General features: G+C 43.8%; 1 protein-coding gene and 3 pseudogenes across 1 annotated transcript; 2 read left to right on the top strand and 2 right to left on the bottom strand.

The window, feature by feature from the left end:
* Positions 1 to 3,605: 3,605 nt before the first annotated feature.
* Positions 3,606 to 74,443, bottom strand: LOC101046166 (ribosome biogenesis protein BMS1 homolog; annotated as a pseudogene).
* Positions 74,444 to 86,813: 12,370 nt separating this feature from the next.
* On the top strand, positions 86,814 to 87,814 carry LOC101039444 (dehydrodolichyl diphosphate synthase complex subunit NUS1-like; annotated as a pseudogene).
* A 971-nt stretch (positions 87,815 to 88,785) lies between these two features.
* Positions 88,786 to 105,744, bottom strand: LOC141582706 (uncharacterized). Its single transcript, XM_074391560.1, has 3 exons — positions 105,711 to 105,744; positions 104,758 to 105,657; positions 88,786 to 95,002 (listed from the first exon to the last, which is right to left on the bottom strand). The coding sequence occupies exons 1-3, from the start codon at positions 105,742 to 105,744 to the stop codon at positions 94,881 to 94,883; spliced, it is 1,056 nt and encodes a 351-aa protein (XP_074247661.1). The 3' UTR covers positions 88,786 to 94,880.
* Positions 105,745 to 116,506: 10,762 nt separating this feature from the next.
* On the top strand, positions 116,507 to 117,819 carry LOC101046486 (26S proteasome regulatory subunit 7 pseudogene; annotated as a pseudogene).
* Positions 117,820 to 121,455: the final 3,636 nt, after the last annotated feature.

Below are 121,455 nucleotides of genomic sequence, written 5' to 3'. Positions count from 1 at the left end.
CCTCAGCCTTTGGAGTAGCCGGGACTACAGGCGTGCACCACCATCCTCTGCTAATTTTTGTATTTTTAGTAGAGACGGGGTTTCACCATGTTGGCCAAGATTGTCTTGATCTCTTTTTTTTTTTTTTTTTTTTTTTTTTTGAGACGGAGTTTCACTCTTGTTACCCAGGCTGGAGTGCAAGGGCGCGATCTCGGCTCACTGCAACCTCCGCCTCTTGTGTTCAGGCAATTCTGCCTCAACCTCCTGAGTAGCTGGGATTACAGGCACACGCCACCATGCCCAGCTAATGTTTTGTATTTTTAGTAGAGACGGGGTTTCACCTTGTTGACCAGGATGGTCTTTATCTCTTGACCTCATGATCCACCTGCCTTGGCCTCCCAAAGTGCTGGGATTACAGGCTTGAGCCACCGCGCCTGGCTGTCTTGATCTCTTGACCCTAATGTGCCCGCCTCAGCCTCCCAAAGTGCTGGAATTACAGGCGTGAGCCACCCTCCACCTTTTTTTATTTTTGGAGACAGAGTCTCGCTCTGTCGCCCTGGCTGGAGTGCAGTGGCACGATATCTTGGCTCATCGCAACATCTGCCTCCTGGGTTCAAGTGATTCTTCTGCCTCAGCCTCTCAAGTAGCTGGGAGTACAGGTGCCCGCCCCCACGCCCAACTAATTTTTGTATTTTTAATAGAGACAGATTTCACCATGTTGAGCAGGCTGGCCTCGAACCCCTAACCTTGAGTGATCCACCCGCCTTGGGTTCCCAAAGTGCTGGGATTATAGGTGTGTGCCACCATGCCAGCTAATTTTTATATTTTTAGTAGTGACGGGGTTTCTCCATATTGGCCAGGCTGGTTTCAAACTCCTGACCTCAGGTGATCCACTTGTTTCAGCCTCCCAGAGTGCTGGGATTACAGGCATGAGCCACTTCTGAGAGACAGTAGAGCATTTGGTTAAAGGTATGAACTTTTTTGTCAGCCGGTCAAGGTTATCCTTTGCTTCTGACAGCAGATGGTGACCTTGAGCAAGTTCAGTTACCTCTGTGTGCCTCGGTTTCCCCATCTATAAAATGGGCTAATAACAGTAGCTACCTTGTATTGTCAGCCTGGTGTAAGGATGACATGAGTTAGTATGTGTTGAGTGCTGAGAGCGGCTCCTGGACACAGTGAATACTGTGTAAATAAAAGTGAGCCATTATTAGGTGCCTGTTGTATGCTAGGCACCATGGATGCAGCCATGGAGATGAACCAGTTCCAGTCCTTGCCCTCGATGGGTGACAGTGTGGGAAGGGGAAGACAGAGGCGAGAGTGGCCAGGATTGTGTGGGGGACTGTCTGGGGCCTGCGGGAGTCCAGAGGAACTCATCTTCACTTCCACCTGAGTCAGTCGGGGGAAGGCTTTTGGGGGAGGCTCCAGAGTTTGCAGAGATGAGGCTCAGAGCCACAGATGGTGCCATTGTCCTAGCCAGCTTTGCCCAGGGCTCTGAGGCAGCAGAAGGGGTCAGAAGTCAAACAGCACATCAGTGCTGGTGTTTGGGGCGAGCCTGAGAACTCCCGGAAGTATCATCCACAGCTTCATCTCAGCAATCAACTTTCTTGTTTTTTGTTTTTCCTTTTTTTTGAGATGGAGTTTTGCTCTTGTTGCCCAGGCTGGAGTGCAATGGCACAATCTCAGCTCACTGCAACATCCACCTCCCAGGTTCAAGGGATTCTTCTGCCTCAGCCTCCCCAGTAGCTGGGATTACAGGCGCCTGCCACCATGCCCAGCTAATTTTTAAAATATTTTTAGGAGAGACAGGGTTTCTCCATCCTCCCCTCCCTTCTCCTTTTCTTTCCTTTAGGACAGAGTCTCACTCTGTCAACCAGGCTGGAGTGCAATGATGAGATCTTGCCTCACTGCAACCTTTGCCTCCCAGGTTCAAGCAATTCTTCTGCCTTACCCTCCCAAGTGGCTGGGATTACAGGTGGCCACCACCATGTCCAGCTAATTTTTTTGTATTTTTAGTAGAGATGGGGTTGGCGTTTCACCATGTTGGTCAAGCTGGTCTCGAACTCCTGACCTTAAATAATCTGCCTGCCTCGGCCTCCCAAAGTGCTGGGACCTCAGGCGTGAGCCTCCGTGTCCAGCTCACTGCATTTTCCTTTGCAGCTGCCATGGTCCTGTGGCGGCTGTTGCTGCCCGGGAATGTACTTTGGGGCTTTGTGGTTTCTACCCCATCTCAGCTGTAGCTAGGGATGCGGCTGTAACACTACCTTTGGCCCTGGAACCTTCAGGATTCCTGCAGTCTGAGCAATTGGCTCATGGAGCTGGATCAGGATTTCTGTGTGGCAGTAGGGATTTGTCGATGGGAAGTGAGGATTGAGCAGTTGCTGAATTCGGATTCAAGATGTGACCTCGCTAAAATGGACTCACTCTTCTCCATCCTGTCCACCTCCCCCACATGAATGGTCCTGAAACCCTTTAAAAGGTTCCCTGGTGCCAAAGGCAACATTTCCCAAAGTCACTGTCTGGCAATGGCAGTTCTGAGAAATAACGGTTCTATGGCCAAGGAAGTTTGAAAAACATGGCACATTTTTCTGACCAGCCCCCAAACACTTCTTTGGAGAATCAGAGTAAGTAAGTACATCAAAGGCTCTGAGAGGCCCGGTGATCTAAAATGGAAACCTGTCAAATGGACTCCAGTAATGATTTTTGTTTGTTTATTTATTTATGAGACTGTCTCATTCTGTTGCCCAGGCTGGAGTGTAGTGTTGCAATCAGAGCTCACTGTAACTGTAACCTCCAATTCTTAGGCTCAGACAATCTTCCCACTTTAGTTTCGAGTAGCTGGGATTACAGGCACATGCCACCATACTCAGCTAATTAAAAAAATTTTTTTTTTAGGCTGGGCGCAGTGGCTCACGTCTGTAATCCCAGCACTTTGGGAGGCTGAGGTGGGTGAATCACTTGAGGTCATGAGTATGAGATGTGGTGAAACCCCATCTCTACTACCCAGGTGTGGTGGCACATGCCTGTAATCCCAGCTACTTGAGAGGCTGAGGCAGGAGAATTGCTTGAACCCCAGGAAGCAGAGATTACAGTGAGCTGATACTGCACCACTACACTCCAGCCTGGGCAACAGAGCGAGACTCAGTCAAAAAAATTTTTTTTTATAGAGACAGGGTCTATGTTGCCCAGGCTAGTCTTGAACTCCTGGGCTTAAACAATCCTCTTGCCTCAGCCTCCCAAAGTGCTGGGATTACAGGTGTGAAGCACTGTGTCTGGCCTTGTGGTTTTTTTTTTTTTTTTTTTTTCCTGTCATCTATTACCTTCCTGTAGCTCTAGCATTTGATAAAACGCTGTCTGGGAAATGACAGTGAAGAGCTTCTGTGCTCATCTCATCTCTTTTTCTGACTCTCTCTTCTGCCTCCCTCTTGCATTTTTAAATTCCCTTAAACTGCATTGGGCCCAGCTGGATAATCCAGAAGAATCTCAAAGTCAGTGGGTTCACAACCTCAATGCCATTTACCACCCTGATTCCCCTTTGCCATGTAAGGTGGCATATACGAGCACATATATGAATATATGTTAGAAGTAGATGCTAGAAGTTGCAAAGAAAAATGAGTATTGGGACAAAGGATCTTTCAGCAATGCAGTTTTTACTCCTGGACGGCAGGAAGGGTACCCTCACTAGCCATCATGCCACAAGAGTACAATGAACAAAGGAAAACAGACAAATTTATTCCTTACGCATTTGGGGTCGTCCTTATTGCTGTATCTGATCTCCGTTGGCTGGAGACAGACCTCACAATCTAAACTAAAACACGACTGGCTGACAACTTAACACTTTTTAAAACAAGTAAAGGCAATGGAGAGCTGGAACATGCCTGTGAGCATGTCCAACACAGATATCTTGGTTAAAGTACAAGGATATAGAATATACTACGTGCCTATAAGCATGGCATGTCTAACGACTACATAGGATAGGGCTTAACAAAGTTATTAGCATACTTATTCTCTAACAAGAAAGGAAACTTAAAAAAAAAAATTTCTACTTCCCACAATATAACACCCTAGGTCCTGGGGATTAGGAAGTGGTCATCTTTAGTGGGTGCTATTCTGCTGACCACAGACCCCTTCTCATGTTCTCCTTCCATCCCACATGACAGTAGGCACCTAGTGAGAATGATATGATTCTTGCTAACTGGCAGAGCAGGAGCATCACCATCTTGGACATTTGACATTTTTAATTGAAACACTGGGCTTATCCCTGTTAAATTTAATTTCAGTTTGGGCTCACAATGTCACCTTATGGATATACATTTTAAAACTTTATTCATCAAATTACCCCTGCAGCTTTGCAAATTCTTACATATCTGATTAACATGCTTTAAAAAATAACCCATGAAGACTGAAGAACAAGCAGGGAATCACGGCCTCAGACCTGCCACAACGGTGTGCAAGTGAGTCTCCCCAAAAGTCATTCTCTCTTGTCTGGGCCCTGCTAACAGGGAGCATTGTGACATACCACTAGGCTCAGCATCGAGGTAATGTGACTCTTCTTGCTGCCTGGGCCCTACTTACAAAAGAAATTGTGACATACTACTAAACCAAGAACTCAGATGATGTGACTTATGTCCCTGAGGCTGGGTGAATCCCTCCATGGCAGTGCGTTTGGCAGCTCCAGTCTGATCTCTTAAGGAGGTTGACAGGATGGCCTCCAAATGCCAGGATTCCCAGAGGACCAACAAAGATAAAGAAAGCTCAGGCGGAGCCTTGATAACACTAGATCCAGCACCTTCTGCCAGGATTCTGCCCACAAAGGGGATGGTTACAAGAGGCCTAGTTGTCCAGCTATGGATCTCGTGCAGCCCCCTATCCCGTGACTACCTTACCCTCCCTTATCTGCCTCTCCCTGCTACAGAACCGCTGTCAATTTTTTTCTGATTTTACCAGGAAGGTCCCTGATAGATTTGAGCCATCTTCTGGTTCAGTTCTGAAGTAGCAGAGCTTCATGGTGCTGTTTGGTTTCTCTTGAGATCCTCCTGTGTGCTGGGGACAGCAATATGTCACAATTCCTCCTGTTGGCAAGGCGCTTGTAGAAGAAAAGAATTACGTCACCTAGGCGCTGCGTTCAGTACTATCTTTCTAAGAGCAGGGCCCATTCACAGGAGTCATATATACTAAATTCTTGGCCCAGGTATGCGTCACAATTTGTAAACTGAACCCAGTCTGGAGAGTCAAATCATCAATGGAACTTTCCAAAAGTGTTATTGTAAAATATACATTTGTCCAACAAGTGAGTGATTTGACACACTATATCTAGAATAATTCCCTGATCCACAAACCTCTTCATCCTAAATAGAAGGAAATCCAAAAATAGAAATAGAAGTTATTTGTTATGACCAATCAACCCATACTCTTTTTTCTTAATAGTCTATATCATGTTTTATCGTTTTTAATTGAATTTTCCCAAAATTTAACAATTTTACAGGTCTATGGTTTTCCAACTATTTTCTTTTCCTCTTTTTGGATATCAAGACATTTGTCTCTCTCTAGTCTTTATGGTTTCTCAAAGATTAACAACAGGGGCTCTGAGATCATCAGGCTTCAAATGAAATATAATTCATTTGAGCTTTTAAGACTTAAATTCATTTAAAAACATTCACTTTTACCATCTTTGGCTACAGTTTCCAGTTTTTAACTTGCAATATACTTTCAAGTTTGAAAGCAATTATCCCTACTGCTAATAATAATGTATATAGTGCTTGTTTTTTGAAAGAGCTTTACAATTTCTCAAAAATCTTGCAAAATAGGTTAGATAGAAATTAATATACCACTATCCCATTTTTTATAGATAAGGAAACTGAAGCACAGAGCAATTAAAATTATTTGCCCAAGGTAAAGAGCTACAATGAACCAAAATCAATTGCAGTTTAGGGCTCTTTTCTTTTTCTGAGATGGAGTTTCACTCTTGTTGCCCAGGCTGGAGTGCAATGGTGGGATCTCGGCTCATGGTAACCTCTGTCTCCTGGGTTCAAGCAATTTTCCTGCCTCGACCTTCTGAATAGCTGGGATTATAGGCATGTGCCACCATGTCTGGTTAATTTGCATTTTTAGTACAGACACGTTTCTCCATGTTGGTCAGGCTGGTCTCGAACTCCCAACCTCAGGTGATCACCTGCCTCGGTCCCCCAGTCGCGAGCCACTGCACCTGGCCTAAGGGCTCTTTTTATAAGGCCATGTGGATCTTAAATACAAAATTTCTCAGGATTGCACATAAAATTTTCTCTGCTAAAAATTGGTTTTTTCATTAGCGGTTCACAGGAGTTAAGAAAGGTGTAGGGGGCCAGATGTGGCGGCTCATGCCTGTAATCCCAGCACTTTGGGAAGCTGAGGCAGGCAGATCACAAGGTCAGAAGTTTGAGACCAGCCTAGCCAATATGGTGAAACCCCATCTCTACTAAAAATACAAAAGTTAGCCGGACGTGGTGGTGGGCACCTATAGTCACAGCTACTAGGGAGGCTGAGGAAGAAGAATCGCTTGAACCCGGAAGGCAGAGGTTGCAGTGAGCCAAGATCTTGCCATTGCACTCCAGCCAGGGCAACAGGGCGAGACTCCATCTCAAAAAAAAAAAAAAAAAAAAAAAAGATGCCGGGCATGGTGGCTCATGCCTGTAATCCCAGCACTTTGGGAGGCTGAGGTGGGTGGATCACCTGAAGTCAGGAGTTCGAAACCACCCTGACCAACAAGGTGAAACCCCATCTCTAAAAAAAAAAAAAAAGAAAAAAAAAGAAAGAAAGGTTTAGGGGTGGAAAGAAGTGGGAGTATCTATAAAAGATCTATAAAAGGAGAACATGATAGATCATGTAGTGATGAAAATATTTGGTACTTTGACTGTACCAATGTCAATACCCTGGTTGTAAAATTGTATTATAGTTTTGGAAGATATTGCCACTGGGGGAAACTCAGTAAGTGGTACATCAGATCAATATTATTATTTATTATAACTGTATAAATCTAGAATTATCTGAAAATAAAAAGTTCCATTCAAAAAACTACCTATCAGGTACTATGCTTATTACCTGGATGAAGAAATAATTTGTACATCCAACTCCTGTGACATGCAACTTACCTATACAGCAAACCTACACACATACCCTGGAACCTAAAATAAAGGTTATAAATAAATGAATAAGTAATAAATAATTGATATTTCTTTTCTTTTTTTTTTTTTGAGACGGAGTTTCGCTCTTGTTACCCAGGCTGGAGTGCAATGGCGCGATCTCGGCTCACCACAACCTCCGCCTCCTGGGTTCAGGCAATTCTCCTGCCTCAGCCTCCTGAGTAGCTGGGATTACAGGCACGCACCACCATGCCCAGCTATTTTTTTTGTATTTTTAGTAGAGACGGGGTTTCACCATGTTGACCAAGATGGTCTCGATCTCTTGACCTTGTGATCCACCCGCCTCGGCCTCCCAAAGTGCTGGGATTACAGGCTTGAGCCACCGTGCCCGGCCGATATTTCTTTTCTAAACCAAGTTCACTTTTAAGAACCTTACTTAAAGTGAATAGGAAGGTTTGGGTAAATTAAAACAAAACAAGATCACGTATAGAAGCTTTGAAATCCAACACAGAGGTCTTCAATTGTGGGATAAGTTCCATCAATAAAAGCTTCAAAACAAGCCATGAAGATCCTTAAAAAACAAAAAAGAGCTCCCGAGATTCTTATTCCTAGAGAAACGAAACCAGTCAGGACAGTGTAGAAAACAAAATTAAGTCATGAAAAGTCACCTCAAAAAGAAGCACTAGAACCACCAAAGCTTTTCTTTCCTCAACACCACCATACACTTTACTGCAATCCTCAACTTAGAGAAAGATTGAGTGTGTGTGTATGTCACCTTCAACCTGATATTCACATACACATTTCAAAAGCTTCCCCAAAAAAGCCTTTTTTTCTTTTTTCCTACTCACCAAGTGCCTGAAGTGTCAAGCATTTCCTGTTTCTCCCAGCTGTAGGACTTCCAATTAGGAAAACGTTCAGTCAGCGTCTAGAGCAGGTCTGGTTAAGAAGGATGAGCTCATCGCTTTCAGATGCACACCTGATCCTCAAGAAGCTGCCCCTCCTCCAGCAAGCAGATCTTTGTTATGTTTAAAGTGACACCCACAACCTGTACAACCACTTAGCCAGAGCCAAAATAAGTCCTTCCTTATACATGCCTAGTGCCATGGAATCATTTTCTGGTCTAGCCACCTCACACAGCCACTGAACAAAGGTGGCAGAGGCAACAGCTGCTGCTGCTGCTGCTACTATGGCTTTGTCAGAGAACTTCATTTTCAGCTAGAATGGAGGTCAAGTCCTTCACCACTGCCCTGGAAACACTGCACTGTTTGTTTCAACAGCCCCTTGCCCACAGTCAGATCTTACCAGAATCATGCCTTCTTTCAGAATGTACAACCATTTTCCTGAACCGAAAATGCAACATCTCAACATCTGCCTTATTCCATTTGCCCTATCTAAAAGTTAAATTAGCCAAGGCGGCTAAATGTACTGTATGTATTTAGAGCTAACATGTTCCCACTCAGGTTTGCCCTCAGTTTTACTACCTCTAAGAAAACATTTACTCGGCCGGGCGCGGTGGCTCATGCCTGTAATCCCCGAACTTTGGGAGGCTGAGGCGGTTGGATCACAAGGTCAGGAAATCGAGACCCTCCTGGCCAACAGGATGAAACCCTGTCTCCACTAAAATACAAAGAATTAGGCGGATGTGGTGGCACGCACCTATAATTCCAACTACTCAGGATGTTGAGGGAGGGTAATGGCTTGAACCCAGGAGGCAGAGGTTGCAGTGAGCCAAGATCATGCCAGTGCACTCCAGCCTGGGTAACAGAGCAAGACTCCATCTCTAAATAACTAAATAAGAAAACACTGGCCAGGCGCGGTTGCTCATGCCTGTAATCCTAGCACTTTGGGAGGCTGAGGTGGGTGGATCACCAGAGGTCAAGAGTTCAAGACCAGCCTGGCCATCATGGTGAAAGCCCATCTTCAAAAAAAAAAAAAAAAAAAAAAGTATAAAAAAAAAGAAAACATTTACTCTGCCATAGCTGTTTATTTATTGGTAAAGCATCCAGTAATCCTAACACAGAGATGTGTAAACTTCACTTCATGTCAAAATAGTATAGTAGTGGCCAGGCCCAGTGGCTCACACCTGTAATCTCTCAGCACTTTGGGAGGCCAAGGTGGGTGGATCACCTGAGGTCAGGAGTTCAAGACCAGCCTGACCAATATGGTGAAACCCCATCTCTAATAAAAATACAAATATTAGCCTGGTACGGTGGCTCACACCTATAATCCCAGCACTTTGGGAGGCCGAGGTGGGCAGATCACAAGGTCAGGAGTTTAAGACTAGCCTGACCAACATAGTGAAATCCCATCTCTACTAAAAATAGAAAAAATAGCCAGGTGTGGTGGCACACATCTGTAATCCCAGCTACTCGGGAGGCTGAGGCAGGAGTATCGTTTAAATCCAGGAGGCAGAGGTTGCAGTGAGCCAAGAGCATGCCACTGCACTCAGCCTGGGCAACAGAGTGAGATTTCATCTAAAAAAAGAGAAAAAAAACTTAGCCAGGTGTAGTGGCATGCATCTGTAGTCCCAGCTACTTGGGAGGCTGAGACAGGAGAATTGCTTGAACCCGGGAAGTGGAGGTTGCAGTGAGCTGAGATCATGCCACTGCACTCCAGCCTGGGTGACAGAGACTCTGTCTCAAAACAAAAACAAAAACAAAACACACACACACACACACACACACACACACGCAAAATGCTGGTAAAAATATCTTCAATCAGAAGTACATGGGTTCCAAACAGTCATTCAACAAACATTCATGTACACCTATTACATGCAAGTATCTCTGATAGGGTGCTGTACTGGGCTTTGGATAACAACAACACAAAAATCTAAGAAGAACTCATCCCACCTTAGTCTTCCCCTGGACCTTTGCAGTATTTTTACTTCATTCATGACAAGCTTCTAATACACTAACAGGCTGTCTAAGGAGAATCAATCAAGTTAATTAGTGGTTACCTTTGGTGAGGGACTTGTAATCAATAAGGGGAAACTCAGGGTCGAACTAATTTACTAATTTTTAATTTGCCAGATGGTGGTTACAAAGATGTTTACTATATTACTCTTTTAAATGTCTTACATAATACATAATAAAATTTAAAAAAAAAACAGAACCGTGAATCAAAGGAAAAGAGAGAGGCCAACCCATGAGATGGGAGAATATATTTGTTAATAATTACTCTGATAAGGGGTTCATATCCACAATATATAAAGAACTCCTGCCGGGCACGTTGGCTTACACCTGTAATCCCAGAACTTTGGGAGGTAAGCTAATCACTTGAGGCTAGGAGTTGGAGACCAGCTTGGCCAACCTGGTGAAACTTCATCTCTACTAAAATGAAGAAAAATTACTTGGGCATGGTGGCGCACATGTGTAATCCCAGCTACTTGGGAGGCTGAGGCAAGAGAATGCTTCCCTTTAACCCAAAAAGCAGAGGCAAAAGAATGCTTCCCTTGAACCTGGGAAGCAGAGGTTGCAGTGAGCCAAGATCATGCTACTCAACTCCAGTCTGGGTGACAGAATAAAACCCTGTCTCAAAAAAAAAAAAAAAAAAAAAAAAAAAAAAAAAAAAAAACTCCTACAAGTCAACAACAATAATTAAAAAAATAAACAAATGGGCCAGGCTCAGTGGCTCACACCTGTAATCACTACACTTTGGGAAGCCGAGGTGGGCAGATCAGGAGGTCAAGAGATTGAGATCATCCTGGCCAATATGGTGGAACCCTGTCTCTACTAAAAATTAAACAAATTAAAAAATAAAATTAGCCAGGTGTGGTGGTGTGTGCCTGTAGTCCCAGCTACTCGGGAGGCTGAGAAAGAAAACTGCTTGAAAGTGGAAAACAGAAGTTGCAGTGAGCCAGGAGAGCGCCACTGCACTCTAGCCTGGTGATAGAGCAAGACACCATCTCAAAAATAAATAAAATAAAATAAAATAAACAAAGGCACAGTGGCTCATGCCTGTAATCCCAGCACTGTGGGAAGCCGAGGTGGGCAGATCACTTGAGGTCAGGAGTTCGAGACCAACCTAGCCAACATGGTGAAACCCCATCTCTACTAAAAATACAAAAATCAGCTGGGCATGGTGGCACGCGCTTGTAATCCCAGCTACTTGGGATGCTGAGGCAGAAGAATCACTTGAACTCAGGAGGCGGAGGTTGCAGTGAACCGAGATAGCACCACTGCACTGAAGCCTGGGCAACAGAATAAGATTCTGCCTCAAAAATAAATAAATAAATAAACAAAGGACTTGAACAGACATTTTTTCAAAGAAGATATACCAATGGCCAATGGGCCAATGAACACAGGAAAAGACGCTCAAGATCACTAACGATTAGAGAAAATAAATCAAAATCACAGTGAGATATCACCTCATACTTATTAGTATGACTACTGTCAAAAAAACAAACAAACAAAAAACAGTGGCCGGGCATGGTGGTTCACAACTGTAATCGTAGCACTTTGGGAGGCCAAGGTGGGCAGATCACCTGAGGTCAGGAGTTTGAGACCAGCCTGATCAACAAGGAGAAACCCCATCTCTACTAAAAATACAAAATTAGCCATCTGTGGTGGTGCATGCCTGTAATCCCAGCTACTCAGGAGGCTGAGGCAGGAGAACTGCTCGAACTTGGAAGGTGGAGGTTTGCAGTGAGCTGAGATCATGCCAGCTTGGCAACAGAGTGAGACTCTGTCTCAAAAAAATAAAATAATAAAATAAAGAGAACTAACTAAAACACAAAGTAGGGTCTGATGCTGCTCACCTGTAGACCTAACCAACCAGGAGGCTGAGGTGGGAAGGAATTACTTGAATCCAGGAGTTTGAGTATAGCCTGGGCAACATAGCAAGAGACCATCTCTTAGTCTGATCAGTATAAGGTATTAAGTGATCAACACTCTAAATTCAAATTCAAACAATATGCTACTTTTCTCATTTCCAAAAACAATTCAAAACTTATTGGTGACATTTGTTGAAAAAGACTAATAAGCATCAAATTCATTACTCTTTTTTTTTTTTTTTTTTTGAGACGGAGTTTCGCTCTTGTTATCCAGGCTGGAGTGCAATGGTGCGATCTCGGCTCACCGCAACCTCCGCCTCCTGGGTTCAGGCAATTCTCCTGCCTCAGCCTCCTGAGTAGCTGGGATTACAGGCACGTGCCACCATGCCCAGCTAATTTTTTGTATTTTTAGTAGAGACGGGGTTTCACCATGTTGACCAGGATGGTCTCGATCTCTTGACCTCGTGATCCACCCGCCTCGGCCTCCCAAAGTGCTGGGATTACAGGCTTGAGCCACCGCGCCCGGCCAAATTCATTACTCTTAACTGAACAGTTTCATACAACTGAAGAACCTATTATATTCAGGGCAGCTAATATACTTCTAGAGGCAGGAAATAGAAAGTAAGTAATGGCCAGGCACAGTGGCTCATGTCTGTAATCCCACTTTGGGAGGCTGAGGTGGAAAGATAGCTTGAGCCCAGGAGTTTGAGGACCAGCCTGGGCAACATGGTGAAACCCCATCTCTACAAAATGTACAAAATTTAGCCAGGCATGGTGACATGCACCTGTAGTCCCAACTACTTGGGAAGCTGAGGTAAGAGGATCACTTAAGTCCAGGAGGTGGAGGCTGCAGTGAACTATGATCCAGCCATTGAACTCCAGCCTGGGCTACAGAGTGAGACCTGGTTTCCAAAAAAAGTAAATATCATTATAAAAGTTTGCTGAAAGATAGAAAGAAAGGAAGGAAAAAGGAAAGGAAAAGAAAAAGGGAAGAGAAGGAGAGGGAAGGGGAGGGGAGGGGAGGTCAGGAGTTCAAGACCACACTGGCCAACATGGTGAAACCCTGTCTCTACTAAAAATACAAAAAAAATTAGGTATGGTGGCATGTACTATAATCCCAACTGTTCGGGAGGCTGAGGCACAAGAATTGCTTGAACCTGGTAGGCAGAAGTTGCAGCGAGGTGAGAACGCGCCATTGCACTCCAGCCTGGGGACAGAGCAAGACTCCATCTCAAAACAAACAAACAAACAAACAAACAAACAAAAAAAACTAAGAAGTAATCTTCAGAGGAAGAAATGCACTTAACTTAGTTGTAAGGATTAAGTGAGTTACTGTATGCAAAGCGCTAAGCATAGTTCCTGCCACATGGTATTGGTCAACAAGTTATTTAGACTTTCTCTACTGTCTATTTTCCCTGCATTTCCCTCCTATACCAACATAACCAAAATGAGTTAGACTGTGTTTTTGTTTTTCTCTGCACTAGAGTTAGAGTGTTTTTAACACAAACATGAACACTATTTGAAATAACTGTATACACTTTACAAAGTAATTTATAATCACTATGTTTTAAAACTTAATTCAATGAAGGGAAAAAGAAAACTGAAATTTAGAGTGCCTATTACATTATGGCTACTGTGCTAAGAACTGACATCTATCACTTCATTTAATTTGTTCAGGTTGGTTATTATTATCCTAATCTCACAGATAAGGGAAGTGAAGTTCAAAAATATTTAGTAATTTGGCCAGGCTTTGGTGACTCATGTCTGTAATACCAGAATTTTCCGAGGCTGAGGTGGGTGGATCATTTGAGCCCATGAGTTTGAGACCAGCCCTAGCCAACATGGTGCAACCCAGTCTCTACTAAAAATACAAAAAATACAAATATGTTTTTTAAGAAATACAAAATATGAACCAGGCATGCTAGCACATGCCTGTAGTTCCAGCTATTCAGGAGGCTGAGGTGGAAGGATCACTTGAAACCCAGGAGGTGGAGGTTGCAGTGAGCCAAGATTGTGGCACTGCACTCCAGCCTGGGGAACAGAGTGAGACTTCATCTCAAAAAAATAAATAAAATATAGTAAAAAATAAATAAAATTTATATGGAGAGGCATAGGCCCTAGAAGTATGTATTATAGACATCAGTAAGTACACTAAACACTGAGCTGTCTAAAGCTGAATTTTTAAATTATAAAGTCTCTTACTTCAAGTCTGTAAAATAAACGATGTTTCCTTAGACCTACTGGGTACCAGGAAAGGTGAAAATCCAATGCTAAAATGACATTTCCTCTCCCTGGGGTTCCCTTAACACTGAAGGAACACAAAGAATTCCCATTTGTTCATAAACACCCTTCTGGTCTTCATTGACCATGAGTAAAGATAAATAAGGAGTTGAAAGAAATGACAAAAGAGAATCAAAGAACTTATTTTCTTTTGGCGCTATAGAGCTCTGACCGGGGTCAACATCCAGGACAGGATGTACCATCAAAGAAAATGGATCTACACAGAGAAATAAAAGCTGAGCCCAGGTCAGAAATGAAACAGTGGCATACAAATAAGTTCTGTTTCCATACAGAATGCATTTTTCTATAAACTCTACCCATGAGGCTGGGTGCAGTAGCTCACACCTGTAATCCCAGCACTTTGGGAGGCCGAGGTGGATCTTCTGAGGTCTGGAGTTTGAGACCAGCCTGGCCAATATGGTGAAACCCTGACTCTACTAAAATTACAAAAATTAGCTGGGCATGGTAGCACACACCTGTAGTCCAAGCTACCTGGGAGGTGGAGGTGGGAGAATCGCTTGAACCCAGGAGGCACAGGTTGCAGTAAGCCAAGTTCACACCACTGCACTGCAGCCTGGACCACAGAGCAAGACTCTGTGTCAGAAAAAAAAAAAAAAAAAAAAACAACCAACTTTCACATCCCAGAAAAAATGAACCTACATGCAGGTCACAACAAAATGAAAATATATTTTACAAGAGTACAATATAGGCTGGGCACGGTAGTTCACACTGTAATCCCAGCACTTTGGGAGGCCGAGGCGGGCAGATCACCTGAGGTCAGAAGTTCGAGACCAGCCTGGCCTACATGGTGAAACCCCGTTTCTACTAAAAATACAAAAATCAGCCAGGCGTGATGGTAATCCCAGCTACTTGAGAGGCTGAGGCAGGAGAATTGCTTGAAACTGGAAGGTGGAAGTTGCAATGAGCCAAGATCATACCACTGCATGCCAGTCTAGGTGAAAGAGTAAAACCCCGTCTCAAAAATACATAAATAAATAAATAAAAATGCAAATATATGCTGGGCGTGGTGGTGCATGCCTGTACCCCACTTACTCAGGAAGCTAAGGCAGAATTCTTGAACCCCAGAGGTAAAAATTGCAATGAGCAGAGATCTTGCCACTGCACTTCAGCCTGGGAGACATGGCCGGCATGGTGGCTCACACCGGTAATTCCAGCACTTTGGGAGGCCGAGGTGGGCGAATCACCCGAGTTTGGGAGTTTGAGACCAGCCTGACCAACATGGAGAAACCCTGTCTCTACTAAAAATACAAAAAAAAATTAGCCAGGCATGGTGGCACATGCCTGTAATCCCAGCTAACCAGAAGGCTGAGGAAGGAGAATTGCTTGAAACCAGGAGTCAGAGGTTTAAGTGAGCCAAGATTGCACCATTGCACTCCAGCCTGGGCAATAGGAGCAAAACTCTGTCTCAAAAAAAAATCTATTTGGCTGGGCATGGTGGCACACACCTGTTATCTCAGTACTTTGGGAGGCCAAGACAGGAGGATCACTTGGGCTCAAGAGTTTGAGACCAGCCTTGGCAACATGGTGAGACCCCAGCTCTACAAGAAATACAAAAAATTAGCCAGGCAGGGTGACACGTGCATCTGGTCCCAGCTACTCAGAAGGCTGAAGTAGGAGGACTGCTTGAGCCCAGGAGGTCAAAGCTGTAGTGAGTGGTGACTGTGCCACTGCACTCCAGCCTCTTTTTTTTCTTTTGAAGACAAAGTCTCACTCTGTTATCCAGGCTGGGGTGAGTGACACGATCTTGGCTCACTACAACTTCCACCACTCAGGTTCAAGTGATTCTCCTGCCTCAGCTTCCTGAGTAGCTGGGACTACAGGTGCATGTCACGACAGTTAATTTTTGTATTTTTAGTAGAGACAGTTTTGCCATGTTGGACAAGCTAGTCTTGAACTCCTGACCTCAGGTGATCTACCCGCCTCAGCCTACCAAAGTGCTGGGATTATAGGTGTAAGCCACCTCACCCACCTGGCCTACCAGCCTCTTTTTTTTTTTTTTTTTTTTTGAGACCCTGTCACCCCTACCAAAAAAAAAAAAAAAGAATATTTTTACTATAAAGAGATTTGAAACAAGTCAAAATAAGAAAAAAATTGCATATGTCAAAACAAAGATAGGCAAAGACATGAACAGTTAGAAATATGACTATCTTGAAAACCCCAAAGGGCTGGGTGTGGCGGCTCACACCAGCACTTTGGGAGGCTGAGGCGGGAGGATCACCTGAGGCCAGGAGTTTGAGACTAGCCTGGCCAACATGGTGAAACCCCATCTCTACTAAAAATACAAAAAAGTTAGCTGGGAGTGGTGGTGCGTGCCTGTAATCCCAGCTACTTGGAAGCCTAAAAGGGAAGAAGCAACTATTTGGAAGTCCCAGCTATTCCAGAGGCTGAGGTGGAAGGATTGCTTGAACCCAGAAGGTGGAGGTTACAGTGAGCCAAGATCATGCCACCGTACTCTAGCCTGGGCCACGGAGCAAGACTGCAAGACTCTTACTCAAAACAAACAAACAAACAAACAAAAAACGCTAAAATAATCAAATAAAAAACTATAATTAACAAAAGGATTTATCAAGGTTATCATTGATGGGCATTTGGGTTGGTTCCAAGTCTTTGCTATTGTGAACAGTGTCTCAGTAAACATACATGTGTATGCGTCTTCATAATAGATTGATTTATAATCTTTTGGGTATATACCCAGTAATGGGATTGCTGGGTCAAATGGTATTTCCATTTCTAGATCCTTAAGGGATCGCCACACTGTCTTCCACAATGGTTGAATTAATTTACACTCCCACCAACAGTGTAAAAGCATTCCTATTTCTCCATAGCCTCTCCACCAACCCAAATGCCCATCAATGATAGACTGAATAAAGAAAATGTGGCACATAATACACCATGGACTACTATGCAGTGATATAAAAAAAGATGAGTTCATGTCCTTTGCAGGGACATGGGTGAAACTGGAAACCATCATTCTCAGCAAACTGACACAAGAACAGAAAACCAAACACTGAATGTTCTCACTCATAAGTGAGTGTTGAACAATGAGAACACACGGACACAGGGAGGGGAACATCACACACTGAGGCCTGGGAGGTAGGGGGACTAGGGGAGGAATAGTAGGGGATGGGGGGATTGGGGAGGGACAGCATTAGGAGAAATACCTAATGTAGATGACAGGGAAATGGATGTAGAAAACCACTACCATGGTATGTGTATATCTACGTAACAAACTACACGATCTGCACGTGTACCCCAGAACTTAAAGTATAATAAATAAATACCTAAACTTAAAAAAATCCTTGGAACACCAAATAATAATAGTAATAATAATAATAATAATAATAAAGGATTTAGTGGCTCACACCTGTAATTCCAGCACTTTGGGAGGCCGAGGAGGATGGATCACTTGAGGTCAGGAGCTCGAGACCAGCTAGGCCATGGTGAAACCTCATCTCTATTAAAAATACAAAAATTAGCCACATGTGGTAGCACACACATGTAGTCCCAGCTACTGGGGAGGCTAAGGTGGAAGGACAGTTTGAGCCCAGGAGGTCAAAGTTGCAGTGAGCCATGATTGCACCACTGCACTCCAGCCTGGGTGATACCCTGTCTCAAAAAACAAACAAAAAAACATGTATGGTATTGGTCCAGGAATAAACAACTGAAAAGAACAGAGACATTCAAAAGTGAACACATGCAGGCTGGATGCAGTGGCTCATGCCTGTAATCCCAGCACAATCCCTCATGCCTGTAATCCCAGCACCCAAGGCGGGTGGACCACTTGAGGTCAGGAGTTCAAGACCAGCATGGCCAACGTGGTGAAAACCCGTCTCCCTTAAAAATACAATAAATTTTAGCAGGAGTAGTAGCATGCACCTGTAGCTCCAGTTACTTGAGAGGCTGAGGCACAGAATCGCTTGAACCCAGGAGGCAGATGTTGCAGTGAGCTGAGATAGCGTCATTGCACTGCAGCCTGGGCAACAAGAACGAGACTCCATCTCCAAGAAAAAAAAGAAGGAAACACATGCATACATACCTACATACATACATGGTGGATATATGGCAATTGAGAACATGATGAAGATAAGATTTCTTATCATTAAATATTAGATATTTGGCTGGGTGCGGTGGCTAACACCCGTACATTAAAGATTAGATATTTGGCTGGGCGCGGTGGCTAACACCCGTAATCCCTACACTTTGAGAGGCCCAGGCAGTGGATCACAAAGTCAGGAGTTTAAGACCAGCGTGGCCAAGATGGCAAAACCTCATCTCTACTAAACATACAAAAATTAGCTGGGCAAGGTGGTGGGCACCTATAATCCCAGCACTGGGGAGGCTAAGGCAGAGAATCACTTGAACTCGGGAGGTAGAGTTTGCAGTGAGCCAAGATCGCGCCACTGCACTCCAGCCTGGGTGACAGAGTTAGACTCCATCTCTCTCTCTTTTTTTTTTTTCTAGTTAGACTCCATTTCAAAAAAAAAAAAAAAAAAAAAAAAGGAAAAAAGGATATTCAACAAATACGCCTGGGTCAGCTGCATATTTGTGTTGAAAAAGAGTAAAAGAGAACCTCCAAAAACATACAAAAATAAATTTCAAATCAATTAAAGAGCTAATTATATTAAGCTAGTAAAGAGTTAGAATAAATATAAAATATTTTTATAATTTTGAGATGGAGAGCCTTCTTAAGCAAGCCTCCAAACCCAGAAACCATTAAGAAAAAAGACAGATATAAAATTTTAGCACATCAAAAGACCCTATAGATAATGCAACAGATTTTAGAAAATATGTGCAGTATGTGAAACATACAGGGAAACAGAGAGAGCTCCTATTAGTTAAAAGATAAAAGTAGGGAGAGGTGTGGATAGTTAATGGGTACAAAAGAAATAGAAAGCCGCTATGGTGGCTCATGCCTGTAATCCCAGTACTGTGGGAAGCCAAGGCAGCAAATCAGTTGAGGTCAGGAGTTTAAGACTAACTAGCCTGGCCAACGTGATGAAACCCTGTCTCTATTAAAAAATTTTAAAAATTGGCCGGGCACGGTGGCTCAAGCCTGTAATCCCAGCACTTTGGGAGGCTGAGGCGGGTGGATCATGAGGTCAAGAGTTCGAGACCATCCTGGTCAACATGGTGAAATCCCGTCTCTACTAAAAATTCAAAAAATTAGCTGGACATGGTGGCGCGTGCCTGTAATCCCAGCTACTCAGGAGGCTGAGGCAGGAGAATTGCCTGAACCCAGGAGGCGGAGGTTGCAGTGGGCCGAGATCACGCCATTGCACTCCAGCCTGGGTAACAAAAGCGAAACTCTGCCTCAAAAAAAAAAAAAAAAAAAAATGGGCAAGTGTGATGGCTCATGCCTATAATCCCAGTACTTTGGGAGGCTGAGGCGGGAGGATCATCTGAGGTCGGGAGTTCAAGACCAGCCTGACCAACATGGAGAAACCCTATCTCTACCAAAAATACAAAATTAGCCTGGTGTGGTGGCACATGCCTGAAATCCCAGCTACTCGGGAGGCTGAGACAGGAGAATTGCTTGAACCCGGGAGGCGGAGGTTGCCGTGAGCAGAGATTGTACCACTGCACTCCAGCCTGGGCAACAAGAGCGAAACTCCATCTCAAAAATGAAAAACACACACACACACACACACATATATATATATATATATATATATATGTACACACATATAAATTAGCCAGGCATGGTGGCACCCACCTTTAATCCCAGCTACTCTAGAGGCTGAGGCACAAGAATCACTTGAACCTTTGAGACAGAGGTTGCAGAGCCGAGATCACACCATTGCACTCCAGCCTAGGTGACAGAGCAAGACTCTTTCTCAAAAAAAAAAAAAGAGTGAATGAATAAGAGGGAGTATTTGATAGCACAAATGGGTGATTACAGTCAATAATTTAATTGTACATTTAAAAATAACTACCAATATAATTGAATCGTTTATAACACAAACAATGAATGCTTGAAGGGATGAATTTCCCATTTTAAATGTTGTGATTATAATGCATTGCATGCCCATATCAAAACATCTCATGTACTGAATAAATACAGATACCTACTACACATCCACAAAAAATAAAATATTTTAAAAAAAATAAAGCCAGGTATGGTGGCTCACACCTGTAATCCCAGCACTTTGGAAGTTGAGGCAGGCAGATCACTTGAGGTCAGGAATTCCAGACCAGCCTGGGCAACATAGCGAAACCCTATCCCTATAAAAATATAAAAATTAGCTGGTCATGATGGCTCAGACTTGTGGTCCCGGCTACTCAGGAGGCTGAGGTGGGAAGATCACCTCAGCTTGGGAAATTGAGGCTGTAGTCAGCAAGATCACTCCAACCTGGATGATGAAGAGATCTGTCTGAAAAAAAAAAAAAAAAAAGGCTCAGCACAGTGGCTTACACCTGTAATGCCAGCACTTTAGGAGGCTGAGACAAGAAGATCACTTGAAGCCAGAAGTTCAAGAACAGCGTGGCCAACATGGCAAAAGCCATCTCTACTAAAAATATAAAAATTACTTCAGCCAGGCGTGGTGGCTCACACCTGTAATCCCAGCACTTTGGGAGGCCAAGGCGGGCAGATCACTTGAGGTCAGGAGTTCAAGACTAGCCTGGCCAACATGGGGACACCCCGTCTCTACTAAAAACACCAAAAAGTAGCCAGGCAAGATGACAGGCACCTGTAATCCCAGCTACTCAGGAGTCTGACGCAGGAGAATTGCTTGAACCCAGGAGGCAGAGTTTGCAGTGAGCCAAGATCATGCCATTGTACTCCAGCCTGGGCAACAAAGTGAGACTGTCTTAAAAAAAAAAATTACTTCCATTTCCATTTATGTATCCTCAGCAAACTAACACAGGAACGGAAAACCAAACACCACGTTTTCACTTATAAGTAGGGGCTGAACAATGAGAACACATGGACACAGGGAGGGGAACAATACTCACTAGGATCTGTGTGAGGGTAGGGAAAACCACAGGATAAACAGCTAATGCACACGGGGCTTTATATGTAGGTAATGGGTTAATAGGTGCAGCAAACCACCATGGGACACATTTATGTAACAAACCTGTCCATCCTGCATGTGTATCCAGGAAATTAAAATTTAAATTAAAAAAAAACACAAAAATTATCTGGGCATGGTGGCAGCTGCTTATAATCCTGCCTCCTTGGGAGGCTGAGGCACGAGAACCACTTGAAGCTGGAAGGCAGAGACTGCAGTGAGCTGAGATCACGCCACTGCACTCCAACCTGGACAACAGAGTGAGGCTCTGTCTCAAAAAATTATAATAATTTTAAAAATGTTTTCAGAGAATAAATGTAGCTTTGATACAAAAAGAAAAACTAAAAAAGGTGGGAGGGGGAGGGGCGAGAATGGGAGGAAAAAAGCCCAGTTACAAAATAAGCAAAGAATAAGCAATTCCACTGAAAGAAATACCGCCAATAAAGAAAAAAAGATGTTCAGACTACTTCTGTCTCTTTCTCTTTCTCTCTCTGACTCTCTCTCTCTCTCTCTTCCTTTGTTCCATGTCAGTCTTTCTCCTCTAGGATATTTTTTTCCTCTCTCTCTCTCTCTCTCTCTCTCTCAGAAGCTCTTTTGGAGGTTTATCTTTCTAGTTCTCTATTAATCAATTTATTTTTTGTAATTTCAAAAAAAAAAAACGTTCAAACTCACAATTTGGAAAAAGCAAATTAAACAGTTTTTGGTCCCTTAGTAAAAATGTACAAAATTGATAATACCCAAGTACTGGCAGGTATGTAGAGATATTGGCGCTTTCATAAACTGCTGGTGTAATGCAGCCCACATGGTACATAGCCTGTATGAAGGGCACCTTGGCAGTATCTATCAAAATTGAAAATATGCAAATCTTTTAACTAACAAGAATAAGTCTCCGCAGGTATACTAGATGCAAATAATGATAATACTTATAAGGGATGTTCATTTTAGTGTTGCTGGTAACTGCAAAAATATAGGATAACTTTAATGTCCATGGATAAAGTTAAACAGTTAACAGTGAAATAAATTTCAGTAATTCAAACTGAATTACAGTCAGCTGTTAAAAAGGATGTACTTACAGGATCTCAAAGGCACTGATAAGGTTTTTTTTTAAAGCGGTAGAACAACATACATTGTCATTTCCTTTATGTAAAAAAAAACATAATAATAGGTATATAAATTATAGAAAAAGAAAACCCTGTCTCTACTAAAAATATAAAAATTAGCTGGGCAAGGTGGTGGGCGCCTGTAACCTCAGCTACTCAGGAGGCTGAAGCAGAAGTATTGCTTGAACCCTGGAGGTGGAGGTTGCAGTGAGCTGAGATCACACCACTGAACTCCAGCCTGAGCAACAACAGCAAAACTCCATCTCAAAAAAATTTAAAAAATAGGCCCGGCATGGTGGCTCACGCCTGTAATCCAAGCACTTTGGGAGGCCGAGGTGAATGGATCATCTGAAGTCAGGAGTTTAAGACCAGCCTGGCCAACATGGTGAAACCTCATCTCTACTAAAAACACAAAAATTAGCCAGGTTTGGTGGTGGGCACCTATAATCCCAGCTACTCGGGAGGCTGACACAGGGAAAATCGCTTGAACCCGGGAGATGAAGATTACAAATGAGCTGAGATTGGGCCACTGCAATCCGGTCTGAGTGACAGAACGAGAATCCATCTCAAAAAATTAATGAATAAAAATAAATACATAAAATGAGATCACTTGTCTTTTCTTTTTAGCAACAGTGTCTCACTCTCCCTCTGCCACCCAGGCTGGAGTACAGTGGAATGATTTAGCTCACTGCAACCTCAAACACCTGGGCTCAAGGGATCTTCTCAGCTCAGCCTCCCAAGTACCCAGGACTGCAGGCACATGCCGCCAGGCCCAGCTAATTTTTTTAAACTTTTGGTAAAAAATTAGCCAGGGCTGGGCACAGTGGCTCACATCTGTAATCCTAGCACTTTGGGAGGCTGAGGTGGGTGGATCACCTAAGGTCAGGAGTTCGAGACCAGCCTAGCCAACAGGGTGAAACCCTATCTCTACTAAAAATACAAAAATTAGCTGGGCGTGCTGGCACACGCCTGTAGTCCCAGCTACTCGGGAGGCTGAGGCACAAGAATCCCCTGAACCCAGGAGTTGGAGGTTGCAGCGAGCCAAGATTACACCACTGCACTCCAGCCTGGTAACACAGTGAGACTCTGTCTCAAAAAACAAAACAAAACAAAACAAAAAAAAACTCTAGGCTTTAGTTTCCTCAATTAAAATGAATGGAATGGACTGATTGACCTCTATGTATTCTAATAAGTCTAGAACTGATTATCAATACTTCATTAGTGGTCTTTATCATTCTCACTTAGGTTTTTTGGGGTTCTTTCTTTTTTTCAGTAGAAACAGGGTCTCATTCTGTTGGCCGGCTGGTCTTGAACTCCTAGCCTCAGCAATCCTCCTGCCTTAGCCTCCCAAAGTGCTGGGATTACAGACATAATCTTGCTTAGATTTTTAAGGAAGCCATTTACAAAGATATAAAATTTGGGGGTGGGACATGGTGGCTCACGCCTATAATCCCAGCACTTTGGGAGTCTGAAGCAGGTCAATCATCTGAGGTCAGGAGTTCAAGACCAGCCTGGCCTGCATGGTGAAACCCCATCTCTACTAAAAACACAAAAAATTAGCCAGGCATAGTGGCAGGCACCTGTAATCCCAACTACTCGGGAAGCTGAGGCCAAGAGTGAAACTCCATCTCAAAAAACAAACAGGTCAAGTGCAGTGACTCATGACCAGAATCCCAGCACTTTGGAAGGCTGAGGTGGGTGGATCACCTGCAGTCAGGAGTTCAAGATCAGCCTGGCCAACATGGTGAATCTCCGTCTCTACTAAAAATACAAAAATTAGCTGGGTGCGGCAGCACACACCTGTAATCCCAGCTACTCGGGAGGCTGAGGCAGGAGAATTGCTTGGACCTGGGGGATCAGAGGTTGCAGTGGGCCGAGATGGCACCACTGCACTCCAGCCGGGGTGACAGAGCGAGACTCTGTGTCAAAAAACAAAAAATAATACAAAGATATAAAATTTGAATTTCAACTAGAAAATCATATTATGGCCTTGAGAATATAGAATGAAAAAAAAAACCTCTACACAAATATATATAAACATGTGACACATACATCCATTTTTCCCAATATAAAAAAACTACAGTATGAAAATATGTTTGACTAAATGCCTTAAAGTCTGTTGTAATAACATTTCCCCTATATTTGAATACAGATAACCATTTCCACTACTAAAATGATCACTTGCTGGAAGCTTTTACAAAATGTGTAATTGCTTGTTACAACTATTTTCCCAAACACAATTACACACAGCAGGAATATGATAATTTACTAAATTCTCTATGTAAAAATACAAACTTCATATTTACCATAATGCTAACATTTACATTAGTTTCTTCTCATATGTAGTGTAAATATCTGGGGGAGAAAATCTATGAATAAAAAACAGATACCACTATCCATTTATACCTTCCAAGTCCCACCCAGAATTCTGGTCTCCTGGCCAATTCCACATGCAACCTCTCCCCACTTCCTCCATACCAAGACTCCCTTCCTCTCTACAAAAAAAAAAAAAAGAAATTCTTAGTGTCTTAAAATCAAATAAATTTCCAACACCAATCTCTAATCTACCATTACTAGCTACCATTTACTAGCTCAATAACTTTTGGTAACTTCCTGAATTTTTTAAGCCTCAGTTTTCTTATCTTCAAAACTTAAAGGAACTAGTACCAGCTGCAAAGCAGAATACTATTATAAGATAAAATGAAATAATGTGCCTGGCACATTAATAATCACTCAATGAATGTTAGCTACTATTACTATTGCCTCAAGACTGTTGTAACATTTATTTACGTATTTATTTATTTTGAGACAATCTCACTTTGTTGCCTAGGCTGGAGTGTAGTGGCATGATTTTGGCTTGCTGTAAACTCTGCTTCCTGGGTTCAACCAATTCTCCAGCCTCAGCCGCCCAAGTAGCTTGAATTACTGACATGTACCACCATGCCCAGCTAATTTTTGTATTTTTACTAGAGATGAGGTTTTGCCACGTTGGCCAGGCTGGCCTCGAGCTCCTGACCTCAAGTGATCCACCTACCTCAGCCTCCCAAATTGTTGAGATTACAGGCCTGAGCTACCGCGCTGGGTCCATATTTATTTATATTTACAGTAAAAGAGTACTAAAAAAGACAATTAGGACCAGCTCATGCCTATAATCCCAGCACTTTAGGAGGCTGAGGTGGAAGGATCGCCTGAGCCCTGGAGCTTGAGATCAGCATGGGCAACATAGAGATCCTGTCTCTAGAAAAAGTATAAAAATTAGCCAAGCACCTATAGTCCCAGCTCCTGGAGTGGGTAAAAAGCAAGAGGATTGCTTAAACCTAGGAGACTGAGGCTGCTGTGAGCTGTGATTAAGCCACTGCACTCCAGCATGGGCGATAGAGAACTCTTTTTTTTTTTTTTTTTGAGACGGAGTTTCGCTCTTGTTGCCCAGGCTGGATTTTTTTTTTTTTTTTTTTTTTAAAAAGGGCTTAAATTTTGAACTGACCAGTAAATTTTCTCCTCAAACTTCCATTCTTTTATCTCTTCTGAGAAACTTACGATGTGCTTCATTAATGCAGCACAGTTTAGAGTTTGCTTAATACTTTGTAACTGGGAAAATTATTAGGCTGGGCACAGTGGCTCAAGCCTGTAATCCAAGCACTTTGGGAAGCCAAGCTGCCAAGGCAAGAGGATTGATGAGTAGCCAGACCACCCTAGGCAACATAGCAAGACCTCATCTCTACAAAGAAATTTTAAAAATTAGCTGGGCGTGGTTGCATGCACTTGTGGTCCTATCTACTCAGGTGGCTGAGGTGGGAGGACAGCTTGGGTCCAGGAGGTTGAGATGACAGTGAGTTGTGATGACACCACTGCACTCCAGCCTGGGCAACAGAGCGAAATCCTGTCTCAAAAGAAAAAAAAAAAAAAAAGAAAGAAAGAAAAGAAAAGAAATATTCTTCAGGAGGCTGAGGTAGAAGAAGCGCTTGAACCTGGGAGGTGGAGGTTGCAGTGAGCCAAGATTGTACCACTACACTCCAGCCTGGGCAACAGAGCAAGACTCCATCTCAAAAAAAAGAAAATTCTCACTTTGGGAGGCTGAGGTGGGAGTATCACTTAAGCCCAGGAGTTTGAGACCAGCCTGGCAACATAGCAAAACTCCATCTCTAAAAATAAATCAGCTGGGCATGGTGGCCCTCACCTGTAGTCCTAGCTCTATTCAGGAAACAGAGGTATGAGGATGGCTGGAGCCTATGAGGTTGAAGTTGCAGTGAGCCACGATCTTGCCGCTGCACTCCGGCCTAAACTAAATAACACAGTGAAACCCTGTTGCAAAAAAAAAAAAAAAAAGAGAGAGAGAGAGAGAATTCATTGTCTTGTCAACAACTATATAAATTCTTCAGGGCCAGAACTTTGTCTCATACTTTCATGTTCACATAATGTGCTTATCACATTGTAAGTATTTTTTTCTCTATTGGTCTGCCCTCGTAGGGTCTGAGCGATTTCAAGGGAAGTTCTACCTGTATTTGTATCCTGAAGTCTTTGTAATCAGACACAAAATAAGTCTCAATAATTTTTTTTTTTGTTTGAGGCGGGGTCTTGCTCTGTAACCCAGGCTGGAGTGCAGTGGCAGGATCTCAGCTTACTGCAACCTCCGTCTCCCAGGTTCAAGTGATTCTCCTGCCTCAGCCTCCCAAGTAGCTGGGAATACAGGGGCCCTCCACCACAGCCAGTTAATTTTATATTTTTATTAGAGATGGGGTTTCACCATGTTGTCCAGGCTGGTCTCGAACTCCTGACCTCAGGTGATCCACCCGCCTCAGCCTCCCAAAGTGCTGGGATTATAGGAATGAGCCACCTCACTCAGCCAAGTTTCAGTAAATAGTAAGTGGATAAATGAATTAATCTTTTTTCCCTGCAGAGCCTTACACAGTACTTTACACATAACAGGAATTCAGTAAACCTTGTTATTTGAGTCATGCAGAAATCTTTTGGGCTCAATCACCACACAAAGCTTTGTGTTGCCTCAGAAAATCACTTCTACTTTAAAGTTTAGCTGCTGACATTACAAATTAGGTTTTACTCTAACATGTATGAAATAAACGGGTTCAGTGACTAACCGCATCAAGACCAGCTCAAATTAAGAAGAATTTTAAAAGTCATTCTTTTTTTTTTTTTTACACAGAGTTTCGCTCTTGTTGCCCAGACTGGAGTACAGTGGCAGAATCTCGGCTCACTGCAACCTCCACCTCTTGGGTTCAAGTGATTCTCCTGCCTTAGCCTTCGTAATAGCTGGCATTGCAGGCACGATCACACCTGGCTGATTTTGAATGTTTTTAGTAGAGACGGTGTTTTATCATTTTGGCCAGGCTGGTCTCAGGCAATCTGCTCGTCCTGGCCTCCCAAAGTACTGGGATTACAGGTATGAGCCACTGTGCCCAGCCAAAAAGCCATTATTCTAATTAATGCATTTGTGAACCTCAACATGAAAAAATCCAGTTACATAATCAAGAGAGGTTATCCTTTCAAATTTATACCTACAAAAGTTAGAAAAATGATCAGAAAGCTTTTATCTGTTGATTGAAATAACCCAGCAAAGTGGTCCACATCTGTTTCCAGAAAACAGTCCTTAAGACTCAAAGACTAGATGCTTTCCCCCTCACTGATTTTAACTCCTGAGAGACACCTTTTATTTCAACATTGAGACATTCAAAACATGTTCTGTCTCCCCCCCAAAAAAAATCTCATTTATTTCTTAAAAGGCAAATAACTTGATAGGCACGCTTTGGGAACAAATAGGTTTTACATTCAAACAACACTATCCCTAGATTTAGTGTTCAGCTTGCTGCTGCAATTAAAAAAAAAAAATGGTTTTTAAGTTATATTTGTGGAAGGTTTAAGTGTCGTATTTCACATTTTTTCACCATATCACCTAAACTGATTTTGCTTTGCATATATTTTATAAGTACACTGTAAAGGAATTATACAGTTGAATGAGTCTGGGAAGAAACGTCATCTTAGCACACACCCCCTTCTTCCAACTCAATAAGCTTCAGGGAAAGCAAACTTTATTATTATTTTTTTTTTTTGTCTTAAGAATTGTTCTCTCCCGCCCCCTCCCCACCCTGAGCTTTATTTTAGAGCAGCAATCGAACCACTTGTAGTTTCTCAGCCAAAAGGACCTTCCCAACTAATACTAATTCACCAGGACTCTCCTTTCGCATCTCAGAGTGTCCGCGAGGTATTTTCCCGGAAAGAGGAAAAGGAGGCGGTGACGGTCTGGGACACCACCATTCCCGCCACGCCATTTAGGACCCAGGTCCTGGGGCGCGGTCCCCAACTAGCGTCAGGCAGAGCCCGGGGATCTGTAAAGATAGTATCGCTTCTCCTCCCTCCACTCCCCTAACCAGTGAAAAGCAAACTGGGCCCAACCAGACTGTTCTTCCCACTTCTTTCCCAGTGTAGCCTGGCCCCTTTATGCAGTTCCGAGTCTCCGTAAACACCCTGCTCCCAACACACACCCCTCCACGCTCCAGCCCGCGCCCCTTGAACCCCACTACACCCGGGTCTCTCCCCGGACCTCCCAGCAGCTCCTGCCCTCCCCGCGTGCCCCAGACCAGACCGGCGTCGCGTCCCTGTCCCCACAGGACCCAGGTCTTTCCCCACACGTCACACTCAGGTCCATTCCTCCCGCGACCCAACCTTCCCCACACCCCCTCCCCAGGCGCTACCCCCTGCACTCCGTTACCCGCGGCCCCGCCCCCCGAGGATGTCGCGCTCACCGCTCCTGCCGCAGCAGACTTAACCGCCGCGGCTGCTATAGCTACAGGGAGCCAAGGCAACCAGCTCTCGCAACACTTTCCTTGGCTACAGCGAGAGCAGACGAGAAGAGACTGTCGCAAGAAAGTCAGACTGGAAACTGCGAAGTGTAGCTCCCGATAGCACTGTTTAAAAAAAATGGCGTCCTCAAGGCGTTTCACGGGTGGCCGGGAAAGGGTTGGAGGTGGGGCGAGGGCGAGGATGAAGCTTAAGCTGGCCGGGAGTTGGAAAACCATTGCAGGCGGAACCGTCCCTTGGGGCTGAGGAAACAGCATGGCAGATCCTACGCTGGGGTAACTTTAGGGATATGGCCTTCTTTTCCCAGTTGCCTCGAACTTAGAGCAGCGTCGCCTTTAGCTGAAGGTTCGTTTCCCAGCATTTTCCTTCTGCAGGCGGACTAGCTGGAGACAGAGAGGGCAAGCCAGAAATTGACCTTCCCATCTCATTCCCTTCCATCAACAACTTTTCATCCGTTTTTTACCCACCGTAGTTTGTGCAATGTATTTGGCTTCATAGAAACGTTTGTCCACGGGTGCCTTGCCTCATCAGTTCGCCCCACCAATATAGGAAGTCACTAAAAAAAATAATTGTGTTTGACCTTGGATGCAGAAGGGAACCGCGTTGGTGTGTGATTTGAACTTTGCACTTGCTTCCTGCCCTGTGGCCACGTCCCCCTTACTTGGTGATTCTCATCACTTACTTGTAGGGCTTTTTCTCTCTGCTCTCAAACAACTATAAAAGCAGCCTAATTAAACAGCATCTACAACAGAAGGTGGATTTAAAGAACACTGGTCAGCCGGGCGCTGTGGCTCAGGCCTGTAATTCCAACGCTTCGGGAGGCTGAGGTGAAGACTGAGCACAAACGTTCAAAACCAGCCTGGCCAACATAGCCCAATCCCGTCTAAACAAAAAATACAAAAAGGAGCCGGGCGTGGTGGTGCGTGCCCGTAGTCCCGGCAACTCGGGAAGATAAGGTGGGAGAATCCCTTGAGCCCTGGAGGTGAAGGTTGCAGTGAGCTATGATCACACCACTGCCCTCCCTCCCACCTAGGCGACAGAGCAAGACGCTGCCTCAAGAGATCAAAATGTCATTTCAACATGTAACCAGTCTTAAGTTATTAATGAGATAGCTCGCATTCTTTTTTTCGTACTAAGTTTCCAAAATTTGGTGTTTATACTTACAGCACATCTCATTTCGGACTGGGCTCATTTTAAGAGCTCAATAGAACCATGCAACTAGTAACCACAGTATTGGACAGCACAGACCTAGACTCTAGAGTAGTGAATGAGCACTCCAGATGGCTGGGGGAGTCGTATCATTGGTGTGTGTGGTTTATGTAAAAGAAAGCCTTAAAACTGCTAAATCACATGGCTGCAGAGGCTAGGCAAGTGACAACAAAAGATGACCTGACATAAGGACTAGGACCCACTAGAGTACAGACTCCTATCTAAAAGAGCTGCTTTTAAAACACAGTGATGCCAAACAAGGTACCTGTGAGCAGGACATAACAGCTAACTGTGGCCAATGTACTGCCTCTGTGAACCACGGTATTCAAATGTATGAAGCACTGTGGAAGAAAGGGTGTTTTTGTTTATTTTTTTGAGGCAGGGTCTCTGTCACCCAGACTGGAGTGCAGTAGCTCGATCTTGGCTTACTATAACTTCCACCTCTCCCACTCGAGCAATCCTCCCATCTTTCCTCCCAAGTAGCTGGGACTACAGACACCCACCACTACACCTGGATAATTCTTGTTGAAAGGGTGTTTTAACAGAAGAATAGTAACTAGGCAAAGGGATGGCAAAACTTGAAAATCTGACCAGATTTCTTGCTGGGTCCTGTACAAGTGTGTGCCCTTGAAGCCACCATTGTAATTTAGGATTATAATTTGATTTCTAAGTAGAGTTTCCTACTGAGAAGATGATTTTACAACCAACCTGGGCTCCCTGTAGATTAATAAGCTGGTATTATGATTTTTTATTATAGTTTAAATTTTAGATATTCTGAACTTAAAAAAATTATTTCCAGGTTTTCAAAGCTGTTAACTAGCAGACTCTAGACATTTTTTTCTCCAACTTTAAGGTTTTTTTTTTTTTTTTTTTTTGAGACAGAGCCTCACCCTGTTACCCAGGGAGTTCAGTGGCATGATCTTGGCTCATTACAACCTCTACCTCCCAGGTTCAAGTGATTCTTTGCCTCAGCCTCCGAAGTAGCTGGGATTACAGGGGCATGCCACCATGCCCAAATAATTTTTTTGCATTTTTAGTAGAGACAGTTTCACCATGTTGGCCAGGCTGGTCTTGAATTACTGACTTCAAGTGACCCGCCTGCCTTGGCCTCCCAAAGTGTTGGGATTACAGGCATGAGCCACCACACCTAGCCTAAGAGAAGGCATTTAATAGTTATTTTATGGTTGACTGTGAAAGCTCTTTTTCACAGGAAAGTTATTTGTCTTTGTACTGTTTTTGCCTGATACAGTACCTGGAATACAGAAGGCACACAAACATTTGTTAAAGGAATATAGTCCTTAAACTTTTGAGGGGCTCACAGACTTAAAACCTGAGAATCCGATGAAGGCTAAGGCTTATTCAGATCTTAACTGTGCCCTATCCATATTCCCTCATCCTACCACAGAGTTCACCTTGACTTTGGTAGACCGATCTTGTACAGGCCCAGAACTTCTTACCTCAAACACCTAAGTACCTCTATCTGGAAGTGCCAGTGGAGTTAACATTACGAGAAACAATCTACAACCAATGAGAGATGGGATTTAGTAGCTAAATATTCCAGTTCCTCATCCCCTCAGTGGAGCCGTTCTAAGGTATATTCTACTGTAATGTTTCTCCAAATCTTCTAGCATATGATAATCACCTAGAGAGATTAGTAAGACATAGATTCCAGCCAGGCGCGGTGGCTTACACCTGTGGCAGCCCTTTGAGAGGTTGAGGTGAAAAGATAACTTGAGTCTAGGAGTTCAAGACCAGCCCAGGCAATATGGTGAGACTTTGTGTCTGTAAAAACTTAGCTGAGTGGCGTGGCACACATCTGTGGTCCAAGCTACCTCAGAGGCTGAGGTGGGAGGATTGCTTGAGCCTGGGAGGTTGAGGCTGCAGTGAGCCAAGATTGCATCACTGTGTATCAGCCTGAGCAACAGAGGGAGACTCTGTCTCCAAAAAAAGAAAAAGGAAAGAGATCCCTGGGCCCGAGAGTTTGCATTCTAACCAAGCTCCTAGGAATACTGCTGCTGCCAATCCATGGACCACATTTTGAGTAGCATTGTTTCTAAGACTCCCCAGTGGGATTCAGTCCCAATAGCTCAAAAGAAATCTTGGTTTCCTCTCACTCCTTTATACTGCTTGGATTTCTTGGGAACATATCCCAAATAACCTGGTCTTGCACCCAAATCTTTCTTTTTTTAATTGCATTTTAGGTTTTGGGGTACATGTGAATCTTTCTTTCAGTCTGTTCAGGGTGGATGGAGGTGCAGAGTTTTGTATACAAGTTTAGAGGAAGTAGGCTGGGCGCTCATGCCTGTAATCCTAGCACTTTGAGAGGCCGAGGCGGGCAGATTGCTTGAGCTAAGGAGTTGAAAACCAGCCTGGGCAACATGGCGAACCTCATCTCTGCAAAAAATACAGAAAATTACACCGGGTGAAGTGGCTCATGCCTGTAATCCCAGCACTTTGGGAGGCTGAAGCATGAGGATTGCCTGAACTCAGGAGTTCAAGACCAGCCTGGGCAACACGGTGAAACCCCATCTCTACTAAAATACAAAAAATTAGCTGGGCATGGCATCGTGTACCTGCAGTCCCATCTACTCAGGGGACTGAGGCAGGAGAATTGCTTGAACCTGGAAGGTGGAGGTTGCAGTGAGCCGGGACTGTGCCACTGCACTCCAGCCTGGGCGACAGAGAAAGACTCCATCTCAATATATATATATACAGAAAATTAAGCATAGTGACATGCTCCTGTAGTCCCAGTTACTTGGGAGTCTGAGGTGGGAGGATCACTTGCACCTGAGAGCTAAGATCGTGCCACTGCACTGCAGCATCAGCAACACAGTGAGACCCTATCTCAAAAAAAAGGAGGTATCTGGAATTTACTCATTAGATTATAAGTGAAGATGACCAGGGTAAATGCCATTTGACCCAAGGTGCACTAAAATATGATCCATCTCATACATATTCTATTGAATTCAGCCAGCGCTCCTTAGAAGTTGTTTTCTCAGACCCTATTGCCATCTTTTGTTCTTCCTGATCTGAATTATTCTTACTTTGTGTAACATGAGAGTAAGCCTGGGAGTCTTAGAGACCCCATCCTTGAAATCAATAAAAAGAATGTTGTTGCTCATTCTTACTGGGCTCTTATGATTTCTTCCCAGCCATACTGCTTTCTGGGTACAACTGTAGTGCCCTTGTAGCCCTTAGATCTTTTCATGTTACTGTATTCAACACAGAGCCTGGCATACTATAACTGTAGCTGGTTTCTCCCATTTCCTTCTGGATTCCATATGGCTCCCTATTCTATTTCATTCTTTTGGGAATGTGTAAACTTTGACACATATATTCCTAAGCCCACTTTGGTGTCATCTAGAAACTTTATGGCATGCTCTAGTCTGACAATCAGGATAACGCTGATTATCACAGCTTCTAATCAACTACATAGAGAGAACGAACACCAGGGTCACCAACACGTGTTTCCCAGTTGCAGTGTATAGCAGCTTTTTAGCTTTGCTAACATATGGCCGGCATGTGTGTTTATGTGTGATTATTTGTCTTATGTACTGTTGAATAAATGTCTTTGTAAATAACTATAAATGTGGTTTTGTGGGAATGGGTGTAGGTGTGTAAGCAACCAGAGCTCAGGTCTGTCTTAAAATCTGCATAATCAATGTTTAGTATTTGGCTTTAATTAGTCTCTGTGCATTGTTAGCCTCCACTTTCATTTGCTGGAGTGCGCTGACCACACTCATGTCCAGCATACAAGGCTCGCACACACTAAAGGACACACACAGGAAGATACAGACACACGGACACACAGAGACACACACAAACAGACACACACAGACACGCCCACAGACCAAGGACCCATGGAAGAGGTTGGTTTTGGGTGTGATGTGTTAGTCTTCTTTCTGGAGGAGTGACACCCTCGAATGGGCAGGTAATTAGGAGGCCTGCGGGTGGGAGCCAGACCCCACTACACTAAGGCTTCAGAAACCAGGAGCAACACAAAGAAGGCGGGCCCCACAGCCCCCAAGCTGAGCCCAGGACAGATGGGTACCAGAAGGTAGAGGGACTATAGAGAAACCATGCTGGAGTGCACGGGCCACACTCATGTCCAGCATACAGGGTTCGCACACACAAATGAAAACACACAGGAAGATACACACAGAAACACACAGACACACAGACATGTGCACAGGCACAGGCAGACACACACACACACAGAAAGACAGACACACGGAGACATCCAACAGTCGCCAGCAGCTCCTGAAGCTACGGGGTTCTGCTCTCTGCCTGGAAGCCCATCGGGGAGTGAGCAGTCCCGCGGCACACAGGTTGGTGGTACCTGGAAATCCCAGCAGAGACAGCTTTCAAGGAGAGACACTCCCGACAGCATCTGAGCAGCCCTGAAGTATGGTGGGGATTCTTGGGGATCGCCCTGGGCTTTCCTTTAGCTCCGCTGCAGCTTTTCTCAGCCTGGCTAAGCCCTGCCGGACTCCTGCAATCGCGGGAACCTGGCAACGATCCCCAGGAGAGAGGGGGCCGTCGCCCAACGCCGAGGCACTGCCACGGAGGGCCTCTGCTTTGCCAAGCCGCTGAGACAGCGGTTCCCCAGGCCACGAGGGCGGTCACTGTGACATGAGCCCCGGGTGGGAGCTCGCGTTTGTGACAGCGCCGCTTGAGCATGCGCATTGGCGTGCCCCGCTGGCTAGCCGCAGTGTCCGCGTTCCCGAACCCGCCCACTGCAGCCACACGGGAAAATGCTGGCGGCGGTGTCCCAGGGGGCCCCTGGGAAGGAGGCTGTGTGCCACAAGCAGCGCAGGAGCCTGACCGTCCTCACCTCAGTGGCTCCCGGAACTGACTTTCCTATTCGGGTCCGCTGAAGGCGGAGGGTGCTTCAGACCTTGAGCTGAGCACTCGGGACTGCTCTCCCCAGGAGATTCCGGATCGGATGGCGTGGGCAGGGATCGGGTCCCACGGGGCTGGAGATTCAATCTGGTGAGGTGTGGCGGGGGGGGGGGTCGCTGGACTGCAGAAAGATGCCTGAGACCCTCCGGGAGGATGTCGGCTAACGTTCCCCGGCTCCCTGAGCTCACTGCCCTCCCTTCGACCTGGGCCACCCACCAAGGGGCCCTGCCTTGCTCCCCAAGCCCAGGGACCCATGCTTCTCATCACTGCTGTCCGGAGAAGGCCGGAAGAAAGACAAAGCGGCGACAAGCGCAGGATGCAGCAGAGGAGGCAACAGCTGGATCTGGCCTCCCTTGGGGGCAGATCGGGTGGAGACAGCATCTCAGAAGCTTTCTGGGGCGAAGCCAAATCCGGAGACGGATGTCCAGGCATGCTGCTGAGGACTCCCATGAAAGCCAAGCACAACATGCTCATGGATCTTAGGCACTTTATTGTTTAGACAGAAAACATCATCATCTTGCTACCAAGTGTTTTGATCTAATTGTTTTGATGGCCTATACACAGAGGCGCATTGTCAACTTGTCCTGTGGAGGGAAAAATAATTCCCGGTGTGAAAAATGCAGATTCTCACTCTTATGGACACTGACGTCCAGAGTGTAACCGTGTGTGGGAGGTTAATCAGTGGATGAAATCTGTTTCTGAAGGACTCTTTCCAGTAAATCATATTTTAAGGAAGGTCCTACTCTGCCATTTGGTTTTCCATTTTGCTGTGATGAGCAAATCATAAACATGGAACCTTCATGCCTTCCACACAAGCTTTTAGCATCCAACTTACCTGAGAAGAGTTTCATGGTCTCCAGTTCCCTTGCAAGTTGCACATTCAGATCTCCAGTCTTCAGCCTGGGGCTTCTTTTGCTACACAGACCGTCTTTGTCTTCTCTCTCTAAGAACTCTTTCCTGCCATACAAGGGCTAATAAAAGAAAACAGAAGAAAACAGGATAAGGATATAAGGAAAACAACTGCCAGAAAGAAAACTTCTCAAAGGTAAGGCTGTGGAAAGGTGCGTAACTTCTTCCAACCTCATGTATTTCTCCCTCAGGAAAGAAGCTCTGTTTTCCTCCTCTGGTTCTTTGGGAAAACAACAACAAAAACATCAAAAGTCCAGACCACGTCCAGTTCTTCTTTAAGGAACACGTAAGTTTCCTCTGTCAAACATGGTTGCTTAAGTTAGGCTCTTGAAAAATTATCTATTTCTAATTCATATTTTATGGGACCACTACATTTTGTGACCATTGATGCCATGGGCAATAAAAAGTAACAAATTAAATGTACTTTATATATACTTTCCTAAATGTCCGTGATGAGGATTTACTCAGAGCGTGTCAGTTTTCCTAACTTGTCAGGTGTGACTTCTACAGCTGAAATGCTAAACCTCGGATTGTCCTACACACATTATTTGCCCACATGTAGGCAGGTGCATTCGTCTTTATGGAAAGAGAGAATTCTTCAGCAGCAGCAGAAGAGCAGAAGGAAAAGGTCTCATAGGTCCTAAGTCCTAATTAAGGTCAAACCAGTTAGAGTGCCATAGAAAGGATCCCTGTGAACTAATTCAGCTAAAATTCACATGGTATAGTGAAAACTACTCTCATAGATCACAGAACTGTTACTGGTTGTGACCAGGGGGCTGCAGATACAAGGTGCATGGGCACACCGCATATAACTGGGAGATCTAATACTGGAGCTGCTCAAATCTCTAGAGACCTGACTCTAGCCTCTGGTCACATGGGTAGAAGTCAAGCATGAATGGTAACACCCTTCCCTGAACACACACTAGACACTCAACGCTCATCAGCAGCTTATCCTCAAAGCTGGCCTGGAAAGTTCCTTCTGGAGCCCGGAGTGCGTTCTTGATCTGCCCCCTTATCCTACTCACAGTTCGAATCACAGCACCTTCAAATTTGGCCACTTTCAAGGCAGAATTAAACATTCCCTGCAGGTATAACAAGATAAAAACATACACACACACTTTATACTTTATGCTTTATATGCTTATATGCTCATATACTTTATGCTTTACTTCTTATCTGAAACACACATCACTGGATAAAGAACAAAAACGATGCACTGACAGGTGATAAAATCATCAAACTGTACTTGCCCCTGAAAGTTGAATTACTACCTCGAAAATAATACAACTCCTTCATTTTTCCCAGAATAATCATGTGGGTTTACGGGCGTGCTCATCACTGCTGTCTGTGTGGAAGAGAAGATCAAAGAGAAATTTACTGAACTGAACTGGCCTAGGCAGCCTTTGCTGACATCTCTCAGACTGGACCGCAGCCCAGATCCTTTTACTCAGGTGCATGCACTTAGAACATGTAAACAGTAAGATAAATGCCAGTGGTATTATTACTTTATGTTGCAAGAACATTTTATCATCTTCCTAATTCTGTGTTTTTAATGGAAACAACCCCACTAAGGAAACTGTCAATAAATGCTGCTCAAACTACCAGTTACTGGAAGCCAGTACGTCCATTTCTCAGTACCCTTGCCAAGTTGTCTGCAAATGCTTTGTCTATTTTCCTACTGAACGGTTAGACAAACTTGTGATTTTTTTTTCCCTTTCTTAACACAAATCCAAAAAGTAGGAAATAAAACCCAGTGGTTAAAATGACGTATTTTCAATAGGAGTTATGTCGCAGTCTCACATGGAAGTCATGAGTAACAGCCTCACTTCCTAAATAGCTGTTACTACTGCTTCTTTGAGCATAAGTAACACAGAATATAGAGAGCAAACAAAGAAGATATGAGGCTGGGCCGGGCACGGTGGCTCAAGCCTGTAATCCCAGCACTTTGGGAGGCCGAGGCGGGTGGATCACGAGGTCAAGAGATCGAGACCATCCTGGTCAACATGGTGAAACCCCGTCTCTCCTAAAAATACAAAAAATTAGCTGGGCATGGTGGCGTGTGCCTGTAATCCCAGCTACTCAGGAGGCTGAGGCAGGAGAATTGCCTGAACCCAGGAGGCGGAGGTTGCGGTGAGCCGAGATCGTGCCATTGCACTCCAGCCTGGGTAACAAGAGCGAAACTCCGTCTCAAAAAAAAAAGAAGATATGAGGCTGATAAAAAATTTCAAATACTTTTCTAACAACATGAGGCCCATATTTTAGTATTTCATTCCTTTTCTCAAACAATGTGGACATTTATAAATATGAGAATATTTAGATATACAGGCCTTAATAAATGAAGTATTCTTGAAAATTTTATATGGAAAACCAGTTAGCTTTAATTTCTTCACAATTTTTATGGATTTATCCAGATCAAGGACAACTCCTGTGGCAGTTATCCGGAAATCAGGCTAATAGAAACCCCAAAATTTGAAAATAGGAATAATATCAGCAAGAGAAAAACTTCAATTCTATGTGACACAATAAATTACCAAAGTGAATTTTATTTACAATAGCTAAGAAAAACAAGAGAGACCATCTGAACTTGCAACCCAGTGGTTTGATAAAAGCAATGCAAAACTTTAAAACTGGTAAGCCAAACTAACAAGGATGACTTAAGACTGGGTGCGATGTCTCACGCCTGTAATCCCAACACTTTTTGGGAGGCTGAGGTGGGTGGATCACCAGAGGTCAGGAGTTCAGGACCAGCTTGGCCAAAATATGGCAAAATCCCATTTCTACTAAAATACAAAAATTAGCTGGGCATGGTAGTGTGCACCTGTAATCCTAGCTACTTGGAAGGCTGAGTCAGGAGAATTGCTTGAACCCAGGAGATGGAGGTTGTGGTCAGCCGAGATCACATCACTGTACTTCAGCTTAGACGACAGAGTGAGACTCTGTCTCAAAAAAACAAAACAACAACAACAAAAAAGGATTACTTGAGTACTTTCCTGAGACTGATTTCAGAGGAACATAATTTCACTATAATAATCTATTTGGAATGAAATGGAAAAGAAAAATGCAGTTGCAATGTTTAGGAAATTAAACTTTGGATTTTCAGGGCAGATTCCATCTGCTCATTATTCTGTTTTCTTCTCTATTAAATAGGACCAATAAACCTTGCCCTGCTTGACTGTTCAAATGAAAATGGAATGAACAGACAGCTACTCCAGCATGGCTGCAGGGAGCCTCATGTCTGGCTGGTCTCTGATGGCTCTTCACAACCTCATAGAGTGCTCAGCACATGATGAGCACTGCTTAAGTACTTGCTTAGATAAATACATCAAAAAATGCACATAAATAGAAAATGTCTTCAATACCATAATCCTTCCACCTCCCCTCCTATACTCCCACACCCTACTTAAAAGGATGTAGGAAGATTAAAAGCAAAGGGAAATTTACTTTATATTACAAAAAATGAGTAATTTTCAACTTAAAGTCTCATGTACATAATAACCCATAATCAGGATATATTTCTCAGAACAATCTGTAAAAGAAATTATCCAAACTAGTTACCATTATGCCACGGACAGACTGTATTGCCAAGAAACCAGTTCCCTGTGGAGTGATAGGGCGTTAAAGGAAAAGGAAAAAAAGAAATATAGCAAACCATTAATTTTAGATTCTAGGCTTACATATTAGATATGAACATTAACATCTGGATACAAATTTACCTATTTACTCCAAACTACCTTCCCTCTCGCAGAAAAGAGAAAAATCTTAGGAGTGGAATTTTGTGAAAGGAAAAGCACAAAGCTGTAATGATGCAGACTGTAAGGTTTAATCTCGGCAACAAGCAACTTACTATAATAATATTTTACCCCAAAAGGCTGCTTCGCAGTGCATGTGCTGTGGCATGTACTTTAGAAGCCTTTGTCTTCCATTGTGGTCTTCGACGTAATAGAGTGGGATGGTCTGAAACCTCCTCCACCCTACAGAAAATATGACTGGATCTCGGGACTTGAGGATTTTCTTATACCAGCGATGTTTCTGCAGACCCATCTGAGGGGATGAAAGGGTAAGATGACTGACGGAGGGGAAATCCAAAGAGCCTCAGGCACCAAATACGCAGCAAAGGGACCCACCTGCACATATCCAACATTGCCCTCACTGTTGCCCAAGCCACCCAGGATAATGGGGTAATGGGGATCAAAGTTCCGCACAAATTCGCAGGGAACATTTTCAATCTCAACGCGGACGTACATCCCAGGTCGAAAACTCTCATACTGAACTCTGGCTTCATCATCTTAATCCTCAAATTCTGCACGGCTCAGCTATACATGACAGGAAAAAACAAACCCATATGCCATTATCTGTAATAAACATAAGATTAACATGAACAAATTAGCAACTTCTAAGTAAAGAACTGTGGACAGAATTATGTAGGCTTTAACCTATTAAAAATACTACACATTTGGCTGGGCACATTGGCTGATGCCTATAATCCCAGCACTTTGGGAGGCAGAGGTGGGTGGATCACTTGAGGTCAGGAGTTGTAGACCAGACTGGCTAACATAGTGAAACCCTATCTCTATTAAAAATACGAAAATTAGGTGGGCATGTTGGTGTGTGCCTGTATTCGTAGTTACTCACGAGGCAGAGGTGAGAGAATCGCATGAACCCGGGAGGCAGAAGTTGCAGTGAGCTGAGATCATGCCATTGCACCCCAGCCTGGGCAACAAAGCAAGAGTCCATTTAAAAAACAAACAAACAAACAAACAACTACTACACATTTTACCTCTACAGTCTGCTCAGAATGTGTCAACTGTTTTCTTCCCTGCTACTCCAAGGGACAACAAATGTAGACAACTCTGTGGAGCCCTGCGTGCCCAAACACTGGAAACGTCCCCAGTCCACACCTTTTTTCCCTCTTTACAAGCGATTCTTTCACACTTTTCCCCTGTCTTCAAACACCTAACACCTCCCTCCCCTTCAATCAGCTGACGTCTGGTTTGCTGATTCATCCAAACTCAAAAGAACCTCCACAGTCAACCCTCTACCAGGGTTTCCTCCCATATCCAGCCTTATCAGAGCTCTGACTTAGCCCATAGGAGAGCTATGTGTGGCTATTTAAATTAAAATTAATTACAATTACATAATATTTAAAATGCAGTTCCTCAGTCACACTCGTCACACTGGAAGTGGTCCTTATCAACCTGTGGCTAGGGTGACAATATTGGGAAGCAGAGACGTGCATCTCCATGATAGCGGAGAGTTCTACGGGCAGCTCAGACACAGATGATCTGTCCATGCCTCCACTCAGGACACCATCCACTCTTCCTGGACTTTATTCCAACAGCACTTCCCTGTTATTTCTCGTATCACAAAACCTTTTGATTCCACTTCTTCCACCAACAACTGCTCCATTTCTCTGCTTCTCTCCACAGCAAAACCCCACAAAAGTTTTCTGCAGTCACAGCCTCCAGTTCCTCTGCTCCATTCTCCTACATCCATGAAAAGTGGCACTTGCCAAGATTCTTGAAGGCCTCCACGCCCCTCCTCCAGTGGCCAACTCTGCCTTGACCACAGTTACCATGGCAGTGGGATCTGAACGATGTGTCACCTCAGTGTACAGCTGGCCTCCTGCGTGCCTGCATGCTCACACTGCTTCTCCCTCCTGGGCACTGCTCAAGCCTCACGGTCGCAGTCACCCCCTCTCACCCATGCCAGTCCTGCTCCTCCCACTCACTCTGCACTCACTCCCTGGTCACCTCACAGCTTTATGTGGCATCTACACGCTGAGAGCTGTTCCTCTAAGTCCCTAGCCAGTCCTCTCTCTCTAGACCTGACACTCCGCTTGTCTGCATGACACCCAGCTGACCCACACATCATCCTCCCAAAGCTGCATCCATAGAGTGTTTCCTGTCTAACTTACAACAATCCACCCTTCCAGGAACTTCCAGTTGTCACCCTCATTTCGTCTCACACACCCCACATTCAGTCCACCAGGAAATCCTACTGACCCAGCTTCCAAATAAAGTATATCCGGTTTGACTCTTTGTCTCATCTCCACTGCCAGCCCTCTGGTTTGTGCCACCCCAATGATCTCTTAGCAGAGTGATCTGATTACCTGAATGTCTCTCCTCTGCTCAAAACCTAAAATTTGTTTATATATATATAAACAAAACAAACAAAACAAAAACCCCTCCAAAGACTCCCATTTCAGAGTGAAAAATTCAGTCTTTTACAATGGCCCACAGGCTCTAGGTCATTTTAAATTGTAAATGGTGTGAAGCAAAGACTTCCGAGTTAGCTTATTCATGTCTGTCAAAGGTCAACACAGACTTGCAACTACTAAGCTAATACCTAATCAGGAGACAGTTCTTTGATTAGATGAAGACCTAGGCTGAGCAGAGCCTTTCAACTCCCTTTCACAAATTGTACACCTAATCTGTTCCAGTTTACAGACTATTCCTGGCCCCACTAACAAGGCGCAACTCAGATGCTCGCCATCAACTGTACACACATTTGTGTCTGTCTCCTTCAGAATGAGATCACCACCTCCAAAAGCCTGCTCAGCACCCCCAGGCAGGAGGGCCACACCACCTCCCTTTATCTCCACATCTGACCTTACACTTCACACGTCCTTCTGAACTCTGACCAGGGTGAGTTTTCAGAGCACTCCTCCTGGGAGCTCTGGTGTGTCCAGAAGTCACAAAGGCCACTGATCGCCTGCCATTAAAATCAGGGAGCAGTGATCGGAATAGGCAGCCAATGCTTGCACTAAAGCAAACACTGTCTCAGATCACTACACTGTGAAAGTCTCAAAAGCAGAGACCATGTCTCAGTCATTTCTGTTTCCTAATTCTTGGTACAAAACAGGCATCATGGGTATTTTTCCAGTGATCTTCTGACTGTAAAAACAATGAGCTCACTGCATGAATAAACACACTCACATCTCTACCCAGAGTCCAAATGAATGGCAGAGAAGCAGGATAGGAAGCAGAAACCCAAACAAAGTCAGATTCCTGTGCTATGACCGTCTTGATGGCTGAGAGGAACTGAGGTTTCTCACCTGTGCTTGTTTCTGCATTTCTCCTCTAAGATCATCAAAATACGTGCTTTCTCCTTCATCATATTCTGCATCAAACATCTTCAATTTTCTCTTTTTATCCAAATGCTTTTTCTTGGCACTTTCTTCTTCTTTGGGGTCAATTTATTCCTTAACTTCTTTCTCTATATCTTCATTCTTAAATTCCCAGAAGAAAAAATTTTGTATACATTTATGAAGGTCTTTTCTTTAAACATCAGATCTTTTAAAGTTTTATTTGAACAAAAATTTTAGCAAAAATCTGCTATCATTATCAATAAAACAAAACAAAACACAACCTTTGTCTCTGAATAACATGGTACTGCTACAGGAAATGGTTACATCTGCATTGCCATTAGCTTCCATTCTTTAAGCTGGCTGGGAACACAAACTGGAATAAAAATAACAGACATGTCCCTCACCCAGATGCCCCCAGACCCTGCTCTAAAGAAATATTAGGGAGAACAGGAACTTTGTTCTTTTAAATTTAAAGAAGAGGACAATTAAATTTAAGAAGAGGACAATAATGGCAATGGTGGAATGTAACCCCAAGGAGCTAAGACTTCCATGAATGAAAAATCACAGCCAACTTGGCAAATGACTGGCAAGAAGCAGTAGTACGTGTCATCCAAAACTAAACAAGTAAACAAGAAAGCTTCTCTCTGGTCTCCACATCCTGACCTTTTAGGAAGGAATCCATTCATCCAGTCTGCAGTCGTCACACATCACAAGTCAGATTTGCATTTCTCAATGTGGGCCTCTCTCAGAACACAATGACCAAGAACAGCCAGTCATAGCAAGGTCATACCTGAGTAATAGGGCCTGATTTTCCCTTGTGCACGTCCCCTGTTTTCAAGTCTTCAAAGTCACCATAGAGCTCCTCTGGAAAAGAACACCCAAAGGCTGCTGCTCTGTGAGCCAGGCATACATGTGCCACTGGTCCCACCCACCACAGGCCCACAGTGTGCTCCATGTTCCAAGCCTCATTCTCACTATTCCCATCATTACAGACACAGGCAGAACTTTGCACTCAGGAATGCTTCATAAAACAGTTAGTATTTCATCATCTGTTTAGGTAAACTAAATGGACCTGAGCCGCATTGCCACACTTCACGTCAAAATGCAAATCTCGGTTTTTCCAGTATAGATAATGGACATTCTTTTTTTTGTTTGTTTTTGTTTTGATGTGGAGTCTTGATCTGTCACCCAGGATGGAGTGCAGTGGCACAATCTCAGCTCATTGCAATCGCCACCTCTCGGGTTCAAGCAATTCTCCTGCTTCGGCCTCCAAGTAGCTGGGATTACAGGTGCCCACCACTGGGACTGGCTAATTTTTGTATTTTTAGTAGAGATGGGATTTCACCATATTGGCCAGGCTGGTCTCGAACTCCTGACCTCATAAACCACCCGCCTTGGCCTCCCAAAGTGCTAGGATTACAAGCGTGAGTGACTGGGTCCGGCCAATGGATGCTCTTGATGAGAGACAGAGGTCTGTGTTCCACCCCCCCACCAAATGAATAGTTCAAAGAGTGAATAGAAAAGCCCCATGCTGATACCAGCATATGTGAAAAAGAGTCTCAGTGTAAGTTCAACATGACACAATCGTGTAACACACCTAGGGGAAATCTTAGATTATATAAAACATAGCATTTAGATCAAGAGTACAGCGCCAAACCACACCAAATCCATGGGAAGAGCTCATTCACTCATTCATTTCTTCATTTGTTTTTTGGAGCTCTCTGAGCTCAATTATAGGTCCCACTCTTTAAAGAAATTGACAAGCAAGGCTGGGTGCAGTGGCTCATGCCTATAAACTCAGCACTTTGGGAGCCCGGGAGGCGGAGTTTGCAGTGAGCCATAATTGCGTCACTGAACTTCAGCCTGGGTGACAGAATGAGAACCTGTCTCAAAAAAAAAAAAAAAAAGAAAAGAAATAAAAGAAATACACAAGTTAAAACTCATTTGGGAGGCAACATTTTAAAGGCTACTAAAACATTTTCACATAAGGGCCAAAGAACCAGCTAGAAGATATAACAGATAGGAAGCTCCTATTCATAACAAAAGCAAAAAAGGATAAAATAGGAATAAACCTAACAAGAAATATGCCAGAACTTTAGTTTTCTAAAAAAGAAGAAAAGTTTTAATAAGCTACCAAAGGACAAAAAGAATAGCATCACCGCCAACACTCATAAGTGCTCTCCACACCAGGTTCTGCGTTAAGTACTTTCCTTGCCTTAACCACACTCTTCAACCCAAGGAAGTAGGTGTTGTAAATATTATCTATGGAATAATGATATGCCCTTATATGAAAAGAAAGACACAATATCACCAATATGCCAATTCTTCCTTTAGCACAGTTACAATCCAGAACCACCACTAAGGACTTCTGGTCTAGAGAAGACAACACATTATTCCCTCCTGACTAAGAAGTGTAACCTCAACTCTAGAAACAGTAGACGAGAGATGATCAATGGAGAATTCTGAAAGGTGGACAGAAAAAGGCTGCCGAGGGACTCTAGGACTGGGGAATGCATAGTGGCCAGGTATCTCCCTGGACCCCATCCAACAGGAGGGTGACCTAGGCCCATTGTTTCCCAACTCCTAACCTAGGAACAGAAGGCAATGCAGGCAGGCTCAATCCCCTCCAGGACAAAGGCAATCTTCCCCACAAGAAAACCAGCTCCAAACACCAAGACAACCACTATCCCCCACCCACCTAGCTGCAGCAGGCGGCCCAGCCTGGGGCAGCTCCCCTGTTCCCTCAGGTGGGCACCAGCAGGGACCGGTGGGAGAGTCCCAGTGATACCAGATAAGCGAAACAGACCAAAATAGCACCATGAAGGCTCTGAAATTAAATTGTCTTTAGAATCACAGCCCACAAAGTAGACCAGGACCTACATACTAAACCTAAACAGGAGAACTGCCTGTAAAAATAAAAAAATTACACAGGCCTTCTAGCAGAATAACCAAAATGTATAGGAATCAAGAGAATATCACCTGTCATACCACTGAGAAAATAATAATTTTAATGTGAAAGGACAACTGAAGACACCAACACTGAAATGAGTCCAGATGCTGGAACCATCTGACTCATTGCTTTTAACAGCCAGTATAAAAATGCTTCAACAAGCAACAACAAATCCCATGGCAACAAACAAAAAACTGAAAACTTCAGCAAAGAGAAGAAGAATCAAATGGAAATTAGAAATATAAAATACAGTAACATATGCCACTATAGGGCTAGAAATGACTATTTCTACATTCTCCAAAGAAAGAGTTTCTGAATTGCTGCAAACACACATCAGTTAAACTCTGTAAGCTGAATGCACACATTGACAACCATTCTGCTAGATAGCTCTGTTTTTGTTTTAGAGCCAGATATTTCTCATTACAGCCTGTACTCCCATTCACTCTGGAATGTCCAAATGCAGCTTTTAGAAGAAACGTGTTTCTAACTCGCTGAATCTAAACAAACATGCAACTTCGTAAGAGGAACCAACACACAGCAGATCAGTTTGTAATAAGCGGGTCTTCTGTGTTTTAAATGCATTCTTACTGCTAACTCTTATATGCCACTCTAGGGCTGGAAATGACTGTTTCTACATTCTCCAAAGAAAGGGTTTCTGAACTGCTGCATACACACATCAGTTTAACTCTGTAAGTTGAATGCACACATTGACAACCATTCTGCTAACATTGATAAAATCTGCTGATTCTATATAGCTTTCCCCAGTTTTATGCGTGTGTGTGTGTGTGTGTGTGTGTGTGTGTGTGTACTTCTGTGCTTTTTTATCACGTGTAGGTTTTTGTGTCTACCAACAGTTAAGATACAGAGCAGTTCCATCACAAGGATTGTTCGTATTGCTGTTTTATAAACACACCCACACACCTGCTGTACCCCAGCCCCAGTTCCTTCCCTTGTCAACCATAATATGTTTTCCGTTTCTACAATTTCGTCATCAAGAATTTAAATAAACGGAATCATACAGTCTATAACCTTTGGTGACTGGGTTTTTTCCACTCAGCATAATTTCCTGGAGATCCATTCAAGTTGGTGCATGTACCATAGTTTATTTTATTGCTGAGTAGTGCTCCACTGTATAGTTGTACTGGTTTGTTTATTCATCCAAGATTGAGCTGGGTTGTTTTCAGTTTCTTTTGTTTTGTTTTAAGACATGGTCTTGCTCTGATTCCCAGTCTGGGATGCAATGGTGTGATGTTGGCTCACTGCAGCCTTGACCTCCTAGGCTCGAGTGATCTTCCCACATCAGTCCCTCAAGTAGCTGGGACTACAGGCATGCATCACTGTGCCTGGCTAATATTTGTATTTTTTTTGTAGAGATAGGATCTTGCTGTGTTGCTCAGGCTGGTCTTGAACTCTTGGCCTGTTTTCAGTTTTTGACTATTAGAATTGAGCTACTACGAACATTTGTACACAAGTTTTTGTGTAGATTTGCACTTTCCAGGCTGTGACCTTGTGCTACAGTACACATAGTATACATAGTACATATACACACAGATGGTGCTGCAGTACAAGATACCGGAGATCTCCCTGTGTTTGTTACTACAAGTGCATGTCAACCTACAATTATCTCAAAATTAAAAGTTTAATTAGGAAAAAAACACCACAACATTTTCTTTTGGAAACAGAAATGGTCATTCTTAAGTTCACTTGGAAAATAAGCAAAATCAGGACAAAGCAAAAATATTTACTTTGACTTTTACTCCACACTGTCCTGGAAGTTTAAACCAGGGCTGTGAGGCAAGAAAAATTAAGTCACCCACACAAGAAAGAAAGAAAGTAAAACCACTGGCATCTATCTTAGCCTCTATGGAGAGAAAAAGGGTTCCTGCTTGGCTCCCAGAACCATCCCACACAGAAACTGGGGGAACCAGATGAAATTGGACATGGGTAAAAGGTCAAAGCAGAACTTAAAAGCCCAGGCTTTATTGTACAGAACAGGACAGAAAGCATAAAGAAAAGTATAAAAGAAAAGAATCCCTGGGATAGAAAGAAGTATTTTCTTAGAAAACCATCAACACTGTTTAGTAAATGTTTACCCCTCCCCTCCAAACACACACTTGAGATCAGGAGTTTGAGACAAGCCTGGCCAACATGGTAAAACCCCATCTCTACTAAAAATACAAAAAATTAGCTGGGCATGGTGGTGGCTGCCTGTAATCTCAGCTACTTGGGAGGCTAGGCCCGAGAACTGCTTGAACCTGGGAGGCAGAGGCTGTGGTGAGCCAAGATCATGATGCTGCTGTGAGCTGAGATCCTGACACTATACTCCAGCCCAAGTGACAGAGGAAGACTCTGTCTCAAAAAAATAAAAAAAATACGAGTAATTTAGCAACACTGAAGGATACAAGATCAATATACAAAAATCAAATGCATTTCTTATATGTCATACACAAATACAAGGTGATATGAAAATAAATTACTGACAGTTGTATAAGATCTGAGTCCTGAAAACCCTGCTGAGAGAAATTAAAGAACAAGATAGATGGAGAGATACTATGTTAATAGGTCAGAAAACGCAATGTGGTTAAGACGTCAATTTTCTCAAATTGTTTTACAAGTTCCATGAAATGCCAATCAAGATTGCAGTAGGCTTTTATGTAGTAATTGACATGCTCATCTTAAAATCTATATGAAAATGCAAAGAACCTAGATTAACCAAAACAACTTTGAAAAGGAGACTAAAGTTTGAAAAGCTACCTAAAGTTGAAAACTACCTAATTCCAAGACTGATTAGAAAGCTGTAAGTAACTGAGACAGCACTGGTATTGGTATAAAAATAAATAAATATATCAATGGAACAGAACAGAGAGCCCAGAAATATTCACCCATATATGGCCAACTAATACAGAGCAATTTAATGGGAAAAAAAAAATAGTCTTTCAACAGATGGATATCAATATGTCAAAAGGAACCTAAATCCATATCCAACAACATACAAAAAATTAACTCAAAAAGGATTATAGACCTAAATGTGAAACCTGAAACTATAAGACTTATAGAATATATTAGACAATTTGTGACATTGGGTTAGGCAAACATTTCTTACATACCATATCAAAAGCACAGTCCATAAAATAAAATTTGGGGCAGGGCACAGTGGCTTATGCCTGTAATCCCAGCACACTGGGAGGCTTAGCTGGGGGGATCACCTGAGGTCAGGAGTTCAAGACCAGCCTGACCAACATGGTGAAACCCTGTCTCTACTAAAAATACAAAAATCAGCTGGGCGGGGTGATGGGTCCCTGTAAGCCCAGCTACTCGAAAGGCTGAGGAAGGAGAATGGCTTGAACCCGGGGAGAGGAAGTTGCAGTGAGCTGAAATTGTGTCACACTCTGGTCAACAGAGTGAGACTCCATCTCAAAAAAAAAAAAGTAAATTTTGACAAATTGACCTACACCAAAATTAAATACTTTGCTCTGTGAAAAACACTATTTAAAAAATGAAAAGATAAGGCACACACTAGGCAAAAATAATTACATATAACATGTGATACAGAATTTGTAACAAAAATACATAAAATTTCTTAGAATTCAACCAAATTAACATACAAAAGATCCGGACAGACATTTCATCAAAGAAGACACAGATGGCAAATAAGCACGTGAAACAATGCTCGATACCTAATTAGTCACTAAAACTATAAGATACCACTCTACACCTAAAAGAAGGCCTACTATTTAAAAAGACTGATACTACCATGTACTGTCAACGATGTAGAGTGAAGCAACCAGAAGTTGAACAAAGTTACGATGGCAATGGAAAATGGTATAACCACTTTGGAAAACGTTGGGCAATTTCTTAAAAAATTAAATATATACTTATCATAAAATCCATTTAGTACACTCTGAATTACTTATTTATCCAAAAGAAATAAAAGCAGTCATTCATATAAAGATTTTTTTTTTTTTGGAGACAGAGTTTTCACTCTTGTTGCCCAGGATGGAGTGCAATGGCACAATCTCAGATCACCACTACCTCTGCCTCCAGGGTTCAAGCAATTCTCCTGCCTCAGCCTCCTGAGTAGCTGGGATTACAGGCATGCACCACCACGTGCAGTTAAGTTTTGTATTTTTAGTAGAGACAGGGTTTCTCCATGTTGGTCAGCCTGGTCTCGAACTCCCGACCTTTGGTGATCCACCCACCTAGGCCTCCCAAAGTGCTGGGAATACAAGTGGAGCCACTGTGCCTGGCCTCTAAATATAGAGATGTCTATAAAAATATTCATAGCAGCTTTGCTCATAATAGCCAAAACCTGGAAATAATTGTCTATCAACAGGTTAACAAATAAATAAATAGTTATCCCTCATACAATGGACTACTGCTGGCCAAATCAAAAGAAATAAAGATGCAACAGCATGGATAAATCTTGAAATAATCATGCTGAGTAAAAGAAGTCAGACAGAAAACAGTACATATTGTAGGATCCCATTTCTATTAAATTCTGAAGGGCACAATCTACTGAATAGTGACACAAGGCAGCTGAATTTACCTGACGATGGGAGAGGAGAGGTTGGAGGGTTACAAAGTGGCATGAGACAAATGTGTTGTCACCTGTGAATATTCTTTATTCCAAATGTATTAATTATTTTGATTATGGCGATGGTATATTCATATTATCAAAGTTTATCAAATTGTACACTTTAAACACTATAGTTTGCTATCAATATACCTCACTTAAAGTGACTAAAAAAGAAGACCACAACACTTTCTTTTGAAAACAGAAAAGATGATTTTTAAGTTCCTATGGAAAAAAACAATAAGCAAGTGAGGATAGTCAGGAGAATCCAAAAAAAAAAAAAAAAAAAAAAAGCCCCCCAGCAGAACAAAAAGAGAAAGAAACTGTTGAGACACAGTTTTAATAACTGGTGTCTTAATAACATGATAAAGCTACACAGGGCTCTAAATTATAATACTACTAAATGATCAACAGAGATTAATGATATAAACTACTAAGTCCAGAAAAAAATTACATATATGTAAAGAATACTTTAATATACTACAGACTAGGCACAGTGGCTCATGCCTATAATCCCAGCACTTCGGAAGGCTAAGGCAGGATTGCTTAACCCCAGGAATTCAAGACCAGCCTAGGCAACATGGCAAGATCCCCATCTGTACAAAAATTTAAACATTAGCCAGGCATGGTGGTATACATCTGTGGTCCAAGCTACTCAGGAGGCTGAGGCAGGAGGATCTCTTAAGCCTAGGAGTTTGAGACTAGTCTGTTCAACATAAAAAGACTGCACAGAAAAAATTTCAAATTAGCTGGGTATAGTGATGCATGCCTACAGTCGTAGCTACTCGGGAGGCTTGGATACGTGACGCTGAGGTTACAGGGAGCTGTGACCACACCAGCACTCCAGCCTGGCTAACAGAGCCAGATGCTGTCTCAAAATGAAACAAAAAGAACAACCTTCCAAAACCCCATGTGGCAGTTGCAATCCATAAAAATGATTCAATTCTAACACTTACGAATCTATTTTATAAAAATAAAAAATGTGATCCAAGAATTATTTCAAGGTTGTTCAATGTGGAGTTCTTTATAAAATGAACAAAGTACAAAGCTACTTAGATGTTGAAAAAATTGTGACTTGAATTATGGTATGATAATTAAATTATAAAAATGAAATCTTTGAACAAATGACAAAAATTATATAAAGTACATCACTTAACCAATCCTCCTGCCAAAATTTACGTAAAGTACAACTAAGAAGGTTTACACACATTATTTTTAATTGACTAGAAAGAAGTACTTCAAGAAGTTAGCAAAGGTTTTTTTATGGGTTGGTAGAATTCTGGTATGTTATATACTTTTCATTCTAAATTTTCCATAACGCATGCTACCTTTATCATCAAAAGAAAAATATAAATGTTATGTGTGTTTATTTTTCACATCACACAAAATCTATTTTTAACAAACACATGATAAAATTTATGGAAAGTTTCTCACTTTTCTTTCAGGTCCATAGGTAATCAGTTAGCCAACAAGAGAAAATAAGGCCATCATAAAAGGAAAAACCAGAATATTACCTGGTTCATTACTCCTGTCTGAATTCCCAAAAGCAATTCACAAATGACCATTATTTTCAACTTGACTATTGTCTAAGATACAGAAGAAAATAAAGTGTAGAGAAACAAGTTCTCCTGAAGAAAGCAGCTCTTTACTTACCATCTTCTGCTAAGACCTTGGCTGCATGTTTATCGTCTTCCCACTTTCCAGTCACGAAGCAATCTCTGATACCGTTCACGACCTTGTGCAGAAAAGTCAGCACTTAGGTGAGGTGTTCCAATCACTCAGCAAAACAATATAAGAAATGGTAATAGGCGACAACTTGCCTTGAAATATTTTCTATGTTCATGGATAGTCTCATTGCAAATGAGCCTAGAAAATAACTTTACCTTTGATGGAGACAGTTCAACCAGAGAGAGCAGCAGATAGGGAAAGTATTAAATACTACTAGTCTACTGACCTCATAAGTAAACAAACAGATAATTACTAAATCAACTAATTTTCAATTTTATTAAGGTTTCTAAGGGGATGCAATGAGACAGTTTACACTGGTCTTGCTACTCATTAATCTAAACATCTCTGTTTGAAAACTCCTATACAATGGGAGAAGTTATATGCAAATTATATATCTGATAACGGACTTATATCCAGAATATATAAACAATGCATACAACTAAGTAATCCAATTTTTGAAATGGGCAAACAATATGAAGATATTTTCCAAAGAATATATACAAATAGCCAATAAGCACATGAAAAGATGTTCAACATCATTATCTATCAGGGAAATGCAAGTCAATATTACAATGAGGTACCACTTCACCCCCTCTAGGATGGCTATAATCAAAATGACAGGTAATAACAAGTGTGGTGAAGAAGTGGTGAAATTGGAACCCACATACAGTGCCAGTGGGTAAGAAAAATGGCACAGTCACTTTTGAAAAGAGAAATGAGAGAGTATATGAGGGGAAAAAAAAACTTTGTTTTCAGTAATCATATTATTCTGACACTGTTTTGTGTGTAATTATAGGATAAAACAAATGAGTAATTATGAGATTCTCTAATTTCATCATCTTCTGATTCAACCAGTAGAAGAATGAATACGATGTAGTCCTGAATTCGAACTGGAAATATCTACATGAACTCACCTGCTTCAGGTCACTGAGAAGCCCTAGAAGTAATGACCAACTCATGGCAGTAAGCATTCCTATGCCTAGGCTGTCATGCTGAAACATCATTTTCTACTAAAAGACATCAGAACTTTTCACGGGTGATTCCAAATGCTCTCTCACATCAGAGAGCAAGAATTGATTAAGGATGACTACCATCATCACATAAGGACTCAGGAGCTGGCATGCAGAGATGTCCACAGGCCACAGGTAGGATAAAAGAAGCTTTAATAAGGATTACAGGTGCACCAGCACAAGGCGCATCAACTACATTTATATCCATGACATCACAATAATATTTACAAACAAGTATCCTTTGGAGAATCACTCTAAAACCTGATTAAAAAATCAAGCATTTACTCTATATATTTGGAAGTGGATAACCAAATAGTAGAAGAGGAAACGTTTCTCTTTAAAGAAGTATAACAGCTAATAAATAAAGAGAAATGATGAACATCACCACTCTATCTTCTTAAGAAGTTAATGGTTCTAGGCATTGATAACAACTGATAACATTTAACATCATTAAAAACACACAACTGGTCTTTACACCCCTCCTAATCAGAAAACACCACCACCTGGAAAGCAGTTTTGCTGAAAAATCAAAATCAAATTTAAATCCTATCCAACTGCTAGATGTTTTGTCCATCGGGTAACTAGAACCACATGGCTATTTACAATAATCTTAACCAAGATTAAATGAAACTTAAAATTTAGTTCTCCAGTCTCACTAGCAGCTCAGTAGCCACAACCCCCAACTCAGATACACATTCTGCTCATCACAGAAGTTCTATCAGTTTTGCTCCCTACCCATTCACAGGAAATGTAGGAGGGCCGGAGAAACTGCAGAGGGATGCAAAGCAATCCACAAAATCCAGAATACAAGAAACTCTACAGACCAAAGACTTGGTTTCTTAAATAAAATGTAACCAAAAAAGAAATGAAAAGGAAGATTGTTGACTAAAAAATTTAAAAGATAGACTGAAAAAGTCATGAAAATCAGGTAAAAGTAAACTACGATGCTTATGGAAGCATGGAGGAGAAAAATCAGGAAGAAAAGGAAAGAATCACCATAAGAGGCTGGACCACACCTCCTTCTACAGGGAGAAAGGGGACCCTGGTTGGTGTTGCAATCAAGCAGCAAAGCTTGTTTTCGCAGCTTGAGTGCTGAATACAGGGGTATTCATCTTCTGGCAACCCATTAAGTTAAACAATTGTTTCTATGTGGTTTTCTATAGCTGTATGAAATTTCACCACCAAAAATGGTTCAATAAAATCTCATAAAGTAACTTATTACCTGGCAAATTATAACAGGCAGGATGAGAGCAACTGGGCCTCTGTGAGAAGTGTCATCTAAGCCAAACTGAATTGACAGAAAAAAGGGTAGCTTTTGGAAGATCAGAACATTCCAAAAGAGAATATAAAGAAAGGGGCTGGTGCGACGGCTCACTCCTGTAATCCCAGCACTTTGGGAGGCCAAGACAGGAAGATCACTTGAGCCCAGAATTTGAGACTCTAGCTCAACATGGTGAAACATTGTCTCCACAAAAAATGCAAAAATTAGCCTGGCTAAAATTGTGGCTTGTGCCTACAATCCCAGCTATTCCAGAGGCTGAGGTGGGAAGATCCCTTGAGCCCAGGAGGTCAAGGCTGCATTGGACCATACACTCGTGCCACTACGCTCCACCCAGGACTGCAGACCAAGACTGTGTCTCCAAGAAAAAAGAGACAGAGGAAAGAAAAGATCTAAGAGTAAGAGGAGGGTAAGCTGTGGCAAGTTTCAGTGTGACTACAAAGTGGTGAGGCACAGGAAGAATATTATAGCTATCACAGAGTTCTGTATGCTTACAAACAGCAGAAACTATAAATGTTAACTCAGAGATGCTACATATATCCTAGTGATGAGATGCAAAATATATCAGATGTATAAAAACTTATGTGTGATACTTCAAAATAAAGATTCACACTACTGTCCACACTGGAAATTAAACCTGTCCTCCGTGGGCCATGCACATGGTCTAACTGAACTCAGAACCTGTTACTGCTTAGGATGGATGAAGTGCCCACTACAATATCTAGATGACCTGTCATCCTATAAAAATAAGAAGCCAACAACAGGTAAGCAATATTGACATCAGACAACCTTATTCTAGAACAATTCTCTAATAAATCAAATGTACCACCCCGTTACCTCCTACAAATCCCAGTCATGGGGTGCCTCCACAAGAAATCTGGAGCAGTCCAAAGAGTCGGCCTTGCGCTTACACCCTCTGTCAGGCTGGGTGACACGAAATAACCCTCCAAGCTCTTCTTGGGTATCATCATCTTCTTCATTATCTTCTGTCGCTAAAGAGAAGACCATGGCAAAAAAGTGAGAACAAAAACTACAGCCCTAGAGGACTCATCGTTTTTAACTAGTTAGGCCATGAGTCTTTGAACTCAGGAACTGAGGGTCTCTGTCTGTGGGGGGTATGATGATGGCCAAATATGAGTCAGGCACTGAGAAGCCAGGTCAGCCACAAGTGAAGAGAGGCCAAGAAGCTATTGTTCTACATGTGTGGGGGCTCCTGCGCTCCTGCATGGCAGCAGCTAAGCGGTCGAGGAGGACTGAGAATATTAAGGGTCGAGGAAGGGAAGGGACATTTAAAAGCAGAGCTGTAGATCTCTAAAGAACAGCTCTAAAGAGTGTTGAGTCTCTCATCACTGAGAGTATACCTAGACAAAACCTGAATGAAAATCAGTACACAACAACCCTCCCACTTCAGTGTGCTGAGCCCAAATGTCTCACCATGTGGCCTTGATCTCATAGTGCAGTAACCAGGCACAATATGAAGTTCACCACTATAGATTTATTTTTACATTAATTCTACCACAAAGAACATACAGGTAAGTTTAATAAAGCATAAAATCAGAGGACAAGGGCAGAAGGGAGAACAAAATGTATGATACAGGGTTCTCATTTTCAAAAAGAAACAAGTATTTTTATGGGCAGGAATTTTTTTTGGCACTAAATTCTACAAAAAATTTCTCAGGAAGGACTTTTAAAAAGAGGACATCCACATGATGCAATAGACAGTATTTGCATCAAGTTTTACAGCAAACCCCTAAGTTTACTTCACAAAACCAATGTGTGGTCCTCCTAAGCTGATGATTAAAGACATCTGCCAAATAGGAAATGTGATGGCCAGCAATTATGGATGTCAACAATACCAGCCCAATCCTCCAACCATTCCCTCATCTCCTTTTCAGAAAATAATCAGAGAAACTGAAACATTTCCAGCTCTGAACCAGAATTCTTTACCTGTCCCATAAATAAGCTTTTGGAGGTTTGGAGCTGCTTGCTGCTGCCTCAGAAAGGCCTCAGCTGCCTTTTTGGAAAGGTCTTTCTCCTACCTGAGGGCACCTGAAATGACCAACATCAGTATCCAGTGAGGCTTGTTTATGTGTCTCCCCTCCCTCAAGACCATCCACAATGCAGCATCTCAACAGTTAACAAAATCTTAAAATCAAAAGACCCCCAAATGTAGACATTCCTTTGGGTACCATTTCAAGAGTCAAGTTCATAGTAGCGACCAACTAAATTTAAGCTTACCTGAGGTTTCTGTGGGATCATTCTTTTCTTCCTTGTAATCTTCTTCCTCTTTGAGTAAATCTTCTATATCGCTGGTCTCATCAATTAAGTTCCTTGACCCCAGTTTCTGACTACTGCCCACCTGAGAAGCCTTAGAAAGCTTTTTCCTAAGAACTTCTTGATTTTCTGAGTCCTCTTCCTCTGTATTGAGCGAGAAGCTTTCTTCAGATTCATCTTGAGATGAAATCACCTCTGTGGCTGTGCAATGCCCAGAATTGGAAGTGGTGAGGGCTGCTTTCTTCATCAGCAAAGACTTCTTCAGATTCACACGCTCACTCTGGTGATTAGCTGGCGACAGCTCTGTTATACTACCTTCTCCAGAAGCCTTTGATCCTGAAATGCCCCTCTCTCCTGCAATGCAGTCCTCTTCTTCACTACTTTCATCAGCTTCCTCCACTTCCTCTTCTTCTGCTGAGTTCCTCTCAAGGTCATCGTCACTGTCAGCAAATGCTGGAAAATCTGCTTTACTGTCTTCTTCTAACTCCTCAAGTTTCTGTCGTTTGATGCCCTTAGCAGTCATACACTCATCAGTCACCTTAGCATTTTCCTCCTCGTCTGCTTCCTCATCACTAGAGTCGTTTTTCCAGCCCGTCATCTTCAGACATTTCATCATCTTCTTTATCATCACTATCTCCAGATCCATCTCTTTCCAACGCATTCGACCAGTTTTCAAGTCCATTTGTTTTTCCTCCTTTGGCATCAACAGCCTATATTATTACCAAGGAAATGCAAAAGAATTCAATTCGTACATTAATCAGCTAATCTAGAAATGGCAATATAGTCAATGAAAATACAAAGAAATAGAAAATGTCAAGGAATTGTTTAAGATGACATAACATAAGAAAAAAATGATCTGATAAACATTGTAAGAGTTAATAAGTAAACTCAGGCGTGGTTCCCTAATACTGCACTTCAAAAAAACTTAGAGAATAAAGGAATAACCCTCTTTAAAAAAAAAAAAAAAATCTAATTTTAGAAAAAAGTTGCTAAAAAGGGAAGTTAATATTTTGTAGATCTTTTGGAAAACTGATTTATTTCTAAGCTAAAAACACATGATTCTTAAGAGAAATGGCTGAGTCTGGGCCCAAAGCAGAAAGAGGGCAAAATAAGCCTGATCCTCTTTTTCTGTCAGAAAGAAGGAAACACTCAAAGACTAACCAAGACAGTTGAAAGGACAGAGGAGACAGGCTGAAATGTCCCGCTGCCGAATCTGGGACAGCATAGGCATCAGAAAGAATAATGATAGTGAAGGAAAATAACCCATGGAATAAAACGCAAGTGCATTAGTCAGCAGTGATACCGAAATAAAGGGGAGAAGTGAAAGCTCTTTGTTAAAAATGCAAGCTAATGAATGTAGGAGAAGTAACAGAGGAAGAAAATCCATTTTAAGTCACCAGTGCCACAACTGACAGGGAAGAATCATCAGGAGGCTAAAATCACAGAATGAAAGAAAACTGTATGAAGCTGTTTAACGTAGCATGATATATAAAATTATGAAAACATAAATTAGAAAAAACTAAAACTCATACCATAAAAGATGGATAAGTTAGAATACAGCAATAATAGGCCAGGCAGAGTGGCTCACAACTGTAATCCCAGGACTTTGGGAGGCCAAAGCAGGAGGATAGCTTGAGCTCAGGAGTTCTAGGCCAACCTGGGCAACATAGTGAGAACTCTTCTCTAGAAAACAATAAAAAAATTAGCCGGGAGTGGTTGAAAGGACACAGGAGACAGGCTGAAGGCTGCCGCACTCCTGTAGTCTCAGCTACTTGGGGGACTGAAGTGGGAAGATCACTTGGGCCTGGGAGTTCAAGGTTGCAGTGAGCCAAGATCATGCTACTGCACTGCAGTCTGGGAGACAAAGTGAGACCTTATCTCAAAAACAAACAAACAAACAAACAAAAAGAATACACCAATAATAAAATGATGACTACATAAAGACTGTATAGAAAAAGGAAATGCTTGGAATATAGAAATAAAACTATGTATTTTAACTGCAACTATATTAGAAGGGAGCATTCTTATAGACAAGGATGACTAGAAGGATACGCAAAAATGAAAATAGCTAATAACGCTCATTATAAAAGAGTGATCTTTCAGTGAACACTTCGTATCTGTCAGGCATTGTGCTAGGTAGTTTATGCACATTGCAACAAATTTTCAGATAAATTTTACTGGGAGTCACAAATCAATACAACAAAACCAGTGTTTTACAAACATCCACTATGTATAAAGGCACACAAATTCCCAACCTAGACTGAAAAATAATTTGCATAAGCCACACATCAGTGGAAACCTACCCACGGGAGATAATATAACATAATCTAAACAAAACTTTCAGAGACAAGGCACATGGCTTCTGGGCAGCCACAAACTCCCTGAGTCTGCTCTAGTGTTTTGGCCACCAAAAGAAAGCCCAGTGGCCTCAGGTCTCTTAAAAACAAAAAGCAACCTATGGAAGATGGTGTGGCATTTGAGGAATATTTAGGGTCCGTTGAAAAATGCATCCTGTATTTTATTTCAAGAAAACACTCCCTTGTAATGTATGTGAAGAGCCCTCAGAGACACATGCACACACAAAGAAAAACAAAACAACCTGGAATTAATCCCACCAAAATGTGTTCTGATGGCAGAACTATGCATCTTCTGTAATATATCCTTTTATTAAAAATAGAAAAAAAGCAGACTTACCCTTGATTATCTATATCCTCCGACCCAAGTGCCTTGGAATCAGAAAACAGCATCACTCAACTTGAAGCCATCTTGGCATCAATGGTGGAATGGGTAGAGATGAGACTCTGGACCAGCACATGGGTGGACACCACCTCGTCCTGTCAAGACCACCAAGAAAGAGGACGTGAGGAAAACACAAGATCCTGGAGAGACACTGGTTTCACTCAGTTTCTCAAAATTGCCTTAGACACATTTCCTGAGAACCTTTCTTAATGCCTCAAAAAGCAGAGAAGAAAATCTTTACAACAAAGCCTGAAATGGGACCCCATCTCCATTAAACTTTTCCAAAGTTGAGGGAGTATAAAAACCTAAACACCTACCTAGAAAAACCTCAGTTCCAACGCTACAACCACAATGCTAGCTTTTCTACATTTTAAAATAACCCTGATTTTAACCCAATACAATTCATCTTCAGAACTAAGAAATAAACATTTGAAACTCACTTTAAAATACAGAGACCACTGTAAATGAGAAAAAGAAAAAGACCAATGAGAGTTGGAAAGCACATTGATTTTGCAGAAATGAGGATGGGCTGTGCAGGCGCCACACTGGCAGCAGTGCCTGCGCAGGGGCCATGGATCAAGGAGGCAAGGAGGACAGGACTCTTCTTGGTATAACGAAAAAAAAGTTTTCTTTTTATTCTGTATATTTACAATATGCATTTGGACCTTTATTATAAGTACAAGAGAAAAGTCTTCAATAAATAAAAGCTGAGTACATTACTTTTGTGATTAAAAAATAGATTAGGAAAGAAGAATGAGAGTTCAGAACAATGACTTGTATCTCACCAATGCCTGAAAATCGTGGCTGCCACCAAGGTCAACAGAGACAACATCTTTATTGTACAGCACACCTCCAACTCCAGAAACAGGCACATAAACCAGCTTCTCCTTCTCATTTAAACAGCGCTTCTTCTGTTGTTCAGGAAGAGCACAAGGGTCTGGGAGGAAACTGACGTCACTCATGGTGAAATCTCCTATGCCTAGAACACAGGACCCTTTTAAAAAGCCAGCTTCAGCTGACAAGAAGTCAGTAAGTACTACTGTTCACTGTGGGGGTAAAAATGATCCACAGTCCAAGGGCTTAAACCATGACACTAAAGAAGGGCATTGTGCCACACTATAATAGTGCCCCTCTCACTACAAGACAAGAGGTCAGAGAGGAGGGGATTCGATAACACCGTTGCAGGCCTATACACAGCTGGGTCTAAAACCTCCAGCAAGGCCATCTTCCCTTGTTTGGTCATTTTTCAGTTTTCCTGAGAAATGAAGCAATCTCGAGAATCCTATGTGTAATTCTAGAATATTCTAACAACAAGACAATACCTGGCATGTGAGTCTGGCTTTTATTCTTCAAGTGCCCTCCTCTTAACCATAAAGTGACACCTTCTGGTCACATTTGATGTTTGTTCAGATATCGGGGTTTGTCAAATCTTCTATCCTAAAAAAATTAACTCAGCCATACAGCAGAAATGAATGCCAGAACTTCCTATCCCTCCTTTCATGTGTCAGTGAGTCATCACACTCTTGTCCGCTAAGCACATTGTTTAGAAAACTAGAAAATGCAGGAATAAGGAAGCAGTGTTCACCATCCACCAGAGGAAAAGGGACAGACACACAACTGGGTCTCTAGGCTGAAAGTGACGTTCATTCCATAAGAAACCAGACAGGGAGATGACGTCCACCTGGGGTCAGGGAAGAGTGAAGAACATATTCAGAAAATCCCTTTCTGGAAGACGGTGAGCCTGTACTCTGGGATTTTTACTGTGATGTGGATTCTGGCAGGTGGAAAAAGGGTATTCCAGGCTAAGAAAACCACGTGAGGAAGAGCACAAAGGAAGGAAACTGAAGGCACACACGAACAACTCAAGCACACGGGCACAAGGCAGCATCACTGAAAACTGAGGCTGAACATAGGATGGGGCCATATCCTGCAGCCTTAAATGCTTCCAAATCCACCCATTTTCCTAAACATCTCATGATTAATTTACTCCCAAAGGCACAGCATCTTGGAGCAATAAGTAAGTAGACATTTTCCATCAACTACACTTCTACCCCCACTATTCAAATAGGCACAAAATAAATCCTATCACTGTTCTTTTCTTTTTCTAGCCTTCTTAACTTTGAAATATATGGCCCAGGAAGAAAAAGTTTACAATCACTTTTTAACTGTCTCCCAGTATATAAGGGTGAGAAATTTGCCATGTGAGAGGCCTAAACTTCATAACTGTAATAAAACAGCCCAGATTGTGGATTTCTTGGTTTTGATATTCTCCATGCAGCATTCCAGAAAGGTAGAACAGCTTTGCACCCTAAACATTAAAGGAAAATTAAAACTTAAATTTCAATTAAATTCTCATTTATACGCTGCAAAATAAAAACTCTAAACAAGAAGCAATTGTAAGAAGGGAGACTTATAGCAAACCACTGTCCTGAGGCTTCCAGAGCCTTGCTGGCTTCTTTCAGGACTTATTAGAACCCCACAGAGGCAGACTGCTCTGCAGCCAAGCAGAAGTGTCTAAGAATGGTGAGGAGAAGCAGGTGAAGCCTCTGAACACAGAAAAGGTTCCATGGCCAATGAACCAGAGCAGTATGCAAAGGAAGGAGCGGTGCCTGGTCCTGTAACTGTGAGAAACTCCTTATATACTCTATTTAAAGGCCCGATCCCAAAACAGCCAGACACTGCCTGGTGCAGCAGGTACAAGAGACCAGTGAGATACACCAAGAGGCTCAGAATAAGCAGTCTCTTGAGGGAAATCTTCCAGAGACTGTGAACACACACACACAAAGGAAACTCCGGAGGGGAATGCTATAGAGATGTTTACTAATGTCTCTTCAGTCCTTTTTTTTTTTTTTAGATGGAATCTCACTGTCACCCAGGCTGGAGTACAATGGCATGATCTCAGCTCACTGCACTCTCTGCCTCCCAGGTTCAAGCAATTCTCATGTCTCAGCCTCACAAGTAGCTGGAATTGGAATTGCAGGCTCACGCCAACACACCGGCTAATTTTTGCATTTTTATTAGAGATAGGTTTGGCCATGTTGCCCTGAGCTCAAAACTCCTGGCCTCAAGTGATCCGCCCGCCTCTGCCTCCCAAAGTATTGCTACTACTGGCATGAGCCACCGCACCTGAAATCTTCAGTCTATTTTAAAAGGATTATACTGTTAGTATCCAACAATTATTTCTCTTCCTACCGGGTAAACTTCTGTCCAGAACCTGTGTTTTAATCGCTTCTTTGTCTTCTTCAGTTGCTTATTATGCTTGAAGGAGTCGAGGTGGGTGAGAACTCCCATAATTTTAGGAAAGCCTAAATTTGTACTTGACACATGTTCAGAAACTCAAACATTTCCATTTCAAACCCAAAGCTGGCATCTATAAGCATCAGTACCTAAAAGCAGAACACATCATTGCTCAAAGAAACTACCAAAACAGACCACCTACACTATGGGTTGGCAACTGGCCCACGGGCCAAATCCAGCCCAACTCCTGTTTGTGTAACTAAACTTTAATTGGGACATAGCCACATAATTCATTTACATATTGTCTATGGCTGCCTGTGCACTACAACTGCAGAGCTAAGTAGCTGCAAGAGATATGATCCAGAGAGATCCAAGATGGTTGATAACTAGCAGCTCGGGATTGTAGCTCCCAGTGAAAGCGCAAAGAACGAGAGGATGCCACACCTTCACATGAATTCTTGTTGTTCACGCACCAGGAGATTCCCAGCGGAGGAGCCCCACGGGTCGCCAGCGCAACTCTTGTGACCGGCGAGGCGGTTTTGCCGGCGCCTCGGAGTGTCAGTTCTTGGTGCAGAGTCAGAAAAACACCATCAATCTCAACGCCGCTGATTTAGTTGGCGCAGTGGGTTGCTCAGATTTCGGCACTGAGAATCAGTAAGTTGGACGTCCACTCGGAAATCCAATTACAAAGATGGTAATTATAAAGACCACAGATGGATAAATCTACAACGAAGGGAAGAAAACAGCCAAAAAAGGCTGAGAATACCCAAGATCAGAACGCCTCTCCCTCAGCAGGGGATCACAGTTCCTCATCAGCAACGAAACAAGGCTTGATGGAGAACGAGTGTGTTCCAATTACAGAAGCAGGCTTCAAAATGTGGATAATAAGAAACTTCCGTGAATTAAAAGAACTTGTTCTAACCCAATCCTTTTGAAAAAAGGTTTGATGAAATGTTAACAAGAATACAAAATTTAGGCCAGGCACAGTGGCTCCAGCCTGTAATCCCAGCACTTTGGGAGGCTGAGGTGGGTGGATCACGAGGTCAAGAGATCGAGACCATCCTGGTCAACATGGTGAAACCCCGTCTCTACTAAAAATACAAAAAATTAGCTGGGCATGGTGGCGCGTGCCTGTAATCCCAGCTACTGGGGAGGCTGAGGCAGGAGAATTGCCTGAACCCAGGAGGCGGAGGTTGCGATGAGCCAATATCGCGCCATTGCACTCCAGCCTGGGTAACAAGAGCGAAACTCTGTCTAAAAAAAAAAAAAAAAAAAAAAAAATACACAATTTAGAGAGGAAAATAAGTGAATTGATGGAGCTGAAAAACACAATACAAGAACTACGTGAAGTATGCACATGTTTTAACAGCCGAATTGATCAAGCAGAAGAAAGGATATCAGAGGTCGAAGACCAACTCAATGAAATAAAAGAAAACAAGATTAGAGAAAGAAGTATAAAAAGGAACGAGCAAAGTCTCCAAGAAATATGGGACTATGTGAAAAGACCTAATCTACGCTTGATAGGTGTACCTGAATGTGACAAAGACAATGAATCCAAGCTGGAAAATACGCTTCGGGATATTATTCAGGAAAATTTTCCCAACCTAGTAAGGCAGTATAATATTCAACTCCAGGTAATACAGAGAACACCACAAAGATATTCCTCAAGAAGAGCAACTCCAAGGCACATAATCGTCAGATTCACCAGGGTTGAAATGAAGGAGAAAATACTAAGGGCAGCCAGAGAGAAAGGTCAGGTTACCCACAAAGGGAAGCCTATTAGACTTACAGCAGATCTCTCAGCAGAAACCCTGCAAGCCAGAAGAGAGTGGGGACCAATATTCAACATCCTTAAAGAAAAGAACTTTCAACCAAGAATTTCACATCCAGCCAAACTAAGCTTCATAAGTAAAGGAAAAATAAAGTTCTTTGTGAACAAGCAAGCACTCAGAGATTTCATCACCACCAGGCCTGCTTTACAAGAGCTTCTGAAAGAACCACTACACATAGAAGGGAACAAACAGGCCGGGCACGGTGGCTCAAGCCTGTAATCCCAGCACTTTGGGAGGTCGAGGTGGGTGGATCACGAGGTCAGGAGATCAAGACCATCCTGGTCAACAAGGTGAAACCCCATCTCTACTAAAAATACAAGAAGTTAGCTGGGCATGGTGGTGCGTGCCTGTAATCCCAGCTACTCAGGAGGCTGAGACAGGAGAATTGCCTGAACCCAGGAGGTGGAGGTTGCGGTGAGCCAAGATCGCGCCATTGCACTCCAGCGTAGGTAACAAGAGCGAAACTCCGTCTCAAAAAAAAAAAAAAAGAAAGGAACAAACAGTATCAGCCTTTCTAAAAATACCAAAAAGTAAAGAGCATCAATATAATGAAGAATTTACATCAACTAATGGGCAAAATAGCCAGCTAATATTAAATGGCAGTATTAAACTCACATATATCATTATTAATTCTAAATTTAAATTGACTAAATCCCCCAATCCAAAGACAGACAGGCAATATGGATAAAAAACTAAAACCCATCAGTATGCTGCGTCCAGACCCATCTCACATTCAAGGATACACAAAGACTGAAAACAAGGGATGGAGAAAGATTTACCAACCAACCAGAGAGCTAAAATAAATAAAAAGCAGAAGTTACAATTTTTGCCTCTGATAAAATAGTCGTTAAAGCAACAAAGATCAAAAGAAGCAAAGAAGGACATTATATAATGATAAAAGGATCAATGCAACAACAAGAAGAGCTAAAGATCCTAAATATATATGCACCCAATACAGGAATACCCAGACATACAAGACTAATAAAGAGACTTAGACTCCCACACAATAATAGTGGGAGACTTCAACATTAATATTAGACAGATCAATGAGACAGAAAATTAACAACGATATCCAGGACTTGAACTCAGATCTGGAACGAGTAAACGTAATTAACATTTATAGAACTCTCCACTTTAAATACACAAAATATACACTCTTATCAGTACCACATTATATCAACTTAGGAGTTTAAACAAAATGTTGGTTGGCTCCTTGTTTGTTATTCTCTTCCCTCATTTTCTTTCATGTCTCCATTATTAAGGACAATTATAGGCATACCCATATTTAGACTGCATTCTAGCCCGGGCAATAAAGCAATACCCCCATTGTCTCTCCCTCTTCCTCAAAAAAAAAAAAAAAAAAAAAAAAAAGATATATGATCCAAAAAGCCAAAAATATTTACTCTCTGGCCCTTGACAGAAAAGTCCCAATCCAGACTAAATCAAATGACTAATAGGCATCACCCTATCAGCGAGAAACCACCACCCTCTGACTTGCTCTAAAAGGCAACCATAAGACAATGGCCACTAGGATACAAACTTTCATTTTAAGAATTTTAATGTATGAGAAGTACTCAGAAAGGGCTGGGTCTAACCTGGACCTTACCTAAGAAATCCTAATTTAAAGAAGTGAAGTTTGCTATAAGGTATTTTTAAAGCCAAATAACAGGTCTCTTGACACCCAAAGAATGGGAAGAAAATAATAATCAATGAAATATTACATATGTCTTAATCTCCTCATAGAAAAAAAAATCTGTTTTTTGCTGTGAAGTATGCAGTGGAAACCTTTATCTTATATACTGATTGTGTAACTCAGTGGCTCAGAATTTTTTTTTAATTAAGTCAAAAAATAGTATGATTATGATGAATGGTAGTCTATAAGAAAATTTAAGCAGGTAAGAACAATTTTTAAAATTTAAGACACTTCAAAGATGCAAAATAATTTCAGAACTGATTCCTGGAAACTTCTAGTTTTAATATTAAAGACACTTCTGTTCTTATCTTCCTTAGATAACTAAAGATAACAAAACAATGGAAACAGAAATGTCCATCTTTGATTAAACTGAGAAACATTCAAAATCCGAAACCACAGAATATACGAAGCTGGGCTTGTGAGAAAGCACAGCTGCCACTGCAGACTGAGGCAGCAAGCAGAGCCCTCCAGCAACACTAGACCAGCTCAAGGGACAGGTGGAATATCTTCACACCACATCTGATGCCACAGAGTGCCAAGGGGCAAGCAGCTGGTTGTAGGGTCAGGAAGAACAGGGGGCAAACAGTACCTCAGCTGCCAATCTTTGTCATCTAAGCCAGTGTTACTCCCCCAATCCACACACACATGTACACACCTAAGTTTACATATTGTGTGTGCCTCTGCATACTCAGGAGGCTTTGACAACCCAGAGCAGAGCAAGCAACATAAGGTAGGCTAAATAAATTATGGTGCATTCATAGGATGGATTAAAAAGGAGGCAGAACTACAATACTTACTGATTACATACCTCCAAGATATATGACATGAAAAAAGCAAAGCACAGAACAGTGTGTCAAATAAGCTACCATTTGTGTTTTTAAAGGGTGGCGTGTGTGTTTATATGCGTCTGGAAGGATACAGCTCTGCAGGGATCTGAGAGACCAGCAGTTAGAGCAGGGAAAAAGAAGATGTGCACTGTGTGTACCCTGCATTACAATTAGAGTACTTTACCATGTGTGTGTTCCTTTTGAAAATCTTAAAAAGATTTACATAATAGGCATCTCTCTCAATGATGGTTAAGAAGCTGGGAAGGGTAGCAGGGAGGGAGGGACAAAGAGGGAAAGGTTAACAGGTAAAAAAAATACACTTCAATAAAATAAATTCTCGTGCCCAACAGCACAATAGGGTGGCTATAATTTTAATTTAGAGTAACTAAAAGAATGAAATTGAAATGTTCCTAACACAAAGAAATGATAAATATTTGAGGTGATAGATATCCTAATTACCCTGATTTGATCATCACATATTGTATACTTCTATCAGAATATCATATGTACTCCAGAAATATGTATAACTATTATGTATTCATAATAATTAAAAATAAAAATGTAATGGCATCTCTTAATATATGTCTTCAAAATTAGAAACTTGCTACATTTTAAATAAAAGAGACACCAATGACTTCTTTGAACTATCCCAATCATTTCAAGTACACAAGATTTAGTAAGCTTACACTACATTAATAACAACACTTATTTTTATTAACAGCAGCATTACATGTTCAAAATTTGAATGTTATTTAGCTTCCTGACATTACAATGACACAACTTTAAAATCTGTATTACTTTTTAATTTAGGAGTTTCCCGGGCCAAAGTATAAAATCTGTAGCTCTTTGTCACCACACCAAACAGCTGTCTAGAAAAACCTAAATAAAAATGAAAAAACCAAGGTATCTGTCACCCCACACTTCCTAATCAATGTTTTTTTTTCTTACTAATTTGTATTTTAGTTTTGCTAATTTAAAAGATAGTTAATAGAATATCAGAAAATAGTGAACCTTACCATTTCCATAAATGCATACGCATGTACGTTTTCCATACACTGAGTACTATCTAGATTTTCTATTGATAAACTCTGAGCACTTCTTGAGGGCAATTCATGTACTTACTTATCATTACCATTAAGGAGGTAGGTTCTGGAACCACCGGGAACAAGGGTCCCACCTTCACACAATTTACTTAACTGCTGGGAGGCTCTATTTCATCTTAAGGAAACAACAGATAATACCGACTCACCTCAAGGGTGCATCAAGGGTTTATGTAAGCTAAATTTGTAGAAAGCAGTTAGCACAGTGCCAGGAAGGGTCCAGGAAGAAACGGCACTATGATATATTTGAACGTATGCATATGTGTGAGTGTGTGTGTGTATAAATACACACACACATACATATACATTCATTATACAACTCATTAACTTGCACACACACATGCAAGTTAATGAGCTCTTATTAGCTGTGTTCATTAAAGGTTTTTCTCCATCTTCTGATTTGCTTTTAGATTATGGAAAATATTTCATTGTGCACATTCAATTTTTTTTTTTTTTTTTTTTTGAGATGAAGTTTTGCTCTTGTTACCCAGGCTGGAGTGCAATGGCGCAATCTCGGCTCACCGCAACCTCCGCCTCCTGGGTTCAAGCCATTCTCCTGCCACAGCCTCCTGAGTAGCTGGGATTACAGGCACGTGCCACCATGCCCAGCTAATTTTTTGTATTTTTAGTAGAGACGGGGTTTCACCATGTTGACCAGGATGGTCTCGATCTCTTGACCTCGTGATCCACCCGCCTCGGCCTCCCAAAGTTCTGGGATTACAGCCATTTTTATTATTAACATAACATTTATTATTATCATCATCAATTCAATCACATGTACTGTATCCCTGATGAAGACCATGTTTCCTTTAACAATTATAAAACTTTCTTCCCTTCATCACAGGATAAATAACCCACCACAGTGCTGTAAGTCTCCATCAGCACCCAGGTGCCCCTGCTGGCTTACCAGATCTGCTACTTTAGCCAGATCAATCATCATGTTAATGTCACATCCACATTCGATAATGGTGAGTCTGCGCTTTTTACCTATAAGTGAAAAGATTAAAAGTTTACTTTAAAAAGACTCTGAAAAAACTCTAAGCATCAACTGTAATTTTCATGTTTTAATTGTATCCACTAAAACACCATATATGTTTACAGGAGTATACTAGAAGTTCATTTTTATAGGCAAAAACTGGTAACAAAATAAATTTCATCGTTTTTCTTGCTGTGTTCTAAACCGAAATAATATCAGAAGTCTTCCCGGATGAATAAAAGTGCTCACATAGAGAAAATCCTAACTGGACAGGCTCCATGATAGCTATGATCCTGCTGTTCAGCTGCAGGCCAATGTCTTCGCCTCTATCAAAACTTCCCGTATTCCCACTATAGCTAAAAACATCCTCAAACATAATGCAACAGAATATTCATAACAATAATTCTTTTTTTTTTTTTTTTTTTTTGAGACGGAGTTTCGCTCTTGTTACCCAGGCTGGAGTGCAATGGCGCGATCTCGGCTCACCGCAACCTCCGCCTCCCGGGTTCAGGCAATTCTCCTGCCTCAGCCTCCTGAGTAGCTGGGATTACAGGCACGTGCCACCATGCCCAGCTAATTTTTTGTATTTTTAGTAGAGACGGGGTTTCACCATGTTGACCAGGATGGTCTCGATCTCTCGACCTCGTGATCCACCCGCCTCAGCCTCCCAAAGTGCTGGGATTACAGGCTTGAGCCACCACGCCCGGCAACAATAATTATTTCTAAATTAAGGTAAAAGGAAAATGGTCAAGAAAATATGGGTTGGGCACAGTGGCTCACGCCTTTAGTCCCAAAACCTTGGGAGGCCAATGTAGGCAGATCTCTTGAGCTCAGGAGTTTCGAGACCAGCCTGGGTCACATGGGGAAACCCCATCTCTACAGGAAAGGAAAAAAAGGAAAAATTAGCGAGGCATGGTGACATACACTACTCAGAAGGCTAAGGTGGGGGATTGCTTGAGCCTAGGCGGTTGAGGCTGCAGTGGGCTGTAATCACACCACTGCACTCCACCCTTTGCCACAGAGTAAGACTCTGTCTCAAAAAAAGAAAAAGAAAATATGGATGCTCCAAACATAAAGAAAAACCTCAATTCAACTAAAATACTGCAATAACAAAAGATTTCAGACTCTACATTGCCATTCTACTACTGGAAGCTTGTTTCATTTTCCCTCAAACTTGGAAAGTTCACCATCTCCCAAAGCAGACAAATTATCATAGGAAAAAGAGAAAACTCACTTCCACAAGTATGTGGCTTCATAAGGGCAAGCATGTGCGCCTGGCACATAGGAAGTGTGTGCTATCTGTTAAATGATGTGTTCACGAGGTGACCAGGCCTCCTAGGCCCTTCCAGGGAACATACCTGGCAAAGCCATAGGGCAGTCACGATAAGCCATGTATCACATCCTTATCTCTGAGAACTTACCCTTTTCTCAAGCTATAGCCAACTTAGTAAAAGCATAAGAGAGGTTAACCTAATATGACAATCTTTAATATGTTCCACTCAAGAAAACAACAAACACATGCATGTTCCTTAGATGACAACAGCCATGCCAACTGTGTCTGTGGCAGCATCTCCTTCCTGACACGATTGTCACCGGGCCTCTGATCTCCGTCAACTTCTGCCAGGTGAAGTTCCGAATGAGGCATTGTATCAAAGTGCTTTCCAACTTTTGGAGGCCCCATCACTACCACCACTATTGGTGGGGGCTCTAGTGGAGTTCAATCAACCACTGGAATATGATGCTTTTTTGTCTTCAAATCCTGAGTTCTATTCATGAAAACCAAAAATAGTAAACTCATTTTCAAAACAGAGTAAAAGGTATCAATCTTGTAAGTAGGCTTTTTTTAGTATACTTAAAGAGAGTACTTTAGTATTTTAGAGAGTACAACAGACAATATATAAATATATTAACTTGTTAATTATTGGCTTGTTAATTTCTGGCCCCTATCCAAATAATTGCTAATCGATAACATGTAACAAGATGACTTCAATCGTATACAGAGTTGAAAATTAAACACCCCTTATATCTGACTGGGTTTTATGAGTGACTTTAATAGTAAAAGGTAACTACCGAGGCAGTGCATCATAACAGATAAGAGCAGAAGCTCTAGAGTTAAATTTGGCTCTCCTATTTACTGGTTATATAATTGGAGGTAACTTGTTTTCTTGACCTCAGTTTTCTTATCCCCAAAATGAGGGCAGCCTTACTCTGGTAAGGCTGCTGGAAACATTTAGTTGAAAAATGTTTAAAGTACATTGCTGGGCATATCACAAGGACTCACTAAACAAAGTTATGTTAGTATTAAATACCATAATTTTTGTAGTTTATATTACAACTATGTAAAACATATCCAAAGGAAAAAAGCACATTTATCACCACAGAAACAGTTTAAAGTTTAGGAACAAACAAATTCTATGAATTCTTTTATCTTGGGCAAGAAACACCAACCAGTGTGCAGATGCTGAAGGCAAGACAGCTTTTATGGGAAAGATTTCTCATGTTTTAGTGAAAGCCACACAGCATGCATCTCCATGTCCTCTGGAGCTGGACTAGACTCGTAAATCCAAATGTCACCTGTGAGAGGCTCCTACTATTTAAAAAGCATCAACGGAAGAACCACCAGACTGTAGCCAAACACACCTGTGAAAGGATAGAGCCATCGCGCAGCAGACTGAACTGCAAAAGCTTTGGGATTTCTCTTCTGGGCATCTTCTTCGTCTCCTAGTTGGAGATCCTGCAGATGCTGCTTCTTTTTGTTTTCGGCTTTGGGCCCACTGTTTTTCTTTCTGTGTTTCTTCTGTTCCTTAGCCTCCATAGTGGCTATTTACCAATAACAAGTAACTCTAACCTACAAGGAAGAAGGTTGGGGTAAGGATGTGGGAGAAGCATTTTACAATCCAGGCAATACCCAGGGAAAAAACAGTAAATTTCATTTATTTCTTTATGAAGAGATAATGTATTTGTTCACTGAACAAGGGTGGAAACCGCTTAATCATCCCCAATTTCATTTCTCTTATGCTATAGATTAGATGAGTTACCTCTGCTAAGGTTACATTTTATGGTTACTTTTTAATCATCTTAAGTGTCAATATCAAAAGTATTTATTTCTGCAAGGATGGAAATATTCTATATCTGTACTTTACAGCCATTTAGCCATTCGCCACATGTGGTTACTTAAAATGTACTTAGGGAAACTGAAAAAATGAAATTTTAATTGATTCCACTCTATAAATGGTCACATGGGGCTACCATACTGAACAGCTCAGACTTAGATCAATGGGACTAATGAATTGATTTCCTAACTTAAACTAAAACTTAAATTTCAAAAAAAAAGTAAAAACTTTTTTTTTTTTTTGAGGCAGAGTTTTACTCTTGTCGCCTAGGCTGGAGTGCAGTGGCAAAATCTTGGCTCACTGCAACCTCCGTTTCCCAGGTTCAAAGCGATTCTCCCTCAGCCTCAGCCTCTCAAGTAGCTGGGATTACAGGCATGCACCACCACACCCCGCTAATTTTGTATTTTTAGTAGAGACGAGGTTTCACCATGTTGGCCAGGCTGGTTTTGAACTCCTGACCTCAGGTGATCCACCCGTCACGGCCTCCTAAAGTCCTGAGATTACAGGTGTGAGCCACTGTGCCAGACCTAAAAACGTTTTTATGAACCTCCAATATGATTGCAGTATTACTTTTAGTACCTGTTGACTCTGTAAAACTTCTAAACTACAACTCATCTACAGACATTTGAAAAACAGCAGTTATTTGTATGTGTGAGAAATGACTGGTTCTAGATGATGACTAGAGACTCCATGGACTTACAGAGACCCTTCCAGTGATTTCTGAGCTACCTGGCAATCTGTGGCCACTAAGTTGGTAATCACTGAATTAGTGAGCTTTTAGGAAATCGGGGTACTTTAAATCTGACAGCTTGTTTTTAAAAAGGTGGGGCAGGGTGCCATTTCATTCAATTAAGGTACTGTATTAATTCCGTTTAATAAATATTTGTGTCTGTCTATGATGTGTTAGGCACTGTGCCAGTAAATGGGTACAACTATGATATGATTTGCAGAGGGAAATCCAAACTAGTATCTTCCATGCCATGCAATGAGGGATACATTGGAAGACTGCACTGAAGCATGGAGGTGAGTCAGAGGCTTCCCACAGGCACAAACACCAGTGTGGAAAAAGAAAGTTTTTTTTTTTTTTTTTTTTTAGACAAGAGTTGCGCTCTGTCACCAGGCTGGAGTGTGGTGGCGCCATCTCAGCTAACTGCAACCTATGCCTCCCGGGTTCAAGAGATTTTCCTGCCTCTGCCTCCGGAGTAGCTGGGGCTACAGGTACAGGTACGCCCCACGACGCCCAGCTAATTTTTTTTCCATTTTTAGTGGAGACGGGTTTCACCAAGTTGGCCAGGATGGTCTCGATCTGTTGACCTCGTGATCCGCACACCCCGGCCTTTCACTGGTATTACTGGCCTGAGCCACCCCGCCGGGCCCATTAAGTCTTTATATATCAACAGAAATTCAAGGAACGCTGGTCGGAAGTTAGGAGAGCTGGGCACTAGGAGCGCTTTGAAACTGAACAGCTGTGTGATTTCAGAGATTATGTTTCTTCTCTACCATATTTTAGTTCCGAACTTGTAATGTTTTTCTCTCCATGCCTTTCTTCTTGGTGGGAAAAGCACAATTTGGGGTCAACAGATCCGGCTCAGATCTAAGTCGCCTGCCAGGACCTCATCTCCGGGAAACAATGTCTCTCCACTACCTGCCCTCCCCGTCACTTCAATCTTCCAATGACCCCGGCACACCTCCCATAGATGGGAAATATGCCGATTCTCCGGAGCAAAGATGACCCGGAGGACCGGGGAACGACCTTCCCACTCGCACGACTGGCAAGCCTCCCAGTGCCCTAGACCCAGGGACCTTACCGCCACCTACCACTGCCAGGCACTGAATCGGATCACAATCGCAACTCCTCAAGTCCGCAGGTAAGCCGCCGGAAACGGAAATTCACCATCGCTCTGACTCACCGGAGGGAAACAAGAAGGCACAAAAAAGAAAGCGGCCGGGGGACGACTTTCAGTGGCGAGCCGGAAGAACGAGTTGTGAACGGCTGAGTGTACGCGCAGGCGCTGTCCACGCAGTGCGGTCCGAAGAATCCGCGTCGCTTCCGATTCCGCCTCTCTCGCCCTCGGGAACCGCGGCCTCAACTCCCGCGGTGGGACTCCCCAGTAGCGTGCACCGCGCTCGCCGGAGTCCTCCCGGAAGGCCAGGGCAGCTGTGCGACCTGGCGTCGGTAACTTGCTGTGTTACAAAAGCCTGAAGGAGACACATTTGGTCCTGGCCGTCCCGGGGTCACCGTGCCGGGAAGGAATGGACTATCGCTCAATTGGGAGTCCACTTCCTCCTCTATAAAGATAACAGATGAGGGACATCTCGCGTTCCGGGGTGCCCTAAAGCTCTCTTTTGGCCGGGTGCGGTGGCTCACGCCTGTAATCTCAGCACTTTGGGAGACCGAGGCGGGAGGATAGCTTGAGCCTAGGAGTTCAAAACCAGCCTGGGCAACATAGGGAGACCCCTTCTCGCGGTTGAGGGGCGGGGGGAGGGGGAAATTAGCCGGTGTCGTGGCTGGCGCCTGTAGTCCCAGCTACTCTGGAGGCTGAGGCGGAGGTTGCAAGGGAGCTGAGATTGAGCCACTGCACTCCAGCTTGGGCCAGGGAGCGAGACACTATTTCAAAGAAAAATAAATAAAATGAGGCCTTCTTTTGCCAGGACCAGCAGACTCTGAGGACAGGGACAAACTGACCCAGCCGAAACTGCCCTAGCCGGGCTCCTGGGAAGGGGGCTTCCCCTGAAGGAACGTAGCATGTGGCCGTTTTCTTCCTGCACAGCTTTGCCTTCCCAGGTCTCTGCCCATTCCCACCTGAGGAAATGCCTTGCAGTCCGTCTGACCTCCAGCCCAGCTACTTGGAATGCCTACAAGGCATACATTGTCAGAGGATGCATCTTCCTCTAATCTTGGTGGGTTTGTTTTTAATATAATCCCACTGGTGTACTCAAGGCTCAATTCTACACCAAAAAACCAGGCCACTCCTGTCACCGAGACCCCTAGGCTTCAGGTCCTCTTACAGGGACCTTGTTCTCAAAACCCCCAGGTATTCACTCTGCATACACTATATACTGGGTGTTGGACTAGGGAGGCTACCCGCATGGTGCAAACTTCCCTTATCCGTCAAGAGCTTAGGATGTTGTAACTTCTTCACACTAGGCCTCCTACTTCTTGGAGATTTCAGTATCCGGGAAGATAATCTTTCTAACATCCTTTTGGTCTCACAAAGCCCACTCTTGTCCTCTGCCCTACCTCAGCTTCCCCCTTCCTCCATGATCAGACCTTAGACCTTGTCAGGTCCAAAGACTGCAACCCCCACAGTATCCCACCCTGACCACCACCTCCTAGCTATTCAGGTTACTCCGTACATTTGCCCTGAGCCCTGAGGCAAAACTACTGCAACCTTACCAGCACCTCCAATTCACATCTTACTGCTAGTTCACTGTTTATTCCTTCCTTAATTACTTTTCCCTCTCTAGTGATCCAGCTTAAACTCCCATGGCCAATCATTCTCATTAGTCCATTGAACACCTCAATTCACCCACCTCCCTGTCACCGCCTATCTGCTTGGTAAGATGGAAGCCCCGGATAAACCCAGCTCTCCGTCTATTCCATGCCACAACCATACAACTAAACATGGCTGGAGGAAAACAGGACCATGCCAGATTAATCCTGGTCTATTCAATCTTCCATTTTTCCAAATGAGTATTTCACACTTCCTCCTCTCTGTTCAATCCTTCCCACTGCCTCCCCCTTTCTTGCCTTCTGCTTTGCTAAGAGAATAGAAGTGGTAAAAGACTTACACAGACTCCCACCTCCACCTCCACCTCCACCTCCACCCATCTGCCTCCTATTGCCTGCCTGTGACTGGATGAGCCAAAGAATCCTGCACTGGACTGCTGAATTCCATCATCTCTTACTGCTCCAGGGTGTCACTCCAGCCATTCTATCCTCTCTCCACCATCATTATTATTTCCCTTTCTACTGGTCTCTTCTCATCATCACACAACATGCGGCTATTTCTCTCATCTTCAAAACAAACAAATTAGTCTTTTTTTTTTTTTTCTGTTAGACCTAATTGGATTATTGTATTGTTCAAGACCTCTGTTTCCTTGCTTATCTTCTGATTGTTCTAACCATTATGGAGAGTGGCATATTAAAGTACCCAACTATTATTGTAGAATTGTCTCTCTCTCCCTTCAATCTGTCAATTTTTGCTTTATGTGTTTTGATAATTTGTTATTAGGCACATACATGTTTCTAATTGTTATATATTCTTGCTGTATTGCAACTTTTATTAATATATAATGTCCATATTGTCTCTTGTACCCTTTTTTGACATAAAGTTTGACTTAAGACTTTATTTGACTTCAATTCTATTTTAGCTACCCTGTTCTCTTTTGGTTACTATTTGCATGGAATATCTTTTTCTATCATTTAACTTTCGACCTATTTGTGGCTTTGGATCTAAGTGGATCTCTTATAGACAGCACATAGTTGGATCCTGTGTTTTCTTTCTTTCTTTTTTTTTTTTAGAGATAAGAGAGAAAGGGGAGGAAAGGTGGGGCAGAAGGAAAGGAGATTAGATTTTTTATATATATATAATAAGAAAAAGAATAAAGAAGAAAGAGGAAGAGGGAGAGAGGATGGGGATATTGCTTTATTGCCCAGGCGAGAATGCAGTCTAAATGTGGGTATGCCTCTAATTGTCCTTAATAATGGAGACATGAAAGAAAATGAGGGAAGAGAATAACAAACAAGGAGCCAACCAACATTTTGTTTAAACTTCTAAGTTGCTATGATGTGGTACTGATAAGAGTGTATATTTTGTGTATTTAAAGTGGAGAGTTCTATAAATGTTAATTAACGTTTACTTGTTCCAGATCTGAGTTCAAGTCCTGGATATCGTTAATTTTCTGTCTCATTGATCTGTCTAATATTAATGTTGAAGTCTCCCGCTATTATTATGTGGGAGTCTAAGTCTCTTTATTAGTCTTGTATGTCTGGGTATTCCTGTATTGGGTGCATATATATTTAGGATCTTTAGCTCTTCTTCTTGTTGCATTGATCCTTTTATCATTATATAATGTCCTTCTTTGCTTCTTTTGATCTTTGTTGCTTTAAATACTATTTTATCAGAGGCAAAAATTGTAACTTCTGCTTTTTATTTATATATTTTAGCTCTCTGTTTGGTTGGTAAATCTTTCTCCATCCCTTGTTTTGAGTCTTTGCGTATCCTTGAATATGAGATGGGTCTGGATGCAGTATACTGATGGGTTTTAGTTTTTTATTCAAATTGCCTGTCTGTCTTTGGATTGGGGGATTTAGTCAATTTAAATTTAGAATTAATAATGATATATGTGAGTTTAATACTGCCATTTAATATTAGCTGGCTATTTTGCCCATTAGTTGATCTAAATTCTTCATTATATTGATGCTCTTTTTGGTATTTTTTAGAAAGGCTGATACTGTTTGTTCCTTTCTGTGTGTAGTGGTTCTTTCAGAAGCTCTTGTAAAGCAGGCCTGGTGGTGATGAAATCTGAGTGCTTGCTTGTTCACAAAAAACTTTATTTTTCCTTCACTTATGAAGCTTAGTTTGGCTGGATGTGAAATTCTTGGTTGAAAGTTCTTTTCTTTAAGGATGTTGAATATTGGTCCCCACTCTCTTCTGGCTTGCAGGGTTTCTGCTGAGAGATCTGCTGTAAGTCTAATGGGCTTCCCTTTGTGGGTAACCTGACCTTTCTCTCTGGCTGCCCTTAGTATTTTCTCCTTCATTTCAACCCTGGTGAATCTGACGATTATGTGCCTTGGAGTTGCTCTTCTTGAGGAATATCTTTGTGGTGTTCTCTGTATTACCTGGAGTTGAATATTATCCTGCCTTACTAGGTTGGGAAAATTTTCCTGAATAATATCCTGAAGCATATTTTCCAGCTTGGATTCATTGTCTTTGTCACATTCAGGTACACCTATCAAGCGTAGATTAGGTCTTTTCACATAGTCCCATATTTCTTGGAGACTTTGCTCGTTCCTTTTTATCCTTTTTTCTCTAATCTTGTCTTCTTGTTTTATTTCATTGAGTTGGTCTTCGACCTCTGATATCCTTTCTTCTGCTTGATCAATTCGGCTGTTAAAACATGTGCATACTTCATGTAGTTCTTGTATTGTGTTTTTCAGCTCCATCAATTCACTTATATTCCTGTCTAAATTGTGTATTCTTGTTAACATTTCGTCAAACCTTTTTTCAAAGCGCTTAGTTTCTTTAGATTGGGTTTGAACAAGTTCTTTTAATTCACAGAAGTTTCTTATTTTCCACATTTTGAAGCCTGCTTCTGTAATTGGAACACACTCGTTCTCCATCAGGCCTTGTTTCGTTGCTGATAAGGAACTGTGATCCCTTGCTGAGGGAGAGGCGTTCTGATCTTGGGTATTCTCAGCCTTTTTTGGCTGTTTTCTTCCCTTCGTTGTAGATTTATCCATCTGTGGTCTTTATAATTACCATCTTTGTAATTGGGTTTCCGAGTGGACGTCCAACTTATTGATTCTCAGTGCCGAAATCTGAGCAACCCACTGCGCCGACTAAGTAAGCGGCGTTAAGATTGATGGTGCTTTTCTGACTCTGCACCAAGAACCGACGCTCCAAGGCGCCGGCAAAACCGCCTCGCCGGTCACAAGAGTCGCGCTGGCGACCCGTGGGGCTCCTCCGCTGGGAATCTCCTGGTGCGTGAACAACAAGAATTCATGTGAAGGTGTGGCGTCCTCTCGTTCTTTGTGCTTTCACTGGGAGCTACAATCCTGAGCCGCTAGTGATCAGCCATCTTGGATCAATAAATTAGTCTTGACCTATCTCCTATACCAGGACCTGCACCTTTTCTCCACTCCCCTTTGTGGCAAAACTTCACAAAAGAATGGTCAATACATACTCTAGCTCCACTGCTCCTGTTCTCTCTTTGATTCACTTGTCTCACAGGACTCCACCTGCAGCCCTGGATGTTCTTTCTCAGCTGCCTTTGCTGGTTCCCCTGCTCTTGCCTGACCTATTTAAACTAAAGTGAGGCCATAGGTTCAGCCTTCAGTTTTCCTTTTCTTCTGTGTCTATACTTAGTCCCTGAATGACCTCATTCTTTCTCAGTTTTACATGCCATCTGTATCAGTTATTGATATGCTATGGGTCTGTCCCCACCCAAATTTTGTGTCGAATTGTAATCCCCAGTGTTGGAGGTGGGGCCTGGTAGGAGGTGATTGGATCATGGGATCAGAGTCTTCATGAATGGTTTAGCACTAGTCCTCTAGTGCTGTCATCATGATAGAGTTCTCAGAAGATCTGGTTGTTTAAAAGTGTGTAGCACCTCCCCGCGCTCTCTCTTCCTCCTGCTTCAGCCATGTAAGACATGGGGGTCAATGAGCTGCAGTTTCTTCTGCCTCCAATCTAGAAAGCCTGGATCAAGGTGTCCTGGAAAGATTTTAAGTTCGAAGAGACTATCCCCTCCAGGAACTCAAGGATAATTTTGTGTGTTGTTTAAAGAGTAAGAAGCTGCTGGGTGTGGCAGTTCACACCTGTAATTGCTGTGCTTTGGGAGCTAGAGGCCGGAGGATCACTTGAGGGCAAGAGTTAGAGACCAGTCTGGGCAACACAGTTAGACAAAAAAAAGCATGAAGACCCCTCGTTTTATCCCTACTTGAGAGATGTGACTAGAAGGCAGAAAGCTAGCTGTCGAGGGGAAGTCTTGCTCTTCATCAGGCAGAGGCAGGGGCTGCTTCCTGGGGCAGAGGTGTGGATGGTATTTCTGGCTCTGTAGTTCCTGATGAAGACATAGGGGGGCACCCAGGCTAACCTCTGGCAAAACTAGGAGCTGAACTCAGGAGTCCCTGATGCCAGTCTCTGGTGTGGTCCCCCTCTCCTCCCCCATGTGTTTCACCCCTTAGATCCCTCCCCACCAGCTCTAGCTGGCTGGTAGAGGATGTCTTGCTTCTCAGAAACTGGGATTTGTAAGTATTTATAGGAATGTGGAACAAATCAGTGGCTGACAGGCCTAGGGAGTGGCAGGTCCCTTCCTACAGGTCAGCAGCTTCACTCCCCTTTCATGCACCCCCTCCTGATTTGAGGGAGCCCAGGATGGCAGAGGGAGTAGTCAAGCAAGGTATGGGGTGGCAGCCTCCACAGGAGCTCAAAGGGTGCACTTGTCCATCTGCCCCGGGCTCAGCTTCCATGCTGGGAGTCACTCACATCCCTCCACCCTCACCACAGCTCATCTGTGTGCCCACACAGCCAAGGCCACACTGACTCCAAACACACACTCTTTCAACTCTCAGCACTTCACTGTCACTCACTTGTGTGCACACATGCTTTCTAAATTCCACAGCCATGTGGATGCTCACAGGCTCACACACAGGCTCACACTCACAGACCCACTGGGGGCCCAGATCCCGGTCATTCCCCACAGGTTTTTGTTGTTGTTGTTTTTTGAGACAGAGTCTTACTGTGTTGCCAGGTTGGAGTGCAGTGGCACAATCTCTGCTTACTGCAGCCGCCACCTCCCAGGTTCAAGCGATTCTCCTGCCTCAGTCTCCCAAGTAGCTGGGTTTACAGGCATGTGCCACCACAAGTAGCTAATGTTTGTATTTTTAGTAGAGACAGGTTTTCACCATGATGGCCAGGATGGTCTCAATCTCTTGACCTCATGATCCGCCCTCCTCGGCCTCCCAAAGTGCTGGGATTACAGGTGTGAGCCATCGCACCCAGCCTCCCCACAGATCTTAATAAAGGTTTTGGGAGGAAAACTTGTTTTCTAAGATGGGTTGGGAGTGTGTGGGGGTGGGGAGCGGTAGAGTGTGAATGTGAGAGTGCGTATATGTGTGTTAGTGTGTGTGAATGTATGTGTAAGGAGCAGGAGTGACTAGGTCCTGAGTTTAGGGAGTGGGAAAGAGAGATGGAGACAGGCGTGGACCAAGAGCCTCTCAGCACTGACATCCTGGAAGGGAAGCCAGGCTAAGATAAGGGCAAGGCAAAGAAATAGACAACGACAAGGATCAAGCCAGAGCCAGGGAGGGACTGGGGACAGAGCCCACCACCATAAGAAGCTGTGACATTGCTGCTCCAGTGGCCTGTGACAGCTGCACCATCTCCAGTTGGAGCCTGCCACCTCTGGATCTTGTCACTGTGACTTTGCTTTGCTACTTGGGCAGACAGGAGTGGTGATAGGCAGGGAAGATGGTGCCCAGGGCAGCTGGCCATGCCACTCCAGCCTGGCTGCCAACGTACCCGTCACTGCCCATCTCATCACCTGGGGTGCTCAGATGAAACTAGCGATCAGCCTGGCTGCCCTTTCCTCCTAATGTCACAGTGGAGGCTAGGGGAGCAACCTGCCTTCTTCCCCAAAACGTGGGCAGGGTTAACCAGACTTTGCCTGGATCCCTGAAGCCTGTAGCTGAGCTTGGGGAGAACTGGCCAAGTCTCTGCTCCCAGGCACCCAGAAACTATTAGAGAGAGACAGGAACCAGCATATGAGACAGGCTTGAGGAGAAAGTTTGAGAAGACACATTTTTGGCATAAACTGGGGGCCCCTCTCTGTGCTCACTGAGCCAGTGGCCTGCACGGTGCTGAGCCTGCCCCTGGCTGTGCCTGCCTGGGACAGCGCCTGAGCAGTGGCTGATCCCACCTGGACGCCCTAGGCCGGCTCCCACCCCACGCCCACCGTCCTCAGTGGGGAGAAGTTCGTGCTGCTCCTTGTCAATCTTGGGGACTGCTGCAGCCAGGCTCGGATTCCTAGGACAGCCTTAAGGGGCAGCCTCGGGCTCCTGCACATCTGGATCCCAACTGCCCCTTTTCCATGCTGCCTCCATTCAGCGAAAGGCCCGTGTTGGAATGCCCTCATCCATTCCAGTAAATAGTGGTTTTTCTCCTTCTTGCTCTGCCCAGAGCTTCATCAAGTGGGCAGATGTGAGTCTCTCACAAAAGCTGGAGGCCTGGCCAGATGCAGTGGCTCACGCCTGTCATCCCAGCACTTTGGGAGGCCAAGGCAGGTGGATCGCTTGAGGTCTGGAGTAGGTGAAATCCTGTCTCTACTAAAACAAAGTAGCTAGGTATGGTTGTGTGCCTGTAATCCCAGCTACTCGTGAGGCAGAAGCATGGTAATCACTTGAACCTGAGAGGCAGAGGCTGCAGTGAGCTAAGATCACGCCATTGCACTCCAGCCTGGGCAACAAAGTGAGTCTCTGTCTAATAATAATAATGTTGAAAGCCTGAGCTGGCTTAAGCACAGGCAAATAAAATGCAATGGCAGGAAGTGGGCACCCAGAGACAGCCTGTCCAGCTTGGGAAACTTCGGGATGGGATCTGAGACCAGGCTGGGCCCATAGCAGCTCAGCTGGAGACTGAGGACTCTCACTGGGTTACCATCCAGGCAGACCCTCCTGGACAAAAGCCATCCCTATGCCCACCTGCCAGTGAGGTGGCCTGGGCCACCTGACACATGGCCCTTGACAGTCTATACAGCACCTGGACCTCCACTGTGAGGTGGCCCAGGCAGGCTGGAACACCCATTTTACAGACGAGAAACCTGAGATTCAGACGGAAAAGGCAGCTCTCCTTTGCACACATAGGCAAGAAGTGGCAGGATGAGCCCAAAAGCCAGGGCTGAAGACCCTGGCCCAGCACTTTCCCTGTAGGACACTGTGAAGCCTCTCACCCCGGCTCAGGTCAGCTTCCGAGGGATTGGGCGCAGAATGCCAGTTACATAGAAGCCCAGAGCTGGAGTGCCGGGACTGATTTTTTTGAGTGCCTGTGCCAGATCTGGTACCCAGGGCTTCATCCATTTGGTCTCTATAAAACCTCTCTCCAGCCTTAGGGCTGGGTGCAGTGGCTTATGCCTGTAATCCCAGCACTTTGGGAGGCTTAGATGGGCGGATCCCTTGAGATCAGGGGTTCAAGAAAAGCCTGGCCAACACAGTAAAACCCTGTCACTACTAAAAAATACAAAAATTAGCCAGCCATGGTGGCAGACACCTGTAGTCCCACTACTCAGGAGGCTGAGGCAGTATTACTTGAAACTGGGAGGCAGAGGTTGCAGTGAGCTGAGATTGCACCACTTTGCTCAAGCCTGGGTGACAGAGTGAGATGGAGTTTTGATGTTGTTGCCCAGGCTGGAGTGCAGTGGTGCAATCTCGACTCACTACAACCTCGGCCTCCTGGGTTCAAGTCATACTCCTGCCTCAGCCTCCCTAGTAGCTGTGATTACAGGCATGTGTCACCATGACCAGCTAATGTACTTTTAGTAGAGGTGGGGGTTTTACCATGTTGGTCAGGCTGGTCTCCAACTCCTGACCTCAGGTTATCCACCTGCCTCGGCCTCCCAAAGTGCTGGGATTACAGGTGTGAGTCACCACGCTGGGCAAAAGAAGACCTCTCTTTAGTCTTGTGTGGCTGTGCTATTTTGTAGGGGAATGGGTGCTAATATTCTCTTTCTGCACATGAGGAAACAGACTCAGAGAAGCTAACATACTTGTCCAAAGGCTGCAACCACCCACAGCTGTCTGTTCTCGAAGTCTATTATGTTTCCACTCTGAAGATGTGGTCACACTGCCCTGTCACTGAGCAGATACAAACCACCAGTGGGTGCCCCTTGTACCAGGCTCATGGTAAGCACTCACAATTGACGTGGGCTCACACTCAGCCTCTGTCCTTGAGAGGCTGAGCAGTGGATGCATCCAGAAACAGCCTAAGGTGTGGGCTAGGCAGAGTTCCGAGGGGGCCTGGAGGAGAGAGAAGCTCTGGTTGCTGGGGGTGTGGGAGCTATCCAGGACACCAATGAGCTGGGTCCACCAGAGCAGGAGGAACTCTGAAAGGCAGTACACAGCCCACCTTGGTCACAGTCATTGGGAGGCCAAGCTCCATGAGTGATCAGGAGGCAGGGCCTGAACTGAGAGAGGCTCTTGGGGTCAGGTGGCAAGACCGGGGACCTCCAGCCAGAGCGGAGTAGTAATTTCAAAGGCATGTGGAACCTCCCTCAAGGCTTGGGCCCCCACATGGGCGCCACGGTTTTGCCTTTCTTTTGCGGAATGGACGGAAGGCCCGCGCTGCTATCTACAGAGGCGATGACAAGGCCACTGCTGGGCATGGTGAGAGGCCAGTATGTGCTCTGTCTTGGACTCCTACCCCGCGAGTCCGTGGAAAACCAGAGTCTGCCACCTTCTGGTCTTCGTGGGTGGAACCAAGGTTGCATGCCAAGAGGACAATGGGCAGTGGTTTCTTTGGCCATCTGAGTTCCATTCCCTCTGGGTCAGTTTTCGCTCTTAGGATCTGCCCTGTGAGCGCACAGAAAAGTATGGACTCCAGCAAGCTGCAGGTGAAGCTGCCCTGGCAGATTCCAGCTGAGAGGGGCCAACTGCTCCCCCTGGCCAGTCCCTTCCACCAGAGTGCTGGTGGCCATTAGGTGACAAAGCCCAGACACAAGCTGAGCTGGGAGCAAAGTTCCTTTAGCTCTGGCACCCAGCTGGGCCCAGCATGTTGGGGGCCTGGGATCTGGATGAGAAGGGGTGCCTGCCTGATGTCACCAGTCAGCTTTGCGAAAGCTGACTGACTAGAACACACAAGCTGTGTTTCCTGGTAATGGGGCAGGAGGGGGCTGGGCTGTCCCTGCCCCTCCACATGCTCATCCAGACTCTGGGTCGCAGTCAGGCCTGGGTCTGTTCTCCAGGGTGGATGCTCTGCCTGTATGCCCATTCAGTTTCACTCCTACCCAGCCCCATCTGGGACCCTCTCTGGGCTCAGTCGTTTGTCACTGGAGCAGAGTGCCGGCCAGACCCAGGAGGCCTAGGGGCCTGCAATTTGCATCCTCAGCACTGGGTCATCAAAGGCTCCACAAAGCCTCCACAAAGCCTCCAGCAGCTTTCCAGTTTCCGAGAGGTGAGATCATACACCTGAAAGCAGGCCTGCCCGGCCCTGCACCTTGATTGGACTTCTTGTTCTCCTAGATCCCAGCTGTCAGCGCCAGGCTTGTCAGCAGGAGGTGACTCTGTTTGTCATTCCTGCCTGGCCAGAGGCCCTGCCAGAGCCTAGGCAAGGGTGGAAGGCATCTCAGCTGAACAATCCCTCCAGCTGGGAGGACCTGATGTCTCTGCACCCCTCATCCCCGACAGTGGGGCATGGGGAGGAGATGCCATATCTTAGGGTCTTCCACCATGAAATCCTAGAAGTTTCTGGTGCTCAGACACAGTACAAGCTGCAGGGCTCCTGTATTCAGCAGCTTGGCTCTAATGCCTACCCTGGGGGCCCAGAGATAAATAAGCCCAACGACTACCCACGAGGTGCACCCATCACAGGGAGCAGAAGAATGAGTGGTTGGGTCTCAACAGTATGACCTGGCCAGTGGGATCTTAGAGGCAAGTCCTGTATACAGAACTTCAGAGCATCAGAAGGGAGGGAATGGAGGCCTTGAGGTGGGAGGCTGCAGGAGGAAGGACTGTGAAGCTGAGCACTAGTGAAGGAAGATGGGCAGGGAACAAAGGTGGGGACAGCTCAGGTAGGCTCTACAGTGGGAACAGTGAAACCTGGAGCTCTGGCCAGGATAGGACAGTGGGAGCGGGGAGGCTGGAAGGGGCTAGGGAGCATGGATGCTGTGTTGGCCTTAGGAAATGTCCTTGTCCTACTAGGACCCCCTCCATTTCTAGTTTCTTTTTTTTCTAGTTTCTTTCTTCAAAGTCCTCTGTTCGTCCCCATAATCAGTCTCCCTTTGAATGCTTTCTAGCCATTCCTCCTGTGTTTGCACACTGTTGGGTTATTCTTATACTTCTGAAAACTTTCAGAGTTACAAATAAATAGACAGGGCACTGTGGTTCATGCCTGTAATCCAGAACTTTGGGAAGCCGAGGTGGGAGGATTACTTGAGGCCAGGAGTTTGAGACCAACCTGGACAACATAGCAAGACCCTATGTCTGCAAAATAAGACATAAAGATTTAGCTGGGCATGGTGGCAAGCACCTGTAGTCCCAGCTACTCAGGAGGCTGAGGTGGTAGAATCACTTGAGCTTAGGACATGGAGGCTGCAGTGACTTACGACTGCACAATTGGACTGCAGCCAGGGTAACAGAATGAGATCGCGTCGCTATAAACATTAAAAATAAATAAGTAGAAAAGCCCTAAATAAGTGTTCAGATAGGAGGAGGAAGATGGAGGCGCGGGAGAGGTGAAGTGTTGGCAGTGAAAAGGGTTTGGGCGCGGGGGGCGGGGGCCGCAGGGCGATGGCCCACTCCTGCCGCAGGGGTGGATAAAAAGCCGTCACGCCGCTGGAGTGGGCGGGAGGGAGAGAGGGTGCCCGAGCGCCACAAGAGTATGACGGGGCTGTACGAGTTGGTGTGGCGGATGCTGCACGCGCTGCTCTGTCTGCACCGCACACTCACCTCCTGGCTCCGAGTTCGATTCCGCACCTGGAACTGGATCTGGAGGCGCTGCTACCGCGCCGCCTCTGCCGCGGTCCTAGCGCCGCTCGGCTTCACGCTCCGCAAGCCCCTGGCGATTGGCAGGAACCGCCGTTACCACAGGCACCTGCGCCGGGGGTCGTGCCTAGCAGCCGCCCACCACCGGCTGCGCTGGCGCGGACGGCCGTTCCCTGGAGAAGCTGCCTGTGCACATGGGCCTGGTGTTCACCGAGTTGGAGCAGGAGCCAACTTCTCGGATACCGCAAGCCTTGTGGTGTGGTGTGTGGCCCTGGGCATCTCCTACATTAGCGTCTACGACCAAGAGACAAGGTCTTGCTATGTTGCCCAGGCTAGCCTGTAATTCCTGGCCTCAAGTGTTCCTCCTGCCTTGGCCTCCCAAAGTGTGGGATTACAGGTATTTTCAAAAGAAATAATTCCTGATTGATGAATGAAATTGTAAAAAACAGCAAGAACTTCTGGGCCTAGGTTGTTCAAAATATTCACCAGAGTTTGCAAATAGTAATGACAAAGATGATCGAGTTTTAAATTACCATTTGGCAGTGAAGGTGCTGTCCCTGAAAGATGGAAAAGCAGATACCGTGAGAGCTGCTCAGGACTTTTGCCAGTTAGCAGCCCAGAAGCAAGAGACCCACAGATTGGGATGTAGATATGTTAGGCAGTTTACTTAGTTCACATGGTTGTCCTGATCCCGATTTAGTATTGAAGTTTGGTCCTGTGGACAGCACATTATTAGGCTTTCTTCCCTGGCACATCAGATTGACTGAGATTGTCTATTTGCCTTCCCACCTAAACATTAGTTATGAGGACTTTTTCCTCTGCCCTTCGTCAATATGCAGCCTGTGAACAGCGCCTGGGAAAGTAGTGGTCATAGGTTGCATAATTTGACTTTAGGCCTGTGGAGGAAAGGACCCAAGCAACTCTGATGTTTACAAAGCACCTATGAAACCCTGTACACACCTAGTTCTTAATCCTCATAATTTATCAGCAAATACAAAAAAGCGTCTTACTTGAGATTGAATGTGTGTGTGTGTGTGTGTGTGTGTGTGTGTGTGTGTTTGCGTGTGCACATGCACAGATGTGCACGTTTGTATGTGTGGAAATAAACTTATAAATGGGGACGTATTGGAAAAGGAGATACATAGACCTACAAATTTGAGCAAATAGCAGCGATGTTTTAGGAACTGGAATGTGACACTTAACGTCTTCAGCCCCAGCTACTTCCCTGTTTTTGTGGGGAGAAGAGGGCCTGATAGAACTTTTCTGATTGTGTTTGATGGCAGGGGAATAATTTTTGTTCAGTCCTTCTTAGTAACCAAACTTTAATTTTTAAGAATAATATATTGACTTACTGAATTGAAGCATTCTGAGTTTAAAGGAGCTCCAGAGGAATGGAGTTCTGTGTTGCTTATGTGTTAAAAGCTTGTTCACCTTCAGAGAGAGCAGAAGGAATACCTATCTTCATATATCCGTCCATTTTCTTATCTTTATTATAGTCAAACAGTGTGACTTGAGAGTGTTGCTCTGGTGTCTGTATTCTGGTTTATAAAGATTATTTGAAAAATAACTCTTACTACATTGAAATGTAGACTTTAAAAAATTTAAATATTGGATTAGGCAGTCAAAAAAAGCAAACAAGCATAAAAGTTGAATACGTTGTAATCCTGAAAGTAAAGATGGAGAACTCATTATAAAAGGAAAGAAAGTTTTGATTTCCTTTTTTGTCTGATGGGCGACATGCCATATTATACCCAAAGTTGGTTTTAAAAGTATTTCCATCAATTGTTTTTATTTAAAATAAATATTTGAGGGAAGTCACCAAGGCAGCTTTTTTTCCTCAAAATTAACCTGTTCCTCTTTGGAATAGCAGATTTTAGGGCCATGGTTAATACCTGAGATTTTTACTCAGTAAGTCCTGATGATTACTGTGTGAAAAGGATTGAAGATCTCTGTGAGGAATAAAATATTACCAAAGTCTATAAAAATAAATTTTCCATGTTCTCTTTTATGACAGAGAGCAACACTGGTTCTGTTATTTTTTAAATGAATAATTGATTTCTTGATAGTTGTCTAATATTTCTTCCCTCACTGCTGATTCTTAGATAGAAACCATTCTTCATATTTGATAGACTGTTTTCAGAAAACCCTTACCAACAAGTGTATAATAGTTATCTAAAACCATACATTTAGAGTGAAGCAGTTTAATACTAGATGTCAGAAGTTTGAAAAATAGCAAAGAAGACTGGATTTGAAAATCATGGTCTGCAATTCCTTGTCAAATTCTGAAGCTGTGAAGGATAAATGTTTCAACTTTAGATTATGAAACCCCATTTATGATTTTTAAAATATACTTGAAATAAATATGATTAAACTAAAAAAATAGTTGTTCAGACACATACAAGTTGTTGTTATTATTATTATTATTATTAGAGATGAAATCTCGCTCTCTAGCCTAGCCTGGAGTGCAGTGGCACGATCTCAGCACACTGCAACTTTTGTCTCCTGGGTTCAAATGATTCTCCTGCTTCAGCCTCCTGAGTAGCTGGGATTACAGGCGCCCACCACCATGCCCAGCTGATTTTTAGTAGAGACGGGGTTTCACCGTGTTAGCCAGGCTGGTCTCAAACTCCTGAACTCGTGATCTGCCCGCCTCGGCCTTCCAAAGTGCTGGGATTACAGGCATAAACCACTGCACCTGGCCACATACAAGCTCCTATATGCAGGATTTTAAGTTCAAAATGGTGACACATATTTAATGTTCTACAGAGGGGAGTTGGTGAACTTTTCCTGGAAAGGGCCAGAAAGTAAATATCTTAGTTGCTGTGGTCTGTACGGTCTCTGATACCACCACAGAACTCTCCTGCTCTCACGACAAAGCAGCGGTGGACAGGATGTAACTGAATAAGTATGCCTGTGTTCCAATCAAACTTTCTTTGTGGATACTGAAATTTGAATTTCATATAAATTTCTCACATAGCTCATACAATAATATTCTTCTTTTGATTTTTTTCCACCATGTTATAGTGTAAAAATCATGCTTACCTTGCAGGCTGTACAAAAACAGGCAGCAAGTTATTGTCTATAGTTTTCTGAAGAGTGACTAATCTTTTTCAAACAAAAAGGTAAAGAAATATAGTTTCCTAAATGGGTATAACATATGTTTTGGTTTGCTGTATAACAAATTACCCCAACACTTAGTGGTTTAAAGCAATAACCATCTTAAATCTCATTACTCTATAAGTTGACTATGCTCAGCTGGGAAGCTCTTCTGATTTATGTGGTGTTGGTTGGGAATGCAGGCATCAGGGGGCTCCAGTAGGCTGGAATATCCAAGGCGGCCCATCCACATGATTGGCAGCTCCTGTTGGATGTTGCCTGGGACTTTAGAGGGGCTATCAACCAGAGTGCCTAAACGTGGCTTCTGTACATGTTTTGGAGCATTATGGCTGGTTTCTGAGAAGTAGTGCCCCAAGAGCAAGTGTTCCAAGAGGGAGAAGCAGAAACTATAGCTGGCCACTATTCCTTCCATTACATTCTATTTGGTAAGCAGCCATGAGGGTAGCCTAGACTCAACAGGAGGGAAAGTAGATTTTTTTCCTTTTTTTTTTTTTTTTTTTTTTTGAGATGGAGTCTCGCTTTGTTGCCCAGGCTGGAGTGCAATAGCACAATCTTGACTCACTGCAACCTTCACCTCCTGGGTTCAAGTGATTCTTCTGCCTCAGCCTCCCAAGTGGCTGGGATTACAGGTGTGCACCACCACATCCAGCTAATTTTTGTATTTTTAGTAGAGACAGTGTTTCACCATATTGGCCAGGCTGGTCTCAAACTCCTGACGTTGTGATCTGCCCGCCTGGGCCTCCCAAAAGGCTGGGATTACAAGGGTTAGCCACCATGCCAGGCTGGGAAATAGATTTCTTGAAAGGAATGACAAATAATTTGTGGCCATCTGTATTCCACCACACTATCTGTCCATGTCAACACTGAATGGATGAACTTGTGTGCATTTTAGGTGATTGCTGGATACTTGAATGTATATGGGCTTTATACATGAGTACCACAGTGAGCTAGACAGTGGGGACATATTTCCAGAGAGTTAGTGGCTAATATTCATGGAGCATCCTTGAGGGATCCATTGAGAGTATATTATTGTATCCTCACAATATCCTGTAAAGTAGAAACTATTGTTATTTCAGTTTTTACAAATGAGGAAAAGACTTAGAGAGTCCCATCTGTGTTGCAGTAAGTGGCAATGTTCATGGAACATCCCATAATAAAGCTCAAGTGGCATGGGGTGGCAGGGTTTGGATTACAGGCACATGCCATCACACCTGGCTAATTTTTGTATTTTTGGTAGAGACAGGATTTCATCATGTTGTCCATGCTGCTCTCAAACTCCTGACCTCAGGTCATCCGCCTACCTTGGCCTCCCACAGTACTGTACCCGGCCTTGGCTAATTTTTTCTAGAGACAGAATTTTACCACTTTGCCCAGACTGGTCTCGAACTCTTGGCCTCAAATTATTTGCCCACCTCTGCCTCTCACAGTGTGAGTCACCGTGCCTGGTCTGGGTTTCACTCTTGAGATGGCATGCTTGACCTCCTCCCCTTAGCTCCTTTCTGGGCCTCTCTGCTGCCACTTATTACCTCTCCCTGACAGTGCGCTGGAGGCAGGTCTTGCTTTTGACCCCACTCTTTCCCCGATTCCTCAACACAGGTCTGACATGCAGGAGGCTTCAGTAAGTGTTTTGTTTTGTTTTGTTTATTGTACTTTAGGTTCTGGAGTACATCTGCAGATCATGCAGGATTGTTGCATAGGTACATACATAGCAAGATGCTTTGCTGCCTCTATCCCCCCATCACCTCTATCTGGCATTTCTCCCCATGTTATCCCTCCCGACCTCTCCACCCCCTACTATCTCTTCCCTAGCCCCACTCCAACAGACCCCAGTGTGTGATGCTCCCCTCCCTGTGTCCACGTGTTCTCATTGTTCAACACCTGCCTATGAATGAGAACATGCGGTGTTTGATTTTCTGTTCTGTCAGTTTGCTGAAGATGGTGGTTTGCAGATTCATCCATGTCTGCAAAGGACACGAACTCATTGTTTTTTATGGCTGCATAGTATTCCATGGTCTATATGTGCCATATTTTCCTTGTCTGGTCTATCACTGATTGGCATTTGGGTTGGTTCCAGGTCTTTGCTATTGTAAACATACGTATGCATGTGTCTTTATAATAGAATGATTTATAATCCTTTGGGTAATGGGATTGCTGGGTCAAATGGAGTATCTATTTCTTGAGGAAGCACCACACTGTCTTCCAGAATGGTTGAACTAATTTACATTCTCACCAACACTGCAAAAGTATTCCTATTTCTCCACATCCTCTCTAGTATCTGTTGTCTCCAGATTTTTGATGAGCACCATTCTAACTGGTGTGAGATAATAGCTCAATGTGGTTTTGATTTGCATTTCTCTAATGGCCAGTGATCATGAGCATTTTTCCATGTTTGCTGACCTCATATATGTCTTCTTTTGAAAAGTGTCTGTTCATATCCTTCGCCCAGTTTTTAATGGTTTTTTTTTTTTCTTGTAAATCTGTTTTAGTTCCTTGTAGATACTGGATATTAGCCCTTTGTCAGATGGGTAGATGGCAAAAATTTTTTCCCATTCTGTTGGTTACCAGTTCACTCTACTGATTGTTTCTTTTGCTGTACAGAAGCTCTGGAATTTAATTTGATCCCATTTGTCTATTTTGGCTTTTGTTGCCAACACTTTTGGTGTTTTAGTCATGAAGTCTTTGCCTATGCCTATGTCCTGAATGATTTTGCCTAGGTATTATGGTATTAGATCTTATGTTTAAGTCTTTAATCCATCTGGAATTAACTTATTAATTTTAGTGTAAGGCATCAGGAAGGGGTCCAGTTTCTGCTTTCTGCACATGGCTAGCCAGTTTTCCCGACACCATTTATTAAACAGGGAGTCCTTTCCCCATTGCTTGTTTTTGTCAGGTTTGTCAAAGACTAGATGGTGGTAGATGTGTGGCATTGCCTCCAGGGCCTCTGTTCTGTTCCATTGGTCTATATCTCTGTTTTGGTACCAGTACCATGCTGTTTTGATTACTGTAGCCTTGTAGTATAGTTTGAAGTCAGGTAGTGAGATTCCTCCAGCTTTTTTCTTTTTGCTTAGGATTGTCTTGGCTATGCAGGCTTTTGGTTCCAAATGAAGTTTAAGTTTTTTTTTGTTTTGTTTTGTTTTTTTCCAGCTCTGTTCATGGGAATAGCATTGAATCTATAAATTACTTTGGGCAGTATGGCCATTTTCATGATATTGATTCTTCCTAACCATGAGCATGGAATGTTGTTTGTGTCCTCTCTTATTTTCTTGAGCAGTGGTTTGTAGTTCTCCTTGAAGGGGTCCTTTCCATCCTTTGTTAGTTGCATTCCTAGGTATTTTATTCTCTTTGTAGCAATTGTGAATGGGAGTTTGCTCTTGATTTGGCTCTCTGTTAGTTTGTTATTGGTGTATAGGAATATCTGTGATTTCTGCACATTGATTTTGTATCCTGAGACTTTGCTGAAGTTGCTTATCAGTTTAAAAATGAATGGACAAGAGGATGGATGATGGATGGATGGTTGGATGGATAGATGATGGATGGATAATTGAATGGATAAATAAATGGGTAAATGCACAGATGAATAGATGGATGGGTGGATAATTGGATGGATAAATAGATGGGTGAGGGGATGAATGACTGTGTGAGTGGGTGGATGGATGAATGAGTGGATGGATGGTGGATGGGTGAATAGATTAATAGATGGGTGGATGGATGAGTGGATGAATGGATGAATTGATAATTGGATGAATGAGTTGTTGGATGGATGGAGGGATGAGTGGTACATGGACCTTTAATATAAATGCATGCTCAATCCCTTTATTTATTTATTTAGAGATGGAGTCTCCCTCTGTCACCCAGGCTGGAGTGCAGTGGCACCATCTCAGCTCACTGCAACCTCCACCTCCTGGGCTCAAGTGATTCTCTTGCCTCAGCCTCCTGAGTAGCTGGGATTACAGGTGTCTGCCACCATGCCCAGCTAATTTTTGTATTTTTAGTAGAGACGTGGTTTCACCATTTTGGCCAGGCTGGTCTCAAACTGCTGATCTCAAATGATCCACCCACCTTGGCCTCCCAAAGCTCTGGAATTACAGGCATGAGCCATTGCACATGGCAACCCCTGTTTTGTTTTATCCACACAACTCTTGTTGTGAAGGCAGAGCTAAAACTTTTAATCCCATTTTACAGAATTGAAAGCTGAAGCCCAGAGAGGTAAAGCAACTTGCTCCATGTCACACAGGAAGGAAGTGACTGAGTCATGATTCAAGATTAGTCTCTCTCTCTCTTTTTTTTTTTTTTTTTTTTTTGAGATGAAATCTTGCTCCATCATCCAGGCTGGAGTGCAATTGTGTGATCTCGCCTCACAGTAACCTCTGCCTCCCAGGTTCAAGCGATTCTCCTGTCTCAGCCTCCCAAGTAGCTGGGATTACAGGCACCCGCCACCATGCCTGGCTAATTTTTTTTATTTTTAGTAGAGACAGGGTTTCACCATGTTGGCCAGACTGGCCTCGAACTCCTGACCTCAGGTGATCCACCTGCCTCAGCCTCCCAAAGTGCTGGGATTCCAGGCGTGAGCCATCATGCCCAGCCCAATATTAGTCTCTTGATGCCTTGTTCTTGGTGCCTCTTCTAATAAGTCCCATTCATTTTTTCATTCCTTTATTTATTCAAGCCATCATTATTATCAAGTGTCACTCACTCGAGCAGGAGGTTATTAAATCTCATCTGGGCCATCTGGCACTGGGAACCTGGAGATGAAGCCACCCTTCTCCCTGGCTTCGAGGAATTTCTAGGGGATACAGCCCATGAGTAGCTCCTCACTAGCTCAGGATAATGGCCTGGGTTAGGTGATGGAGATGCCAACTGTTCTGATGGGTGGAGTCCAAGCCAGCATTTCTGAGAAGGTGAGGCAGGGCTGGACCACTTGAGCAGGCACAGGAGTCTACCAGGTAGAGAAAGAGAAGAAGGTTGTTGATTTCAGGCAGGCAGAAGCGGGGAATGTGTAGATGAGGGGACCAGGGGCGATGCCAGGGAAACTGCTGGGGATAGATCAGCAGGGTTTTGAGCACCAGATTGGGAAGTTGAAAGACCATATCCAAGGCAGTGGGGAAAGACTGAAGGGTGGAGAGCCTGAGGGGTCGCTGCTGAGACAGGAAGGGTGTCAGTTCCCACTGAGTCCACACCTCGGCCTCTCCTCCACCCAGAAGTGCCCTCAGCACCCCTCCACCCAGATGCATGATGTCTGCCTGCAGCCCCGTGTCACCTCCCCTGGGCATCAGCTGCAGCAGAGGTCCACCCAATTTGGGAGAGCTGCCCTCAGCTGCCAAGGACCCGCCAGCCTCTTTGGAAGACCTCAGGGCTGGGTTCAGGAGGCACAGGCTTCAGAAGCTGACTTTCCCAGGTGAGGGTCAATGCCAGGTGTGCCAGGTACTCATTAAGCCTTGGTGCACAGCCCAGGTCCTCAGAGCATCTGAGAATTCCTAGAGAAGAAAGAAATCAAAGGCTGGGGATTCAAAAACAAGGATGAGGAAATAGAAAACAAGATTTCTACCTGAATAATTTCCCCTAATAGCTGGTAAGAGACATTAATTTTCCTTTTAAAGTTCCCCGAGGCCCTGGGCTGTCTTGGGATGTGTCAAGATGGTAGCTGGTCTAGCTGGATTATCTCACAGCCTGCCTGCGGGTGGGGGGGCACCACGCCACCATGGGGGTGGCTGATGTTGAGCTGGGTGCTGCTCAGCTCTCAAAGGGGGGCTCAGGCTGCAGGAGAAGCCCTGGATCTGGTGCTTGGAGGATGTCACACAAAAGGCCTTCAGTGCACCGTGTCCTCCTGGCCTCTTTCTCCACCATGGGTTGGACACAGGAGTGTCACAGCCACCAGGGGCCCAGGCCCTACTGGGCTTTGGGCACACAGAGCATCAGCTGGGTCTAGGCCCGAGCAACTGCATTTCCTCACCTCTTCGGCCTGTGAGTAACTGCAGCCCCCACGGCAGACAGACCCAGGGGAGGCCGGCAAGGAGAAGGCCAGTGTGAGAGAGGTCCTGGAGATCATGCACCTGTCCACAGCCCCCAAGGGGGACGTAGGTCTCATTATGATATCCATTTTACAGATCAGGGAATTGAGGTCCAAAGGATTGGATTGGGGCCAGGTGCGGTGGCGCCTGCAATCCCAGCACTTTGGGAGGTCGAGGTGGGTTGATCACTTGAGGCCAGGAGTTCGAGAGCAGCCTGGCCAACATGGTCAAACTCTGTTTCTAATAAAAATGCCAAAATTAGCAGGGCATGGTGGCACATGCCTGTAATCCCAGCTACTCAGGAGGCTGAGGCAGGAGAATTGCTTGAACCCAGGAGGCAGAGGTTGCAGTGTGTTGAGATTGTGCCACTGCACTCCAGGGTAGGCGAGAGAGCGAGATTTCATCTGAAAAAAACAAACAAACAAAAACAAACAAACAAACAAAAAAAACAAAAAAAAACCCACGAAGTATGGGATTGGCCCCACTGTAAGAAAAAAGCTGGATTGATTTTCTGTACCCAGGGCTTTTGTCATTGTGTCCCCATTTCAGATAGCTGGGGAGAAAAGTACAAGAGAAAAATCAAGATTCTTTAGCCATACATTCAAGACAGTCTCAGGCTGAGGCAGGAGAATTGCTTGAACCCGGGAGTCAGAGGCTGAAGTGAGCTGAGATTGTGCCACTGCACTCCAGCATGGGCGACAGAGGGAGACCCTGTCTCTAAAAAGAAAAAAAAAACCAAAACAGTCTTGAAACATTCCACATCCCCAGCTCACCCATTTGGTCTCTTCTCCAATTGTTCCTCCTGCTGTGTCTGAGACACTTAGAGGCCTTCTCTGGGTTCCCTCAGCTCTGGGCTGCCACTCCAGAGACTGTCATACACCTTGCTGGGCCTGGTCCCCTGCTTCTGCCAGGGAGCATCTCAGGTCTGCATGGTATCTAAGCCCACCCCATATCCCATGCCCAGCCCACGCTCTCTCTCCAGTGAGGTGCCCCAGGACACTGGGTGCAGGGAAGGCCCCCCACTCCAAGACCGTGTATGGGGCATTCCAGCTGGTGATGGAGCTCCCACTGTCTTTTACCCTAAGAGCACTTTTTTCTTTTGATTTCTTGCAATTTATGAAAAATAAAACACATGTATTCCTGATTAATTTCTACAAAGATCACAGAACTGTTGATTTTTACAAAAAAACAAAAACAAAACAAATAAAGGTCTTTTATGCAGTGGCACCTTTCAGATTCTTGCAAGACTGCCTTTGTCCAGGAAGTAAAATCTGGGGAAAAAACAGGCCACCCTGCCACCAATACAAGATTTGTTGCTGTCACAAAAGCTGGCTGTGGTGGGCAGATGTTCTGGGACATCCCCACCTCACTTGTGCTGCTCCCTGGCTCCCTGCTGTCCTGGAAATAAAAGTCTGGTCTTCTACAGCCGGTCCTCCTGGCCTCTCCATCCCCAGGAACCCTAACATCCAGCCTTACTGGATTTGCTCCCAGAACACACCTGTCCATTTCCATTCCTATCTCTCTGCACACTTTGCTCCCTCTGCCAGGAACACACTCAATTTTGTCACGCAACAAACTCCTATGCATCCTTCAGGGCCCAGACCCAGTGTCTCCCTGTCTGTCCACTGTGTGCTGCCTCCCCCAAGAAGTCTCCTGGGCTTTCCTTGGCATTCAGAGGGGTGAGTCATTTGACCCAAGAGGCCTGCACACACTGCCTTTGGCCTGCCTCCCAGGGTCACAGACCCGGGTGTGCAAAGATAAAAGGCTGGTATGTCATGGTAAGAAGGAATAAAAGGAAAAAGACAAATCCCCAAATGGAAGCCATGCACAGTGATTATTTTTGGTATTTTATGGGGAGCTTTTGAGAATGGAAGCTGGAAAAAGAGAATTCCACCAGGGACAAGCAACAGATTTCACCCTTAGGGTGGGAGGAGGGAGAAAGTAGGAACAGTCCCTCTAGTCCAGGGCTGGACTCTGGGTCCTGCCTGGATTCCAAAGGAACAAAAGTTGCTGTCCAGTACAGAGCAGGTCACAGGCAAATTTTTATTTTATTTTTGATATGGAGTCTCACTCAGTCACCCAGGCTGGAGTGCAGTGGTGTGATCTCAGCTCACTGAACCTCCCAGGTTCAAGCGATTCTCCTGCCTCAGCCTCCAAGTAGCTGGGTTTGCAGGTGCCCACCACCACGCCTGACTGATTGTTGTATCTTTTATTAGAAATGGGATTTTATCATGTTGGTCAGTCTGGTCTCAAACTCCTGACCTCAAGTAATATGCCTGCCTCAGTCTCCCAAAGTGCTGGGATTACAGGAGTGACCCACCACACCCAGCCAGGATTTTAAATCCCAACAGAGGGTCTCTCTGATTCCCACACCCTTCATCCTCATGCCCACTCCTATAAGTGCTTTGTAGCTGTCTTTGTAATGTGGGGAGGATAAATACAATACCCATTTTACAGATGAACAAACTGAGACCTGGACACAAAAGGAGTTAGTTTAAGGCTGCAGGCTAAATTAGCAGTCGGGCAAAAACTAGAATCTAGCACCTCCCCTACAGTTTAAGCTGCTTCTTTCTAGCACAGCTGTCTCTAGTCATGGGAGAGGCAGCCCTGGGTTCCCAGCCTCCTATCTTGAGAGCAGAGGGTGCAATATCTGTCAGTTTCCCCCAGCCTGTCCCTCCAGGGTTCCTGCCACCCCTCTGCTTTCCAGAGATCTGTTGCTTCTATGCTTGAAGAAGCAGGGTCAAGCATGCATGTGGCGTTCCAGCCAAGAAACCATGTGTCCCAGCTGAAGAGACTGCCTAAGGGGCAGGCCCACATCACAGACAAAAGAGACCCTCATCTTCTAGATGGCCTCCTCTCCATCCAGCCACACCCCAGAGGGCACTTCAGGACCACCATCCACCCACCATCTTCCCATACCGATAAGAGCTAGGAGGAAATCATGGAGGACTTCCTGCAGGCAGGGCAGAAGCCATCTGCTTGAGTAATGGGAGCCTGAAGCCACGACAGAGGCTGGAAGGTGCTAGGGGCTTGGAAAGATCATGGGTGCTGTTCGGTGTCAGCCCAAGGGAGGAGTGGGTGGGGGGAGCACAAAGGGGAGAGAGCTCAGCTCTTAGGGAGTGTGCACAGCATCATGGAAAACAGAGTGGCCTTGGGTGAAGCCCACTTTCTGAGCTCCCATTAGAAACCTGGCTCTGGGGCCTGATGTGGTGGCTCATGCCTGTAATCCCAGCACTTTGGAAGGCCGAGGTGGGTGGATCATTTGAGGTCAGGAGTTCAAGACCAGCCTGGCCAACATGGCAAAACCCCTTCTCTACTAAAGGTACAAAAGTTACCTGGGCGTGGTGGCGCATGCCTGTGATCTCAGCTACTCGGGAGGCTGAGGCAGGAGAATCCCTTGAACCTGGGAGGTGGAGGTTGCAGTGAACCCAGAGATCATGCCATTGCACTCCAGCCTGGGTGACGGAGTGAGACTGTCTTGTAAATAAATAAGAAACCTAGCTCTGAGCCTTTACCCATCAGTCACCTGATTGGCCTCCATTCAACATAGAAGAAAACTGAGAAGGCTGAGATGAATCAATGACTCTTCTTGGTGTACAGGGCAAGTTAATAGCAGATCTAGGATTGGACCCACGTGTGTCTGATCTCAGCCTGCACCCTGACTCTCAGAAATGGCTGCTCACAACAGTGGGGGCCTCCCAGTCCCTCCCCCTGGGCTAAGGTTGAAAGAAAGGTTGCTGAACTGGCCCCAAGAGGTATCCCAGATGTGTGTCCTCATACTGTCCAGCCAGGCCCTCCAGATACATGAAAGTGATTGCTCTGCCCACCACCAGTGACTACCCGAGACCATTTTGGAAGGGAGCTGGACATAAATCCTCCATCAGCCAATCTTATCATATTTTATTATTATTATTTGAGATGAAGTCTCACTCTGTCACCCAGGCTGGAGTGCAGTGGTGCATTCTCGGCTCACTACAACCTCTACCTCCCAGGTTCAAGTGATTCTCCCATCTCAGCCTCCCGAGTAGCCTGGAGTAGCTGGGACTACAGGTGCGTATTACCACACCAGGCTGTTTGTATTTTTAGAAGAGATGGGGTTTCACTATGTTGGCCAGTGTGGTCTCAAACTCCTAACCTCAAGTGATTCACCCCTCCTTAGCCTCCCAAAGTGCTCTGATTACAGACATGAGCCACCACACCTGGCCAATCTTATTGTAGACTCATCTCTGACATTCTGAGGCTCTGCTGGAGCCCTTCGGTGCCTGGCCCAAGAACTGCATGTGATTGAACACTCAATCACGCCTGCAAATATTCATTAATTAGCAACCTGCTTCTCTACCTCCGAGGTCCTTTGCAATTCACTAGGGATCATGTGACCAGTTCCAGCCAATAAGATGTGACTGGAAATAATGGCATCTCTCTGGGCTGGAGCAGTTAGGAGCCAATGTCCTCTCTCTATCTCTCTCCTCTCCTGCTCTAGTGATCTTAGAGGAGCACCCACTCCAGACAACAAAAGCTGCCATACTGGATTTTGCATGGGGTAAAAATCAAACCTGTACATTGGGTTAAGTCACTGAGTTTTGGGGTTTTCTCTAAGGTTGATTATCTAAGTATTGTTATCCTGAGATACAATCCGAGGAAGTAGGAGCTATTACTCTATCCTGCAGTTGAGCATGCTGAGGCCAAATAACTTGGCTGAAAACTCTTAATTACAGAGCCACTGCAGCCCACTGGGTCTGATTCCAAACCCCATGAGGTTTTGCCTGTTCTTTGCATGGTTGGCTTCTTGAAAACAAAACAGCCTTCAGGGGCACAGGCCAAGGAGAGGGTAGAAACCCAGCAGCAGCTTGCTCCAGCTTACTTTTAAAACTTGCATGTCATTAAAACCCAATCAGGTTTGTGTAATCTGTGATGTTGGTGCGGAGGTGGGTAGAGGACAGCCGCTATTTATAAAAGCACGAGAGACAAGTAAAACTGCAGGGACACCTGGGCCCTCCAGGAGGGTAGCAGGATGCAGGGTCGGCCACGTGATGGATATGCATAGGACATGAGGGCGGCATGTGGGGCTGGCTGTTGGATGCCCCACCTGCAGCTTAATGGATGGAAGGTAGGGGCCACCAGGACCCAGATAGGGCCTGATTTACAGACACCAGGGAAGAAAATGCAAACAAGATTTATGGCGGCTCAAATGACTCATTGGAGCCGAGTTTATTATCCATCATCTGCATCTGAATGTGGATTTATGGCTTTCCAAATGATCCTGTCTTATGGAAAATTATGTGCAAAGAACATCAGCAGCAATTAATCTGCCTTTGAAAGAACTGATCCCGAGTGGAGTTCAAGGTGTCTTCCAGTCTCCCAGGGATGCTGTGGACTGGTCCCATTTGTATGTACACAGGTTGGAGAAGCAGATGCTGGCCAACAGATGCTCTGAGTCAAGCCTTGCACGGCAACCACTGTACACAGATGACCACATCTCACAGAGCCCTGACTGCACCCCACTGTGTCTGGTGCTGAGCTACAAATAATCACCAATTAGCCACATGCTTCTCTACCTCCCAGCATGCTTTGCAATTCACCTGGGGTCATGTGACCAATTCTAGCCAATAGAATGTGAGGAGAAATGACTGCATGTCTTCTGGGATGGAACTCACAGGCGCTACTAAGAAGACAGCCCAGGGAGAGGGCAAGAATACCAGCTCTGTCACCTAACTGCTGAGTGACCCCAGGCAAGTTACCTAACCTGTCCGGTCCAGTTTCCTCATCAAGAAATTAGATGTGACAGCAATAGCTACTTTGGAAAGTAATTCTGAGGCATATAAGAAAGATCCTGCATGCGAAGTGCTTAGCACAGAAAGGGCCCATAAATGATTTCTTTTTCTGTTATCAACATGATTGTGACTCAAGCATTATATGTAATACTTGGCACAACCTGACCACCCAACAAAACCAAACAAGAAAAATTTCTGGCTGAAGCCCCATTCAAGAAAAGAAAAACTGCTTACTAAGTGGCGTAGGCCCCAGACATTCAGATAATCACCTACATGGAGGTTTTATCTTGGAACTTTATGAATACATGAAAAAACTGGTTATGAATAGCTTGACCTGCTCAGTTCTGAGATCTACAAATACTGTTTATTTTTTCCTTTATTTTTTTTGGAGACAAGGTCTCACTCTGTTGTTCAGGCTGGAGTGCAGTGGCACGATCATGGCTCACAGCAGCCTCAACCTCCTTGGCTCAAGTGATTCTCCTGCCTCAGCCTCCCAAGTAGCTGGGACTACAGGTATATGCCATCGTGCCTGGCTGACTTTTGTATTTTTTGTAGAGATGAAGGGTCTCACTATGTTGCCCAGGCTGGTCTTGAACTCCTGTGCCCAAGCTATCGTCTTGTCTTGGCTTCTCAAAGTGCTGGGATTACAGATGTGAGCCACCATGCCCAGTTTAAATACTTTTACAGAACCCTGAACTTCAACATTGTTGAAGACAAGAGTCAACATTCCACCAGTACAGACCAGTATGACTGTCTCTTTCATGTGTGTCAGTAGGTAGCAGTCACAAAACACTAGAAACTGTTGGCCAGACACCTGCTGTCTTGGGCTACCACAGCCCTTCTGCCAGGACTGTTTGATTAAGGGGTGTCCTTGACCGGGAGCAGTGGTTCATGCCTGTAATCTTAGCACTTTGGGAGGCCGAGGTAGGAGGATGACTTGAGCCAGGAGTTTTATTGTTTTACTTTTATTTTTTTGAGACAGACTCTTGCTCTGTCATCCATGCTGGAGTGCAGTGGCTTGATCTCAGGTTCAAGTGATTCTCCTGCCTCAGCCTGCTCAGGAGCTGGGACTACAGGTGGGTGCCATCACACCTGGCTAATATTTTTGTATTTTTAGTAGAGACAGTGTTTTGCCATGTTGGCCAGCTGGTCTCAAACTCCTGACCTCAACTGATCCACCCTCCTTGGCCTTCCAAAGTGCTAGGAATACAGACATGAACCACCACACCTGGCCACGAGTCCAGGAGTTTTAGACCAGCCTGGGCAACATAGTGAGATCCCATGTCAACAAAAAATTAGCTAGGCTTTGTGATGTATGCCTGTAGTCCCAGCTACTCAGGTGGCTGAGGTGGGAGGATCACTTGAACTTGGGAAGGGGAGGCTGCCATGAGCTGTGACTGCACCACTGCACTCCAGTTTGGGCAACAGAGCAAGACTCTGTCTCAAAAAACAAACACACAAATGGAAACACAGGGGCATCTTTGTTTGCATGCCTTCAAAGCACAACCTAAGACAAGGTCTTGGAGTTGGGAGTTTATTTGAGAGGCACCTCAGGGAACAGACAGAAGAAACAAGAGTGTTAAAGGGAAAGAGGAAAAGCTGACGTCAGGGTGAGTTATGGTTGCTGCTTCAGCAGAGGGCTTAATTCTGTAGAAACCCTTGCAAACTGTACAGAAAATGTTCCAAAATTGTCCCATAAGAAGGAGCCTGGAGCATTTATCCACCTCCTCCTACATCTCCAGAGGTGCAAGGTGTTCCTTGAGGACACTGACTTCCTCACAATTGTGGACAGAGCTTGCGCATAGCCTCAACAGACCTTTGTTGTTGAAAAAACCCTGAGCCAGAGAGGGAAAAGATGCTGTCACATGCTTGATGTGGGACACGCCCTACATGCCTGCACTTGCCTGTAACTGATCACCACTGCTGCTGCTGCTGAAATCCGAGGAAACTGAAGGAAAATGACTCAGAGCAACAGAAAGTGTCTGCCACAGTCTACCCCTTGTACTACTCAGATCCATGTTTGCCTAGCCACGGTGGCACTGAGTCTTTGGGAGAGTGGATAGACATGACCTACAGAAAGACTGAATACAGAGATGTTTTGGAATGAGCTACATTCCGGGCAGCTGCACCTGGTCCCAAGATCATAATTAATATTTGTTATCAGTCTCCTCTAGAGAGAACCCATGCAAGATTTCTTTCACTCTGAGCCAGAATTTCAGATGGTCCAAGGCTCTTGCCTGCTGGGGTGACCAAGGACCTCACCATGAGGGGATGCAGCCTTTGGTTCCCTCTTCCCTGTCAGGAATGACTGCCCCTGTTCACCATTATCGCAAGGCATGAATGGACCAAGATGCTCATGGTCTCCTGGGCTCATGAGATTCTGGTGAAATCCCACGCACTAGACATAAACCGCCTGCCTCCACTGCATAGCACAATACTCAGTACTCAGTACTCCACTGTACACCACAATATTCAGTACTTAAGAGATGACCTCACAATACTCAGTAATGACTCTATTAGTATGGCAACTGCTACAACTCAATTCCATTTCACTGACACAAGGAACACAAAGTGACACATAACACCTAAAAAAAAAAAAAAAAAAAAATGCGAGGCCGCACAGCCCCTATATTGGGCCAAGGAGAGACATGCACCAGAAGGTAGGTGGCCTACAGAGAAACCAAGCTGGAGTGCACTGGCCACAAAAACGTCGAGGACACAGTACTCCCACACACACATGCAAAAATATATGAACACACACAGATACACTCAAACACACACAAACACAAAGAAACAAAGACAGTCGGAGACTTCCAACAGACAGAGGCAGCTCCTGCGGCTGTGGTGTTCTGCTCTCTGCCGGGAAGCCACGCGGGGAGAGAGCAGCTCCTCAACACACAGGCTGTCGGTACCTGAAAATCCCAGTAGGGACAGATTTCGAGGAGACACACACCCCACAGCCTGTGAGCGGGCCTGTAACATCCTGGGGATACTTGGGGATAACCTTGGGCATCCCCGAAGCTCTGCTGCAGCTTTTCTCAGCCTGGTTCCGCCCTGAGCGACTCCTGAAATCGCGGGACATGGCAACGATCTGGGGGGAGAGGGAGGCCGTCGCCCAACGCAGAGGCACTGCCACGGATGGCCACTGCTTTGCCAAGCCGCTGAGACGGTGGTTCCCCAGGTAACGGGGGCGGTCACTGTGACGCGAGCACGCGTTGGGCTCTTGCACTTGTCACGCGCCGCTTGCGCATGCGCATTGGCGTGCCCGGCTGGCCAGGGGTAATGTCTGCGCTCTGCTGCCGGCCGGCCAGAGCGGCGCCGGAAAATGCTGGCGGCGGTGTCCGAGGCGGCCCCAGGGAAGGAGGCTACGTGCCACAAGCTGCTCAGGAGCCCGACCCTCCTGATTTTCCTGCTCGGATAGGCAGAATTGGGAGGGCGCTTTAGACCGTGAGGTGGGCACTCGGGACTCCTCTGCCCGGTGGATTCCGGATCGGACGGCGTGGGCAGGCATCGGGCCCCAAGGGCCTGGAGATTCAGCGTGGTGAGGCGTGGCAGGGGTCGGTGTACCCCACAAAGATGCCTGAGGCCCTCCGGGATGGTGTCAGCAGAATGTTCCCCGGCTCCACCAGCTGGCTGCCCCGCTTCGACCTGGGCCACCCTCCAAGGGGTCTCCAAGCCCAGGGACCCCTGCTTCCCAGCACTGCTGTCCAGAGAAGGTGTGAAGAAAGCCAAAGGGGCAAGCGCAGCCAGCGGCAGAGGCGACCGCACCCACAACTGGCCTCCCTTCAGGGCAGATCGGGTACAGAGAGCATCTCAGAAGCTTTCTGGGGTGAAGCCAAATCCCGAGACGAATTTGCAGGAATGCCGCTGAGGACCCCCAGGAAAGCCAAGCACAACATGCTAACAGATCTTAGTCACTTTATTGTTTTCAAGGAAAACACCCGCATCTTGCTCCAAAGTGTTTCCATCAAATTGCTTTGATGGCCTATACACGGAGACCCGTCGTCAACTTGTTCTGTCCAGAGAAAAACAATTCCCGGTGTTAAAAATACAGATTCTCACTCTTATGGACACCTAAGTCCAGAGTGTAGCCCTGTGTGTGGGAGGATAATCAGTGGATGAAATCTGTTTCTGAAGGACTGTTTCCACTAAATCATATTTGAAGGAAAGTCCTACCCTGCCTTTTGGTTTTCCATTTTTCCTGTGATGAGCAAATCGTAAACATGGAACCTTCATCCCCTCCAGACAAGCTTTTAGCAGCCAACTTGCCTGACAGGAGTTTCATTGTCTCCAGTTCCCTTGCAAGTTGCACATTCCATTCTCCAGTCTTCAGCCTGGGGCTTCTTTGGCAACACAGACCGTCTTTGCCTTCACTCTCTAGGAACTCCTTTCTGCCATCCAATGGCTGGAAAGAGAAGAAAACAGGATCAGGATATGAGGGAAACAATTGGAAGCAAGAAAACTTCTCAAAGGTAAGGCTGTGGAAAGGTGTTTAATTTCTTCCCACCTCATGTTCTCCCCCAGCAACGAAGCTTTTTTCTTTTCCTCCTCTGGTTCTCTGGCAAAACGACAACAATAACACCAGCACCAAGAACACAATTCCAGACCTTCCCGAATGTGTTACTAAGGATAAAAATAAGTTTCCTCCGTCAAACATGGTTGCTTAGGTTAGGCTCTTGAAAAATTATCTACTTCTCATCAACGCTTTATTGGACCGATGTATTTTGTGACCACTGATGCCATAGCAAATCAAAAGGAAGAAATTAAATATACTTTATATATACTTTCCTAAATATCCGTGATTAGGATTTACTCAGAGCGTGTCAGTTTTCCTAACTGGTCCGGTGTGACTTCTGTAGCTGAAATGCTCAACGTGGGGTGGTCCTACTCACATTGTTTGCCCATGTGTAGGCCGGTGCCTCAATCTTTGTAAAAAGGGCTGAGTTTTCAGCAGCAAAAGAAGAGTGGAAGGAAAAGGTCTCACACCTCCTAAGTCCTAGTTCAGATCAAACCAGTCAGAATGCCATAGAAATGATCCCTGTATACTAATTCAGCTGAAATTCACATCCTATAGTTCAGATTACATTTACCATTTCAAGGAAGGCATACAGACGATCAAAGGACTGGAATTACCTGCAAATCTGCTTCCACTGTGTTAGACATCTCCAGCAATCACAGCACAGCCTCTGTGTACATGTTGCCATTCTCACATGCAGACAGACCGCTGCGCCTTACACACTGGAAGAGAAAGCGGGCACTGCTCTCCAGAATTACTCGGACTGCTGAGATGAAGGATCATTCCCAGCTAGAGTAGGTACCAAACCATTCTCAACACAATGACATGATACTCTAAATCTGTTCATGTTTTCTTACTTTACTGTGATTTCAATTCTTCATGCTACCGAACCCATTGTGACGACATCCCATGGCTATCTGCAGACCACTTAATGTTTTCTTCCTTTAGTGTGATTTCAGTGCCTCATGCTACCAAACCCACTGTGACGACATCCCATGGCTATCTGCAGACCATTTAATCTGTCCCTAGATTAGCAAAGAGTCCGCTAAATGAATTATTCGAGAAAAGACAATTTAGGAACTATCTGCCTGTTTCCATATATGTTGCCAATCTGTGTGTTTGAATTATCTGATGAAAGAAATTAGGAACAAACCTGAAGACTCCTTCCAGAAAAGGCCTTTAAATGCAGACCCCACATCTACAATAATTCCTTCCAAAGAACAATACTGAGTCTTGCGCCTGGAAATATCAAACATTGACCCATAAGTACCAGCATCCCCTGAGGACCTACTGGAAATAACAGCATCTCAGGCTCACTGTCATAGAGGAATGACAATTATTTTTTAAACAAGAATCTCTTGTAGGAAACCTGCACAACAGTGTAGTCCCTCAAGGGGTCCTGAGGACAGTAGCACAACTACAGGTGCGGCAGGACCAAGGGCCCATGGAAGAGTTTGGTTTTGGATGTGCTATGTTGGATTTTTTTCTGGAGGAGTGACTCCCTCGGGATGGGCAGGTGATTAGGAGGCCTCCGGGTGGGAGCCAGACCCCCACTACAATGAGGCTTCAGAAACCAGGAGCAACACAAAGAAGACGGGGCCCCACAGCCCCAAAGCTGAACCGAGGACACATGGGTGCCAGAAGGTAGAGGGACTACAGAGAAAGTGTGCTGGAGTGCACTGGCCACACTCATGTGCAGCATACAGGGCTAGCACACACAAATGCACACCCACAGGAAGATACACACACAAACAGGGCCACCACAGACACGCACACAGATGCAAGGAGAAACACAAACACACAGACAGACACACACACACACACACACACACACACAGAGTGAGAGAGAGTGATACAAGTTCCTTAGGTATATTGGATATTTGTTAAAATGCTTTTCAGCTCCACTGCCCAGTTATAAATCTGCTTATCTGTGGGCTTTTTGATGTTTCTCTGTTTTATTTCATTTTTTCCCTATTTATTAAGACCAGTTCCTTAGGTATTTTGGATATTTGTTAAAAAGCTTTTCAATTCCTTCATTGGTTTCTTTGTTGTGAAGGTTTTCAATTTTATATAGTCTCATGTTTAGTTTTGCATGCCTCTACTTTTGTGACATACTCAGTAAATTATTATCAAGACCCACTCCTAGAAACTTCTAGAAAAAAACCTTAAAAAAAAGATTTCTCATTTCAGGTCTTATATTCAAACCTTTTTTTTTTTTTTTTTTTTTTTTTAATGAAGTCTCGCTCTGTCACCCAGGCTGAGGTGCAGTGACAACAATCTTGGCTTACTGCAACCTCCACCTCCCAAGTTCAAGCGATTCCCCTGCCTCAGCCTCCTGAGTAGCTGGGACTACAGGTGTCTGCCACCATGCCCAGCTAATTTTTGTATTTTTAGTAGAGATGGGGTTTTACCATATTGGCCAGGAGTGTCTCGATCTCCTGACCTCGTGATCCACCTGCCTCAGCCTCCCAAAGTGCTGGGATTACAGGTGTGAGCCACCGCACTCATCCACATTTAAATATATCACAATATACTTAGAAAACTGAAATTTTCTAAATTAAATCTTTTTAAATGTTTAATAAATTGTTATTTTTTTGTAGTGGATGATCTAAGATAAATGCATGGTTTCCTCCTTTCACATGTAGATACTATTCTTTATCATGTCGATTCATTTCTGTATATTTGATAAAAGAAAGTTTTATTTCCACATTGTAATTGTTTGTCCCCCCTCCCTTTGAAATATTTGTTGTCTATCTATATAGGTTATTTCTAGTGACTTCATTCTGTTTCATTGGTTATTATATGTATATTTTTATGCCTGTACATGCAAGTTTGATTACTGTAGCTTGTAACATGTTTTGAAATCAAAAAATGTAATGTCTACAACATTGTTCTTTCTCAGAACTGCTTTGGCCACCTCGTTTTCTTTTCACTTGGGTACAGTGGAATTCACTGGTACATGACAAGGTGGGGCTCCCTAGGCCCCGTCCTCTTCAGGACGTCTGGCTTTGAAATTGTGTTGAAGAGAGCCTTAGGATGATGGAGAATAAGTGGTCCAGGAACTTCCCAACAGCTAAGAGCCTCTCATGCTCTTCTTGGGGCTGGGGGACTGGGGGTTCTTAATCCTTGAAGACCATGTGAATCATAAGATACACTACCCTGTTGTAGCCAAATTCACTGGCAAAGTGGTCAAGTAAAATGCCAGCACCAGTATCAAAAGTGAAAGATTGGGCGTTACCATTAAAGTCAGAGGAGACAACTTGGTGCTCAGCGAAGCCCAGGATACCCTTGAGGGATTCCTCTAAACCTTGTTTTACCACCTTCTTGATAGCATATTTAGCAGGTTTCTCCAGATGGCAGGTCAGGCCCATGACTGACAGATCCATGGTGGGAACACAGAAGGCCATGCCAAGGAGCTTCTTACTTATCTCAGGGATGACCTTACCCATAGCAGCCTTGGCAGTGCCACCAGATGCAGGAACGATGTTCTGCAGAGCACTGTGGCCATGACACCAGTTTTCTAGAGGGTCTATCCACAGTATTCTGGATGGCAGTGATGGTATGGACTGTGGACATGAGTTTCTTCATGATGTCGAAGTTGTGATGAATAACCTCATCGGGGGGCTAAGCAGATGGTGATGCAGAAGGCAATGTTGATAACCTTGAGGCTGTTTTTGTACTTCTCATGGTTCATGCTCATCACAAACATGGGCAAATCAGCAGGAGAGGCCAAGACGGTAACCTTTTTCAAACCCCCCTCTAAGTAAACTCCAGATTTCTTCATGGTAGTGAAGATGGCTGTGGGTTCCATAAGCATCATTCCCTTTGATTTTGATAAGATCTCTCTTCTGAAAGATGGGAATGAGATTGCCATTGGTGACAAGCTTCCTAGTCTCAGACTTAATGGTAACATGGAACTTGCCATGGGTAGAACCCTACTGGAACCTGTACTCCATGTCACTGGGATCAAGGAAGGGGTCATTGATAATGACAATACCCACTTTTCCAGAGTTAAGGCATCCCTGATGACTAGGTAACTAACACAGTCATATCCTTTTTGTCTGGCCTTCACTTTCTGCATACTGTCTCCGAAATATGGCTGGTGGTGCGCAAGGTTTGGCTATCTGTCAAACAGGAGGAACAGAGAGCCAGTATTTGTGTGCTTTTCATGTTCCATATCAATGGTATTTTTTCTAATTTGGTGTAAAATAGTCATTGAACATTTGAAGGACCTAGCATAAAGTCTGTAGGTTGTTTTGCAGAGCATGGGCACTTTAACAATGGTAAGTCTTCCAACCCATGAACGCGAGAAGTCTTTTCATTTATTTTTGTGCCCAATAATTACTTATCCTGATCTTCTCCCTTCTCCCACCTTTAACTCTAAGTAGTGTCTGTTATTTGTGTTCATGAGTTCTCATCAGTTTACTCCCACTTACTTGTAAGTGAGAGCATGTGGTATTTGACTTTCTGTTCCTATGTTAGTTTCCTAAGGATAATGGCCTTCAGCTCCATCCACGTTCCTGCAAAATACATGATCTCTTTTTTATGGCTGCATAGTATTCCATGGTGTAAGCACTACATTTTATTTATCTAATCTATTAATATTGGGCATTTAGGTTAATTCCGTGTCTTGGCAATTGTAAACAGGGCTGCAATGAACATTCATGTACATATGTCTTTTTGGTAGAATAATTTACATTCTCTTGGGTATATACCTAGAAATAGGATTGCTGGGTTGAATGGAAATTCTGTTTTCAGCTCTATGAGGAATTGCCATACTGCTTTCCACAATGGTTGAACTAGTTTATACTCCCACCAACAGTGTATAAGTGTTCGCTTTTCTTCACAACCTTGAAAACGTGTTTTGTTTTTTTTTTTTTGCTTTTCAATGACAGCTATTCTGACTGGTCTGAGATGGTATCTCATTGTGGTTTTGATTTGAATTTCTGTGATAATAAGTAATGTTGAAATCTTTTTATATGCTTGTTGACTACATGTATATCTTCTTTACAAAAGTGTCTTTTTATATCCTTTGCCCACTTTCTAATGGGGTTTTTGCTTTTTCTTATATATTTAAGTTCCTTATACATGTTAGATGTTAGACTTTGACTGATGCATAGTTCACAAATATTTTCTCCCACTGTCTGTGTACTCTGTTGAGAATTTCCTTTACTGTGCAGAAGCTGTTTAGTTTAATTAGGTATTATTCATCAATTTTTGCTTTTGTTGTGATTGCTTTTGGCATCTTTGTCATAAAAGCTTTGCCCATTCTTATGTCCAGGATGGTATTGCCTAGGTTGTCTTCCAGGGTTTTCAGTTTTGGGTTTTACATTTAACTCTTTAATCCATCTTGAGTGAATTTTTGTATATGGTGTAAGGAAGGTATCCAGTTTCAATCTTCTGCATATGGCTAGCCAGGTAACCCAGCATCCAGTTATTTATTCAATAGAAAGTGCTTCTTTCTTCATTATCTTTTTGTCAGTCTTGTTGACAATCAGAAGGTCACAGGTATGGGATGTTATATTTGGGCTCTCCATTCTGATTCTGGACCATTAGTCTATGGTTTGTTTTTGTACCAGTACCACACTGTTTTGATTACTTTAGCCCTGTAGAATAGTTTGAAGTCGAATAATATAATGTCTCCAGGTTTGCTCTTTTTTGTCAGGATTGCCTTGGCTATTCAGGCTCTTTTTTGCTTCAATATGAATTGTAAAATAGTTTTTCTAGTTCTTTATAAAATGTCATTGGTAGATACATAGGAATAACATTGAATCTACAAATTGCTTTAGGTGGGATGAACATTTTAACAATATTGATTCTTCCTATCCATGAATTAAGTCATCCAATCCCAAACAGTCATTAAATAGGAGGATATTCCTGTATTATGCATGGCTGCTGTTCCTACAGAAGACCTAGAATGCAGGACTGCTGCCTATCTGCTGTGGTGGTGGCCCTGCATAACTTAAGGATCTGTAAGTTATCAAAACTTTTAAACTCTCACACTGGTTGTCACTAAAGCCATGACCACAATCTAACCCCTGCTGGTGAGACCACCTGAGATTGTTATGTAGGTGCATTACCTGCTGTTGCTCTTCTGTCTGGGCCTCTGGTGGCTGCCTGTGACAGCTGCTAGCCAAGTGAAAAGAGAAACCCAAAATGTTTCAATAATTAGTTTAGTTGGCAGGTTTTTGGCCTCAGCTTGGATGTTGTCCCAATATCTGTTTTGTGCAAATGGCTTACTGATGTTCTATACCAGACGGCCCACTGGGTGTGAGATGGCACTATGGTTTGCCAGCATTAAATCATGTTGTTTTGTGCTCTACATACTGCTATTGCATGGTGTTGTTTTCAGGATTCTCCTGAAATTGCAATGGCTGGGAACAATGCTCAGACCTTCTGAACTCCCCTAAAGCCATGGAGGGCCAGTCTCAGTATAGGCAAGTTTTCCGGCATGGTATCAACGCCCTTGCTGGGATCAGGTCCCTGAACCCAATACTTGAGAGTGTGTTGCTTTCAGCTAAGTACTCTGGTCTAGTGACCTGGGGTCTTGGGAGTGCTCAGGACTGTACTGGCTGTAAGCTGCAAAGTCCTGGCATTGAGCCAGGGTGAGCAGTTCTGGACAGTGGAGCTCCACTTTCACCTAGTCAGTGGTAGAAATGTAGACTACCAATCTCCAGGGGAACAACAATTCCCCCCTAGAGACTTGGAGTGGATGATGCGACACTAAGCTCTCAGTGTCCATGAGTAGAGCCAGGTGGAAACAGTAAATGGCTTAACCCTGACCCATGGAGGGGTAACTTCATACCTGAGTCCTCACAACGCCTCACAAGATTAAGCATGGCTGAGGCAAGTACCTTCTCTGTTGCTGCCTTCCTTGCTTCTGGAAGATCCTTGCATGCTGACCTTCAGGGATACCAAGGGGTTTACAAAACGATGAGGGGTCACAAAATGATGGTTAACTGTGGTAATCCTGAACATGTGGCTCAGCTCCCTCTAAGTCTCTGGAGGAGGCAGAAACTTTCTCAGTTCTTCTCAGACATTTGCTCACATGGCTGCATGCTCCTATCCCTGCATCCTGCCAACATGCCAAGGGCCAAAGATCTCACTCTGCCATTCTAAGCACCACTGCCTTTGGTGCCACACCAACAACCCCTACCTCCTTCCTTTAGTGGATGCTGACTGAGACCCCTCAGAGGCTGATTGTAATGCTCTTGAGTAGAAAGTGGCACCCTACGAGGTAGGGCAGAGGATCCACCTCCTCCCCAGGGATTCCTAGTCACCATCTGACACCCCAAAATTTCTAAAGATGCCCAGGAAGAATGAAAGATGGAGACACATAACTACACCATGGTGGAAATGCAACATTTCCTAGAGAAGTTGATGCAAAACAAAGAAAAAAGGGAAACCAATTGGTTATAAAAAACTTTCAGGGATGGGGTCTGAGCATGCAGTTCATGGCAGCAAAATTGGGTCAAGTGGTGGGGCTAGCCAGAGACCCCAAAACACATAATTTGCTAAAAATCTCTAAGGTAATTAGAGAAAAATTTGTCTGGTAACCACAAGAAGAGTCTCCACTTTATAACATGCTTCCATCAATGTAGGAATCATAGCACCAAGGACACGGATGAAGACAGGTTCACAGCAGAGAGTGATGAGAAACTGACTGCCAAGGAGGAGGCACTGCCTCTTTTCATATAAGTCTTTAGAGCTTGGTGAAAGGCTTACAGCTTCTTCACCCTGATCATGATGAAGGCATAGGGAAAGTGAAAAACCTTCACAAGGGCTGGATTTCTGCCCTGTTGACAGGCATTGTGCAATGGGTCAATCATTTTGCTAAGTACCATTCCCCTACAGACGCCACCACTATCTTGAAACCACAGGAAGCTCCTTAGAGTAAAAGCCAAGGAATTTTTGCTTAAAGAAGCCATTCCCGACTGGGAATTCACACCTGTAATCCCAGCACTTTGAAAGGCCGAGGTGGGTGGATCATGAGGTCAGGAGTTCAAGACCAGCCTGGGCAAGATGGTGAAACCCTGTCTCTAATAAAAACACAAATAATAGCTGAATGTGGTGGTGGGCACCTGTAATCCCAGCAACTCCAGGGGCTGAAGCAGAAAATTGCTTGAACTTGGGAGGCAGAGGTTGCACTGAGCCAAGATCGTGCCACTGCACTCCAGCCTGGGTAACAGAGTGACACTCTGTCTCAAAAAAAAAAAAAAAAAAAGAAGGAGCTGTTACCCTCACCCCACCCCGGAACCCTGCCACTCAAAACCTACCACAGAAGTCTTACTTCCTAGTTCATAGAAACCACTGACATGGTCCAACAAGCCTCAGACCAAATGGATGCCTTAGGCTGCTACACAAGAAGAAGCCAGAGAAGCTGAAATACTGTCTGCTCATGGGTTCCCAGTAAAGGCTGTGGTCCCTACAACCCACAGCCTTGCCATTTCCAGAAAGGCAGATGGGAATTCAATGCTCCTTATTGTTCACCACCACACAGGCAACACTCTGAATGCAGGAAATCATCTGCTCCCCTCTTCACAGAGAGGAGAAATAATTGGAAAAAAAAATCCTCTACTGGCAGCTCCACAGCTTTGGCATGTGAAATCATCTCAGCATGGGTCAGATCAGAGGTAATTTATGTATACTGGCCAAGGCATTCCGAGTCCTGACTCACATGGGATGGACAAGACAGCCACAACATCCCTAGTACAACTGCAACTCAAGACCCATCAGCAAGGCTCATCTTGACCTTTTTGCAGACCTGCAGAAACAGCAGCCTCCCCAGTCCCTATCCTAGAAACTTGGAAGTGCCCTGGCCCACGTCCCTCCACCAAAACACAACTGTCCATATACATCAGAGACCATTCATTGGAACAGACCTAACCAACAATCCTCAATTCTACCCTTAGAGACCCTGGAGCACAAATCGTAGTCATTTGTAGGAGCCCAAAGCACCCAAAGGACAGGTCACCCATTGCTTTCTGAAAACTCTGGCCAACCAGTCATGAGCAAACATATCACCACTGAGGTCACAGTGGGCATCATTTTTAAAATCTACTAATTGTAGTAGCTCCTTTCTCTTTCTTACATCCCATTTTAGGCATGGACATCATAACCTGCCAACACTCTATACAGAACAAATCTATGTTCCTGGTCCTCCTGGCAGGTCAAGTCAAGTCAAATGGGAACTGGCATGTTTTCTATAGCCAGTGAAGGGGGTTCATACACCATAGCACCACCTGGGCCTGGAAACTGATGGGTCTTTGGTTCATTATAAAATATCTTTTAGATATAAGAGTTAGTAAGCACATAACACACTCTCAATTCTCCCATTTGGACAGTACTTAAATCTCTTACAAATAACACAAACTATTGGTCATAGAAACCTAATGTCCAGCTACCCTCCCCGTCAAGGTCCAAACCACGAACATAGTTTGGTTAGTAAAAGGCAATCAAAGGACTGTGGGACAACATTTTGCAGCAGATTTGGCCAATATGTTCTGTGCTATTCCCGAAACAGAGGAGTCCCCATCTGCTTATACTTTTGAAGACAGTCCATACACATTTACCAGATTGCCCACATGCTATATCAGTAGCCCAGCTGCAGAACTTAAACATGTGTTTCAGGACCTTTGTACCCTGTAGCATGACGCTGATGATATTTTTCTCAGAGGCCCCTCATATAAGGAAATCAAAAGCACACTGGCCACTTTAGTGGCATTCCTCCAAGATCATGGCTGGGCAACAGCCCCACACAATGTTCAGAGTGCAGACACCACCGTAAAGTTTCTATTGCCTCATCCTCAATGGACATTTTACATTTGATTCTTCCTTTAAATAATATTCTTACATATGAAATGTAACACATTTAATTTATTACATTTAATAAATATTTAATGTAACACATTTAATAACACATTTTTATAAAGATCTCTCCATGTCTTAGATTTGATTCTTCCTTTAAATAATATTCTTACATATTAAAGAATATTATTTAAAGGAAGAATCCAATCTAAGACATGGAGAGATCTTTAATATGTAAGAATATTATTTAAAGGAAGAATCAAATCTAAGACATGGAGAGATCTTTATAAAAATTACCTTCGAATCATTACGGAGTGGAGGCATTTGGAGCTGTTAAAATGCCAGATTACCTCGGTGCCGATCAGCAGAAGACCGAAGAGGATGAGAAGGACAAGCCCACCTGAGCTCTGGATGAGGGGGATATTGCCTTGCTGAAAACTTTCGGTCAGAGCACTTATTCTATACAGATCAAGCAAGTTGAAGATGACATTCAGCAACTTTTCAAAAGTAATGGGCTCACTGGTATTAAATAATCTGACACTGGCCTGGCCCCTCCAGCACTTTGGGATTTGGCTGCAGATAAGCAGACCCTCCAGAGTGAACAGCCTTTACAGGTTGCCAGGTGTACAAAGATAATCAATGCTGATTCAGAGGACCCCAAATACATTATCAACGTAAAGCAGTTTGCCAAGTTTGTGGTGGACCTTAGTGATCAAGTGGCACCTACTGACACTGAAGAAGGGATGAGAGTGGGTGTGGACAGAAATAAATGTCGAATTCACATTCCATTGCCTCCTAAGATTGACCCAACAGTTACCATGATGCAGGTGGAGGAAAAACCTGATGTCACATACAGTGATGTTGGTGGCTGTAAGGAACAGATTGAGAAATTGCGAGAAGTAGTTGAGACCCCATTACTTCATCCAGAGAGGTTTGTGAACCTTGGCACTGAGCCTCCCAAAGGTGTGCTGCTCTTTGGTCCATGCGGTAGAGGCAAGACACTCTGTGCATGGGCAGTTGCCAACCGGACTGATGGGTGCTTCATTCGAGTTACTGGATCTGAACTTGTACAGAAATATGTCGGTGAGGGGGCTCGAATGGTTCATGAGCTCTTTGAAATGGCCAGAACAAAAAAGGCCTGCCTTATCTTCTTTGATGAAATTGATGCTATTGGAGGGGCTCGGTTTGATGATGGTGCTGGAGGTGACAATGAAGTGCAGAGAACAATGTTGGAACTGATCAATCAGCTTGATGGTTTTGATCCTCGAGGCAATAATAAAGTGCTGATGGCCACTAACAGACCTAATACGTTGGATCCAGCACTGATGAGGCCAGGGAGATTGGATAGAAAAATTGAATTTAGCTTGCCTGATCTAGAGGGTCGGACCCACATCTTTAAGATTCACGCTCGTTCAATGAACGTTGAAAGAGATAGCAGATTTGAATTGTTAGCAAGACTGTGTACAAATAGCACTGATGCTCAGATTAGAAGTGTCTGCACAGAAGCTGGTATGTCTGCCATCAGAGCACGGTGAAAAATTGCTACTGAGAAGGATTTCTTGGAAGCTGCAAATAAGGTCATTAAGTCTTATGCCAAATTCAGCGCTACTCCTCATTACATGACATACAACTGAACTTTGAAGGCTTTCAACTGAAAACTTTAAATTGGAATCCTAACCTTATATAGGCTTGTTAACTACTTCACAAAAAAAATCTCTTGAAACTGATAAACAACTTCAGCAAAGTCTCAGGATACAAAATGAATGTGCAAAAATCACAAGCATTCCTGTACACCAAAAACAGACTTAAAGAGAGCCTAATCAAGAACAAACTGCCATTCACAATTGTTACAAAGAGAATAAAATACCTAGGAATACAACTAACAAGGAACGTAAAGGACCTCTTCAAGGAGAACTACAAGCCACTGCTCAACGAAATAAGAGAGAACACAAACAGATGGAGAAATATTCCATGTTCATGGTTAGGAACAATCAATATCGTGAAAATGGCCATACTGCCCAAAGTAATTTACAGATTCAACGCTAACCCCATCAAGCTACCAAGGACCTTCTTCACAGAACTGGAAAAAAATACCTTAAACTTCATATGGAACTAAAAGAGAGCCCGCATAGCCAAGTCAATTCTAAGCAAAAAGAGCAAAGCAGGAGGCATCGCACTACCGGACTTCACACTATACTACAAGGCTACAGTAATCAAAACAGCATGGTACTGGTACCAAAACAGAGATATAGACCAACGGAACAGAACAGAGGCCTCGGAGGCAACACAATATATTTACAACCATCTGATCTTTGACAAACCTGACAAAAACTAGCAATGGGGAAGGGATTCCCTGTTTAATAAATGGTGTTGGGAAAACTGGCTAGCCATGTGCAGAAAGCAGAAACTGGACCCCTTCCTGACACCTTACACTAAAATTAACTCCAGATGGATTAAAGACTTAAACATAAGACCAAACACCATAAAAACCCTAGAAGAAAATCTAGGCAAAACCATTCAGGACATAGGCATAGGCAAGGACTTCATGACCAAAACACCAAAAGCATTGGCAACAGAAGCCAAAATAGACAAATGGGGCCTAATCAAACTCCACAGCTTCTACACAGCAAAAGAAACAGTCATTAGAGTGAATCGGCAACCAACAGAATGGGAAAAAATTTTTGCAGTTTACCCATCTGACAAAGCGCTGATATCCAGAATTTACAAAGAACTAAAACGGATTTACATGAAAAAAACAAACAAGCCCATTCAAAAGTGGGCGAAGGATATGAACAGACACTTTACAAAAGAAGACATACATGAGGCCAACAAACATATGAAAAAATGCTCATCATCACTGGTCATTAGAGAAATGCAAATCAAAACTACATTGAGATACCATCTCACGCCAGTTAGAATGGCGATCATTAAAAAATCTGGAGACAGCAGATGATGGAGAGGATGTGGAGAAACAGGAACACTTTTACATGGTTAGTGGGAGTGTAAATTATTTCAACCATTGTGGAAGACAGTGTGGCGATTCCTCAAGGACCTAGAAATAGAAATTCTATTTTACCCAGCAATCCCATTCCTGGGTATATATCCAAAGGATTATAAATTGTTCTACTATAAGGACACATGCACATGAATGTTCGTTGCAGCACTGTTTACAATAGCAAAGACCTGGAGCCAACCCAAATGCCCATCGATGACAGACGGGACAGGGAAAATGTGGCACATATACACCATGGAATATTATGCAGCCATCAAAAACGATGAGTTCGTGTCCTTTGTAGGGATGTGGATGAACCTGGAAACCATCATTCTCATCAAACTGACACAAGAACAGAAAATCAAACACCGCATGTTCTCACTCATAGGCGGGTGCTGAACAATGAGAACACATGGACACAGGGAGGGGAGCACTATACAATGGGGTCTATTGGGGGGAAATAGGGGAGGGAGAGCAGGGAGTGGGAAGTTGGTGGGAGATAGCATGGGGAGATATGCCAGATATAGGTGAAGGGGAGGAAGGCAGCAAATCATGCTGCCATGTGTGTACCTATGCAACAATCTTGCATGTTCTTCACATGTACCCCAAAACCTAAAATGCAATAAAAAAAATGACCTTCATTCTGAGGTGTAATCTTCAACATATTCTTGAGCACACCTATGCACACATGCACTTCCACATTCCACTGAATCCTCTAGATTTCTTTTTTTAAGAGATGGTGTCTTGGTCTGTCCCCAAGACTGGAGAGCAGTGTTAGGATCATGGCTCACTACATCCTCAAACTCCTGGATTCAAGTGATCCTCCTACCTCAGGCTCTTGAGTACCTTGAACTACAAGAATAAGTGAGCCACCATGCCCAGCCAATATATTCACTTTTTGTAGAGATGAGATCTTGCTATGTTGCCCAGGCTAATCTTAGACTCCCGGCCTCAAGCAATCCTCCTGCCTTGCCCTCCCAACGTGCTGAGGTGGAAACCACTGTGTCCAGCCACCAGATTCTTTATTAAGAAAACTTGTTTGCTGATATGTAGGCAATGAATTAATTAATAGTTCGTAAATTACTAACTTACAAGTCAACATAAATGAGTTGAGTAAACACAAAATAACACCATGAATTAATCAACAGCTTTTGACTTCAAGTTCTTTTTTTCCTTTCAAATGTAGCTCTGACAGGGACTACTACTAGTCCATTCCATGGAAAAGTCAGAGGTGGTTAAAATATCAGAGGTAACTTACTAATACCTTGCTGCCTTTTGTGTAGCTTTCTCTCAGTACTTCACCAGTTGAAATTGATACATTTCTCCAGCTGGGTTCAGGAGCCACACAGGAGCACACAGAACTGGGAAACCAATGCCATCTCTGACACTAAAAGCAATGAAAACATAAATAATCAAACATATTATCAAAAAATGAACAAGAGATCAGTATCAAGTACAGCAAGAAGAGAAGAAATAATTTAATCTGCCAGGCTTTCATTCCGACAAAATAATTTACAACACGGGTCTCTATGTGACATGCATGAAGAGAAAAAAGAACCCACATGCCCAGTTGAATTGGAAGATGAAAATGAAAAAAGAACTCTTGCTTATTCACCAGTGTACAATCTAATCTTGACTACTGAAACACTTTCATACAACGATTCTATGTAACACGTGCTTTATTGCCATTTGGAAATAGAATTTGCTTTGATTTAAATATACTTTCTTTGATTTCTTGCTTTAAGTATATTTTCTTAACATATTCACAGCTACACTGTCAGTACAAATTTTCAGGTATAAGTAACTATTTCTGCTTTTAATAAACTGATAGCATAATTGGCAAAATAAGGTATACTCCCATGCAAAGGTAAGAGTGCAAGGTAAGACTCCAGAGTCAAGTAAAACATAAGAGTCAAGAAAAAAAAGAGGTGCAAGTAATTGGGCAGTGGGGAAATCTTATGTGTGAAAAGAATGAATCTGTAATACAAACTGTTCTTCCCTAAGAGGTCAGCAAGATTTGGCTGATACAGAGAGCTTTGTGCACAAGGGATCCAGTTCCACATGGTTTAGGTCTAATTTCAAAGGCAACTTCTACTGTAACCTGTGACTCACCCTATCCTAAAGTGCTATATGTAAAGGGTCTGCAGATATCCAACCAGCAGCACTGTGAACCCCTAACTGCAAGCCTTTCCAGACGAATGCCAGGCCACTCATCTGATGACATAGAGCAGAATACCTGAAAAATAATACCTCTTGGGCCAATGAACTGCCAGTCACTATTATTTAGTGTAAAAT

Source organism: Saimiri boliviensis, chromosome X (genome assembly GCF_048565385.1).
Source record: "Saimiri boliviensis isolate mSaiBol1 chromosome X, mSaiBol1.pri, whole genome shotgun sequence".
NCBI classification, from domain to species: Eukaryota; Metazoa; Chordata; class Mammalia; order Primates; family Cebidae; genus Saimiri; species Saimiri boliviensis.
Note: the sequence above shows the minus strand (reverse complement) of the source record. Positions and strands in the feature narration are given on the sequence as shown.

What these genes read in the sequence shown, in the direction of transcription:
- LOC141582706 (XM_074391560.1), bottom strand. Translation starts at nt 105,744, where the DNA reads ATGTTGTGCTTGGCTTTCCTGGGGGTCCTCAGCG. An exon ending in TTTCCTGGGGGTCCTCAGCG is followed by an intron (nt 105,658 to 105,710) that starts GCATTCCTGCAA and finishes AAAGCTTCTGAG; the next exon opens with ATGCTCTCTGTACCCGATCT. An exon ending in GTCCCTACTGGGATTTTCAG is followed by an intron (nt 95,003 to 104,757) that starts GTACCGACAGCC and finishes TCTACCTGGTAG; the next exon opens with ACTCCTGTGCCTGCTCAAGT.